Raw genomic sequence first — 144,179 nt, forward strand, 5'->3', positions numbered from 1 at the left:
GATTGAAAAGAACAAATCATTCTGCTAGGTATGTAATGGATTGTTCTCTGTGAAAGAAAATGTGCAGAGAGGTTCCAGCACTGTCAACATAAAAGCAGAGTAGTCGTCAGAGACAGTTTGATACTATTCAATTAAAGGCATAGCTGCCCTTCTTAGAACGCCACCCACTGCTGTATTATATTGTATTGTACTATATTACAGCATTTATATAGCACTTACTTCCCCTATGTGGGGCGCTGAAGCACTTGCCTACATGAGTAGCCCACTGGGTTGTCCAATCTGAGATTTTGTGTTATAATTGTGTTCCTGAGTTGGCTTGGCTAAAGGGAGAGAGAAGTGGAAAGACGTTAGGATGGACCTTTTTAAAAAAATGTTTTTATTAACATAATTGGCAGGGCAAACATTAGATAAACGGTACATACATTGGGTATGGCAGTTCATTATACAAAACAGTGTCATTACATTCTGCAAGATATTAAAATGACTTAAATCTGTCTCTATTGGTACATTTCTAGAGTCCCCTACTCCCTCCCGTCTCTGAAGCTGAGTCACTTTCTCTATCTGGCATTGGTGGATCGCACAGATACCCCCTATATTCATTCCAGGTGCGCCAAATTTTATCCCATTTCCGAGGGCACCCCCGGTGCAGGTACACCACTCTCTCCGCCAACATTGCCGCATCAAGATCTCTGCACCAATCTCTAAGTGTGGGCAACTCCCCGGAACCCCAATATTTGGCAATATTTTGCTTGGCGTACATTACCCCCAACGTCACCCAATCCTGGACTGGGTGGGTAAGATCGTTTGGCTCCCAGATGTTCAGAAGACAGCGCCATGGCTCTGGTACTACAGAGTCCTTCACCACCTGTGACATTGTTCTCATGACCTTAGCCCTATACGCTGCAACCCGGGGGCACTGCCATATGGGGTGGAAGAATGTTCCCTCCTCCCCGCAACCTCCAGGATGGACATTTTTATTATCATCCATTATATGAGTGTCTTTGTGAGATGTTAAGAATTGGTCAAACTGTACAGATATTTGGGACCTGCAGTAAATGGACTATATTAAATTCCTCCAAATTGTGTAGTAATGTGTTAAAGCTCTCTTCAGTTATTCTATGCATGTTAATTTGGTGTTTTTATTTGTCTCCACACTGCTGGCCATGGACAACCCTCATAGCAGATATGTCTATTGTGAATTTAAGAGGTGTAAGTTACAATTTGTTGCTGATCGCGGTGTATTATGATTTTAGAATTATTGTGGGTCATAACTGTTGAATTCGGAAATACATAGCCATATAATGACAAAGCGAACCATAAGTCAGCCCTTTTTTTGCTTAGCTGCAAAATGAAAGCAGGTTGCTGGTTGAGTTGTTTGCAATTTGTTGGCTCTGAGCTGAGGATTATGCTTCAAGGTGCAACTGTTTTCTGGGCTCTGTTATCGGGATGTGGGTGGTGCAGTCATCTAGGAAATAGACTGGTTTTCAACTATTTTTATAAGTATATATGCACCTGGGTGTTTCTAATATCGGCTGGTAGTGAGTTTCAGAGCTTGGGGCCTTGTACTAAGAAAAAAGTGCCTTCTACAGACTTCTTAAGGTAAGGTGGTATGATGATATGAGATGCAAGCTAGGAGTGCAGGGTTCTATTTGGCTCATATTGCTTGATGGTAACTTGAAGATATAGTGGTCCTTTTTCTTGGGAGGCTCTGTGGACAATGCTGAGTGCCTTTAGCACTGCCCTTCTATCTTTAGGCTTCCATTGGAGAGATTGTAGGACTGAACTGAAGGTGGAGAACAAGCCTTGTAGCAGCTTTTTCAATGCTTCGTATTTTTCATAAAATGAATGTGAGTGCACAAGGTATAGGCTATTGGCATAGTCAAATTTGGAGATTATAGGCAAGAGGATCACTTGTAGTTTATGTTGATATGAAAATTATGAGAAGATACGGCATAGTGGTTTCATTGTATAGATTGCACTCTTAGGGACATTGTTAGCATGCAGTTTTAAGGAAAGGTCTAAATTCATGTGTACTCTCGGGTGTCTAACTTCTCTTGGCATTGTCGGGGCTTAAAGTTCCTTAGGTCATATGGTGGTAGAGGGTTGTTGTTAATGTCCCATTTAAGGGATATAAGTCCTACTTAGAAATGTCCCTCTAAACATGACAGCCTTGGAGCGCAGCCAGGTAACTTGATCAACAGTATATAAATCATTAACTCTCTGAAAGAAACCCTAACATTGGTATACAGTAGAAATATTGACGTAAAAATATCGACTAGCAGAAATATCGAGGTAAGAATATCGACTTTGTTAAATATCGACAAAATAAATATCGATGTTGTAAATATCGTTTTATTAGAATAGCAGAAATATCGACATGTAAAAATATTGTTGTATAGAATATAGATGAGAGAAATATCGATGTATATAATATCGATTTAATAATTAGTTGTGTTATATTAATGTGAAAAAATTTATTTATTATGTTATTTTTTAGTAATTTAATGTTTAATGTTATTATTATTAGAAATAAATTAATAAAATGTATACAATTTTAGTAAATTTTTTTAGGAGCGGGTTATTGGTTTTATAGGGGATAAGGGTGGGTAGTAATTTAAAAATGAAGTGTAAAAATTTTTGTTGTATTTTAAAATTGAAAAATAAAATTGAATTTCGAAATTTGAAAATGGAAAGTGAAAAAAATGTAGATATTTAAAAGAATTTTGTTAAATGAAGTATGTTAAAGATTAAGTAGCGAGTTGTTGGTTATATAGGGGATAAGAGTTGGCAGTAATATAAAAATTGTTTTATTATTTATTATTAATTAAAAAAATATATATATATCGAAATTAGAAATTTGAAATTTTAAATTAGAAATTAATATTTTTAAAAATTACATTAAATTAAGTGTGTGATTGTTTATTTAGAGGGTTGTAGGTTAAAAACAAAATCCAAATTTGAAATTTGAAATTAATATTTTTTATAATTTACATTAAATTAAGTGTGTGTTTGTTTTATTACTGGGTTGTAGGTTATATAGATGCTAAGGTTGGGTACTAAATAATAATAATGTGTGTTAATATTTATAAAAAATTTATATTGTAATTAAAACAAAATACAAATTTTAAATGCAAAATTTAAAATCGAAATAAATTCAGAAAAATCATTTTTATTGTAAAATTAAGTGTGTGAATGTTTTATTAGTGGGTAATTTGCATTATGATGGATAAGAGTGGGTAGTAATATAAAAAATGTGTGTTAATGCATCATTAAAACTAAATTTTGGTCACAAAAATAAAAAAAAATCGAAATTTTAAATTATAAAATTTAAAAATGTTATTATTATTTTAAAAATGATATTTAAATAAAAAGATAAAGTTGTAGTAGTTGTTAGTTGAGTGTATAGGCTGAAGGGTGAGTAGGATGTATACATTATTGTACTTTACTGTCCAGCACTTTTTCCTGAGTTATGTTTGATTGGAGTAAGAATAGTAAATTATTATGGTTTACTGTCCAGCACTTTCCCTGAGTTATGTTGGAATTGGAGTAAGAATAGTAAATTATTATGGTTTACTGTCCAGCACTTTCCCTGAGTTATGTTGGATTTTGAGTTAGTATAGTAAATTATTATGGTTTACTGTCCAGCACTTTCCCTGAGTTATGTTGGATTTGGAGTTAGAATAGTAATTTATTATGGTTTACTGTCCAGCACTTTCCCTGAGTTATGTTGGATAGGATTTAGAATAGTAATTTATTATGGTTTACTGTCCAGCACTTTCCCTGACTTATGTTGGATTGGAGTTAGAATAGTAAATTATTATGGTTTACTATCCAGCACTTTCCCTGAGGTATGTTGCATTTGAAGTTAGAATAGTAAATTATTATGGTTTACTGTCCAGCACTTTCCCTGAGTAATGTTGGATTGGAGTTAGAAAAGTAAATTATTATGGTTTACTGTCCAGCACTTTCCCTGAGTTATGTTTTATTTGGAGTTAGAATAGTAAATTATTATGTTTTACTGTCCAGCACTTTCCCTGAGTAATGTTGGGTTGGAGTTAGAATAGTAAATTATTATGGTTTACTGTCCAGCACTTTCCCTGAGTTATGTTGGATTTGGAGTTAGAATAGTAAATTATTATGGTTTACTGTCCAGCACTTTCCCTGACTTATGTTGGATTGGATTTATATTAGTAAATTATTATGGTTTACTGTCCAGCATTTTCCCTGAGTTATGTTGGATTTGGAGTTAGAATAGTAAATTATTATGGTTTACTGTCCAGCACGTTCCCAGAGTTATGTTGGATTTGGAGTTAGAATAGTAATTTATTATGGTTTACTGTCCAGCACTTTCCCTGACTTATGTTTGATTGGAGTTAGAATAGTAAATTATTATGGTTTACTGTCCAGCACTTTCCCTGAGTTATGTTGGAATTGGAGTAAGAATAGTAAATTATTATGGTTTACTGTCCAGCACTTTCTTTGAGTTATGTTGGATTTTGAGTAAGTATAGTAAATTATTATGGTTTACTGTCCAGCACTTTCCCTGAGTTATGTTGGATTTGGAGTTAGAATAGTAATTTATTATGGTTTACTGTCCAGCACTTTCCCTGAGTAATGTTGGATAGGATTTAGAATAGTAATTTATTATGGTTTACTGTCCAGCACTTTCCCTGACTTATGTTGGATTGGAGTGAGAATAGTAAATTATTATGGTTTACTGTCCAGCACTTTCCCTGAGTTATGTTGGATTTGGAGTTAGAATAGTAAATTATTATGGTTTACTGTCCAGCACTTTCCCTGACTTATGTTGGATTGGAGTTAGAATAGTAAATTATTATGGTTTACTGTCCAGCACTTTCCCTGAGGTATGTTGCATTTGGAGTTAGAATAGTAAATTATTATGGTTAACTGTCCAGCACTTTCCCTGAGTAATGTTGGATTCGAGTTAGAAAAGTAAATTATTATGGTTTACTGTCCAGCACTTTCCCTGAGTTATGTTGGATTTGGAGTTAGAATAGTAAATTATTATGGTTTACTGTCCAGCACTTTCCCAGAGTTATGTTGGATTTGGAGTTAGAATAGTAATGTATTATGTTTTACTGTCTAGCACTTTCCCTGACTTATGTTGGATTGGAGTGAGAATAGTAAATTATTATGGTTTACTGTCCAGCACTTTCCCTGAGTTATGTTGGATTTGGAGTTAGAATAGTAAATTATTATGGTTTACTGTCCAGCACTTTCCCTGGCTTATGTTGGATTGGATTTAGATTAGTAAATTATTATGGTTTACTGTCCAGCATTTTCCCTGGCTTATGTTGGATTGGATTTATATTAGTAAATTATTATGGTTTACTGTCCAGCATTTTCCCTGAGTTATGTTGGATTTGGAGTTAGAATAGTAAATTATTATGGTTTACTGTCCAGCACGTTCCCAGAGTTATGTTGGATTTGGAGTTAGAATAGTAATTGATTATGGTTTACTGTCCAGCACTTTCCCTGACTTAGGTTTGATTGGAGTTAGAATAGTAAATTATTATGGTTTACTGTCCAGCACTTTCCCTGAGTTATGTTGGAATTGGAGTAAGAATAGTAAATTATTATGGTTTACTGTCCAGCACTTTCTTTGAGTTATGTTGGATTTTGAGTAAGTATAGTAAATTATTATGGTTTACTGTCCAGCATTTTTTCCTGAGTTATGTTGGATTTGGAGTTAGAATAGTAATTTATTATGGTTTACTGTCCAGCACTTTCCCTGAGTAATGTTGGATAGGATTTAGAATAGTAAATTATTATGGTTTACTGTCCAGCACTTTCCCACAGTTATGTTGGATTTGGACTTAGAATAGTAATTTATTATGGTTTACTGTCCAGCACTTTCCCTGACTTATGTTGGATTGGAGTGAGAATAGTAAATTATTATGGTTTACTGTCCAGCACTTTCCCTGAGTTATGTTGGATTTGGAGTTAGAATAGTAAATTATTATGGTTTACTGTCCAGCACTTTCCCAGAGTTATGTTGGATTTGGCGTTAGAATAGTAATTTATTATGTTTTACTGTCCAGCACTTTCCCTGACTTATGTTGGATTGGAGTGAGAATAGTAAATTATTATGGTTTACTGTCCAGCACTTTCCCTGAGTTTTGTTGGATTTGGAGTTAGAATAGTAAATTATTATGGTTTACTGTCCAGCACTTTCCCTGGCTTATGTTGGATAGGATTTAGATTAGTAAATTATCATGGTTTACTGTCCAGCATTTTCCCTGAGTTATGTTGGATTTGGAGTTAGAATAGTAAATTATTATGGTTTACTGTCCAGCACGTTCCCAGAGTTATGTTGGATTTGGAGTTAGAATAGTAATTTATTATGGTTTACTGTCCAGCACTTTCCCTGACTTATGTTGGATTGGAGTGAGAATAGTAAATTATCATGGTTTACTGTCCAGCACTTTCCCTGAGTTATGTTGGATTTGGAGTTAGAATAGTAAATTATTATGGTTTACTGTCCAGCACTTTCACTGAGTAATGTTGGATTGGAGTTAGAATATTAAATTATTATGGTTTACTGTCAAGCACTTTCCCTGAGTTATGTTGGATTTGGAGTTAGAATAGTAATTTATTATGGTTTACTGTCCAGCACTTTCCCTGACTTATGTTGGATTGGAGTTAGAATAGTACATTGTTATGGTTTACTGTCCAGCACTTTCCCTCAGTTATGTTGGATTTGGAGTTAGAATAGTAAATTATTATGGTTTACTGTCCAGCACTTTCCCTGACTTATGTTGGATTGGAGTTAGAATAGTAAATTATTATGGTTTACTGTCCAGCACTTTCCCTGAGTTAAGTTGGAATTGGAGTTAGAATAGTAAATTATTATGGTTTACTGTCCAGCACTTTCCCTGAGTAATGTTGGATTGGAGTTAGAATAGTAGATTATTATGGTTTACTGTCCAGCACTTTCCCTGAGTTATGTTGGATTTGGAGTTAGAATAGTAAATTATTATGGTTTACTGTCCAGCACTTTCTCTGAGTAATGTTGGATTGGAGTTAGAATAGTAAATTAATATGGTTGACTGTCCAGCACTTTCCCTGAGTTATGTTGGATTTGGAGTTAGAATAGTAATTTATTATGGTTTACTGCCCAGCACTTTCCCTGACTTATGTTGGATTGGAGTTAGAATAGTAAATTATTATGGTTTAATGTCCAGCACTTTCCCTGAGTTATGTTGGATTTAGAGTTAGAATAGTACATTATTATGGTTTACTGTCTAGCACTTTTCATGAGTTATGTCGGATTTGGAGTTAGAATAATAAATTGGTAATGTATTGTTTTTAAAAATAAGAAATAAAAAAATATGTGTTTTAATAATATTTCTTAATTATTATTAGAGATATATATTTAATAACATGTTTATAAACAACAAAATATAGATTTTTCAAACATTTTAACATTTACATCACAAGTTTAAAAATTTATAAAGTACAATAGTAATATAGGCTTGTGAAAAAAACAGTTTTTATTACATTTGTTTGTAGATAGTAACATGTAAACATTTTTATATTTTTTTTATATTTATTCAAATTTAACATTGAGGTATTTGTAACATATACATTGTAATGTTTTATTAATTAGCATATTAAATTTTAAAAATTTAAATTTAAATTTAATATGTTAATTAATTTACATATAATTGGCATTTTCAAAAGTATATATATAAAAATGTTCACATTTTATATAATAATTTTTTTAATTAATAAACATATTTTTAATATACAATAATTTTTTTATATATAATTTTCTAATAAAAAATGTATGTATATTTTACATTATTCATATGTTTATTGTAAACACTTAGAAAATTATAACAATTTTCTGACAAATAATTAGCTATTTTTTTCACATTTATTAATCATTATTATGGGGATTAAGTCCTATTTTTCTTTTTATTATGCTGCCATTTTATTTGGTGTAGTTCACTTTTTAGTCTATCTACATCGTTGTTTGGGTCATTTTAGAAGACGGAACCTCGCGTTGGGAGCTGCTTCGTGTTTGTTAATGTAAGTTTAATTTTCATTACTTTTAAGTCAATTTTAAGAATTTATTGAGCTAGTTTTAGTGTGTAGGTGTTGCTATGTGTTTTATTTTACTGTTTATGTTAAAAGTACGTGTTATTTAACCCCTTCGAGTCACACTGGAGCTGTGCTTATGACGAGCTGAGCTCGTCATGAACAATGGGGAATCTGAAGTAACAGCACAGGAGGGGAATACCTCTAGCAGCCAAGGTGTTAAGGACATTAGTGATAGCGTACTTAGTTTGCTATTTAATATAGATGTAATGTTAATGTATTGTATTAAAGTATTAGTTTATGTATTTTACTGTCTTTTATATGTTATTTCTTGGCTTTGTGTGTTTAGTATTTATAGCGGGTGGGTTTTGTTTGTACTTTATTTACAGGTGTTCGTTTTGGTGACCAGATGGATTTGATCTCGTTTTTTTTTAACATACAGGGAAATGTTTCTATACATTTCCTTATTTTTCGGGATTTTGGAGCATTTTTTATCGTGATTTATTTTCGGGTTTTATATGGTTCCGTTATCCAGAAGATTGCTACGTTGGACTTTTTTTATACAGTTGTATTTTTTTGCATTTTGTGGGAATTTATTTTACGATGTGGATTGCTTTTCGTTGGATTCTTTTGAAACCATCGACTTTGAACACATTCTACAGCTGCAGAGCCGTAAGTTATTATTTATTTATTTTTTGGGGTGGATTATGTTTATTGGTGATTTGGTATTTAAACAATTCCAGGAGCATTTTTAACATACTAAATAGCGTCACTAACCCGGAATGCTCCAAGAACGCTATCGTCCCGTCCCAAGACCTGTGTGATAACCTTGCTGTATTTTTCAAGGATAAAATTGAACTTATCCTTAAGGACTTGGAAATTCCCCGAGATTTCGTCCCTCCCTCCGACTTGAGACTTGGCTCTCCGGTAGACCGGATGGCTGGCCCTGCCATGACTACGAAAGAAATGTTACTCGAGTTCCCACCACTCTCGTACGAGGCCTTCACTAAGTTAGCTAGAGGGATTTCCTCTGGGTCTCCTATGGATCCTGTGCCTCCCAAAATTTGAAAGGAATTTGAGGATGAATTATTCCCCCCACTCCACCTAATTTGTAACCAATCCATAGTGACTGGTACCGTTTCTGCCCAATGGAAACGGGCGTTAGTATCTCCTTTGTTAAAAAAGCCTTCCCTAGATCCAGACTGCTAAAAAAACTACCGGCCCATCTCCCTGCTTCCTTTCCCTGCCAAAATTGTTGAGCGTTTAGTTAGCAACACTCTCTCCAACCATCTGGAATGTCATCATTTACTTGATGGGGACCAATTTGGCTTCCGGCCTGCCCATGGAACCGAAACAGCTCCTATCACCGCTATGGACGAGCTGCAAAGGCGTGCAGACAGAAGACAGGCAGCGTTCCTGATCCTGCTTGATATGTCTGCCGCCTTTGACACAGTGAACCATAAGATACTATTGAGGCGGCTGTTTGAGGCGGGAGTGAGAGGCACAGCGCTGCAATGGTTTCAATTATTTCTGCAGGACAGGCAGCAGGCAGTGTCCATGCCACCTTTTCAGTCAGCCTTTTCCTTGATAACGCATGGGGTTCCTCAGGGCTCAGCAATCAGCCCAATCCTTTTCAATCTATACCTCAGACCTCTGATTTCACTCATCAAAAGCTTTAACATCAGGATTGTCAACTACGCTGACGACACGCAGATGATCCTCTCCTTGGAAGGGGAGGACTCAACATCTGTGGAAGTCCTACATAGCTGTCTGCGTAACACGTCTCGGTGGCTAAAGGACAACTCCCTCCATTTCAATGCAGGGAAGACAGAGGTGCTCTTTAGTGCCGGAACTAGTGTTTCCCGGCCGTTTCCAAACAACTTTTGGCCCCCGGAAACAGGGACCAAAGTACGGCCGGTGGAATAAGTCCGCAATCTAGGGGTCATGCTGGACCATAGGCTTAGTATGGAGACGCATGTTCAAAAGACGTCTGCCTGTTGTTTTGTCATCCTTCGCTCCCTAAGGAAAGTTCTGCCCCTCCTACCAACCCATGCTCGCGCCCAAGTGGTAAGATGTACCATTCTCAACAGGCTGGACTATTGTAACGCCCTCTTGCTTGGGTCCCCTGAGTTTCTGTTGGACAGGCTCCAGAGGGTCCAATCAGCAGCTGCTAAGTTGGCTTTGAGGCTTCCGAGAAGAGCTCACGGACCGTCCGCTCTGGGAAAACTGCACTGGCTGCCGGTAAGACAGAGGATACAATTTAAGGCCCTCTGCATAGTCTTTAGGGCTCTCCACGGAACTGGCCCAGCCCCTTTACAATCGAAATTCGCCTGTTACACTCCAACCAGACAGCTTCGATCCTCTGAGGCCAAGCTGGTAGTTGTACCCAGATTCAGGAAAGTCAGAGCCGGAGGCAGATCCTTTGAGGTGGCAGCTGCCAAACTATGGAATACTCTCCCTGTCGAGATTAGGCACCTCACTGAACTCCTCCCGTTTAGAAAAAGGATTAAAACCTGGTTATTTCCTTGATAACCGCCTGAAAGCTCACACTCCCCGTGTTCACTTCCGTCTCCTCTGATCTTATCAGCGCCAGGATGCCTGCAATGGTGACAGCCGCGCTCTACAAATTCCTAAAATAAATAAAATAAATAAATTAGTTTTATTATGTCTTGTGATAATAATTTACATTTATTTTTACATGACATAATTTAACTAATGAAAAAATAAATGGTCTATGTCATTTATTGTTTGATGGTTTGCTATTTGTATTTTGTTAAAGGATAGATTTTGCAATTAGGTCTAAGTATTCTAGACCTTGGATACTTGGGTACATTGTTGTTTTTTGTTGTAGGTATTCGTACATATTTAATGTTTGTTTACTTAGTTTTGGCCCTATTTTTGATAGAGATTGCTCGAATCTTAGTTCTTGGTAGCTTTGCTCTTTTTTGATGCATTGGATTAGTTTATGAAGTGTTGGTTGTGTTCTTCCTATTGTGGCTTGGAAGGCATTATGCCATCCTTCTACTGCGTTGTTGGTTTTGGCTTTCTGTGTTATAGTACTAGCATACACATTCCACCATGGAATTTGGAACTTAGGTTGTCTGCGGTGACCAGAACAATGTAATCTTCCTACCCAGGTGTCTTCAAAATAGTCTAAGAAGGGAGTTAATTTTTTCTCATTACTGCGGTAGAAAGGGCTGTCAAGTAATAAATTGTAATAATTAGCCACTTCTGTTGTTGGGACATATGCCAGTGCTATTAATTTTTTTATCTGGTAAGCAAAGTTACTGTTTGTAGAATATTCTATGCTTAAAGTAGATTTTTGTAAATGTCTCCATATACTTTGGTTGTAGTGATAATAGCACCCTTGTATTGCAGTGTGTGGATATATTTTAAGTATAGCTTGAATCATAGCTATTTCAAAGTCTATTATGATTCTTTGTGGATAGTAATTATCTGTAAAATCTCTGATAGTTGTTAAGATTTCTATGTAGGTTGCATTTGTTTTATTTGGCAGCAGTGTATAAATTAAGGGGATATTAGTTTCCTGGTATTCACCGTGGATGGTGTAAAGTTGATAGAAAGGTATGGGACACACTTTAAAAGTTCCGTCCATCATCCATGTTTCACACGATTTTAGTTTTTGCAAATTGCTATTTGTTGCAAAAAGTAAAATTCTTTTATCATGACTTTGGTTATCATACATTAAGAATTTATCTTCATTGTGGGTAATAGTATATTCTGGATATATTTTAATCTCTTCAAAAGTTTCAGGTGGCGGTGAAGTTGGATCAGAAGCTCGTTTTGTTTTAGCTATTAATCTTTTCAAGTTGGGGATTGAAGGTAACTGTCCTGTTACGTGTTCTGGGACTTTGGTCAAAACATTTTTCAGAATAGTGTTGCTTGTTTCTGGGGAGCCTGTACTAGCTTCTCTCAGTGTCTCTAATGCTTCTCTTACTTCGACTTTTGTTACATTGGGTGGGTGGTTATGCTCACGTACATTTACAACATTGTTATCGACAGTAGTTGCTCTACCATAGCATGCAGTAGAATAATATTTACTACATTTCCAATGGGTTTTATTCTCTTTGACTTTTTCTTGGGTGTAGGTATAACCCATGTAGCTGAGCATTATTTTTCCCTTTTGAGATGTTATAAAAGTAGCTCCTTCTGCCATTTCTAAGGTAGATCTGTGAAGACATATATATGTGTTTTTAGTAAATGTGTTAAACATTTATTTAATTGTGTAGGATAAAATATGAAATTTAAAAATGTACTTACAATGTTGATTTTCTGCTATTCTGATGTTTTCTGTTCTTATATTCAGAGTTTCACTGTAGAATGTCCTGTAGTTGTGGTAGAGAACAGTAGTAATTAATAATATAGGTTGATACTTGTTTGTTTCTTTTTTCTGATTATTAATTGACACAGTGGGTATACTTACTTAATTTAGTAGAAGCTGTTGTTTGTGTAGATGTAGATTTGGAGACGAAGTTTGTCGAATCTGAAAAAATAAGTGTTACTATTAGTTATTTATTATAATTGGATACATTTATAGCTCATACCATATCAAGTCATTTCTAACTTCTGTTTCCTATATTCTTATTTATTTACAACTTTTCTATGTGGGCATTGATAAGGCTGTTCATATTTTCGTTTATTTATTTATTGTGGCTGTTGTTGATAGGATGTTTTAGTTCTATTTTACACAAAAGAGAGAGCATTTATTTAGTACAGGGAGTCTAGCTACTTTCCATGAGGTCTTTATACTACATAAAATGGGAGTTCACTTACTTGAGTTGTAGTAGACTGTGTTGTAGTAGTTGTTGTAGCTGTGTATTCTCTTCTCTTTAGCAAAGTAACCGTTTCCTTCAAGTTTGGGCCAAAAATGGGAATTTTAGTTAAGTATGTAATTGTTTTTATAGTAGTGAGTTAAGTAACTGTTCATTTTGATTGGTTAAATTACATGTATTTTAAATTGATTGGATTAGAACCTTAGTTTGAATTTGAAAACCGTTATTTTTAAATGAGGCTGTAGTATTAATAATTTCGTTCTAGTATATATTTAAAAATGTTTTGTATGTGTTTCGTTATAATAGTTTATGATGTAAAAATGTTTTAAATATGTGAAGTCTTAATAAAAGTATTTGAAAATGAGTGTATTAGAATTATTAATTACGTTTATATTAATTCGTGTATTTAAAAATATTATATATAAATGTATAAAATATATAGTATATTTATATATGTTTTTAATGCATTATTATCAATTTAATAATTATAAAAAATTTGATTTGTTGAGGTTATTGTGTATTTAAGGTTATAGAGATAAAGTCGATATTTTTAGTATATTTAATTAGGTAGTAAGTTACTCGATATTTATGTTATCGATATTTGTGTAGATGGTATTGTTATTTCAAGGATTGTCGATAATGTAGTAGTTGATATTTATGTACTCGATATAATTGTTAACGATATTAATGTAGTCGATATTAAATTATCGATATTTGTGTAAATCCTTGTTTAAGTATATGTTGACGATATTTTTGTAGACGATGTTTTTGCGACGATATTTGTGTTGGTCGGTGTTTTTGTAATCGATATTTCATCAAGGAACCCTAACATTCTCTATGGGATACAGGTTAAAATATGTCATACTCTAACTCCCAACAAAACAGATCTGATGTAGAATGCAGTTTTAGTTCGGAAGCCACGGCAAACTAAAGAAATGAAGCTGCACTAAAGCGGTGCAGGTGTCTCAATGTTTCCTTAGTTCTGTAATGAACATATAGCACGCATCTCTGGTAGGTCTAAGGCATCAGAGCAGTTACTTCCTCCCAGCTGTCACCATTGTGCTGCAACTTTGCCTGACCTGGCCGTGCCAGGTAAAGTCACAGTTCATTGTTGTGTCTCTCACAAGGACCAAACGGTAAGCCTGGAACACACTCTCTACTCTGCAAGATACATTCACTGTCAAAAAACACCCTATACATCCATGACATATTCAGCAAGGATACAACTGACATATTCTTCGTCACTGAAACATGGATGTCTGAAAGCTAAGTACAGGATGTTGTAATAGCTGTCCATGAGGACTATTCCTTGTTCTATTGTGACAGAATCAGCAAAAAAGGGGGGGCATTGCCATTATTTATAAACATACTCTCATTTGTGTTAGCTTTAACATTAGTGAGCTGCTGGGAGTGAACCCAGGGGGTTTTCCCTCTTCCTGTCCGCAAACACAAATCTGGCAGATATATTAGTTTATTACCCACCTGGCCCCGCTGGCGAGTTCTTGTCCTCCCTAGACCAGGTCCTACTGAAACTTGTTAAATACTCTAACTTTACGATCAATGGCGACCTCATCATACATGTGGACTCTGCTTCCGACCCACATGGTCAACTCCTGTTATTATTATTATTATTATTATTTTGAGTTTTACAGCGCTTTACATGTTATGTGATAACATTTAAAAGAGGTATGTTAAGTAACATGTTCTCATGGGATCTGCAGCAATCTGTTAGTAAGCCCACTCACATTAGCTATCATATTCTAGATGTCATTTTTTCCATTGGTCATGTACTGGTATCCAAGATTATATCACTGGTTTGGTCAGAACATTCTCTCATCTGCTTTAAATGAGAGACGCACTGTGGCTCATGTCGATAGAGGACTGGTGCATGCCTATCCCGCAGAAGCTGGGCCAAAGTTTTTTCCTCAGTGTTTATTCTTTCCTTGAGCAAGCATCTCTCACATATGTGTGACAACATCAGGATAGATGTTGCATCTGTCAAAGCCTTACTTACACAGACGACTGACCCCATTGCTCCCATTAAGTCGCAAGCAACCATCTCTACGGCCAAACGACAATCAACACCATGGTTTAACGTGGAGCACAAAAACTTTCATAAGCAATGTGATTGGAAAGAGGTTGGTGGTGCCAGTACCTTCTGTACAAAAAACGAATTCATAAGAAGGCTTTAAACCATTACCATTATACAATTAGGAAAGTGCAATCACATTTCTTCACAGCGAATTGACTCCTCTAATAATAAGCCAGGCAAATTATTTAAAATTGTAAACATTTAACTCATCCTGATGCTTTACTTCAGCCGCTAATTTCCTCTCTCAATTTATGTACACAATTGTCTAACTTTTTTGATTCAATAATAAAAATAATCATTGACTCCCTATACGCTATGCACCTGGAATGCGGGCCTATCGGGTGTCCCATGGTGCAGCCAGAGGCACTGCCTACATTGAGCCAAGAATCCCTTCAGGAGTTTGTTCCTATCTTCTTAAAGGACTCTGTCTTTGGTCTGAGCACATACTATTCAGGGTCCCAGGATGATCCTTGTCTCCCCATTCTGGTTTCCAGTAGTGCAGCAATTAACCGCCTCTAAACAACTACCAAATCAATCGATTTCAACAGCCATAGTCCCCATCTGTTGGAAACAGGCCAAACTAATTCCCTTGTCAAAAAAAACTTAAACCAACAAAGTACGTTTATCTACATTTTGACCAATCTCGTTCCTGCCTGCATTTGCAAAGATACTAGAGAAATGTATTACCTGGCAACTCTCAGGTTATATAGAACAAAATAAGTTGCTTTACTCATCTCTGTCGGGCTTTCTCCCTGGCTTTAGCACTGAAATTACTCTGCTAGATGTTGCTGAATCAATCAAACTAGCGGTGGATCAGGGGAACCAGGTGGCCCCGGTTCTCCTCAATCTATCCACATGTTTTGACACTGTCTCCCATACTATTCTTCTACAGCGTTTGAGCGACATAGGGGTTTCTGACCCTGCATTAGAAAGCTATTTTCTGACAAGTAGAAAACAATGTGTTTGGATGACTCAATTTTTGTCTGAACAAAAAACCCTGGGCTTTGGGGTGCCCTGGAATCTGCCTTGAGACCCACGCTATTCAATAGTTACGTGACCACACTAACGACCCTTGTAGAATCATTCGGCATACAAATACTTTCTTAAACAAATGACATACAATTACTCCTCTCCTTAGATAAACCAGTTCCCAATGCACTGAGCAATTTCAAAGCTTGCATCTCGGCAGTGTTTGCATGAATTTGTGGCAACAACCTTCAATACAACACCGGGAAAACAGAAATCTAAAGTTTTGTGGTCCCTTCTCCTGATCGGGAAAATTACATCTGGCTGAGCAGGATCCCACCCCCACCGGACCCCACCATTGTGGCATAAAATCTGGGGGTGAAATTCGACAGCGCAGTCACCTTTGCCCCACAGGTGGCCAGTGTGGTGGGCTCTTGATTTGGACTTTTAAAATGCATAAAAAAGTATCTCTACCTCCTTCTTCTCCTACAACAGAAAACAGTAATTCAGGCCCTGATTACTTCTGGTTAGACTATGCTAATTCACTTTATTGGGGCCTGTCAGCGTTTCTTATGAACAGATTGCAGCGGCTTCAACATGCTGCAGCACAACTGCTGCTGCAACTTTCTTGGAGAAGTCATATCCTTCCCTTTCTGAAAAAAACTCATGGTTGCCCATCAAGAAGTGGGTGAAGTTTAAAGGGCTAATCCTCACTCAGAGCATTTTGTCAATCTGGCCCGCAATACCTGTAAAAAAAGAATCACTCAATATCACCTTCCCAGATCTCTCTGTTCCGCAAGTTCTTCTTTGGTGGAGGTCCCCAAGATCAAAAGGAAAAAAATGGGGCGGCAGGTCCTATTCCTACCTTGCAGCTAAGGATTGGAACGCTCTCGCTCAGCAGCTTATGGTCTCTGTGGATATTCAGACTTTCAAGCGCTGTAGGTTTAGTGTAGTTCCTATATTCCCAATAGGCTCTGCGCATTGGAATAATATATCCTTTAGATGTGACGTAGGACTTAGGTCGGCTAGGTCTCTATCGAATATATTAGACTTAATTGTGAGTGCCAGCTAGCTCGGAGGTCACTAGAAACTTTCTTGAATAAACAAGAAGGGATTAGTTTCTGACAACCGCATAAACATGACAACCTTATTTCCCCAAGATAAAACTGATCTTCAGAGTTGTGGAAACAATAGATATATATTTCACTCAGTCAATCGTGCATGCTTCATGTTACCAGAGGTGCAGGGAAATAGAGAGAAGGGCGTTTTCAATAAAAGTATTTATTGAACAATCTTCTTTCTCATACAGAAGAAATTAACTGCTACAATAGTAATACTGGCTGTAAAGTATAATGCGTACAGCAAGAAGAGTATTATAAAATAATACAGTAAAAGCATGGTATGGTTTCTAAACCATAAAATACATACATAAATAACAAAGTCTAAAAGTACTCAACTGGTGCTTCTAAAATACGCCTACCCCGATGTACCTAACCTAAGTCTAGTACGAGGGAAGAAGTAAGTATGTGTTTAGTTTCTTTGCCAAGAATCTATCCAAGATTTCTCTTAGGGTCTAATCAGCTCCGTACCTTGGTTTAGAATGAAGCAGGTCTGGAATCTCTGTCTCCGGACTCGATTTCCCAACACCCGGCAAGGGGAGCTTGGAAAACACTGGAGCTGGATTCTCAGTGAGAGAAAGGCAGCCTCTCTGTCAGTGCGTCAGCTGGAGGGTCAGCTTCCTTCGGCACTTGCTGTAGCGAGATGCGTCGGCAGGGCCGGCTCTAGGCTCATGGTGGCCCTGGGCAGGGAGCGTAGGTAGGGGGCCCGGAAGAGGGTGTCCGGGCTGGGCGGAGCGCGCAGTCCAGTAAAGAGGGGAGGGGGTCAGGGTGTTTAGAAGTGGAACAGAGCCAGAGGCCGCCAAATCCCTGCCAGGGGCCACCACGCAAATATGTATCCATCCTCAGAGGATTAATATATTAAGGATATGTATTGGCGTGGTGGCCCCTGGGGTTTGGTGGCCCTGTGCAGGTGCACAGCTTGCACATGCCTAGAGCCGGCCCTGGCGTCGGGGAAGTAGAAAGTCGAACTGCTCCAAACCACTGTGTCTTTGCTAGGGCAAGTGTGGGCATATTTATACCTTGAAGGTGCTTGGATTGACGTAAGGTTGGACATAATAACGTCACTAAAGAAGGGTATTTCTTTGAAAACGCCATGATTTCTAGGATAAATCAGTATTCAAGAAAGGGGATGTGCCTGACTGCTGAAGCCCAGTTTTCCAAGAAATCGTTGTGGCTTTTTGGAACTAGTGGAAGTAGCAATGCCTGTATTAGGACTGCATGGGCTATGTCTAAATATGGGTATGATTTCTATGCCTAGATAAGGGTAATGTGAATTATACCTATATAAGGGCATGAATCAGGAAAATTACACTAGGGTCCTAAAACGCTATACAACATAGGAAAGTGCCTCTTTTTGCATGGTTATACCCAACTTTTTGCCTGATGCCTGATGTGATGTCAAACTGTAAGTTCACTGGGTCCCTGCTAATGAGGTTCCCAGTGCCAGATCTCTTTCCCTAAAACTGTACCACAATTGGTACACCTTCAGTCACCACTATAACTCCTTAGTAAATGGAACCCCTGGTACCTAAGGCAGTGGTGCTGAAGAGGGTCCACCGGGGCTGCAGCACTGATTGTGCCAACCCGGAACCCCTTCCCCAAGGCTATGCAGTCTGCTGATGAAGGCTGCGTGTCTTGGTGCAGGAAAATCTAAGAGTCAACATGGCACACAGCCCTGTGTGCCCAGCCTTCCATGCACTGCATACATTATTGGTAAGCCATACCTACTGCAGGCTTTCAGCCATAAGGCAGGGGGCACTATATCATATGTGTGGGCCAATCTGCATGAGCAGATAGGCCCCTACAATATCCAGTTTATTCTGTGAGGCTGTAAGTGAACAGGGAAGCCATAAAAAGTACAAGGGCTTGATACTAATCAACACTAGCTTCCTAGCTCTGTGATGTCTTCACTGTTTTCTAAGGAGTTTAGTACCAAATATCTTTTCTTAACACCTTCTGTGCTCCTGATGAGCTCAGCTCGTCATGAGGCATGGTGGCGCTGTGCTCATGACCCGCACGGCACTCACATACTGGGATAATTCCCCTGCTGTGCTGAGCGTTCTACGAGAACGGGTTTGGTCATGACGAGCTCGTCATGCGCACAGTGCCACCGTGAAGGGTGACGAGCCGAGCTCGTCACAAGCACTGTGGCGCTGCGTGCGCCCCCTCCACTCAGTACCGCGGGGGAATTAGCCCCACGGCGAAGGGGTTAGTAAATCCTCACTGCTGCCAGTGATAGAGGTATTAATACATTCACTCAAGAGACCCTTTTAGAGGGTCCCCTGAAAACCTACCATGCTCTGGTGTGGTTCCTGACTGCTTTTTTTCAGTCTGCCACCACCAGATCTGCTTCTGACCTAATGGGGTGAGAGCCCGCAAACTCAAAAGGACAGAGACAAAGCCTGCTCTGGGCGGAAGTGCTGCACACCTTCTCCAGGACAGGATGGCCTTCATGAGCGGGAACCTTCAAAGGCCTTGCCACCTTTGAAATCCAACCTAGGAACCTCCAAATAGTCAAAGAGGCCAAACCCCCCTTTCCTGCTCCACTTTTGGCAGGAGGAAAGGCAGAACAACAAGTGAGACTAAGAAAGTGTGCTGCAGAACCAGTATCTGAGCCCAGATTCAGAAGAAGCCAGCGCCAAACCCTGTCAACTGAAAAGGACTGGCCAACTGTGGTCTGCCATCCCAACCTGAAACCTGTGCAGCCTCAGAGAACTCCAGAGCCCTGCCAGCCTTCGCCAATTGCTTGGGACCTCCGTTTGGATAAGTGGCACTAGTCCATGGCTCGCCGCCGGTAAAAACAGCCACAAGATTAATGTAATTCTCAACTTTGTTGTTTTTCCCGGGACGAGATAGAAACCAGTAGCAAGGTCCCAACTTCCCCTAATTACCAAAGAGGGCCAACAAAGGTCAAAGTCTACAATGGGGCAATGGGGAAGAGGGGAAAACAAGGGAACAAAAGACACACGTCCAATAATATTCACTGCTGAATAGGAATCTTCAGGATCACAGAATTGCCTGTAACAAGACAAGAGGTATGCGTATACGCAGAGAACTAATACATAGCAACAATCCCAGCCGTTACCCAGAAATGCAGTGTTTTCATTATTACGCCACAACTACTTGTGAATTTCCCCACTTAATTTAAAGGTATAATTATCAGAGACTGAGAAGCACTTTTCTTCCAACATAAAAGAATATGCGTAGTAGGTAGTGTCAATATAATAGGAAAATATTTATGAGTAATATTCAATTTATTAACCTTGTAGAGAGATATAAACTCATCTAAATACCCTCAAAATATAATAATCCCACTGAAAAAAACTATATTTCCCAATAGGAGGATATGGACCAACATAATGAAGAAAACAAAGAAAAATGTGCCCAAAAAAATAGACAGGGATGAATAAAACTCAAGAATAACTCTTTAACTTCAGGATGTGCTTTGTAGTAATTATTCTTACTTTCTTATACAGCTTGCAATTGTGCACAATAGGAAAGGAACCTCCAACGCCGTGGAGACACTTCAGATAAGTATAAACTAAGCTAATATTAGCCTCACATGATAACCAGTAGGACTGCTGGTTCCTTAACGGTTGTCTTTCTTGTCTTCTTTAGTTTTGAAGTGTGGTGATAACCAGAGAGGAGTGAGGCCAGTGGCAGCATGGAACCTTCCTTGGAAAAGGCAACTCAACATGGAGCAGCCCGACCGTGAACGCCGACCGACTGCCCATGGGACCATGAAATTACAGTTAGGTTCAAAGGGCAAGGACCGAAGAAATGCATCCATGCACAAGAAAGTTGATCGCTGTTCCATTCTCGCCCGCCCTCTTTATTCCGAACTTGCTCTAACCCGCCCACATATGCAATCAGACATGGAGCAATCCAGACTGTGTTGCTGTGATTCACACCATCAACCAAACATTGCAGCAGCCAAGGCTTGTTGGTCACCAGTCCAGCTACCAACCCCCTTCAACTTATCCACCAGCCAGCGGGATCCTCACAGTACCTGCGACTGATACTAGAAACAGCCCCTCTCCTGTGAACCTGTACCCACATTCTGGTGCCGTTGACTGCATGAAAGCAGCAACTTGGGCATGACTGCCCAACCGCTCCTGTAGCTGAATGCTGCAGTTGAAGATCACATTCTACATCTCAGGACCTCCGTTACCTCTGACCCAGGTAACCCAGAACTGCCTGCTGTGCAGAGCCCTAGGACTTCCAAAACTTTGACTCGCCTGGAGTAGAACTTCCTCTGAACTCTGGGAGACCGCTGTCCCCCAAAACTCAGTGGCGGAGTGTTGATTCCATCAACAGCAACAGTAAATGTGTTGGCAGTACTCGGCTATCTAGCGCTATGGTTTTCTCCACCTTGACTGCGATGGTCTCTGCCTGATGGTATTAACCGCTGTTACCTAAAACCTGTAAGCATTTGTGTCTAGAACTGCATTTGGTTAAAAATCAACATTCAAAGCCTTTATTATTTGTTGAATGAAGTTCTTTGTTTCTAAAAATCTATATAAAGATACAATTTTCTTCTTCCTAATTGGTCTCATATTTATTCCTCAGTGTGTGTCTCATTTATTGCCTTGGTATGTGACAACAACTGTTAGTCACTATCCTCTGATAAGCTGCTCGCCCACACTACCACAAAAAGAGTATTAGAATTATCTTTCTTTACCTTTGCACGCACATTGAAGATGCATTGGACTCTTCACAGTGTACTTCATTTCAGTGCACAATATAAACAGCCAGCCTCCTACAGCGCCGTCTAAAAACCTGGCTCGTTGGATCTTCATTCTGATACCTGACCAGATATGATCCATCCTGCTTAATAGCACTGGGACAATTATTGAGTAGCTGTTGCGCTTTACAGATCCCAGAGAGAGAGAGAGAGAGAGAGAGAGAGAGAGAGAGAGAGAGGAGAGAGAGGGAGGAAGTGATGGATGGATGGATGGATGGATGGATGGATGGATGGATGGATGGATGGATGGATGGATGGATGGCTGGATGGATGGATGGATGGATGGATGGATGGGTGGGTGGGTGGGTGGATGGGTGGGGCAGTAGACAAACAGACAGACAGACAGACAGACAGACAGACAGACAGATAGATAGATAGATAGACAGATAGATAGATAGATAGATAGATAGATAGATAGATAGATAGATAGATAGATAGATAGATAGATAGATAGATAGATAGATAGATAGATAGATAGACAGACAGACAGACAGACAGACAGACAGACAGACAGATAGATAGATAGATAGATAGATAGATAGATAGATAGATAGATAGATAGATAGATAGATAGATAGATAGATAGATAGATAGATAGATATTAGCGTCCTTACCTCCACACATGATTACTGCAATAGTCTCTTCAAAATATAAACTTCACAAGCTTCAGATGGGCTTCCATAGCTCTGGAAACTCCACATTGGCTACCAGTACACACAAAGGATCCTTTTTAAGATCCTCTTACTATGTCCATGTACTGTTTCTTGTAGAGTGCATATATCACCCAGAGGTCTCATAGCGCTTTGGAACAGACAGAAACGATGACTAGCGATAAAAGAGATTTAGAATAGTCCGGTCTTAAGGGACTTACAAAACTTTGAATGCTCGATCTCGGTTTGTAGGTGCATAGGTAGAGAGTTCCAAAGGGTAGGGGCCAATTTCTAAAAATATTTACTGCCATGCTTAACTGTTCAGATCTACGGAACTATTAAGAGGTGTTTATTTGCAGAGCGAAGTGGCCTAGATGGCTGATACTTCTTTAGTTTAGTTGCCAGATACTGAGGTCCTTGACCATTCAGGGTTTTATGAACAAGACAGCAGATTTTAAAGTCTATTCGCTTATTGATAGGCAGCTAATGAAGCGATCTCAAACTAGGAGCAGAGGGAGATCGTGCTGGAAGATTTAAACCAGTCTGGCTGAAGTATTTAGTAGAACCTGGAGTTTATAAAGGAGTTCAGTGTTTATGGAAGCCAACAATGCATTTCCATAATCCAGGTGACTGACGATCAGACCCTGGATCAGTTCCAGACAGGAAGGTAAAGGACCCATTTAAATTTTTTACAAAGCGCATGCATTATCGAGTAGCAGGTACGTATTGTGTGGTTGACATGGTCACGCATAGAGAGTTGGTTGTCAATCATTACGCCAAGGTTACGGGCTGTTTCTTTTGGAATGGTACAAGGACCTAAGGTGGGAGGCCACCAGTCATTTGTCCATAAGGTCTGTGTGTTGCCAAAAAGAACAACTTCTGTTTTATTTGCATTCAGCTGGAGGTTGTTAATTGATATCCAGTTGATTATGTCCAACATGCATTGTCCAAATCTCAGTTTGGTACTTGCCACATCCGAGCAAAGAGTAATTAATAGCTGTGTATGATCGGCATACGACAATGTGTTGTAGCGTTGTTCCTTGATGATTTTAGCCAAGGGAGATACATATAAGTTAAAGAGCGTAGGGCTCATGATAGATCCCTGGGGGGCGCCTTTATTTATGGGTTATGCTCTTTGAGGTGAAAGCGCCTATTTGGCTCGAGGGGTACAGTCACTCAGATAACTCCTGAACCAGGCCAATGCAGGGCCCTCGACACTACCTCTCTCAGGTGATCCAAAAGAATGGTATGGGAAATGGTGTTGAAGGCGGTCGACAGATCTAACAGGACTAAGATGGCTGACCTCCGATTGTCCAAAGAGAATCTGATGTTATCCACCACTTCAAGTAGATCTGTTTCAGTGCATCTGGGAAGTTCAAGACCCTGACTGAGAAGGATCTAGTACTTTATTTTTCTCTAGATGTTTAATTAGTTGACCATTTATCAAGGACTCTTGGATTTACCAAACAGAGGGAGAAGAGATATAGGTTGATAGTTGCTTAGTTGTTCAGGGTCAGATTTCTTTTTTATAGATGGGTCTGACTATGGCCTCCTTCCACCTAGTGGGGACCTGCGAATGTAGTAGTGAGAGGTTGAAGAGCCTCGTTAGGCATGGAATGATAACTGAACTAATTTTTATTAGAACCTGGGAGGATACAATATCAGAGGGGAAGCCTGATTTCACCTTTTTGAGTGCCCAAACAATTTCTTCTGTAGTGAATTCTGAAAACGTATTTAAGGTGGAGGCCACCAAGGAGCCACTGACTTCCGTTCTCTGAGTATGCAGTTGAACAGAGTCGTGGGGAAATTGGCTATATATTCTGTCAATTTTCTCTACAAAAAAAGTGGATAGAGAGACAACCCACTCCTGAGAAGCAACCAATGGAGGCTGCATAACGGCAGGATGTGTAAATTCATTAGGAATCTTGAATAATTCTTTCTGAGAATTATAGGCTTTATTTATTCTTTCCCCTAGATATAGTTTTTTTGCCACTATAACATGGGCTAAATATTGTCTATGAACAAGTTTGTAGTCATTGCGGTCCATAAGGCTTTTTGAATGTCTCCATTTGCGTTCAGCCTTACTGGTCTTCAGAGCATTCAAAGCCACTGGTCCCAAATACTTAATGGCCACATTCTCTCATCACATAACCCTCCGATCCTCGTGCATGGACATTCTTGAGCCCCCTTCATTCAGACTTAAAACCCAAGTTGATAAATCCTTTTCAGTGCTGGGGTCCAAGCCATGGAATCAGCTTCCCTGTCCTCTTCGGTTTATAGAACACAAAGCCCTCTGTAGAAAGCAGTTAAAGACCTGGCTTTTTCTGGCCCCCGATGCACTTTGCCAATCCCTCATCTAGCCAGCTCTTGTAGGTTATCGGGTCGAAGCAAGCAGTGCCAGGATGCTCCCTGTGAGTGGCAGTTGCGTTTTAGAAATGTACAATTCATTTATTCATTCATAACCTGCAAAAAAAAATTTCACATTTGTCATTGGTTTTTCCTTGCGTAGTATCCTATGGTATTCTCCTCATATTGCCTATATACAGGTCAAAGCCAATGTCATTCGTATAGCAGTCAGGAAGGTAAAGACCGTATTGGCAAGTTCATGAGGAGAAGACTGTATTCCTCAGACTTGTAAGGGCACTATTGAAGGGCAGTCTATGTAGGATTCGGGGGCCTAGTGTTTTATGAATAGAAACACAATTTGAGAACCAACCTACTTCTAACAGGTCACGTCACAAAACTCTGAATCATAGTGGGTCGCAATCTGACTTGCCTCATGAGGTAAGTCACAATTTGTAACTCGCTAGGATTGAATGCCATCTCAGGGATGGTGCCCTGCTGAGATCAGCAGATCCCCATGTCTTTAATTACATTTGAATTAAATAAAATACACTTTCTTTTAAATGAAGCCTTGTTTCTTTAAAGGATACAGTGCTGCAGTTAAAAAGAAAAGTTTTTTCTTCATTTGTTTAAGAGTTGGGAGTGGTCCCCTGGAGCATTGCCTATTTCCCCCCAAACATTTTTTGCATTTAGAAATGGAGAAGGAGGTCCAAAGGGGACCAGATGTCTTCTCATTTGTGAATGTGATTTTGCTCATTGCAGGGTGTGCAACCACTAAATGATTAGATATATATCTAGTTCCTGGAAGGGAGACAAAATTCTAAATAAGGGCGTATGCAAAACTTTCCATCACCTTCTGGTAGGTGCCTTAGTGTGATAGGTTGTCCAAGGTAAACAGGCATACCATCTGCCCTGTTTACAGTTCTCAAAGCCCCAGATGGTAAAGCTCTTACACTCACTCCATTTCTTTATATGTGAGTTCCTTCCCTGTTTGAGAGTGATAGACTGTCACAATGGCAAGATGTATCAATGGAAAAGGGGTTGTTGGGATGTATCCAGACTCTAGTATGGACTTAAGTGGAATCGGTTAGCTCCCTACTTAACCAGAATTTTCTGTTTCACCTACTGCAGAGGCCAACCTGGAATGAGCTATCATTTAGAAAGGAGAGACACTTGGATGCTCACAACACTCCTTACCAAAGGCAGTTAGAGATAAGTCGCTCAATTATATCTTATGTCCTTGAAGCCTGAAGAACATGACAGTATGATTTTATCATACCAACTTTTTCTCATAAAATGATACCTGTTCCAGTGTTTTTTGCTTAAATGGGTGCAAGACTGTCAGAGGGGGCTGTTGTAACCGTTAGGTAAGCCCCTTGATTATATTTGAGTTTCTTGAGACCCAAAGGGTGTGGAGATATGATGCAATCATACCAAACGCATCTCCCTTTAAATCTTGCCTGTACAGAAACAGGTGTGTTAAGCATCAGAGAGCCATAGAAAGGGAGGGTCATCAGAATACAATTCCTAGGGTCTTGGGCTATGTTCGTCAGGAGTAAGATGTTGAGACTCCTAAAAGTGATCCCCAAGTAAACTAGAGAAAACTATAACTGAAGTAGTCCTCCTCAGCCTCTGTGTGAAAGAGAGGAGCTATGCAGGACTGCTGACACAAACAAGGTGGAATGAGAATGGGAGATGATACAGCTTCTTGGTTTGAAGGACTGAGCCGATGCAGGTGGGCAATTTCATATCGACACCACAAAACACATAAGAGACTGATTACAGGGGCAACACTGGGAAGAATCTCGAAGACATTGTAAGGAGGGGATGGTCTTAGCTAACTACATCTTTGGAACTGACAGGCGGTCTGGCAGAGGTAAGTGTGCTTTGTATCAGCAGCCACATCAAGTTCTTCAGAAGGGACGTAGGGAGCTGTGCAACTTTACCATGTAACTGTGTGGGCAGGTAACCCATCAGTGTGACCTTCGATTGTGGGTCCAGGGCAAAAAAGGTGATCATTCAGCTGAGAGGCGGGTGCATTGTTTCATTGTCTGTGTCCACTCAGTCAAACTGACTTCAAGCCCAGCGATGTACATATTATTTAATTTAGGACGAACTACAATTTCTAGAAACATAGTAAGGGGGGGCACCCCTGATACCAAATTGTGTTATACTGCTAACCTGTAGTTCAACACAGCACAACACAACAGCATAAGAGCATAAGTTTTACAAGCATAATACAGACCAAAATTTCTCACCACGTGAAACCATGAACTTTGGAATAGTGAATGAAAGCATTTAAATGCAGCTTGATCATAGCATAATTAATTGCAAAGATGCAAAATGGTAGAGATAATAAAATATATATATATATCTATGTGAACAAGGTGGTGTGTCCACCGAGACGCGTTATTCCATCCGATGTCATTGTCTGCCTAAATAAACATTTTTGTTTGGATTTCCTTTTGCCGGTGCCTGCTTTTCGTCAAGGAGTGGCAGGATTTCTCATTATATATAATGACGCGTTTCGGCGGTAGCCTCATCAGATGCCTCCGTTGTTGTACTCCCAAGAATGTCTTCTCTTGTTCCTCTGAAGTAGTGAGGGGCTCACCTGCACCGCATCTCGTACCTGAGCGCTCCTCCCAGTTCATGGTTAAGGACTGCATGCTCCAGCATTCAGTTGGTTCTCAGCATGGAGGAGTGCTCACCACACAGCCAGGGTGTTTTCTATTCTCAATTGAGAGGCTGAGTTGGAGGGCGGTCGGCTTGGGATGGTAAAACTGTGTCGAGTGATTGTTGATTCCTGCCCCTGCGCTTCCAGCCTCGCAGTTCCTCTTTTGGGTCGGCTTGGAGACACCGTTAAAGTAACGTGTTCTCTCCGTGTGTGTCACGGACTGTCAGCTGGCAGCAACGCCTTCGCTTCCGTCGGGTGCGGGGTGGTCTGGGTTACGCCAATGAACCCTAAACTTTACCGGAAGACCACTTAAGGAAGGCTCCCCTCTGCGATTCATTGGTCTCACGCTAATATGTCCAAGGCTTCCTTTCCCAGTAAGAAAAAGATGAGGGACGCGGCAGGGCTTCACAGGATTCTTCTATTGGTGTACGGCATGACGCGTTTCGGGGGTAGCCTCATCAGATGCCTCCGTTGTTGTACTCCCAAGAATGTCTTCTCTTGTTATATTCGTTATGCCCCTCCTCTGAAGTAGTGAGGGGCTCACCTGCACCGCATCTCGTACCGGAGCACTCCTCCCAGTTAATGGTTAAAGACTGCATGCTCCAGCATGCAGTTGGTTCTCAGCATGAAGGAGTGCTCACCACACAGCCGGAGTGTTTTCTATTCTCAATTGAGAGGCTGAGTTGGAGGGCGGTCGGCTTGGAATGGTAAAACTGTGTTGAGTGATTGTTGATTCCAGCCCCTGCGCTTCCAGCCTCGCAGTTCCTCCTTTGGCTCGGCTTGGAGACACCGTTAAAGTAACGTGTTCTCTCCGTGTGTGTCACGGACTGTCAGCTGGCAGTCGGGTGCGGGGTGGTCTGGGTTACGCCAATGAACCCTAAACACTACCGGAAGATCACTTAAGGAAGGCTCCCCTCTGCGTGTCATTGGTCTCACGCTAATATGTCCAAGGCTTCCTTTCCCAGTAAGAAAAAGATGAGGGGACGCGGCAGGGCTTCACAGGATTCTTCTATTGGTGTACGGAATGACGCGTTTCGGCGGTAGCCTCATCAGATGCCTCCGTTGTTGTACTCCCAAGAATGTCTTCTCTTGTTTTATTCATTATGCCCCTCCTCTGAAGTAGTGAGGGGCTCACCTGCACCGCATCTCGTACCTGAGCGCTCCTCCCAGTTCATGGTTAAAGACTGCATGCTCCAGCATGCAGTTGGTTCTCAGCATGGAGGAGTGCTCAACACACAGCCAGATTGTTTTCTATTCTCAATTGAGAGGCTGAGTTGGAGGGCGGTCGGCTTGGGATGGTAAAACTGTGTAGAGTGATTGTTGATTCCTGCCCTTGCGCTTCCAGCCTCGCAGTTCCTCTTTTGGCTCGGCTTGGAGACACCGTTAAAGTAACGTGTTCTCTCCGTGTGTGTCACGGACTGTCAGCTGGAAGCAACGCCTTCGTTTCCGTCGGGTGCGGGGTGGTCTGGGTTATATATATTACCTACTGGCGGTCGCCAGTAGGTAGTTATAGTTAGGATTATTTTCAACAGGAAAATTGCAGCATTCTATTGGGAATTAATTTGGCGCCGGTTGAGGAATCTGCCTGAAAATTTCCTCAAATTTGTCTCGCGGCACTCCGGTCCTTCCCTGAAAGTTTGGGGGGGATTCGTCAAGCGGGGGCCGAGAAAAAAGAGGGGTCCCAAAACGTGTTTTCCCCATGTTAATTTCCATAGAGCGGTCAACCTCACTTTTAGCCCGAACGGCTGAATGGATTTCCACCAAACGTGGCAAAATTGTAGGGACTGGTAGCCCGATGTGCCTTTGCTATGTCTCAAGATATGTGCTCCAGTGGATTTTGAGTAATTTAGGTCCAAAAAATATATATATCTGTAAGCGCGCCCCGGTAGGCGCACCGGGGCACGAACCAGCGCGCTACGCGAGTTCGCGCGCAGAAAGCTGATTGGCTCTCGGGTGTCTGTAAACATTCCAAACAGTCCAGTGCAGCCGCCATCTTTTGTCTCTGTAGGATCGAGACACAAGAGGTGGCAAAAACAAAGAAGGGAAATGACCAAAAGGGGGCAGGGTAGACCCCCCTGACCCCCTAGGTTTGATGTGGGGGCCATAAAAGGGCTCCGCTGGGCAAAAAAAAAAAAAAAATTTGAATTGCTCGGGGGAGCGCGCGGTAAGCACCACAGAGCGTACCGGGGAGCGTACCCTAGAGAAAAAAGAATGACAGAGTTTTTTAAAAATTTAGTTTTTTTTTATAATTGGAGGTAGTTCTAAAAAGAACTGTTTTTTTATTCTTTTTCTTGTTTTATATTCTTTTTATTCTTTTTTTGAACATTTTTTACTTTTTTTGTATTTTTTATGGGGAGAAACAAAAAACAGGAAATTATAAAAGGCTCAACTGGAGCAAAAAAAAACAGGAAAAAAATTAGGGTTTCTTCGGGCACTTGTGGTTATCACCAGCAATGTTGATGAGGGTAATACTCTTCTCACCATAAGTAATGGTTGTGCCACAATATATGCAAACGATTTTGAAACCACCAAACTTAGTTTGTATATTTGGAACCATCTGACCTGCTTCTGGACCCGATGGAGTGGGTTCTTTGGTTGTTGAGGTGCTGGCAGATGATTGTGGAAGGTTTCTGCACAGTTCTCTCACCTCTGCTGCAGAATAGTTATTGGGGTGCAATCATTGCATGTGCCGAATCATTGTATGATTTCCAAATGAATATTTTTTTGCAGGGTTCCCCCTGGATAGTACAGCGCCACAGATAAGACAAGTCACCTTTGCAGCTTTTACCGCACCCCTTGGGATTTAAAAAAACTCCCATATAAAGTGCTCCTTAGGTTTATATGGGGCTTTGTCTTCAGGCAGGAAATGCCTTGTCTGCCTTCTCTCCTCCTCCTCCTCCTCCTCTTCTTCTTGACCACTAATGTGATGTTGTGGTGGTCCTTGTGGTGGTGGTGGTGGTGCAGATGCTCCAGCTGCTGCTGCTACTGTAGCCATTTTAAAGTTCGAAATATTAGTCACAGATCTCCAAACAGGTCTTGCTCAGTCAAAGGACAAAGTCAGAATAAGGAAAAAAGGTGGGGGCTTTCATCATTTGGAAATCAAAAGTGTTCTGAACCAATGAAAAGTGATATTTTCAGGTCACATGACCTGACGCGCTTACGCTACGCGCCCCGGGGTGCGCCCGGGGGAGCGTAGCGTAAGCGCGTAGGCATAAGAGCGTTAGGGCGCGCCCTGGGGCGCTTACGTAGTGCGATCGTATGTGCTCCGGCGCTTCCGGGTGCGCTTACGCTGTGCGCCATAACACGTATCACGCAGCTACGCAATACGTCACAATGATGTTTTCGTTCGCGGCAATAGCGCAAATGGGGCGCTCACCGGTACGCGAACCGGTGCGCGGCAAAACTAAAAAAAATTTTTTTTTAAATTGTAATATATAAATATACAATATGGGATTCATTTTAAAAAATATTACATTTCATATCTATAGAAATTTGCTATTAAAAAACCTTTGAAATTCACTGAAAAAAACCATAGGTTTCCCACCAGTTATAGTTAGGAATTAGCATTTAAAAAACCTATGAAATTCACTGAAAAAACCATAGGTTTCACACCAGATATAGTTAGAAATTAGCATTTAAAAAAACCTATTAAATTCACTGAAAAACCATAGGTTTCACACCAGTTATAGTTAGCTGGACATTTTACTGGCATAAAACCAATTAAATTCCCACGTTATAGTTAGTTGGACTCACTATAACTTGCGCGCCTGCAATGCACTGCTGATGACGTCACATATTACATCACTCATGACATGGTCAGTGACATCACTCATGACATCATTGTATACAAGCTGGCCACGTCGATAGTGATCAACAGGTAGTCATCTTCCCAGGGTGTATCATATATTTTTTTCAGAAAATCCCCAGTGTCTAACAAAAATGAAGGTAATGTTTTTGTCAATGGATTCAGGAAGGAGTCAACAAATTTGGAAGTATTTTCTAGTGCGCTACCTATTGCTGAAATAATAGGGCGTCCGGGGGGGTTAAACAAATCTTTGTGCACCTTTGGGATCAAATAAAATACAGGTGTGGTGGGCATGTCTATTTTCAAGTACATTAACTCATCATGCGTTAATAAAGAAGAGTCGTACCACTGTTTCAGCTCTGTGTTGAACAATGCATGGCTATCTGTCATAGTTTTTTCTTCAACACGTACATAACAGGTTTTGTCATCAAGTTGTTTATAAGCCTCAGTTAAATATTTCTCTCTGTCCCAAAGGACTACATTGCCCCCCTTATCCGCATTGCGCACTATGCAATTATTACACTCCAACAGTTTCCTAATTAAAGCATAATATTCTCTCTGCTGTTCATTGCTTGCTTTGTTTGGATTTATGTTCTTACCCAACTTCTTCAGTTCCTTTAGGACCAGTTCGTTATAAACATCAACTGTATCCCTTGATGTTGAAGGTGTAAAGCGTGATCTCGGTCTGAAGGGAGTTGGGGCATCTTGATATATATTGATGTCTTCTTCCTGGGCAATGTTGTCAGCAAAGTCCTCAGGTTCCAAATCTTGTGCTTCCATATTCGTTGCTCTCAATTCCATCATTAAATCCATGTCCTCCACTCTAAGGTTGTTCCCAATTGCAGTCCCCACCTGGGGAGCCTCAGTAGTCTATATATATATATTACCTACTGGCGGTCGCCAGTAGGTATATATAGTTAGGATTTTTTCTCTATGGAACTTTTGAAAATTCTATGTCTAATAACTTTGGCGTTTGTGGACGGAATCGGCTGAAATTTTCAGGAAAATTGCACATTTTGTTTCTGAGCAGCTCCTGAAAATTTGGGGGGGTTCCGTCAAGGGGGGGCCGAGAAAAAAGGGGGGTCCCAAAACGCGTTTTTCCCATTCATTTTTCTGTAGGGCGTTTGGCCTCACTTTTAGCTCGAACGGCTGAATGGATTTGCACGAAACTTGGCAAAATTGTAGGGACTGTTAGCCCGATGTGCCTTTGCTGGGTCTCAATATATGTGCTCCAGTGGATTTTGAGAAATTAACGTTTAAAAAAACAGATATATCTGTGACAGCGTCCCGGATAGCGAACCGGTTCGCGTACTTTTCGCGTAACGGAGCTTTGCGAAGCGAAGCTGATTGGCTCTCCGGTGTCTGTCAACATTCTAAACAGTCCGGAGCGGCCGCCATCTTGTCTCTCGGTAGGATCGAGAGACAAGAGGAGGCCAAAACGAAGGGGGAAATGAAGGAAAGGGGGCAAGGTAGACCCCTTCTGACCCCCTAGGATTGATGAGGGGGATATTAAAGTGCCCCGCGGGGCCAAAAAAAAAGGAAAAAAAAAAAATTGCGATTTTTTGTCGTCGAGGCGCAAATCGGTACGTGAACCGGGCAGCTAACCGGGCAGCAAACCGGCAGCGTAACGGGAGTCTGAGGAAAAGCTGATTGGCTGTCAACATTGTAAACAGTCCGGAGCGGCCGCCATCTTGTCTCTCGGTAGGATCGAAAGACAAGAGGTGGAGAAAAACGAAGGGGGAAATGAAGGAAAGGGGGCAAGGTAGACCCCTCCTGACCCCCTAGGATTGATGAGGGGGATATTAAAGTGCCCCGCGGGGCAAAAAAAAAAAGTGTGATTTTTTGCCGTAGAGGCGCGTCCCGGTACGCGAACCGGGCAGCTAACTGGGCAGCTAACCGGCAGCGTAACGGGAGTCTGAGGAGAAGCTGATTGGCTGTCAACTTTGTAAACAGTCCGGAGCGGCCGCCATCTTGTCTCTCGGTAGGATCGAGAGACAAGAGGTGGTGAAAAACGAAGGGTGAAATGAAGGAAAGGGGGCAGGGTAGACCCCTCCTGACCCCCTAGGATTGATGAGGGGGATATTAAAGTGCCCCGCAGGGTAAAAGGAAAAAAGAAAAAAAAATTGCGATTTTTCTCGGTAGAGGTGCTTCCCGGTACGCCAACCGGGCAGCTAAACGGTAGCGTACCGGGAGTCCGAAATCTTGTGTTTTTGGAGCGTACCGGGTAGCGTTCCGGTAAGCGTAACAATGGGAAAACCAAGAGAAACAGTAAAATAAAATTTAAAGGAATAGATTTCCACCAAACTTGGCAAAATTGTAGGGACTGTTTGTTTGATGTGCCTTTGCAAGGCCTCAAGATATGTGCACGTGTGGATTTTGTCTAATTAAGGTTAAAAAAAATATATATATATCTGTAAGCGTGCTCTGGCGCGCTTACGTTACGGGTTTTGTTTGCGCTGCAGAGACGATACTTCACGTTTATGTGACGCGTCATGAGGCGTCTCACGTGGCTACGTGATACATCACGTAATAAAGAATATATTTTACAGCTATAGATATTAGCTTTTAAAAAACCAATGAAATTCACTGAAAAAACCATAGGTTATAGACCATATATAGTTAGGAATTTGCATTTACAAAACCTTGAAAATTCACTGAAAAAAACATTGGTTATAGACCATATATAGTTAGGGATTAGCATTTTCAAAACCTTAATTTACTCGCACAAAACCATAGAAATTCGCATATATAGTTAGTTGCAATAACTATATATCGCGCACCCGCAATCCACTGCTGATCATGTCACATATAACATCATTCATGACATTGTCAGTGACATCACTGATGACATCACTGATGACAACATCCGGTGACTGTATGTTTCTGTAAAGTTAAAATATGTCTTACATATTGAAGAATGAGTGGATGTATAAGTGTCTGGATGAAGGATTTAGTAGGTGCATGATTGACTGTATGAGTGAGTGATTAAATGTGTCTCACTGAGTGCATGGGTTAGTGACTAAACTATCTTAATTTGTTCATCATTATGGCTGTTGTTCTGTAAACTGCTGCATGTGTTGATCAGTAGCTATATGAGTAACTATATGGGTTATTGATTGGTTGCCCAAGTATTTGTATGGGAGACTGAGTGTGTGTGTGGGTGGCTGGGAGGTGTATGACTCTGTGCATAGATGTGTGAGCAGTTGATTCACTAGATGTAAGGGTTCAAAAGTGCATGTGGAAACAGCTATATGGGCGCTTGACTGTGTGCATGAGTGTATTGGTGAGTGAATGGATATCTCAGTGCTACATGTCAAAGTAAGTATATATGTAAAACACAGTACATGTGAGAGTTGACATATATAAATAACTGTGGATAAGAGCCAGTGAATGTATGAGTGGCTGTATGGATCATTGTGAGCTTGTATAAGGGATTGTATAAGAGAGTAAATATGTGTTAGTATATGTTTGAATAAGTAAGGTGTGTATAACTGTATAGTTGAGGAAATGGAGGTGTGATTGATTCTTTGCATGACTGACTAGGTGTGTGAGTAACTCCATGGATGAGTGACAGTCTGTGAGTTTCTGCTAACACTGAGTGTATCTAAGGTTATATTAGAGTCTGAAGAGGTTCATTGTATTATCACATGAGTGATGTCATCAGTGATGTGATCAGTGATGTCATTTGAGTTGTCAACAGTGATGTCATCAGTGATGTCATTTGAAATGTCATCAGTGATGTCATCAGTGATGTCACTGACCATGTCATGAATGATGTAATATGTGACATGATCAGCAGTGGATTGCGGGTGCGCGATATATAGTTAGCGCAACTAACTATATATGCGAATTTCAATGGTTTTGTGCGAGTAAAATAAGGTTTTGTAAATGCTAATCCCTAACTAAGTATGGTCTATAACCTATGGTTTTTTCAGTGAATATATATATATATATATACATAACCTACTGGCACTTGCCAGTAGGTGGTTATAGTTAGGACCTAGTTACCATAGGAAAATGGCAACATTCTATTCCCAATAACTTTGGCGCCAGTTGACGAATCTTCGAGAAATGTTCAATACTAATTCTTTCTTGATATCAGCTCTTATATCGAAAGTTTGGGGCTGATTCGTCAAGGGGGGACCGAGAAAAAAAGGGGGTCCAAAAACATGTTTTCTTTATGTTCATTTCCACAGGAAACTTTAGACAAGGCTACAGATCGAACGGGTGAACGGAATTACCCCAAATTTGGCAGGGAGAAGGGTCTTGGTCTAGAAAGCAAGCTTTTGTTTATTTGGTGTAAATTTGTTTAGTAGTTTTTGAGAAATATCGAAATTTAAAGATATCGATATTTGGGAATTCTGCAATCTGATTGGCTGAGGTGTTACGAGCCCGAGCTTGTTGATGATTGGCTGCCAGCGGTGCGAGCGGTTGCAACTAGGAAGTGTTGGCCGACATTTTGTGATTCCGTTGAAGCGAGTAAGTAAGGGGAAAAAAGGGGGAAAAAAGTGGAAAAGAGAAGGGTAGGAGGACTGTAAACTCTGTGGGGTGTTTAGGGTGTGCTATACAGGGGGTGCGACTGGGGCAAAACGTATACTGTGCAACTTATCATATGCTAATTAAGTTCCTTGTATCGTACTTTTACCTCTGACCTAATAAAGAGTCCAGAGGGGTTGTGTTTAGAATAAATACTTATATATTTGATATATACCTTGTATGGTGTGCTTTCATGTGATCATTCAAGAGATTACAACTGGTAAAACAACTTGCTTAACTCGCCTCTAAGTCTTAGCCTGAAGGCTGCTCTCCACAGCTACCACTAGGATAGCTTTCCATAAGATTGACTTTACAACCTACCATCAATAAGGGTCCTTTGGACTGGTGCAAGGTGCCCACTAGAATAGTGGACATTATATACCAGGCCAACTTCTCACACTGGGTACGGAAATTAAGTGAGGTATTGCCTAGAGTATCATGCTGTGAAATTGAGCTGCTGCTGGACTCGGGGATGAAACTGTGAGCCTAAACTGTGTGTGCTATGCTGTGAAGTCATGTGCTCTGGGCGCTGTGTCACACATGTTCAACTTGTATATGGTGCTTAGGTGTTGTTGTATAGGGAGTGCCAAGGTAAATCAATACCGTATTTGTAAAGTGCCAAGTACTCACCCTTATGAGTGAGTGGAGCCGGGGATCAAAGCGAGAGGTCTGTGCTGCAAAGTGAGATAGTCTGGCTGCTGCACCACCGCTGTCTGGAGAATACATTTTGGCGAGGGTCCGGGAGTTGCCGTTATCTGGCCCGAAAATAGCGGGCTTAAGTTGTAAGTTATAGAGTGGCTCTAAAAACAGCCCTTTTGTTCATTAGTCGGAGCGACATATAAATGCGGATGCACAGCTTCAAGTTATTCAGGAAAACTCGATTTCCCTGATCTGTGAAGTGTACTCCATCACTTCTGTATATATCTGCCACATCAAAATGTATGTTGTTGTTGTAGATGGAGCCCATGTTGTGGTCTCTGAGGTATGCAGAGACAGCTTTGTTGACTTTCTTCCAAGATTTTTCAATCTGAGGACAAAAACTGTTTGAACCATATCTAATTCTGTCTTTGGCATATAATGGAATATACAAAGACAGTTTGAGGCAAAAATAACATCAATTGTCCAAAGGTGTCCTTCATAAGCATTTCCAAACCTACCCCAGACAATGTGCCTAGGTCGTTTCCACCCCAGTGCACAATCATGAGGTCAGGGTGTTGGAGATACAAACAGGTATTAACCAAAGGCAACAATTGGTGCCACTTCAATCCTCTCTGTAAAACCATTTAAACCTAGGTCTAAGTCAATACATTTCTGTTCTGCATACCTCTTGCACCAGAAAATATAGCTATGTCCTACGATCACCACTAGCATTTTGAAGATATGGCTGGAAGGTATGGAAAGATGTCTGTAGCTCATGCAGTTCCTTCGTAGAATAAGAGATATGTTTAAAGATGGGGAACTAGTTTATTTTCACATACAAAGCGATACCTGATTGGGAGATGAAAAGCATTGTTTTTTTAAAGTAGGGTGCACATTCGTTTTGTGGAAAAGCATCTTTGTGATTGGTTAAGTAAAAGAAGTTTGAACGTGGACTACATAATATAGGATAAAATTTGCTGAACTCAACCACACCTGCTACTTGCATTTGGAAGGCACTGTTCGAACTTAAAACAATCGTGAACTTTTAACGTGCACATAACATTAAATGTTTGTGAAAATTTAGCTAGAAAATATCGTTACGTTTAAAAAAATTGATGAACTTTTAACCTCCACATGTTGTAGAATGTTTTAGAAAGTTTGTTGATAGACTACGTTGCATTTCTCACTTCTATCTGTACTTAAATATTAATGAAATAGTTTATATGGAAAATTAGAAAGACAGTAAGAGACAGAAGTTTTAAAAGCTAAAAGAATGAAGTAAATATTCTAATTTGTTCTTTATTACCTTCCGGCGGTCACCAGTAGGTAGTTATAGAGTTAAGACCAAGTTTCCATAGGAAGAGCACTTTTTGTTTTGCTTATAACTTTGGCGTCATTGGATGAATCTTCATGACATTTTGAAAACTAATTCTCTCTTCATATCAGCTCCTATGTTGAAAGTTGTGGGGAGATTCATCAAGGGGGGGCCGAGATAAAAGGGGGTACCAAAAAGTGTTTTCTCCATGTTAATTTCCATAGGTAAATTTAGACAAGTATACAGGTCGAATGGGTAAACGGAATTACCCCAAATTTGGCAGGGAGAAGGGTCTTGGTGTCGAAAGCATGCATTTGTTTATTTGGTGTAAATCCGTTCAGTAGTTTTTGAGAAATATCAAAATTTATATATATCAATATTTGGGAATTCTGCCATCTGATTGGCTGAGGCGTTATGAGCAGGAGCTTGCTGCTTATTGGCTGTGATGGTGTTGCAACTAGGAAGTGTTGGCTGCCATTTAGTGATTCCGTTGAAGCGAGTAAGGGGAAAAAAGGGTGAAAAAGTAGGAAAGGAGAGTAGGAGCACTGTAAGCTTTGTGGGAGAGTGCGAAGCGAAGAGGCACTGTTATCGGTCTGAAAGTGCGGTGTGGCTCAGAGGGACATGGTGCTGATATGATATGGTGCTACACTCGGGTATGAAACAAAGAGTCTAAACCGTGAGGTCATTGCTGTAAAGTGATATGGTCTGGTGTTTGTGGCATACGTGTGCAAGTAGTGTTAGTAGGCGTTTATACCATACAGGGAGTGTGAAGCAAACTACTGACCGCTACTGTGTGTTGATAGTATACCGAAATAGGGAAGCCAAGTAGTTACACCTACTGGTGTGAAGACTTGGGGATGAAATTGAGGTGATTGCTGTAAAAGGATGGGCTCTGGGCGCTGTTGTGTACGTGCGCAAGTAGTGTTAGTAGGCGTTTCGTTTATACCATACAGGGAGTGGGAAGCGAACTACTGACCGGTACCATACTTTTATACTATACCGAAAGTGGGAAGCACAGTACTCTCGCCTACTGGTGTGAAAACTCATGGATCAAACCGAGCTGATTGCTGTAAAGTGATGGGCTCTGGGCGCTGAAGGATACTAGCCGCTGTAGTATAAGCGTGTAAGTGGTGTAAGGATGCGTTTATAACATATAGGGAGTGGGAAGCGAACTACTCACCCCTACTGGTGTGAAGACTCGGGGAATAAACAGTGAGCCTAAATTGTGAGCTCATTGCTGTAAAGTGATGTGCTCTGGGCGCTGTAGCATACCTGTGGAAGAAGTGTTAGTTTACGTTTATACAATATAGGAAGTGGGAAGCAAAATACTTACCCCTACCGGTCTCAAGACTCGTGGATGAAACCGTGAGCTCATTGCTGTAAAGTCATGTGCTCTGTATAGTATTCCAATGTAAGTCATAGTAGAATGTTAGTATGTAATTCTACAAGAATCTAAGTATGTAATGTTAGAATGTAGGGCTCTCATGAAGGTAGTTTGTACACGGTGCTGGAGAAGACGGTTGCCTTCCTGTCTGCTCCTGTTGGTGGTTGTTTCAGGTGTCTTGTTTTCTTGTAATAAATCTACTTATTCGATCCACTGCTGTCTGCCTTTTCACTACATAAATTTGGCGATGAGTGGGACAAGGTAAAAAGAAGAGCACCACTCACCAATATTTCAAAATTGGTTGCGTTGTGCTGAAGAAACATTTTCTTTGTGTAGCTGTTTCTACTCATGCCAGGGTCGTCAGCTCATTGAACTGTCATCCAACTTCTGGTAGGATTTATATTTTGTGCTTCCTCTGCTTCTTCACTACATTCTGGTCGCTTTAGTACACATGTGTAAGTAGTGTTAGTATGCATTCATACTAACAAATGGATCATGGTCCTAGGGAGGGCGACATGTCAGGCGCAGGTCATACAATGTCCCAGGGTGTGCATTTGCGGGACATTTGTGTTTGCTATTAGAGGGTTGGTGCATGGCTTCCACCCTGTGATCGCAAATACTTGTTTGACTACTTGAAGCGATAGGAGGAAAAACTCGTATCGCTTTAATACAGGGGCTGCGGATGGTAAAAATGGAGAGAAAAAAATAAACAAAAATAACAAAAAGCAGGGTCTTACCCGTTCTTTTAAATGAGGCCACTGGTGGGTAATGTTCCATGGCCAATCCAATTATTATATTGCAGGGACTCTGTAGGACTGGGGATCTTAATGTCACATGTAAATTAGGCGCGGAAGGGCACTGAGACATTTTGCAGCCTAGGGGACCGCCACCTCCCTGAGTATTGTTTACTAATTGTTTGGGGGGGTTTGAGGCCAACTGAAGTCCGGGGATCGCCACACTTTGGGGTTTTATTTAAATATGCAGGGTGGGCCTCTGCAGTCCCTGAAGCCTCGGTGGACCTAGGCAGTGCCTTATTTGTTCGGTAATCACACGAGCAGTACTTCTGGTGTTATAAAGTGATGCACTCATAGAACTCCTGCAATTGTACAATTACCCAGGCTTCATTTGTCTAATAGTCAGTTAGATTATGTTTGGTAGGTGCACTCTAATATTAGATAACTTTATCCTTAAAATCTCTGATATAAAGATGATTTTCACAATAAATAATAGATAAGTGTTGTCAGAAAAAGAAGACCTATAATAATTATATGTTGTTTTGTTGCTTTTATGATTTTAAATGTAATCGAATAAAGCTTGTTTTGACTTGACTTGAAGAAGACCTATACACCCAGTTATTTATTTGAAAAAAAAGTAACCTTTATTAAAACACAAAAAAATAGAAACATAACTTTAGTAGAACAAACAGTATAATAAAATAAAATGTGCGTTGTACCCCAGTGGAAGCAGCGTAGGAAACCTGCAAGACAAAAATGAAACATAAGTATGTGTGCTATGTGGAAGAGGTAAAGAAAGGAAGTCCGAATGAAAGGACGATAGTGAGAATGGAAGGGAGGGGGAGTGGGTGGAAGGGAGAAGGGGTGGGTGAGTAAAAAGAAGAGAGGCAGGAGGAGACAGAGCATCGGCCTACTGCACCCAGCCCTTAGTGTTTACCCTCTCATCACCCGTTTGCCTAGGACGCTGGAATTGCGAGAAAGAGTGTGGTTCGGCAAGTGCTTAAAATTAAACACAGAAGCCAGAGATTATGGGACATATTATCAAGGAACGGCGATAACATTATCGCCGCCTTAGTGGCAGGAAAATGCCGCTAAAGCTGCGATAAGGGGTTGATAATATGCCCTTGTGAATTCCCATAGATTCCCAGGTTCTGGTGTGAACCTGGGCTTCTATGGAAATGCACAAGGGCATATTATCAAGCCCATTATAGCCGCTTTAGTGGCAGTTTCCTGACGCTAAAGTGGTGATAATGTTATCGCCGTTCTTTGATAATACAGTCCTGCATTATTAGCTATGGGAAAATCGCTTGCATGCACCTGTGCACCCAGGGTGCTGCACCCCAGCTCCTTCCTCCGCACTGGGCTCAATTGTAGGTCTTGCACACTGAGGCTTCACTGCTTACCTGCCACCACAGGTGTGTCCCACACGTGTTGGTGCAAGCTCCGAGTCCGGGGAACATTTGTACGGTAGACCAGGTCTCCGGTCAGGGACGGTGTCTTGATACCACGATGGAAGGTATCAGAATGCCCAGGGCATCATTGCGGGGTCAGCTCCCGCTCCGCCCTTCTTGAGGCAATTAATGGAATGTCTGAAAAGGGAGGAATAATGTAATGGTGGAAACATCTTGAGGTAAATGAAGGTTTATTTCAAGCTTGATAGAAAATAGACATTGAGTGCATCCTTCGTTTTTAAAGTACGATCTACCAACTGTTAGTGGCAATCGTGGTTCAAAGAGGAGATGGAGTGCTCAAGAATTCACAAGGTTAAATAATTATACGGTATACGAAGGTTTATATAGAAAGGAACAGAGCTCATGCTAGAAGTATAATGTGCGTGTGTAATGCATTGGCGGAAGCCTTTGTGTATGCACACTTAGTAACAAGCTCACTACAGTGTCCTAAAATCCAACGCCACGTGTCTATAGGGCAGCGCTGCCCGCTGGCTCAGACCTACAGTACGGTGCAGCAGGTCCTTAAAATGAGAGAGATGTGACTGAATGAGGTCAGATATCACATCATTAAGCACGGCAAAATCACTTTTTCGCACGTGAGCCCTCAGGGTGATGCACCCCACCCCTCCTGCAGCATCGTGCTCAACAGGTGTCTGTAGGGCTGCGCTGCCCGTAGGCTCAGGCCTACAGTATGGTACAGCTGCCTTTGAAATGAGGCAGAGATGTGACTGAGTGAGGTCAGAGATCACTTCATTACACATTGCAACATTGCTTATTTGCACGTGCGCACTCTGGCTGATGCATCCCACTCCTCCCACAGCACAGCGCTCAAGAGGTGTCTGTAGGGCAGCGCTGCCCGCTGGCTCAGGCCTACAGTACAGTCGAGCAGGTCCTTAAAAAGAGATAGAGATGAGACTGAATGAGGTCAGAGATCACATCATTACTCACAGCAACATCATTTGTTCGCACATGCGAAGCCAGGGTGATGCACCGCACCCGTCCCGCCGCGCTCAATTGGAGGCCCTGTGCACCCAGGCCGCTCTGTTTACCTGCTGTCATTGTTGTGTGAGCAAACACTACGGGCAGCAGTGCTCACAATTCAGATGGAGTGTTGATTGCAGGATAGTGTACACCTCATGGATCCTTTCATAGACAACGGGCAGTAGGGCTCACAATTTAGAACCTGTGTTGATTGCCAGGATGGTGTACACCTCATGGATCAATTTCACAATTGCGCATTGTGATATGCGAGGTGGATGCAGCCATATCACCTGAGGCTGTGTGGAAGAACTGGGACATGTGGTGTTGTCGTTATCCTATTTATACGTACACGAAGTGGGCTGGGCTTGCACATGCAAGGCCAGCGTATGGGTGTGAATAATTATTCCGGGGACCTGGGCATTGCTCAGTTCCTGTCTGGCCAGGAAGTGTAGTTATGTGTGTTTCTTTTGTAGTTTTGACCTCGCAGAGTGTGTAATTTAGATTAGTGTAGCATGTGTCGGGAGGGCGGAAACTATCGTTAATGAGATGGTGTTTGAAAAGATTTAATGGTGAACATTACATGTCGTTGTCAAGGTTGTGGATATGCGCAGACTCGCTTGTAAATGGTGTGCGGTATTATTGAAAGTGTTGCTATCGCGAAGCGTACACATGTGAATGTGCTCGGATGAAGGGATGATCAGCAGTGAGGCTACGTCATACACAGTGATAACACTCATTACAGTCAAGCAATGCATGTCAAATGTGAATTTGAAAGTCTCACATATAACACACTACTATATTGGTAAAGCCTGACAACAGAGCGTACAGCAAAATAAATCAACACATTGCTGTTTACTGTTTGTCAGATGTGATCTAGGATGTGCACTCTGCCTGTGGCTCCTGATACTTCTTAGAGCCATGAATACCCAGCCCGAAAGGGAGCACAATAATATGCACATACACACCAGGGGCCTCGTGTGACACATATTTGTTTTTTGATGGAACGTTTGAGATGCATGGCAATCACTAGTGGAAGGTTAATGCACAGAGCATGAATATTGATCAAGATAATCGTTGCATGTTGTGTGCAGTATAAGATATGTGTATATAGGAAAACACTATTCAAAAAAGCTGTCTAAGCAGAAGAGGCGTCTCTCATCAAACGCTGTAGAGAGAATGAGTAAACTGGGTGGGGTCGTCCAACTGTTACAATGGGAAATGTTATGAACCAATCAAATGCTTTTTTTAAGGTCACATGGCAATCACACTCCGAGCGGACAAGGAGACCGCACCCGACGGGATTTTGACAAAATATATTTATCATAATATAAGTTTATTACTGTTAGAAATATATAAATGTTTAAAATATTCTTCTGCTCTCATATACTGTTTAAAGTTATTTAGATATACTTTTGAGACAAAAAAAAGGAAATGGTGTACCCGGCGCGATACTAGACGTCTGTGATGTAACACATGGCCTGGCAGCGTGTATTCGTCGCATATGCCAACGTGAGGGTTGAACCCCATACGTACATGACGTAACGCGTGGCTTGGTACTGCGTACCAGTCGGATACCAAAGTAGCACCTGGGGTGACTTCATGTGTATATGATGTTCCGTGGGACGTGGTGACACGAAGTCGTCGGATACGAAATGTGCATCATTTATGAGTTGAGTAATATGGCGGATAGGATTCATGTGGTGATGGAACTTGGTACGCTAACGGTATGGGAGTGCAGTTTTCTGCCCTCCCAAAAAAAATTATATTTTTTTGGGGAAGATTTAAAACATTACATAATTTTTTAAGTTAAAAAAAAAGTATATTAGAGTTCCAAAATATTTTTTTAAAAATCGAAAAAACATAGGTTTTAGAAACATTAAAATATGAAATTAACATTTAAAACACCTTAGAAATTCACTGAAACAAACATATGTTTTACAGACGTTATAGTTAGGATTTAGCATTTAAAAAACCTTAGAAATTCACTGAAAAAAACATAGGTTTCAGGGACGTTATAGTTAGTTCAGCGTTTGACTCATATAAAACCAGAGAAATTTGCCAGTTATAGTTAGTTGAGCTAACTATAACTCGCACGCCCGCAATGCACTGCTGATGACGTCACATATGACATCACTCATGACATGGTCAATGACATCTCTGATGACATCTCAAATTACATCACTGATGACATCACTGATTATATCATCCACGTGATAATCTGATGCACATACTGATGCTCTAATATAAACTTTGATACACCCACACTAAAATACAGACTACTATTTTTGAAACCATACACACAATAATGCCAGATACTACATACCACCGACTATTTCCTAGGTGTATACACACATCCAGTGACTTTTACATACAGTTACTTATCAATACAGTACTATAATATGTACTCATACACCTATACATACAGCCACTTTCTACTACTCATCCATAGAGTTACTCACACACCTAGTCAGTCATGCAAAGAATGAATTACATACTCATTTACTCACATGTATACAGTTTTACACACCAACTGAGTTATTTATACACACACCACATCACTTATTTATGTAGATACTAACACATACTTACTGTCTTATACAATCACCGATACAGGCAGACACTCATGTATACACCCACACTTCAAATAACTTACTCTCACATATAGTCATTTATATACTCCAACACTCACATTTACTGCCTTAAAAGATATGTTGTTACTCACATATATACCACTCACCAACACATCCATACAAACACTCACACACTCATGCAGCCTTCACAGATGCACTCTTGAACCCATACGTCCATTAAATCACTCACACATCTATGCACAAAGTCACACCCCCCACCCACCCACACACTCAGGCACCCATACAGATACTCAGACAACAAATCAATAACCCATCTAGACACTCATGTAGCTACTCACCAACCCATGCAGCCGCTTACATACCAACTGAGAGACTAATACAGACTTACAAACAGTTTAGTCACTAACCCATGCATTCAGTAAGATACGTTCAATCACTCACTTATACAGTCAGTCAAGCACCAACTTAATAATCCCTTCAGGCACTTGTAAATCCACTCATTCTTCAATAAACCTAGGTATAGATATATATGCAAAATATGTAAACTTTACAGAAATACACATTTACTGGATGATGTCATCAGTGATGTCATTTGAGATGTCATCAGTGATGTCATTTGAGATGTCATCAGTGATGTCACTGACCATGTCATGAGTGATGTAATATGTGACGTCATCAGCAGTGCATTGCGGGCGCGCGAGTTATAGTTAGTTGAGCTTGACTGGTTTAATATGAGTCAAATATCCAACTAACTATAACGTCCCTGAAACCTATGTTTTTTAAGTGAATTTCTAAGGTTTTATAAATGCTAATTCCTAACTATAATGTCTGTAAAACCTATGTTTTTTCAGTGAATATATATATATATATATATTACCACTTTCTACTTCAGGTACAAAAGAGTCCTTGCACTCCAGGGTGGGTTGGCCATTCAAATTTATTTAAAGCTTCCTACGTTTCCCAGAGACGCGTTTCAGCACTTCCTGCCTTTTTCAATCTATATATACATATATGCACAATATTGCAAATTTGTTAAAGGAAAAAGCTTTTAAGCCAACCCAAAATGATAGAAAGTGGAAATTACCTAAAACAATGGAGTCGCCAAAGACCTCATCAACAGTGCCTCAGTGCCATCCAAAGTTCCAGATGTATATTGGATAATAAACTAGATACAGTGGAAATAAAGATTACATTAATTTGCATAGGGTTGTGCAAGGTAGCTGAAAAAACCACCAGAGGGAAGCCATAGCTCAAGACATAGGAGAACTGAGAAACTTAGATTAAGAAATTGAAGTGAACAGCACATAGTGTTGGAAGCTAGGTGAAAGATGCAGAGGGGAAATCCCTGTGTAATAATCAGTGCTTCACTGGGTTTCCTAAGGCAACCAAGGGCTCATAAACTGAACTGTTTCTTGAAATAAAAATGCTAAAAACACTAGAGCCAAGGGGATTATCCTCCTTCTTGTTGCGTAAGGGAGGACATATTGCATTGACTACCAACCAGCTAGGTCCATTAAAGCCAGGCTGATGTCCTTCAGAGATAGGCAGGTGATACTGCAGCAGAGTGGAGAAGATAACATCTGCAGCACAGACAATAGTGATCTTTTGGGACTACACACAACAAGTTTAATCACAAAAAAGACAACTCAAAGACCTTTCAATGTATTTGTTGTTACATGTGAAGTGCTCCATTACCCATGTAGCTAGATCCACCTTACTCAAATGTGTTTGATAAATGGATAAATAAATTATGTTTGTAGGAAAGCTGAAGTGATAAAAGATGGAAAATGAACTTTTTGACACATCCAATAAAAGTCTGGGATTGACATAAGGTCTAGTTGGCGCTCTCATACATCTAAGAAGCTGAAGTGATAAAAGATGGAAAATGTGTTTGATTGATTCAGATGCTCCGTCCATCACCACCCCCTTTTGTACCGCTTTTGGCCGCCATAAGTGTGGCAGGGTATGCTCAGACGTGAGTCCCTTGCTCACTTTGCCACTGGATTCAAGCAAGCTTGGCTGAAGACGGCTGGAATGACAGAAACCGGTCCTCGGAAGCTTGTTTCCGGTCCAGGGAAGACATGGCTTGGCAGTTCGGGCCGGACTGTTCCCATGAGGCACAGGGTCAGACTGATTTGCATATAGCCATGTCTGAACTGGGCTGGCGGAGTGGGCTAAAGAACGGTGATGGATTAAACCCAGATCTTTTGACTGGGTGTGAGTGTTTGATTGATTCAGATGCTCCGTCCATCACCACCCCCTTTTGTACCACGTCTTTCAGAGATAGGCAGGTGATACTGCAGCAGAGTGGAGAAGATAACATCTGCAGCACAGACAATAGTGATCTTTTGGGACCACACACAACAAGTTTAATCACACAAAAAGACAACTCAAAGACCTTTCAATGTATTTGTTGTTACATGTGAAGTGCTCCATTACCCATGTAGCTAGATCCACCTTACTCAAATGTATTTGATAAATGGATAAATAAATTATGTTTGTAGGAAAGCTGAAGTGATAAAAGATGGAAAATGAACTTTTTGACACATCCAATAAAAGTCTGGGATTGACATAAGGTCTGGTTGGCGCTCTCATAATCTAAGAATGGGGAGTATTTACCTCCTATTCTCCTAAACAAAACACACAATACCCAACAATGTATGAAGGATGTAGCTATTCCAATTCAGATTTTTTCATACGGCCTACCTATGCATGTACATAATGCTATTTCTTGTCCATTATTGTATAAAGATTGACAAGTGTCAAGTTAAGTTAATTGAATTTATAAGAGGCACGATTACCCTTGAGTGTCCTGGCGCCTAAATGTTGGTTGAAGAGGTTATTGAGAGAACAACCAGGTCTTCAGACCCCTTCTGAAGGAGAGAAGATTATCAGCATTCCTCGGATGAAACAGCAGTTCGTTCCAAGCCTTGGATGTACAGGTATCAAAACTTTTTCCTCCCCAGCTGGCTTTCTTAAAGGTGGGTATTTGAACATATTTGGCTCCCAGGGATCGCAAGGTTCTGGTAGGAGTGTACCATTTGAACCTTTGCTTCAGATAGTCAGGCCAATACCATTAAGGGCCTTAAAGGCTATACAAAGGGCCTTAAAATGAACTCTTTGTTTCACTGGAAGCCAATGTAGCTTAATGAGTTCTCCTCGGACCGAAGCAAATTTGGGTGTACCAGACAGAAGTCTAGCAGCAGCATTTTGGACTATCTGAAGCCTATTGAGAAGTTGTTTTTGGGCAATCAGGAAAATGCTATTGCAAATAGTCCAGGCGTGACATTACCAGAACTGTGACTACCGTCCTGAAGTTGACGTCCGAGAGATAGGGTTTTAATTTCCTTAAGGTTCGTTCAATCAGGATACAGGACGCTACAACTGAGTTAATGTGCTCACAAAAAGTCAGTTGTCAACTGTTACTCCTAAATTTTTCCCTTTACGGGTGGGAACAGGATGGTTTCCCACATCAGTTGGCCAACAGTCTGGAGTCCAAACATGAGGATTGTTGCCAAAAACAATACCTGAGGTTTGTTGGAATTTTTTTTTTGACAATTTGCCGACATCCAACGTGCAATAGCCCTCATGCAGTCATGAAAACGAGCTCCTGTTTCTTTTACCTGACCGTCTTTGAAGGAAAGCACAATTTGAGTATCGTCTGCATAAGTAGTCAACTGAAAACCAAAGGATCTTATCAAAGCTGCCAGGAATATCACATAGATATTAAAAAGCGTAGGTCTCAGTGACGACCCCTGGCGCACCCCACAAGGCAGGCTGAAAGGCTGGCTGTCCATATGCTTGAATTCGACCGCACATAGCTTGCTGTTGTTCATAATGCCTAAGGGATGAAAAATGAAGCAAACTCATAACACAGGGTGGCTTCTGCCTAAATGGCAGATCACAATTCACTAGCACCAACTGCACAGGCCAGAGTTTGAAAGTTGGCCAAAGAATGTGCAACAACGGGCAATAGCAGATAAGATCCCTAGCATGATTACTAAAGAAATCGACAGTGTCAGAAGATCTGCTCAATTTGAAGGGAAAGCTACTCACTCTTCTTCACACCACAGATATTTTATCACCCTGATGTACAGAACTGTCTACAAATCATGTAGCCCTTGTGCAACTAAGGGATGCTTTGGACTGTTTCACCTTATTAACTACAGAAAGCCTCTTTATGATCAAAAATAGTAGAGAGGTATGGGCTTTGGCTGTCATGGGGTGGCATACAGTGAACAAGTAAACATGTATTCAATTGGTCTTGACATTCTTTATCACGCAATGGTCCTACACATCCAAACAAGGAAATTCATGATTTTGTTTCATATAAAGTGGACAAATGAAGTGTTGTGTTCTAATCTAGGACCCCGATCAATTCTGTGACCTTATGCCCCTATACGGCTATAATCCATTTATACCCCCATAATGGCATAAACGATCAAGAGCGATATTTCAGAAACTCGTCTATGGCCTAACCTGATCAGAGCCACATTTCAGAATCTCTTCCTCTGCAGCTCATTAGAGCAGATGACACAGCAGAAGCCACTATCTAAGATTCCTAGATTACACTCCGAGTTCTTCAACAAGATAAAACTCAGCAACCTGGGAAAGCCCTGCTTACTATGTTTTGATTAGTAATAGAACTCTAATGAGCACTGAGAGATGATCACTTCCTAGTGACATCTTTATTGACGTCTTATGTCCAAAAACTTACGTCAAACAAGGCACCTTTCAGGTATAAATATTACCAACGTTGCCTTAAGCAAACGCTGCCTCAACGACATCGATGATAGCGATGGTGTGGTGAACACAGGAGCAGAACAGCTGTCCCTTACAGAGCCCAGCAGATGCAAGCTCCCCACGGACGCTGCCCCTCCTCCTCCTTGACGCGCTGAGAGAGACGCTGTCTTTTCTCCTGCCGAGATAATCCAGCTCCGGCGTTTCCAGCCTACTCTTGCGAGTGACTGGGATATTGAGTCCTGGAAGGAGATACAAGACCTCCAACATTCTATTTCAGAGGTATGGTGTTGACTAAACCCTTAGAGAGAATTCTTGAAGCAAACCTTGGCCAAACCAACTTAACTAAAACTGCTACTTACTTACTCCCTCCCAAGTATTAGGCTTAGGTCAGGTACACTGGGGTAGGCGTAGTTAGAAGCACCAGTTGAGTACGTTAGCTGAATGTATGTATGAATGTATATATTTTATTCATTTTAACCATTGTATGGCTAAGAAACCATATCAATGCTTTTACAGTATTGTTTCGCAATCTTCATTTTACTGTACGCACTTTTTATAATAACTAGTCTTGCAATTGTGGCAATTCATTTCTCTTGCATGAGAAGAAAGACTGTTCAATAAATAATTCTTTTTATTGAAAACACCCGTCTATCTATTCTCTGCATCTTGGTGAAAGTAATCTGCACAACTGACTGAGTAAAATAACTGTCTATTGTTTCACACGACTCTAGAGATTGACTCTTATTCTAAGGAGCAAAGTTGTCATGTTTATGCGGTTGTTGGAAAACTGAATCCCTTCTTGTCTGTACCATGGAAGCTGATCACTTCCTATTCAGTCAAGAAAGTTTCCAGTGACCTCTGAGCTAGTTGGTAACAAACCCAATTAAGTTTAGCATAGTCAGTGGAGACCTGGAAGACCGCACTTCTACGTCTATACTACTGTTTATGTTATTCCAATGCGCAGGGCCTATAGGGAAAATAGGAACTACACTACATGGCGCCCAACGTTTGGTAAGGCGATAAAACTAACGCAAGACGTTAGAGTAACTCAGTCGTGCATTTTTCACACATACCCTTTCTCCCCTAAATACTCCAATAGACGTCTGGAGTGGGTGAAAGGTTAAAATCCGCCCAAACTTAGTAGGAAGAGATTCCTATGTAAAGCTCTGGTTTATTCAAAGTTGAAGGATACAGTGTTCCAAAATATTGTGCACCTAATCTTTGTCTCCTTGGAGACCTGCTCTGCAAAAACCTTTCTGACAATAAAATGTCAGACTTAGAGAACGGAACCGCTGCAGCCGTAGTAAATGCGACTGAGCAGGGTCCCGACGGTGTTAATGAACCGGGTGCGATAATCATCCCGGTCAGCATAAGAAAATCTATAACGTCAAAACTTATAGAAAATGGACTGACCACACAAGGTGGCACAGTCGTCTTCGTGATAGAGGCACACGAATATCGGCAGACAGAGGTATTCTATTCTTGGATAAAATTTCCAGCGGCAAACACCGCAACACACGAGTTTCACTATTACAAAATAGGGGATCCACCGGAAGAGTACGCTCCTTTCGAGGAGATTGAAATCCCATTAAAATTCCAAGAGCATCTGCTCTGGTTTAAAGGCACCCTAAAACACAATGATCCTATTACCAGGCTCGGTCCACTAGGTAGACCAGGAGCAACGTGGCCGTTTCTAGCCAGCTACACACCACACCCGGACATTGCAAAAATGTCAAAAGAAGAGCTGTTAGTATAGCTAAAAACATTAATTAAAATACATAGACAATTAGTCCAATATGTAATGCGGACTGCAACAGTTCAAACAGCTGATAATGTACCACAGCTGACCCCTCATCAGGGGAACACAAATAAAATTACACCACAGAACATACAATCATGTCTTGGTAAAACACCCATAAAACGGGAACAAATTCCTTTCTGGTTAGCGCAGAAAATTACTCAAATAGAGGCAGTATTTCCGAATACTACCCCTATTGAGAAACACAGAATCCTGACCATCTGCCTTCCAATGGGGGTCGCACCACACGTTGAGGACTGTGACACTTGAGGTACAGTTTTTGCTTCCATTTACACAAAAACACATGGTGTTCCGTCAATGGCGGTAATACCAGAAGTGCTAAAACAGATTCAGAATGAAAACGGTCCAGAACCTGCTTTAACTCTAGGTATGAAATTACTGAAAGACTTCAAGCAGGTCTCGGCCACATTACTAGCCAATATAAAAGGAGAAGCAGCATCTGTGGCGATCCGCCAGAAGTTGAAGGAAACAGATATAACAGATCAACCAATTGAGCTTGCCCGAATTATAGAAAAATGTTATGAAGAACTAGGTAGAGACAGCTTGGGTGGAAAACCAGTAAAACCCCAACTGCTCGAAAATCCTGAAAAATTATTTATTAAAAATAATTCAAACACTCCTAAAAAGAGCTGGGATGGAAATAAACAATCCACTCCCAAGGAAAAAGTTTTCCAGTCCAGACGAAGGTCTCCTCGACGGAGGGAAAGGACTCCGACTCGAGAACACCTGTCTCCCCAGAGGGAGCCCTCTGAGAAAAGATATAATCTTAGAAATAGGGATAATTTGAAGAAGCCTGATAGATATCAAAGTATTGATACACGTCCCTCTCGATCTTTTTCGCAGAAATCGGAAAGAAGAGGACGGTCAGACCCAGGAGAGCACACCAAGTCCAAAGACAAGGAACCTGCTCAAAGTAAAAAATCTCAATTTCCAAGAAAGAAGGTAGCCAGTATTAGAGTAATCGAACATGCCGAGAATACTGAGGACACAGTTGAAAAACGGGGAGTGGGCACAGACAATGCTAGACAGTGCAGCAGAAATCACCATAGCTCGCAAGATCCAGATGAGTCATCTGGAGACAGTGGACACGAATGAATACATTCAAGTAGAAACTGCCGACACCAGAGTTAGCAAGCCCCATAAGATATACAAAATAACACTGCCTATAGAGGGTGATAAGACTAGGAAAATAAGGGGTCTATTTTGGGATAAACTCTCAAAATGCTATGACATTCTGTTAGCTGAAAAAGATTGGCCCCCAGAGTTTGTCAGGGAGTGCCCTCGTGGCGAAGAAATGATTATGCCTGCCTTCTCGAATCACATCCCGATTCACACTAAATATATATATGCGAGGAAATGGGCAGTAGCCCAGGCACCAGCATTATATAAAAATCATGTAGGATGGGATGAGGACTCTCCTCCTCACAAAATCCAGTTAAAAAGTCAACCGACTGCACAAAGGCAGTATCCCATTAAGCAAGAAGCTAAAAAACAAGTCAGGGAGATTTTAGATCAACTTGAATACCAGGGGGTGATTGAAACATGCACCTCTCAAATGAACAATCCTTTGTTTCCTGTCTCCAAACCAGACGATTCATATTGTTTAGTTTTGGATTACAGACACCTTAACGCATGTTGCAAAACATTTGCAGTACAAAATTCGCATAGTGCTGCACTAATGAATAACATAGTTAGGAAAAAATACAAAACAACATTAGACATATCAAATGGTTTCTTTTGTCAAAACATTGCACCAGAAAGCAGATACTTGACCGCTTTCTCAGTAATGGGGTCTCAGAAAAAATTCTGTAGGCTCCCACAGGGATTCAAGAACAGCCCAGGACTATTCTCAGCCAGAGTAACAGAGTTACTACAAATGAATGATGATGAGGCATTATCTTATGTCGATGACATCTAACTAACAGACGACGACTTGGAGACTCACTTGAAAGAGTGAACACCATAATACTTGGGTTCGCAGCAGAGGGTTACAAATTCAACTTTAAAAAGTCTAGAATTGCCCATCTGACAGTATTATTTTTAGGATACGAATTATCAAGTGAAGGAAAAAGCCTAGCGGACAATTTCTTAGAGAATTGCGCTGTGCTCCAAGCACCAAAAACGCTGGAGAACTTACAATCGATTCTAGGTTTTCTGAATTTCGGAAGAACTTACATTCTAAATTATGCGGAGAGGGTTAAACCTCTCTATGAACTAATTAAACCTGATTTTAAACCAATCACTTGGACTCAAAAACACACAGAAATTTTGAGATCACTGCAAACAGACATGTTAGCAAAAACAAAATTAGATACACGTGACAACACACGAAATCTTGTAATCCGAGTCATCCCAGGAAGATGTGGATTCACGTACCTGACATCCAATGAGGGAGAAAAGGTACCAATAGCTTACAAATCACACTTGTACACACAAGCAGAAAAAACATTCAGTCCTACAGAAAATACTGTGAAAGCAGTAGAAACTGCATTAGCGAATGAACGAGAACTAGCACATGGCAAAAGGATCAATGTCCTCACAGCGGAATCCGCCTTCGAGGCACTATTCAGCCCAGTAAACCTGCCTACAGTGTCACTGGATCCGAAATGGATACAGTGTGTAAATTCTCTTGGAGCGGAAGATGTGAAATACTATTTCGCCCCACAATTCGAAAAACTGAATGATTTGACTTATGAAGAAGAATATCCTCTGCCAATCGAACTTCTGCCTCTCCCACAGTACGCCTGTATAATCTATACAGACAGATTCGTACAGCATTTCAACGTAGAGAACAAATCCTACGATGCAGCCTGCGCGATTGTTAAAGGTCGCTGGCTGTGCGGTAAATTCAGACCGAAAATAACAAAAACTGAATCAGTGAGAAACTGTTCGGCTCAGAGAGCTGAAATCAGATCTTTAAAGATGGCGCTTGAAAATGCAGAACGTGAATTCCCGACACTAAACGTGTGCGATTCGCATTTTTGCGTCAACTCTTACAATAATAAGTTGCAGAGCTGGATTCAAAATGATTACAAAGATGACACAGGTGCCACAATAAAGCATAAAATGCTTTGGAAACAGGTAGTTCTTTTACAGAAGGAACTACAAAAGGCTCACGTGATACACACTCTGAGTCATCGACGTGATGGTGTTCACGTTGCAGGGAATTCATTGGCTAATACAGCCACAGCGGAAGCAACTAAACCGGCTTCCGTAGCCACAAAAAAGCGTTCAGAAAAATACATAGACGGGGAAACCATGCTGGCAGTAAAAACGTCCGTAAAAGGCGACTGTGCAGCACTACCCGTGAACTATCCACTCAATTATGCATACGTAATTGATGCAAACTCCGTTCCTTTTGCTCGAATCCCTGGAGTGGGGAATAGAGTAATTCCAAACATGAACCGGAGAAAATTATTAATAGCAGACGCACACATGGGGAAAGGTCCGAGGCACAAAAAGATCAAGGAATCTCTAACTGAATTACAATCAGTATACTGGTGGCCGGGGATGAGTGTGCAACACCAAATATATGTGAAGAACTGTCCCAACTGTGACAGGGATCGCAGTAGTGAACCGGTCCAGTCTGCTGCCCAGCTACCGTTTAGAGACAGGGTAATACTGTCTACATGCCGTCCAGTGTCCTATTAATCATTAAGACTAAAATTCACTTAAAAAATGTGGCCCCAGCGCTCGGCTGACGCCAGAACGGTTATAAAAGATCTGCGAGTCTTTATCGGCACATACGCAATTGCCATGTTCCATTCTGACCAGGGTCCTGCTTTCAGCTCTCGAGCTTATAAGGAGGCCATGGCCAGCATGGGCGTTGGCTTGCGATACTCTTGTCCATCACACCCCGAAGGGAACAGTGTAGTGGAAAGAAAAAACCGGGACATAAAGCAATCTATAACTGCGAAGGTATTAGGTTCGGGTCATGGGTGGGTCAAACATTTAATAAGTGTCCAGCTCAGTGGGGGGGCGGAGCTTGCAGGCATCGATGCCGGACGCGTGAGCGCTGAGCTCCGCGCCATCACCTACAAAATCCGCATAATTATCCTCCATTGACGGGACTTTGCTGTCGCCAGCGAGCGCTGCTATCAGGGAAGACTGTGTGCGACACTCGGCTGCCTTCCCGTGACGGAGTTGCTGCTATCTGCGGTGAGACAGGGTAATAGTAGCCCGGCGGACCTGGGCCCCAAAGCAGCGGTCTTTCCTGGAAGCTTGGCCGGCGTGCGTGCCGCGACGTGCGGCCAGCGGACCTCAGCCCCGGGAGCCGGAATCAGTGTGCTGCCCTGACGGCTTGGCTGCCCGGCACACGTTCACAGAGGCGGTCCCCGACATCGAGCAGAGGGGTGAGAAGAAGGGCCGTGGCTGGTGCGGATCAGCGGGAGCCGGCGGAGATGGCCGACCTAAGACCACGTGGGCAGTGAGCAGGGCCTAGTGCTGCGGTCCGGTGCTGCGACTCTTGTGGGTTCTTCCATCTGGGGGGTTCGTTGGTGTTCCCCCCACCCCCATCGCACAGTGCCACGCGTGGTTGGGTGGCGCAGAGGAGAGGACAACATCGGCTCGACCCTACACCGGGGATCCAGGGGGTGTCGCCGCGGGAGCGTCACGGCGATGGTACAATTACCGTGAGTTTTGGCCAGCGGACTCGGTATCACACCCTGCCCCAGCGGTGACTTAGACCCCCCCCATATCCGCGATCAGCAGAACTTGCGCCCCTTCCAGCCCCCCTTCGCTTTTGGAGGAGACTGCAGAGTGCTGAGCTGTGTTTGGGGTACTGAGCAAACTACCACTGCTACACCCGACGAGAGGAACGCGGCTGAATGGTTGGACGCTTAGCGTCGTGGGTAGGTGCACTTGGACACTGGTGGTGCCCACGAGGGGCCAGCTGTCGTGCAGGTAGCCGGGTGCCCACTGACACGGCAATCGCTAGGGTCTAGTGCGGGAGCTGATTGCGCAGCCGGGTCGGGCTGCCCTCGTGGTTGCTGTAACGTGGGCCCACGCACCTTAGCCTACGGTGCAAAATTCACCGTGAAGACGACGAGGCGAAGCCACAGAGGGGGCTGCGGACAGGATTAAGTGTGCCCGGACAGTGTAGCGCAGTGTACCTGTTGCCTTCTTTCGGCGGCACACATAGGACGAGTACCAGCACCGAGCAGTGCAGCCCCTACCGCCTCGGACGTTCAATCATGGGCAAAAACGACAGAACGCAATCTAAATTGGCCTTTGACCAACGCAAGTCGAAATCACCTGAAGAGCAACAGCCGGACCCCCCGGCAAAGGCTGCGGGCTCTGAAAACATGCTCTATACCGACATCAAGGACATGCTGGTGTCCATGGAACGGGGGCTACAGGAAAGTATGGCGTCCATAGGTACGAAGATAGACGCACTCACCTACCGCATGGACCGCATGGCGGAAAGGGTTGACAAACATGCGGAAAGACTCGACATGTCGGAAAGGCGCATCACAGAGGTGGAGGAGGCACAAACTGAATGGGACAAGGTTCGTAAGCAATTCTCCAGGCTCTTACAAGTTATCCAGGAGAAGTCGGAGGATTTGGAGGCGCGCTCGAGACGCTCCAATATCCGCATCACAGGAATTTCGGAGACGACGAACACCGGAAGGATGGAACTGTTTGTGGAGAAATTGCTAGTTACTTTGCTTGGAGATGATGTCTTCTCCCCGATGTTCGTAGTGGAGAGGGCACACCGGACATTGGTTTGCGACCACCCACGGGGGCTGCCCCCAGGCCGATCATAGCAAAACTGCTGAACTATAGAGACCGGGACGTCGCACTGAGGGTAGCCAGAGAGAAAGGGAAGCTGCAGTACGAAGGCATGGATTTTTCCTTGTACCCGGACTTCACTGCGAAAGTCCAAGAAGAAAGGAGGTGCTTTGCTCCCTACAAAAGACAATTACAAGAACTGGGACTCGATTATGAAATGATGTACCCTGCAAAACTGCGAATCAACAGGAGAGGGCACTTTTTTCACCGATCCAAAGGCACTCCAGACATCGCTTAAGGAATGGACCAAGGAACAGAGGGCCAGTCCTAACAGAGAATCTGACGACCTTGCGGACAGTAGCAGGCTGGATGAACAGGAATGACGCCCCAGCTGGCTATTTAGAGGTGTACTTTGGTAACTACTGGCAGCTGCGCGGTGCAGCGGCGCTGAGGCGCTGCGCGGCCGAGACTCCATGCGGTTTGAACTCTGAGGCCCGCAGAAGCAGAAGCATGCATGGCATTCCAGAAGCCAGACAGTTGGGTGAGATCACTCTTATTTCTTTGTAGTTAATTTCTTCCCTTCCCTTTTTCCTGAATTTTAAGCGCAAGGCTGCGACACAAGACTAAGTTGGGACATTCCTGAAGGCAGCACGATGTGTCTTCCAGTTTTGTTCTACTCTCTCCTCCCGTAGATGGAAATTTCATAGGGTGGTGGCGCCTGGGGCAGCGACAGGTTGTTCCATAAATGTGGTCCTCTTGTGATTTTCCTCTAGCGACCTCTGCCCCAGTGCGCATAGCTCAAGCTGACCCCAGATGGACTATAACTGGGGAACTTCAGTATGGTTCTATGTTTCTGTATTTTGAGGGTGGGATAGGACCCTGTCAGGCCAGGTTGGGGGAGGTCTGCAGTGGGTGGGGGGTGGCTCAGGTTTCGGGGGGTAATGGTTTCAATTGGGAAGTTCTAGGGGATCCGCCATGCAGGCTACTCACTGACTGCTTTTTTATAGGAACTGTTGCTCTTCTAATATGTATATGGACAATATCTAATTGCAAAAGGGAAATGCTGTTGGCTGCCATACTGCTCTCTCACCGACAATGGCTGATGTAGGTAGAAGAACAACTGTGAGTGGGCCTGATTCATTGAATGCATTAACATGGAATGTAAGGGGTCTGAATGATCACCGCAAGCTTAGAAAAGTGTTAAACTACCTACACAGACACCATGTTTATCTTGCACTCATACAGGAGACGCACCTCCCTCCCAAGAGCAAGATCCTTGATACTTCAGGTATCAGGGGTAGCTGTCTCGCAGCGGGATTCACCACACACTCGAGGATGTACTCATATGGGCCAATCCTCGCTCGCAGCTGCGGCTGTCCTTAATTGAGGCGGACCCTGAGGGGCGCTTCCTGATTGCGCGATGCTTAGGCAAAGGTTTGGACCTTGTGGTGCTTAATGTTTATGGGCCCAACTAAGACCACCCCGAGTTTTACGCGGGGTTAGCAACACGTTGTCGGCCCTATGAGGCTTCCAGGATGTTATGGGGGGACTTTAACTTTGTCTATGACCCTGATAAAGACAGATCCAGGGGGGTCAACGCGCCGCCCGGCGGCCGCGGCCCTCCTCATGCAGGCGGAAATGTTGAAGCTAGACATGGTGGATGTCTGGCACACTAGGCACCCTACACGGGGAGGATTCACGCACTATTCTGCCTACCATGACATACATACACGCATTGATCACTTCCTTGCCTCACAACCGTTAATTGCGGGTGTCCGCAGTTGCGAGGTGCTGCCCCGTACGCTCTCGGATCATTCCCCCTTGCTGCTGCGGCTGGGGGTCCTGACGAAAAGAATTCCCCCTTTCACTTGGAGGTTCCCTCCCTACGCGCTCCTAGATGAGGGGTTCAGGGGTGACCTTGCTGAAGACATTGACTCTTTCTTCGACACAAACCTAGGCTCTGTGGATAGCTTCCTAACACTGTGGGACGCATTTAAGGCTTACATTAGAGGGATGGCCATGGACAAACATTCCAGTACACTCAGGGCCTTCAGGCAGCGGTTGCGGACTCTCGAATCCCAACTGAGAGAGTTGGAGGAGGGACAAAGCGCCGGCCCCGCCTCGGACTCCGCGGAACGTCTAAAATCACTGCTGGCTGAATTCCGTGAGGAGGCTGATCGGGAAGTTCAGCACATGGGCAAGTACGCCATGGCTAGGGTATATGGGGAGGGGGATAGGCCCAGCTCAGTTCTAGCCCGCATCATGAGGCAGGAACGGAAACCTTTGGTAATAGATGAATTAACTTCACCAACAGGGCGTTCCCTTACGGACGAAACAGAGATTATGGCATCCCTTAAAAATTATTACTCTGATCTTTATCAGTCCAAATCCTATCACATGGAAGAGGAGATAGAGGACTACCTTAGCTACATTAGGATGCCCTTCCTGCCGGACTCAATGAGGGAGTTCCTGGCGGCGCCGGTGCAGGAGGATGAGATACGGGAAGCGCTGGGAGGGATGAGAGCGGGTAGTGCCCCCGGTGCCGACGGTCTTACTGTAGGATTCTACAAGGCATTTCTGGACAAACTTATGCCCCACCTAATTACTCTCTTTGATGAGATCTGTGCAGATGGGTCGATGTCCCCCACTATGAGTGAAGCCCTGCTGATAACGATATTGAAGCCAGGTAAGCCACCGGAGCTTTGCGGCTCATAACAGCCGCTGTCACTTTTGAATGTTGATACCAAACTGTATGCCAAAGTACTGGCTACTCGTCTGGCGCTCCTGGTCCCTGATCTCGTGGCGCCGGAACAGGCTGGGTTTGTCCCGGAACGGAATCTGACATATAACATCAGGACGGTGTTAGGCACAATGCAGCATGTTCGGCAAGAAAATAAGGCCCTAGCTATATTTCTTGATATGGAAAAAGCCTTTGATTCAGTCGAATGGCCCTTCAGTGCTGCGAAAGCTCGGACTGGGGGAACCCTTCCTGCAAATGCTGGGGGCACTGTATTATAAACCCACTGCCAGATTGCGAATAGGGAACACTGTCACTGATCCCTTCGAAATCAGTAGAGGAACAAGACAGGAGTGCCCTCTCTCTCCCTTACTATATGCTCTAGTGGCGGAACCCCTGGCCTGCGCGATTAGGGAATACCATGCTGCAGAGGGCGTCAATTTCCCGACGTATAAGATTGGCATATCCACATACGCAGACGACACTCTGCTATACGTCCGCGATCCGGAGAAGAATCTCCAATCAGTGCTCAGAGAGGTGGTGCGGTTTGGGGCGCTATCGGGTCTCAAAGTCAACTGGAACAAATCTGTGGCGTTCCCGTTGACCCCAGTCACCACACCTTTTGAGATGGAATTCCCCCTCCAATGGTCCTCGGACCCGTTCAGGTACTTGGGGATTAGGTTGCATGTGGACCCTGATAAATTGATCCGGGAGAACTACGGAACCGCATTCTCCAGGCTTGTGGATGACATAGAGAAATGGTGAAAACTCCCCCTGTCCCTAATGGGTAGAATCTCTATTATGAAAATGGTGGTGCTGCCTAGATTTCTGTTCTTATTCACAAACATCCCAGTCGTCCTCTCCAAGGCTTTATTCAAACAAATGACACAGGCACTCACTCGGCTAGCGTGGGGGGGGGGGGGAAACACCCCAGGGTACAATGGCAGACTCTGACGTTACCTTATGAGATGGGAGGCCTGGGCGCCCCTGACATGGAGAGGTATTACAGGGTGGCGCAGGCTGCGCACCTTCATTCCTGGATTCACGGATCCCCGATGATCCTGCATGTCATCCTCGAACGCCTATTTGCGGAACCGCTGCCGCTACCTGCCACAGTATGCCTGCCAGTAGACAGGAGCATAGGTAGGTTGGACTCCATAAAAGCCACGAATCACGCATGGCACGAGTTGGCACGAGCTCAGAGCAGCGAACTCCTGTATTCCCCGCTCATGAGAATTGAATGGGCGGTTTGGCTCCCTTTGCTCAGGGAAAAGGGAGTCACGAGAACATTGCAGAAGCTGGGAGTGACCAAACTTGAGGATCTGTTCGCGGATGTAGTGGTGAAGACGTGGGACCAATTGTCCCCCCCGCAGGTGGACGTCTCGCTTCTGTCCCGCTTTCAATTCCACAGGGTCCGGGGGGACACTGAGGGAGCTCCTGGGTCCGGATCTGCAGGAGCCAACAGAGGTGCCGGAACTCACCTATGTGATCAAAACGGTATCTGCCCGTAAGATGGTGACTAACCTAAACAAATTGGGACCCCGTCACTGGCAGCCCCAGCCCTCCAAAGCTAGAACAGAGTGGCAGCGCAATCTTCAGGTACAGATAGAGGATGACATGTGGAGATACTGTTGCCTCAGTACGAAGAGGCTGTCTTTGAACGGGAGGCATAGATTGGTCCATTTCAAATTTCTCCAGCGCGTATATTACACCCCGGAGAGGCTGCATAGATACGGTTTGCGGCAATCCCCGGAGTGTGAACGTTGCCATGAGCTGTCCGCTGATTTCTTCCACATGGCTTGGGTCTGCCCGGGAGTCAGTAAATTCTGGGGGGAAGTGTTTGCGGAGCTGAGCTTGATTCTAGAGGTGGAGATCGAAGCTGATCCAGCGCTGGCATTGCTGGGATATTCGAAGCCCTTGCCCTTAGCCTTGAGACGGTTGGCGGATATGGCCTTGTTGATAGCTAGAAGGGTAGTAGCTGCTTGCTGGATGAGAGGACCATTGCCAACAAAGAAAAGGTGGGCAAAGGACATGTTGTACTGCTGTACACAGTCTGAGGAATATAGTGAATTGCTCCCTCCCATGAGTAGACCCAAGAACTTCTGGACGTTGTACCGGTCATATATTAGCGGTGCTGGGGAGGAGGAGGAACCAGAGCAGGGTGGGGAAGCTGATGAACTGATCACACCTGAGGTACCAGAGTAGGGGCCTTTGTAGGGGAATTAGGTTAGCATGTGGCTGGGGCCCCCAGGAGAATGCGGTAGGGTTATGACGGGTGGTGGGGCACAGGGGTGCGGGCTGCTCAGGCCGTTAGGCGGCACACAAATCTTTCCCTTTTTTAGTTGAGTAGCGCTATGTTTCTCCAAGTAATAGCTAGGTTGTACGTAGGTCAAGAGCACTGATGGCGGTGTGTGGGTGGGGGGGTAGTTGGGGTAGGAGTTAGTTTGCTTTTCTCTTCTTTTTTTCTTCCTTAATGATACGGGGTTGAGTCATGCCTACTTCTCCTTTGGTTGGTACTGTTACCCACTTATATACGCTCAGTGATGTGCGGACGCAAGCTCTGAAAAGAATGTATGATGACGATTTATAGGATTTCTCTAAATTTGCATTACATTGTGCTTACATTACACGCCGCCGAGCCTCCGGGATGTCGGCACTCAGGCTTTGTCAGATATTTGCTGTCCACTTGAGCTGTTTTTCTGTATACGAATGTTGCCCTATGAGGCTGCAGGCGACTCGCCCTGTTGTAAGAACCTTTTGACTTTGAATAAAGGTAGAACATTTTTAAAAAAAATAAAAAAAGTGTCCAGCTCAGTCTTAACAATTTGCCAGGAAATTCTCTAAAAGGTTTCAGCCCATATGAACTATTGTTCGGAACTAGAATGTACATTCAGGACTTAGATAGTCAGGTATCAGTGGTAAGAGATAAGAATAAAGACTTTGACATCAAAGACCGTTTGGCTGTTTTACAGGACTTGAATGAAACAAGAAAATCCTTAAGCAACATAAAGATAAAGCAACAGCCAGCTACCACTGACGAGGCACCACCAGCCCCAGCAAGGCCTGTCTGGATTCCAAAGATTGGGGATCTAGTCAGAGAAAAAATAGCGGTGAAGAAGGAATTTCGGCCTTCTTACAGAAAAGCAGTACCTGTCTTAGCAATCAACGGAACAAGATCAGTAGTACTACCGCCCCTTGCTGGTAAAAAGGAGAACAGAGTTGTATCAATCGACCTGGTAAAACCACAAGCATGTGGCCTATAATAAACAGTAGGCCAAGTGGACTCCCAAGAAATAACAGAATACCCAAACTTGCAACAATTCAAGAGGTTCAAACTGAAAGACTAATCACATTTGATAAACCTGCAGTGCACAGAGAGGGACTACGCAATAATGCCACGGAACTCGTGCCTCTTGAAACACAGATTGAAACAGTTCGTCATGAAACACCAGTCTACAATGACGTGGCATCAGAATGTGCTACCGAAAGACAAATTGAAAGAACAATCCCAACAATTGACAGAACTGCCTCTGGCTACTTCATCAATTTTGATACCTTTTCTGAAGATCAAAACGACACCGAAGTGATGCCAGAAACAAAAACTTTTAAAGAAAAAGCAACAGAACTCTTTCATCAACTCAAGGAAATTTACCTTATCTCTCCATGGTTAGAGTTCTGGTTTGTCTAGGTGTATTTTTCCTCCTGCTTTGGCTCATCATGGTACTTTGTTTGGGAAAATTCATTGAGGGAAAATACAGTTCAATGGACACAGCAAGTCAGAACATCAACTTAGTCCTCAAACCACACAGATCATCCCACGTGAAGAAAAGAGAACTGTCAACAGTAAATGTCACAGCAATTCCAATGCCCGGCGGGGTAGTATGGGACAAAACTGACTATGAAATATAGCAATGTCTAACTTGCTATATGCAGATGACGTGGTGTTGCTGAGCCACACAAAAGTGGGACTGCAAAGACTGATCGATCGTACACTTAAATATGCAAAGGATAACCAAATGACAATAAATGAGACAAAAACAAAAATAATGGTTGTGACAGGAAGAAAAAGACAAAAGATGAAATGGTTGCTGGGACAAACACAACTAGAGCAAGTGGGGAGTTATCGATATCTCGGTGTCCTTTTCAATGAGACCGAAAGTTTTGTACCACAAAGGGAAGATATTGTAAGGAAGGCGAATAGCTTGATTGCGGCATTTAGAACCCTACAAAAGAATCTATCTGCACTGTCATACGGGCCACTGTTAAAAATCATAGCTGCCAAACTATTACCATCCTTAACATACGGTGCTGAAGTGCTAAACGGGAAGGATGCTGTGCTTATCAACAATGCTGTGGCAAAAACCTATAAAATATTATTCACCCTACCATGTAATGCCTCACAAGCGCAAATAAGGATGAAATTCAGTATGAACAATCAGCTATATGCCCGGCAAGGTCAAATATTAAAAGTTTGGAATAGAGTAAAAAATGATCAGGACAATCAATTGTCTATAGCTTTGTGGAGAGAGGTTAAAGATAACCAGAAACTGCAAGTGTGGAAATATCTAAACAACGCAAAAGAAGAATTTGGAATATCAACAATCTGGAAAAACACAATAACGCAGGAAAGCTTTAAAAAAACAATCAATAAGCTGGTTACTCACCTATCGCTGCTAAAAGACAAAGCTCTATTAGTAAAACGTAAGCACTCATGGCCAATCATAAACGGCTACAAAAAAAAACAAGTCCAAGCTTACCTTCATACTGCATGGTCAGTTCAAAGTAAGCGAACATTTATAGGAGCACGCTTTGGTCTATGGCCAGCTTTGTGTCATCTTCCACCCTGGAAGTCAAAGGAGGGCCATACGTTATGTAGACTTTGCAAGGGGGGAAAAGAAGACATTGTGCACTTGGTATGTCTGTGCCCTGCCATAGACTCAGAAAGGAGACTAATCCTCAGGAGGTTGTTTAATGCACGAGATATAAGAACCTGTAGACAAGCAATAATGGCGTGCTTAAGCCCGAATGACCTACCAATGAATGTTGCTTTTGTAAAAATTTTAAATGTGATTGCCAAAGGTCTTAAGGAAAATTTTACCTAGTTTTCTTTTTTTTCTTTTAATGACATTTACTATTTGCACGATGTTTTAAATGTGTATTGATGCTGATATTTTCTCTAAGGTCACATTTTTGTAAGATTTTAATTAATCAAACAAATAAACTTAAACTTGAAACTTGACTATGAAATATATGGTCCGGTCGAAATCCTGAAATATCCTCACCAGTTCAAGGTTTCCCTAAGTGACTTTGTAAAACCAAGTACATTTTCTGATGATTGGGATTTTGAAAGTATTAATAATATGATGTCTGATTTAGTGTTGTCAGCAAGATTTACAGAACATGATTATTTACAAGGTTTGTCTAATTATGAACAGATGTACTGCTTCTCACGTTACGGTGACCATTACTTGCATAAATCTGCACAACCTAGAAATGTTTTTAAATATAACCAATGGGAGCATTGTGCTACTCCACTTTAAAAGCAGTTCTAGAACATTCTATGAGAAATTTCAGTACTTCTCAGGGTTTAACACCAGTGATGTAGAAACGTTTTATTATAAGCTGTTAGATAAAACAGGGTTGAAAACAATGCTGACAAATACTAAATTGATATATTCAGAAGCATTTTATGAAAAAATGATGAAATTTGGTTTTGATTATTGGAGAAATAACATTGAAACAAAAACAATCTAGGGTACAAAAGATTGGCAGGTACAAGGCATAGAAGCATTATTTCGAGCCTGCATGATCCCAGAGCAAATAATGTTTTTAAATGACACAATTCACCAAACAACCTGTCTTGGCCTAGCTAAGATTAAAGACCTTAACAAACCGTCTATTCCAAAGCCAATACCTGATAATGCAACAACAGATATTGAAATAGACGTATCTAAAATTTTACATCTAAACAGAAAACATCCTGATGGGAAAAAGTGGTTAATATGGCCTACTGACACAAACAACTGTCAAGATAGATTCCTGAATAAAACACAGGGGTTAACAATGACCAGACCAGACCCTAGATACTCCCAGAGACAACATCCAGGGATAGTAACAACATACAGTGTAGGGAAGCTGTGCCTTGAATGGCTAGAATCATCCACACTGGCAGAAATTAAGCAACACTTATCTTTACTTAAAGATGGTGCTGATGTGCGCAATTTCATTCTGGGACCTCGCAAGCAGCGTCAAAAACGTTTCATAGCGACCAGTATATATGCAGATTACAACGAGGCTTGGAAAGTCACACAAATTGAAACAGCTGAAAAAATACGAGAAATTGATCGTATTAATTTGGAAAAATCACTTTCTGTTGTGGACAATGGGTTAATGACTCTGTCCTCCAGAATATATTCACTGGACAGTATTGTATCATCTGCCATAGATATATTAGACAAAGACTTGCTAATGTTACAGCATGGCCAGTCGCAATTGCGTTCTATCGTACAGTTAGGCTGGACGCTGCAAAATCTTCATCAGGCTATGTGCCATGGCGTTTAATCAACACAACGTCATTGTTTTCCATCTTTAACCTTACTGATAAACAAATCATCTTGGTACAGAAAGGAGCAGACTATACAATCCTGAGCATCGAAAAACTTGAGAGATTACCTTTGACAATGTCAGAAAGTCCTGTCATTGAATGGATAATACACGGGATTATCACAATTCCGATAACAACTTTCCGATTTAAAAATTGCCTTGAATACATACCGACTGGCCAGTATGAACGTTTGGGTAAAGGGTACATTAAGTCAACATGGAAATTACCATACACACACACATGCTATAGTGACAGCAACAAAAATTTATTTCTTAGTGGTGAAAACTGCAAACATTCACTAAGCGGTATACTTTTGTTCCAGGGTATTAATTTACACGGGGCCTGTGAAGGAAATTCAAACAACCTTTCATGCCACCAACATGTCACACCTGCAACACAGATAGAGCCTTTCTTTAAGCAGCTCTCGAACGGGAGTTACATTCTAATAACGGATCACAGCTGTTGTGGCCTTTTGCCAAGGAAAGCATATCTCGTAAGCGTAACTTCCATGGTCAAATGCTGTATGCAAGCATTGTTTCCAAACGGCCCTGGAGACTCCGAGACTCCCATTTGGCCTTGTTTGAATGTCTCTTCTAATCGACAGACAGACAACAGTGCCCATCACGTCATCAAAAAAGACGTATGATCTCCAAGTTGCAAGGACAACATCAGAGATTTATGACCTTTTATCAACAAATTGCCCCGTGCATTTCACAGAAATGCTTAGCCAAATTCTTAACATGTCGAGTGCTTCTAGCTGACACAGTAAGCTGCATGCGAGATACGAGTGGTCCCTGACTTGAAAGCGGCCATTCATGCTATTTTAACTTGTAGTTATGTACTCGTGATATTTTTATTTCTATTTGGTATTATCTTTTGTTTTTAAAAATCTTGCCCCTTATTTGCACTATAACTTTGGAGAAACTCACCGCTGTTGGGCGGCCCCTCTTCCCGATCAGGATCGTTTTTGTGGCGGCCATATTGGGCGTAGTTCTGCACGCCTGCCGGCGCCATTCACTAGGTTGGACGCTCTAGTCGTCATAAGGACGCTAGACGCCTTGAAAAGGAGGAAAAATCAGGCGCTCACTCCTTCTAGCTGACACAGTAAGCTGCATGCGAGATACGAGTGGTCCCTGACTTGAAAGCGGCCATTCATGCTATTTTAACTTGTAGTTATGTACTCGTGATATTTTTATTTCTATTTGTTATTATCTTTTGTTTTTAAAAATCTTGCCCCTTATTTGCACTGTAACTTTGGCGAAACTCACCGCTGTTGGGCGGCCCCTCTTCCCGATCAGGATCGTTTTCGTGGCGGCCATATTGGGCGTAGTTCTGCACGCCTGCCGGCGCCATTCTCTAGGTTGGACGCTCTAGTCGTCATAAGGACGCTAGACGCCTTGAAAAGGACGGTCATGCTGACGCGCAGCGGGGATGCCGGACTTCCGCCGGAGTTACGCCAGAGTTCAGCCCGTCTGCGCCCGTCGGCGCAGAGGACGGGCTGGACGCTGGACTCCCGTGTCTTACTGAGCAGGTATTTTGCAGGTATACTCCTTTGGAGTTATTGGCCCATAGACCTTTATCTCTGCCTTGTCATCATAGATTCTCTCCAGAGGGAATCTTACATTCTACAATTTGTCACACCTGCAAACTGACTCTTCTGCTTCTAGCTGTTAGTGAGAGTAGCTCTCAGAATCTATTAACTCCTGCTACGCCCTTTCCTTCTAGGAAGGGTTTTTTGATAAATGCCAGGTCAATTGTTAAAAACAACATTGCTATTCATGAGTTTGTGGCAAATAGACAACCCGATTGGGTGTTTGTCACGGAAACATGGGCCACCGAGCCGTCAGGTCATGATCTGCTTCTTGCTATCCCTGAGGGTTATAATTTGTTGAGGCAGGATAGACCTAAACGCAGAGGGGGTGGGTTAGCTCTCCTATGTAAAACTTTGATGCCCTGTACTATTACAGCCCTCTCGGTTCTCTCAGACCCTTTCGAGGCTTTGTACTTCTCTATTCTATGTGCGCCCTCGGACTCTTTCTCGGGTATCCTCATTATCGGCCTCCTGGCCCTAGGGCCAATTTTAGTAGTGGCCTGTTGAGGATTCTTGAACCCTACTTTGGGAAATCCCATATTACCATATTGGGGGACATGAATTTTCACTTGGATAATTTGGGGGACCCTGATACTGTCATGCTTACTGATGTACTTGGAGCGTGTGGTTGTATACAACTGGTCCATAGCCCCACACATCGAGCAGGCCACATCTTAAATGGGGTGTTTTCTAATGATCCCAGACTATCCGCGGGCCCTGCGGTGCCCTTAGTTTGGTCTGATCATCTGGCTGTACCCCTCGAGCTAGCAGCTGGTGCTATTGAGCTGCAAGATCGGAGAGTTCATACTGGAGGCCCCAAAAGGTGCTTCAAAAACATCACTAATGAAGCCCTTGCCCCGTATCTAAAAGCCTTTGATTACTCTTCTGTGAGTGAAGCTAATGATGCCGCCCAAAATCTTGCTCACACCATTGCTAAGGCAGTTGATGAACTCGCTCCTTTATCATTCAGGTACTCAGAAAGACGTAAACCCTCTGCCCCCTGGTTCTCAGAGCCGTTGAGACTCTTAAGACAGTGCAGAAGACAGGAGAGGAGATGGAGGAAGACATGGGACCCCTTAGAAAGAGATATGCATAAGCATTTGCTGAAAGAATATAAGTCTAGGGTAATTAAAGAAAAACAGGAGTTCTTTGCGAATCTCACCACCTCTCTATCCTCGGCTAGAGAACTCTTTAAAATCGTTGATTCTCTTTGCTCTCTGCAAATGCCTGATCCGGTTGTGACTTCGCAAGAGCTGTGCAACAATATATCCGACTTCTTCCACAAAAAGATTGAGGCCATCTATGTTACCCTGGAGATACAGAGGAATACTTTGGGGTACGCTTCGGCCCAAACCCTAGCTAATCTAGAAGCCTGTTCCAGTGATCCTGCACGGATCTTCTCTCAGTTTCCCCCTCTCTCTCTTGAGGGGTTAGATCTCCTGTTGGAGCGGACAAAATCTGCCTCGCCCTTGGATCCCTGTCCCCTGAAGACTCTGAAAGCCTGTAGGCATACGTTTTTGCCGCCTCAAGTGTAAGTGATGAATGGGGCCATGACCTAAGGCATTTTTCCCTCGGTGTGGAAAAAGGCTATAGTGAAGCCCCTCCTGAAGAAACCCACCCTGGACCCAGAACAGCTTAAGAACTTCAGGCCTATATCCCTGTTGCCAGCTCCTGCAAAAATGCTCGAGTCTCACCTGAATGCACATTTATCTGCCTTTATTGATTCCTCTGGTTTCTTAGATAGTTCCCAGCATGGATTCAGAAAGGCCCATAGCACGGAATCTGCCCTGACTATGGTTGTGAATAATATCAGGATGAAGGTGGACTCGGGCCAAACCACTGTGTTGGTATTGCTTGACCTCACAGCAGCGTTTGATACCCTGTCTCCCTCTACGTTAACATCTCGCTTAAGGGAGGCGGGGATTACAGGGGCGGCCCTGAGCCTTCTGCACTCTTTTCTTCATCTGAGAGAGCAGAGGGTCATGCTTGGAGAGTTCCTCTCCCCTGCTAAATCCTTGCAGTATGGGGTGCCACAGGGGTCGGCTCTGAGCCCAAACCTATTTAACATTTATGTGGCCCCCCTGGCCAGGTTAGTAAAATCGCATGGGATGGAGGTCATCTCATACGCCGATGACACGCAAATCATGGTGTCTCTGGCCCACTCGGTCACCACTTCCGCCGTCAACTTTAGGACCTGCATGCAGATGGTCTCGGAGTGGATGATTCAGAACTCCTCAAGGTTAAACGGCGATAAAACCGAGATCCTGGTCTTTGGCAAGGACCAGGATATTTGGTCGAGTGAGTGGTGGCCTCCATCTTTGGGAACGTGTCCATCTCCCTCCCAATCTGCCAAAAATCTCGGCGTTCTGTTTGATACCTCCTTGTCCATGACCTTACAGGTTAATCGAACAGTGGCCACGTGCTGGGGAGTAATTAGGATCCTGAAAAAAATTGTGCACTATCTTTCCCCTCAAGCACGCAACCAGATAGTGGTCGCGTTAGTGGGTTCCAGGTTGGATTACTGCAATGCTCTTTATGCAGGTGTCAACAAGGGACTCACGCAGCGCCTTCAGGTTGTCCAGAACGCTGCTGCGCGCTTTGTCATAGCTCTATCCAATGTATCTTCTGCCACGACAGCCAGAAAAAGCCACCACTGGCTTCCGATACAACAAAGGATCTCTTTTAAGATCCTATGCTTGACTTTCAGAGCTCTCTCGGATGATTCTTCAAGCCCTTTGGGATCTTTGCTAACACGTCATATACCTTGCAGGACTCTTAGATCATCTGAACTTGATTTGCTGGTGGTCCCCAGAATTATGAAAGTTTGCTGGGGCAGTAGAGCTTTCTCTAATGTGGCTCCGAGACTATGGAATTCCCTCCCTCTAGATATTAAAGCTCAACCATCTTGTTGCTTTTTAAAAAGGCGCTCAAAACTTGGTTGTTCATCAAGGCCTACTTGTAATTATCGCATTCTACTCCTGATAGATTTTTGGTTAGGCGCCTTGATGCCCCTGGGGCTTAGTAGCGCGATACAAATTTATATAATAATAATAATAATAATAATAATAATAATAATAATAATAGGCATCCCAGGCGTATTTAAGACAATTTTTACAGGACTGTTAACACCATTCAAAGCAATTCTGGGAATCATTCCTAATTTTGTCCATTCAGTCTTTGGCGGCATACCCCTGAATTTTGGGACTGGTAGCAGGCATTTTATTTTTGACCCTCCTGCTCCGATATGGCAAGCCAAAACTCAGACATGACTCCGACAAGGATGGAAGAAACGATCCTAGCAATACGCTACCGGGACCGAATAACTAGAGTCCTTGGATTGGCCAGGCTGAGAGATCTGAACATGACCTGGTTTCTTTCATTCAGACCTATATGGCAGACCTGCATCTTACCTGTGCTTCCATGTATGCTATGCGGAGATGAGTGCGTGTTGGACATCTGTCTTGCACTTTCATCAGCAGTACCAATGGATATCGATACTTTGCTAAGTCCTATAACGGCTCACGCATTGTGTTGTCCCCAGCGGCTACCAATCCTGATGACGGCATTCGTTGAGACTCCTGTGCTACGACTAGGTGGTGACAGTGGAGCAAGAAATAAAAGCAACATCACCCAGGTACGACCTTCTGTGAGCATTGCTGATCCTGACTTTAATGAAAGCAATCATTCTCACACCTGCCAAGTTACAGCACTATCGAACTTGGTCGAACTGTCACCTGATTTTGTAGACCAATTCTTTGAGAGCCTGTCTGATATGATGTTCTCCCCTGAACAGAAACAATAATTTTGAAAAACATTCCGACACACAGCGTTCCCATGAACTCTGAATTCGGCCTTCAGTTTTGATCAACAAAAACTACTGAAAAGCGTTGGAACTCTATTCCCCAGTTCATCAAGAATTTTTTTTTTTAATTGAACATTTTTTAAAATATTTACCTTTTTCTGGCACAAAAATTCTTTGCTTAAAGTAGACCTATTCATAAAGAACAGAAATTCTATTTTTAGGTAGATCTCGAGACATAATAACTTTACATCAGCCTCTAGCACATGTTACAGCAATTGCATTTCTATGTGATGAAATTATCTCGCCCTTCTTTTCTGTATAGAGATATTTCATGTGTAATTTTTTCGCAAAATCGTTCACTGATTACATATGCTATAATTTTGTATGATTTCTATGCTTAAAGACGTACAGTACCAATATTTCCATGTATTTCAAATACGCCATTTCAAATGCAGATATGTATTTTGGGGTGGGTAATGTTACACATGAATCTTATTGCAATAGTTTTTAGTAATTTGATGGACATAAATTCGTGGAGTGGGTGTCGTGTTCTAATCTAGGACCCCGATCAATACTGTGACCTTATGCCCCTATATGGCTATAATCCATTTTAATACCCTATAATGGCATAAATGATCAAGAGCGATATTTCAGAAACTCGTCTCTGGCCTAACCCGATCAGAGCCACATTTCAGAATCTCTTCCTCTGCAGCTCATTAGAGCAGATGACACAGCAGAAGCCACTATCTAAGATTCCTAGATTACACTCTGAGTTCTTCAACAAGATAAAACTCAGCAACCTGGGAAAGCCCCGCTTGCTATGTTTTGATTAGTAATAGAACTCTAATGAGCACTGAGAGACGATCACTTCCTAGTGACATCTTTATTGACGTCTTATGTCCAAAAACTTACGTCAAACAAGGCACCTTTCAGGTATAAATATTACCAACGTTGCCTTAAGCAAACGCTGCCTCAACGACATTGATGATAGCGATGGTGTGGTGAACACAGGAGCAGAACAGCTGTCCCTTACAGAGCCCAGCAGATGCAAGCTGCCCACGGACGCTGCCCCTCCTCCTCCTTGACGCGCTGAGAGAGACGCTGTCTTTTCCCCTACCGAGAAAATCTAGCTCCGGCGTTTCCAGCCTACTCTTGCGAGTGACTGGGATATCAAGTCCTGGAAGGAGATACAAGACCTCCAACATTCTATTTCAGAGGTATGGTGTTGACTAAACCCTTAGAGAGAATTCTTGAAGCAAACCTTGGCCAAACCAACTTAACTAAAACTGCTACTTACTTACTCCCTCCCAAGTATTAGGCTTAGGTCAGGTACACTGGGGTAGGCGTAGATAGAAGCACCAGTTGAGTATGTTAGCTGAATGTATATATGAAAGTATATATTTTATTCATTTTAACCATTGTATGGCTAAGAAACCATATCAATGTTTTTACAGTATTATTTCGCAATCCTCATTTTACTGTACGCACTTTTTATAATAACTAGTCTTGCAATTGTGGCAATTAATTTCTCTTGCATGAGAAGAAAGACTGTTCAATAAAAAATACTTTTTTATTGAAAACGCCCGTCTCTCTATTCTCTGCATCTTGGTGAAAGTAATCTGCACAACTGACTGAGTAAAATAACTGTCTATTGTTTCACACGACTCTAGAGATTGACTCTTATTCTAAGGAGCAAAGTTGTCATGTTTATGCGGTTGTTGGAAAACTGAATCCCTTCTTGTCTGTACCATGGAAGCTGATCACTTCCTATTCAGTCAAGAAAGTTTCCAGTGACCTCTGAGCTAGTTGGTAACAAACCCAATTAAGTTTAGCATAGTCAGTGGAGACCTGGAAGACCGCACTTCTACGTCTATACTACTGTTTATGTTATTTCAATGCGTAGGGCCTATAGGGAAAATAGGAACTACACTACAGAAGAAGGGGTTTACCCATATCACCCCACATAACCTGGGCTTCAACAAATGGCTACTGAAACATTGGTATATCATTGGGATCAATTGCATCCACACTATTCATCACTATTCATCACAATGAGACACTTACTTCTCATTGGCAACCTGATTTTATCAAGCACATCGTTGAAATCAATGAAAAATATTCCATCACGCATTACATCTAGATGTTGTGCCTAGAAGTGTGCCTACAGGACACTAAAAGGCATGATCAGCATCTGTTCTACGCTTTGGATGTGTTTGTCATTTGATGAAAAATTGGGGACCATTAATTTGAAGAGTATGAAAGGACTTGGAAGGGGGGTGTCTTAGGCTGGTGGCCAGGCTGCCTGTTTGTTCTACTCGGAGCACAATTTAACCTACAGCCAGCTCTGAAGAGAAGAGGAAGGACATTTATACTATTCTAGTCTCACACCTTCCCCGCTCACTGCACAATGTTCTTCACACTTCGATCACCGGGAAACACAAGCGCTTCATGTTGTGAAGTGTTGTGGGCGCGAATACCCTTTACAGCCTAGCAGAAGACCGGTTAAGTAAAATTTCAAAAGAAAAATATGAAGGCTCCGTTCAAAAAAGGGGAGATAGGACCGCTCTCCTCTTAAAGGAAGTACTGGGGTAACGAAGATTACAGATGAGAAATCCAGTCTCTGGCAGGTATATTTTTTAAATAAAAAACATCTAAAAGTCTTACAGTTTGAAAAAGACAAGTTGGCACCTTCTTTCACTACAGCACATTTTAGTATAAAAAAGAATAACGTTTTGGGAGGACAACAAGGGGTGGTGATGGACAGAGTTTCTGAATTAAGCAGAATACTCTCACCCAGTCAAGAGATCAGGGCTAGATCCAACACCGTTTTTTAGCTCACTGCACCATCCCAGTTCAGAACCTGGCTATATGCAAATTAGTCTGTTCCTGTCCCAGTGCATGATGGGAACAGGGCAAACCAAACTACCAAGCCAATTCTTACACTGGGAAGGAAACAAGCTTCTGGGGACCGGTTTCTGGCATTTCAGCCGTCGTCGGCCCGGCTTGCTTGAATCCTGATGGTGCAATGAGCAAGGGACTCACATCTGAGTATACCCTTCCACGCTTAGGGTGGACAAAATATTTAACAACAAGGGGTGGTGATGGACAGAGTTTCTGAATTAAGCAGAATACTCTCACCCAGTCAAGAGATCAGGGCTAGATCCAACACCGTTTTTTAGCTCACTGCACCATCCCAGTTCAGAACCTGGCTATATGCAAATTAGTCTGTTCCTGTCCTAGTGCATGATGGAAACAGGGCAAACCAAACTACCAAGCCAATTCTTACACTGGGAAGGAAACAAGCTTCCGGGGACCGGTTTCTGGCATTTCAGCCGTCGTCGGCCCGGCTTGCTTGAATCCTGATGGTGCAATGAGCAAGGGACTCACATCTGAGTATACCCTTCCACGCTTAGGGTGGACAAAATATTTAACAACAAGGGGTGGTGATGGACAGAGTTTCTGAATTAAGCAGAATATTCTCACCCAGTCAAGAGATCAGGGCTAGATCCAACACCGTTTTTTAGCTCACTGCACCATCCCAGTTCAGAACCTGGCTATATGCAAATTAGTCTGTTCCTGTCCCAGTGCATGATGGGAACAGGGCAAACCAAACTACCAAGCCAATTCTTACACTGGGAAGGAAACAAGCTTCCGGGGACCGGTTTCTGGCATTTCAGCCGTCGTCGGCCCGGCTTGCTTGAATCCTGATGGTGCAATGAGCAAGGGACACCACCCCCTTTTCTGAATCGTTTTGGGAGGACGGCCACACTCAAAAACACTAATGAGAATAATTTCTTACTAACTGTGAAATGTTGGCTGATATAGGCAAACGCACGCACTTACACACTCTCCTATACTTAGAAACAAAGCAGACACAAGGATTGGCTTTACCTGGAATTCATTTTTACAAGTCGGGGCTGAAAACAAATTCAGTCATGCAAAGGAAAGTGCTGACAAGTGAAAAAGAAAATGATATTTGATAACAATGGTTTCCCAGTCGCTGGGGTTTAAGAGCACAAATTATGGTGGCCTACATTTGATCTCCGGGAACATGCTATGGTGACTTGAAAGAAAATCAGCAACAGTGCAGAAAAAAGGGTGTTTATGAAATACAATGTTGCTGGTCTGGTTTTCGCTTTCTTCGAGGGCTTGGCCTGGAGGCAATGGTCCATAAATGACAAATGTATTTCATGCAGCCGCCATGATTTGACTTAAAGCAGAACACTTGGAGGTCTTCCAATATGCTGTTTGGATGGGAGGCAGGAGCAGAATACACGTTTGAGAATAGTTGATGTTGTTCTGTGGTTTTAGCCGACCTCGTTTGGTCTTCCTAAACAAGAAGCGGTTTTATTGCAGTGAAATAAATACCCCAAAAAATATGGTATCTTTTCCACAGGTGAAAGAGTCAGGTAAAAGTTTGGCTACTGTGAATGATAGGAACTCATCAGGATAAACATTTCTTCACTGTGTACAATGTTACACACTGAACAATGGGATATTGCGTTCCTAGAGTTATTGTTTGAGAAAACCTGTTCAGCTGCCTTCCACAGTACAAAACATGGCACCTCAGAGGTCGCTCTAGGAAACAAAGCTGCCATAGGAAAATATGACTGAGGAAACCACACTGCTAAACCTTGACAACCTGTCTGGATTTCTTCAGAACACCGAAAGCTCCTGGTAGCTGAGGCATGGTATCCAATAACATCGAGAGGGTTGTGTGTTTAGTTCCCACTATGAAGTGAATTGCTTTCCGGCATGGCAGAGGCTCTCCGCACAAGGTGTGGGGCCAGGTATGGGCTGTGATTGAGACACAGCTATGAACGTCATTATATGGAAGAAATAGTCAACGGGTTTTCGTGGGAAATCTCTGGGCAGTTGTGCGTGTTTCATTAGCAATTTCCACCCGTTTTTAGCACCAGGAACTGTCAGGCCTTAATATCTTAACCATACCCCACTACTATATTATCTTCAGATAGGTTGTCATCACCCCAGGCCCCCCAAATGACTGCATGCCACAGTCCTAGATACACTCCTGCTTCACCTGTTGTCGTGCAAGTTCACCTGCTGTCCTGCTACGCCCTATCTACTCTCCAGCTGCAGATGCCACGGGGAATGCAATCGAAGGAGGGGGCATCAGCAGACCTGTAGGAAATATCATCCAGTTACTGAATCCCACAATGAATGGGCAGGAGAGTGGTGGGCGTCTTTCTCTCTCCTGGGCATGTCAGCTGCTAAACTGAAGAGAAACATTGACACTAAGCCTCTCAGTACAAGCAGAAATAAATAAGAACACTTGTGCAACATCACTATGACTGTAAAAGCTTGCTTCAGTTCAATGCTTGTTGCTTCACCCCTGTTACCATCAGTATGAAGCTATTTTCTGTGTGCATGTGTTACTTATTTTATCAAACATTGGAATTCTTCTGCATTCTGCTACCCAGTTTTTAGGTCGGGCCTAGGTAATGTGCATACGCTGTCTGGAAGACCTGCTGTAATCACTGTTCGGAGTGTACTCACACCTGATGCTTGGCATTGGTTCACTCCTGTGTTGTTCTTCTGTCTTGGCTCCTTTTTAGTTGGTGCTCCCATAAATCATTTCTGTGTTATGCCTGGGGAGCACCGACCAACTACAATATAGTTACGCTTTCATTCTTTATCTTTTGTGTGGAGAACTCTTTTATTGGTTTCCTGCCTCGGCTCCTGTTGTGATGGAGTGTTTCTGCCCCTGTCCACTTTACTTCCTGTTGCATTCACCCAACAGGAGTTGCTTTGCAGGCATTCTGCATTTCTCATACCATTAAAAAATGGCAGGGTTTGGGCGATTCAAATTTTTGGGAGGGAGTTCAAGTTGTCTATATAATTTTTGTGCTCTGTCATGAAGTGTCTACTTACACCTCCATCCGGCCACACTCTGGAAGACACGGCTGGAGGCGATAGCCGCGGCCCCGCCAGAAACAATGACTGTTGCCCAACATTACCATTTCTTTTTGGATTTTGGTGAGCGAGAGAAGAAAGCTTTAGTGTCCTGCATAAAAAAGTACATATCTCCCCCATAACGTTTCCTAAGCTTTTCTTGCAGCTGGAAATAAAACGTCCGCTCCTTTATAGAGTTTCACTTTCTTTCGCCTGTCCTTCATAAATTAGAAATACTTTTTATTCCATAATATTCAGGTGCTCCGGGCCACTCGCCAGGGAATACGCGCATTCCAGACATCTTTGGGATGCGCGCCCACTTTCAGGTATATAGCGTTAGCATCGCATTTATTACAAGCTGCAATCTGTCACCCCTCATTCAGGCCTATTCTTTCTCCCTCCGTGCCACCAGCAACCCGCCATACTGCCCCCTCCTTGGAGGATAAGGATGTGGGAGCTGGTATGGAGGGGACAGCAGAGATAAATTGCCTTACTTAATCTCTCCATTTTAAAGTGGTGTGCTTTTTTGGTATGCACTCTTCACCCCCCACACCTCTATTCTCCGCTATTGATTCTCCGTATGTGCCCTTAGCAACCCTCCATTCTGCCCCCAGCCTGGGGGATAAGGACGTGGCAGCTGGTCTGGAGCAGCCAGCAGAGGTAAGTTGCTTTGGTTAATCCCTCCGCTTTTGAAACTGTGCGCTTCTTGGTGCAGCAAGCCTCCCAATTAATATACCCAACTTCTCTTTAAAGACCACCAATCACTAGCCCCATTGTGCTACCTGCTCTACCCCTCCATTTGTGTTACGCATTTCAAAGCCCTTTGAATGTGCTTCCAAAAGCACCCAAAAATGCAAAAACAAATTACAAAACGCAACAGTTTGGCCAGCTAGTTGGGTTACCCGGAGCTCAGCAGCACTGTCGCGAGCTCACAGGCATGTTTGAAAACAAACGCACCTAGCGCGGTTGCGTTGTACATGAGCTCATTTTACAGGCAGTGGTTTGTGGCTGCCCTTTGATGTTACGTGTAAAACTTTTAAAAGTTATCACTCAGTAAACAAAAAGACAACCTGGTACTGCGAGTTTATAACAAAAAAACTGCACCTATAGCTAAAATTTTGCAAAACACAATTGTAAATTCAGCACTCTTCCAAGAGTGCGTATGTGTTTTACAACGTTCATTGTGTGTTCTTTATAGCTTCTGTGAAACCTCCACCCCCTCCACCTGTACATCCTCTCCCCCATACTGCTTTTGAGCATCCTTGGTCTTGGTGTCCTGCATATTGCGCTCTCACACGTGTGCAGTCTTCCCTTCTATTATCTTGTTCCCTTCATGCTTGTCTTGCTGATCCAATATCTTTCACTCCTGAATTAAAATGTACTACTTATGGTTATAGTAAATGTACATTGCCCCTTTGATTTTTGTATTATGGAATACATAAGTAAAGCACACTAACTTTTTTCAAAGCTGAGTAACGCTATGTGTGAAACTTTAAATAAGGAATAACTTTTTTTACAGATGCTATAAAATGTTTCAAAGGAAAAAAAACACAGCCCAATTTCAGCACCTGGGGTCAATCCCCATCTTTATATTCTCGCTAATAATACTAACATCTACATATATCTCTGCAACACACTCAATAACTTTCTAGGCCACACAATGTGACCACTCCACAGCACAGAATGTCATGCCGTCCTGCTCCACTACAGTCCACCCCACCCCTCTGCACTCCTCACCACATACAACAACTCAAAACCAAAACACATAGGTAAAAAAACATTGTCATTTACAACACTAGTAGCTCTAACTCTAGCCAATGGGAGACCTATTACATTGCAAATGCTTGTTTCCTTTCTTCTTGCTTCCACCTTTTATTGCACCATGGCTTTTCTAAAAGTATTTGTCTGTTCATATCTTGCCCTGTGTTTCTCCTGGGTCGTGCATATTGCTAGCACTCCACTCTATGACCAGTAGTCCCTCCTACTATCTGCACTTCAGCACTCCAGCCTGTTGACATTGCCAGACCCCCTACTGTTCCTGCAGGTTACTGCTGGGCACTATTGGATTGAACTTCCATCACACTCCACAGTCCTGTTTATCACTCTCCACATCAACTGCAAGATTCAAGCTGTTGTGGCCTTGATTCCTAACATACTACTGAGTCTAATATCCATAAAGACCTAGGGATAGGGCAACATAACCACTATACCGTTTCACGGCTGTCAGCCTCAAAAGGAATACCACATCATTATCTGAGAAAATGACATGCAGTGTGCACCAGGACCCCAGCATAGTCCAACTCTGTTCAATTTGCATGAGTACAATGATGGTGGAGACAGGATGACACTCAAATGTAAATTTAAATGCCATCCTTTAAGTATATCTTCATCCTTTTTCTTTCCTAGACACTACAATTATGTATGTGAAACAACTTTCTAATGCTCTTACTGCAGTGATCATCAGCCCTTGTCAATGCACATTGCTGTCACTAAACGCTGCTGTTCAGAATATTTGACCAAATCACATAAACTTCAAACGCAAACTAGGCCGACTCACTTCACACTGCATATGCTCCCTACTCATCTAAAGTCCTGGCCATCTTTGGAAGCTCAAGAGATCTCAGGAGCAGGGGAGCTTTACATCTGGAAACATCAAAGTTTGAAATGACTCAGGCCTAACTATATTTTCACCAGTGCTGCAAAAGTACGTGTACCTCTTTATTTGAGGAATTACAAATGGAGTCATCCCTAATGTCTTTCTTTATAATGAAAGAAAGCGAGATCATAACTGCTACTTTTTGTATTGTTCTTATTAACGCTACTATCCTAAAGATTGTGAATGCAATTCTACCCCAACTCACGCTTATTCTCTAATTTACCTTCACCATTCTTTCATACCAAAGATGTTGATTGTAATGTGCTGTTCATAAACAAAATTCTCTGAAATACCTTATAAAACATTGTAATATCTCCCAGACCGGGTCAAAGCTCCACAAATAGACTAGTAAAAAATGAAGAAAAAAAACATTGATTCAATTGCTTATCTTTGCACCCTCACAAAGTGCTCAAACTTCAATAGATATTTGCAAAGCTTTGAATGTCTTTAATGTAGCCATCTACCTACCACCTTTGTTTAATGGTGTAAGCATGTGCAGATAATAAATCTATAAAAATGTGGAAATGTCTGGCTACCATTAATACTAAGAGGATGATCCTTTTGAATCAGTCCAATATTTCTCACCCCAATGTGGCCTCGCAAATTCTGCTGTGGATTTGTTCTCGGATTAAATACACTCCAAATTTGAATATCTTCCATGAGAAAGTATTTATTAGAAATTAAAGGGGAACAGCCGGAACAACATGGGCAGAGCCACGCGTGCCGGAACAACTCATGCGCAACCACTCTTGCTGAACAACGCATCTGTCTTAACCACACATTTGCGTGGTAAAGGCAGCTAGAGGTGTAGTATTCAGGATTGGCTGGGGGAAGAACAGGAAGCATCAGAACAGGAAGCTTCGGATGCAGACAGGTAAGTGGGGCTGGGGCCGGGTTTGTGGGGGTAGTTTCTAGGGGTGGGGTTTGCATTTAGGGCTCAGGGCAGGGGGGTCGGTGTACATTTGAAAATGGGGCAGGTTTTTAGGGCTCAGAGAGCGGAGGGAGGAGGGGTATTTTTAAGGGCTGGGGATGGATTTGGGGGGAGCTGTTAGGAGTGGGGGCGGTTTTAGGGCTTGGGAGCTTATTGCGGTTGTTTTTTAATTGGAGGCAGGGTTTTAGGCCTCAGAGCAGTGGAATGGGTTGAGTTAGTTTTATGAACAGCACAGGGGCTCAGGGTGGTGTAGTTCATGGTAGGGGGCATGGTTTTAAGCTTCAGTGCAGGGGGAGGGGAAGGGGTCGTTTTAAGGGCAGGACTGGGTTTAGGTCTAAGGATGGGGGGGTGAGGTAGGGGGTTCGAATTGTAGGGCTAAGGCCGGGGGGCGGGTAGTGGTGATCTTAACCACGCATACCCCCTCACCATTCATGCCTTTACAATGAAATTGCATAGTAAAGGTACGCGTGGTTAAGACGCATTCGTGGTTCGGGCTGCGTGGTAGAGGCATGCATGCTTTAGCCATGCCTGCCTCTGTCATACCACCTAAATTAAATCTTGTTTGGATAAATGTATATATATATATGACAGAACTTAACAAAGCATGAAAATATCTAGAAAGCAACAAAACGCAGTTCATAGGTGATGGGTCGGAAATGATTTGTGGCCCCCACCAGGTGATAGGAGGAGCATGGGCATTGCTATGGGCTTAACTCTTTTACAGGGAGGTGGGAGGAGTTTCAATGTTCGTATCATGGTGTGAGTTATTTACAACTGAACAGTGAATCACATCCCTCCAGGCTCGCTCCACTGCAGCTTGCGCATGGGACAGTTATCCTGAGAGTGCTCATACAGGGTGTGTAAGAGATTTCGGGCTTTGCAGGTCATAAAGCTGGCGCAAAGCTTGCGCCTCTGCCATGACATTACTCTCTGGCCAGGAGCAAAAGGCATCCAAAACGCTAGATGGAACCTTAGTCAGTTTATAAACTCTGGCACTTGTGAAAACAGGACCTACTAATTTGTTATAATTTAAACCGCGAACCAGTTTTTAGTATACATTACCTCACAGGGCTCAATATTTGCAGGTGTTGCGAGCCATTATTCCAAAAAGACGCTGCTTTACATCTCGCAGTTCTAAACTAAACTTTAAACGGCCCTTTCGTCATAAATTTAGCTTCAACTGTATTTCTATTGTTGAGGCAGCAATTATGTGTTTGGAAAGAGTGTGGTTTCAGTATTTATTGCTAGTTTGAGAAAGAAGATTAAATATTCCAAGTCGAATTATTTTGCTTTGGAAATATTCCCATTTTTTCAAGTTTGAAACTAATTTTCTTTTGTTCGTATTTGCTGTTGCTGTTCCAGTTTCATTGCTGTAAGTTGCTGAACCTGATCTGGTTTCTTGCCACGGTGAAAAAGTTGGCGACTCCAGCCAAAGCTGAACAGGTGAAAGAAGCACTGGGCGAGCCCTGTTGTCATGAACAACGATCACATTGTGGAAGCTGTGGTTAACATTACGCAAAAATTTGTTTTAGTGCCAATGGAAACTCAAAAGATTCAAAACCATAAGCAGGAGCTTCGCTGTGTATGGGGGAGCGTCTTTCTACTAAAACGTGTGTTGTGCACACATTTGAAGCACTATATCCCTTTTTTCAGAGTTAATCCGGCAAAAATTGAGGGGCATATTATCAAGACTGGGCGATAAAATTATCGCCGATTGATCTGCAGGAAACTGCCGCTAAAGTGGCGATAATGGGCTTGATAATATGCCCTAGAGAATTCCCATAGAGGCCCAGTTTAGATGTCTAACCTGGGTTTCTATGGGAATTCACAAGGGCATATTATCAAGCCAATTATCGCCACTTTAGCGGCAGTTTCCTGCAGATAAAGCAGCGATAATTTTATCGCCCAGTCTTGATAATATGGTCCTGAATTTTTCGCAGGTGATAATACAGAAACAAGTTTTATGGATTTTTTTGAATAGACACAGAGGAAAATTATACTTGTGCTCATGAATATATATATCTATCTATTTATATGTGTGTGTGTGTGTGTGTGTGTGTGTGTGTGCGTGTGTGTGTAATTTTTATATATATATATAAAATGTTGCCTGCTTGTGTCCCTTTATTGCATAACATGCAGTAGTATAACATTCAGATTTCACACTGAACCTTGAAATATGGGAAACTTTTTGTTCTCTGTGAAATATGGGTTTCATCATCGTAATGACAGTCTCCAAACGATTCTGCAGAGTTCTGGTACTGTTTGGGCTATGTTAGGCTGCAAGGAGGACCAAAATACGCAGAAAGGTTTTCTTAATTATGCCTCAAAAATGCTAATTGATCAGCACTTTCTCTGGCAGCATAATTTTCATGTTAGCTAAAAAAAAATATTTTTTGTAAAATCTGTAAATTTTGCAAATTATGCAGAAAATTAGATGGCAAATTAAGTGAATCCACAATTATGTGTTAAATGCTGCAGCTACAGAATTGCATAGATCGTCTGGCCTTCAACATTGTCCACTGTTGTATCAAAAATGTATTCATGAAAGGTAAACCAAAACATTCTAACTGTAATGAGTGGCAAGTTTTGCTGCTATTTAAAGAAAACTGCTTTTTCAAGCTAACTACCCATAACACATAACAACTCCATAATGGATAACATGTAATATGGTCCTTTATGCCCTTGCCAAGTTCCTTTATGCATAAAAATGGCATCCGTGTGTCATCAACTGCACAGAAAATTATAGGATAATATAAAGTTGTAATTCTCTAAATATTACTCAAAATGATCATTTTAATGTTAATACATATGCCAATAAAATACCATATTTGTAGTAATTTTTATAAAGTTTTTATTTTTAAACCAATTATTTCAAACAAAGATTGTTTATAAACAGGCACTGACAAACTGATCTAATGAGTTCACACTTCTATGACATTACCCAACTTGTCGGTTCACATTGAGAAGAACACCAGCTGTAGTAAAACATACCCTCACAATTTCTTTATGGGCATTCCATATCGCATTACCCTGATTTAAATAAGTCAATCAATTTGTCTCCTAGCTCCTTCTCAATATTATATGGTCGAAGTTTCAGGACTTTAAAGTTATTGTAAATCGCCTTTATTAGGATGGATACTTCGGAAGTCGTGTGTATTCGATATATGTGCCTCTAGTAAAATCTATAAGTACATTTTAATACATACAATCACAAAAATATGCAAGCCAAATAAACAGCTTACATCAATACTACTTAATATATAAACCAACATTCAAGAGCTGGTCGGGTAGATAATGTATTATTATGGAATTGATTAGAAAATCAAAAAGAAAATACATTATTCCAATGAAACAGATAAATAATGTAAATATTTTACTCGATTCCAAATGCTTACTATATCCCAATTATTCTGTTATTGCTTTTGACATTTGATATGGAAAGGCATATGATCTATTGCCTAACTGTAATTTTTCTTAAGCCTATTAATGATCTTTAAAGCACAGTCACTATCTTTTTATAGAGGGCAAAAGTCTATTCTTGTGACACAGTAAAAAACTATATGCAAATCAGTTACATTTTACACCGGAATCAATTAAGATTCAAAGACTTTCACTCACTTATTTTGAATTGTAATAAAATCCTAGAGAATTAATTTGTATCATAAAACGATATTACTGAATTGTTGGCAATGATCACAGAAATATTCTACATACTCACTACCTTACTTTTTAGAAGTTAATTATGGCGGCATGAAATATCAAATAATTCAAGGCGTGGATCTATTCAATTTTGCTCACAGCACCATTACCTTGTGTAGCTACTAAGTGTAGATTAATTGTTAAATTAATGATATTCACTCAGTTAGAACTGCTGTTCTGCTGTTAAATTAAAAAGGGGATCCAACTATTTCTAATAATAGCAAGCCATACCAAGCATTTCCGTTATTTAAATAATATTGGCTTTCAGTAGTGTTTGTTAAGGAAATGTGATGGATACTTCACCATTTTTGCACAGCCCCGCACATACAAACATCTAATTCGGGTTGCCTGGGCAGACGTCAGGTATGAAACTGACCCTACATGTTAACAAGTAAAATAGTATTAAAAACAAAATCTTATCCTTCTGCAAAAATCTTGTACTTAATTAAAAAAAAAATACTCACCACACTCCACCATTTTAAATACATTTTTGGTCCACCGTTGACACACAATTGCGTGCTATCAACTTTAGCCATACCACTTCCACATGGTAATCTGTTCTTCTATTTTATAGTCCCAAAAATGAGAAACATCTCTGTTCAATTGACCAACAAATTATTGCACTGCATGACTGAAACTTTAGGTCTAGCTCAGCTACAACAAGCTCGAGAGCACATACAGTACAAGTTAATACATCCCTCTTAGTTTTGAGGGGAGTCCTTTAAAGAGGACGGAATCCCATCACCCAGCGAATTGGCATCCTTCATCATCTGGGATCTCTTCTTGGTTGCAAAAGCTAGTGCAACCAAGGGCTACAACCCCCTCCCTAAGAGCTATGGGCCATGATTAGAGGCATGTGTATAAAAACCACATTTGATGTAAAATTAACAGGGATATTAAGGCAACGGAACACAAAATTCAAAGGTAAGAGCTTACAGTCATAAGTGGTCAACAATATACACAAAATCTATAGGAAGGCTGGAAACAATATAACACTTCGACCAACTGACTAAATGTTGTTAATTATATAGAATACATTGCACTGCAGCATAGTGAAAGATGCAAAGCAGGACAGCTGTTAGCTTGGCTGCTTAAGGTAGAAACTACCAGAAAACCCATTTGTTTAATCACTTATGAAATGGGTGAGATACTGAAATCACTGATTGAAATAAATAAAACCATCACCAATTGTTACACTACCTTATGTTCTTTTTATGGGTGCAAACAAGGCTGTGACCCGCAGACTGCAGCTGGTGCAGAACGCTGCAGCAAGACTTCTATGCAGAGTTCCCAGAATTACACCCATCTCCAGCTATCTCCGTGACTTACATTGGCTAAGGGTGGAAAATCGCATACAATTCAAAGCCCTGAGCTAAATGTTTAAGATCAAATGGGGCTCAGCACCACAATACCTGCATTCTCTTGCTTGCCCATATGTCCCTAGCCTCCGTCTCCGTTTCGCTTCTCTTGGAAAATTCATGGTGCCCAGATTTAAACTTGCTAGGATGGGTGGTCGATCCTTTTCTTATCTTGGTCCAATCCTTTGGAATGATCTCCCTTTCGCCATCCACAAAAAAACCAGTTATCCCTGTTTTCGCAGATATTTGAAGACCTGGTTATTTAATCAGTGACTCCTTCTTATTTTCTATCTTCTGCTTCCAGTTCCGTCCAGGCGCAGGGAAACCCTTTTGGGTAGCTGTTGCGCCCTATAAATTCATTAAATAAATAAATACCTTGTACAAACCATCCAAAACAGTGTCAAAGGCACAAGTAATAGAATATTTAAAAGCTATCCCAATTCCATGAACATCCACAAACAAATTGAAGATTTGGATTTACCACTAATGCTGAATGAAAGTAACAATACTATAGATCACCTAGTGACAGACCAAAGACCAGGCAATGATGGGTTACCACATGAGTTCTACAGCAATTATAAAACTAAATTGGCCCCAAAAGCATAAACCTGTATATGAAGGAAAATATGCAGCACTCCAAATGAAAACAAACAGGGAGATAATAATATTGATGCTCTAAAGCAAGGTAGGGGGCTCATCAATGTGAAGTTGTATAGGCTGCTATCCCTGCTTGTTAGACCTGGCATCATTGGCGTGAGTCTCCATTCCATTTTGACGGATTGCCTCCTCTGTTTTTATATGTTTTTGCTGGTTTTATGCTTTGGGCACTGTGCCACTGCTATTCAGTGCCACAGTGCAAGTGCTCCCTATGTTAAATTAATGTACTAATTGGTGATTTAATGATTGGGTTATTTGATTTACCTGTCAGCCCCTGGTACAGTGCACCATGTGTGCTCAGGGCTTGTAAATCAAATGCTGGTGGTGGGCTTGCAGCACTGGTTGTGCCACCCACAGAAGGAGCTTGTAAAGTAGGTCTCAGGTCTGCCATTGCAAGGCCTGTCTGCAGTCTAGCACTGCCATGTCGACTTGCCAAGTGTACCCACTTGCCAGTCCCCAAACCTTCCCTTTGCTTCATATTAGACACCCCTATGGTAGGACCAAGGGCAGGGTACATTGTAAGTATAAGGTGGGACATGCTCTGATGTGTGTAGCATGTCCTAATAGTGAATTACAGACATTTTTGTTTTTCACTATTGAAGGCTACCTGTTCTCTATAGGCTAGAATGGACAGTTAGATTATTACATTCTTATAATCCTAACTGACTCAGGGAACATGGTAGAAATTCGAATTTAGTATGCCTGAACTCAGAATAATAAAATGCATATTTTAGTAAAGTTGGTTTTAATATTCTGTGTTTGAAAATACCACTTTTAGAATGTAGGTATTTTCTTGCCTAACTGTCCAGGCCTCTCTCTGCTAGGTTGTGTATTCCTTGTCTGGGTTTGTGAGTGACAGGGCTGGTGGATTCCATGAGACAGGCTGGAGCAGCCCAGTGGTGAATAGAGAGATCTGCATCTAGATGGGAGGGAGGAGTTGCACCTTGGATCTGAATAAGGCTAGGCCTTCCCTCTACAATGCTGCCTCCACCTCCTGTTGTTGTAAATGAATCTAGGACCTTAGTGTAAATTTTCCCGATTCATGCCCTTATATAGGTATACATTATCCAATCCTTATGTAGGCATAGAAATCATTACCATATTTAGACTGAGCCTATGCAGCCGAAATACGGCATGGCTACTTCCACTAAGTTCCAAGAATCAACAACGATTTCTTAGAAAAACCCACCTTCAGCAGCTAGGGACTTTCCCTTTCCTGAATACTAATTTATCTAGAAAATCATGGAGTTTACAAAGAACTGAGTCTTTGTTGATGTTATTAAGTCCAACCACACATCAAACTTGGCACCTTCAAAGTATAAATATGCCTAGGTTTGCCCAGACAAACACACAGTGGTTTGGAGCAGATCGACTAACTACTTGCCCGACGCCCTGCAGCAGCTAGAGCCGAAGGAAGCCAACCCTCCAGCTGACGCACTGAGAGACGCTGTCTTTTCTCTTGCCAAAAATTCAAGCTCCAGTGTTTCCAGGTTACCCTTGTGGGTTTCTGGGAAATCGAGTCCTGAGAGAGAGAGATACAAGACCTTCTTCATTCTAAACCAAGGTAAGGAGCTGATTAGACCCTTAGAGAATTCTTGATTAGATTCTTGGCAAGAAATACTAAACCTAAACTACTCCTCACTTACTTCTTCCCTTGTGCTAGGCTTAGGTCAGGTACACTGGGGTAGGCGTATTTTAGAAGCACCAGTTGAGTACCTTTAGCCATCATTTTAACTCTGTATGTATTTTATCCGTTTTAAGGCAATTTATGGCTTAGAAACCATATCATGCTTTTACAGTACTACTTCATAATACTGTTCATATTATATACTCAGTACTTTATTACCGGTATTACGATAGTAGCAGTACATTTCTTATGCTTGAGAAAGAAGACTGTTCAATAAATTACTTTTATTGAAAACGCCTGTCTCTCTATTTTTCTCAAACACCTCTGGTGAAACAAACCATGCACGATTGACTGAGTAAAATAGCTTTCTATTGTTTCCGCGACTCTAGAGATTGATTTCTTATTTTTGGGAAACAAAGTTGTCATGTTTATGCGGTTGTCAGAAATTAATCCCTTCTTGTTTATTAGAGAAAGTTTCTAGTGACCTCTGAGCTAGCTGGCACTCACTATTAAGTCTAATATATACAATAGAGACCTAGTCGACCTCAGTCCTATGTCTAAACTATAGTATATGTTATTCCAATGCGCAGAGCCCATTGGGAATATAGGAACTACACTACATGGCACCCAAAGTTTGGTAAGGCGATAATTTAACGCTAGATACTAGAGTAACTCAGTCGTGCTTTTCACGCAGACCCCTTTCTCCCGTAAAAACTCCAATAGACGTCTGGAGTGGGTGAAAGGTAAATATCCGCCAAAACTGAGTAGGACGAAAAATCCTATGTATTAGTTTTTGGTTTGTTCAACGTTGAAGGAAACAGTGTTCCAAAATATTGTGCACCTATCTTTTGTTTCCTTGAATCTATTCTGCAAAAACTTCAGTCAGTTAAATAATGCTTTCTGGCGAAGAATTTACTGCAGCTGCAGAGCAAGCAGATTTAGATGGCAGAAATAGGCTACAGAATGACCCGGATGTCATAATCATCCCGGAAAACATAAGAAAAACTAGAACTTTCAAACTCATAAATAATGGGGTATCATCTAGAGGTGGTAAAGTCATCTTTGTTATAGAGGCACATGAATATCGGCAAACAGAGGTATTCTATTCATGGATTCACTTTCCTCCAGCAGATGGAGGAACACACGAGTTCCACTACTACAAAGTAGAGGAACCTCTGGAGGAATATGTTCCTTACGAGGACATTGAAATTCCATTAACTTACCAAGAGCATCAGCTCTGGTTTAAAGGCGCCCTAAAACATGAAAATCACATTACCAGGCTCGGTCCACTAGGTAGACCAGGAGCTAAATGGCCGGTACTAGCCAGCTATACGCCACATCCTGACATAGAAAAAATGACAGGTCGAGAACTGTTAGCTCAGCTGAAAGAGTTAATCAAAATACATAGACAATTGGTCCAATATGTCATGCGAACCTTAACAGTACAACCTACTGTAAGGATTCCACAGCACACCCCTCACCAGGGGAACACAAACAAAATTACACCACAGACTATACAATCAGTCATTGGAAAATTGCCTGCCAAAAGGGAACAAAGTCTGTTTTGGTTAGCACAAACAATTACTCAAATTGAGGCAGTATTTCCTGATAGTACACCTCCTGAGAAACACAGAATTCTGACAATCTGTTTACCAATGGGGATAGCACCACATGTGGAGGACTGTGACACTTGGGGTACAGTTTTTGCTTCAATCTACACAAAACACATGGTGTACCATCCATGGCGGTGATACCAGACGTTCTGAGACAGATTCAAAATGAGTACGGTCCAGAACGGGCTTTCAACCTAGGTATGAAATTACTGAAAGATTTCAAACAGGTCTCTGCTATACTATTAGCCAACATTAAAAGTCAAGCAGCATCCGTGGCAATCCGCCAAAAGTTAAAAGAAACAGATATAACAGAAAAACCATATGACCTTGAAAGAATTATTGAAAAATCATATGAAGAACTAGGTAGAGATAGTTTGGGTGGGAAACCGTTAAAAACCCCAACTAACTGAAAATCCCGAAAAAGTTTTTTAAAAAAAATAATCTCACTACTCCTAAGAAGAAGTGGGAAAATAATAAACAGACACTTCCTAAAGAGAAACGTTCTCAGTCCAGAGTAAGATCTCCCCAACGAGGAGGTAGGTCTCCAAAACGGGAGCCTTCTGAAAAAAGGCATAACCCTAGAAATAGGGATACTTTAAGAAAACCTGATAGATATCAAGATACTGATACACGTTCCTCTCGTACCTTTCAGACTTCAACACAGAAATCCGAGAGTAGAGGACGATCAGAACAGAAAGAGGAACGCGTGAAGTCCAAAGAAGGGCAGCACGTTCCAAAAAATAAGAAAACTCAATTCACCAAAAAGAAGGTAGCAAGCGTAAAAATCAGACATGCCGAGGATCTTGAGGACACAACTCAAGAATGGGGAGTGGGCCCAAACAATGCAAGACAGCGCAGCAGAAGTCACCATAGTTCGCAGGATCCTGATGGATCATCTGGAGACAATGGACTTGAATGAATGCATTCAGGTTGAAACTGCCGACACCAGGGTTAGTGTACCCCACAAGTTATATGAAGTAACACTCCGGATGGAGGGGGACATAACTAGAAAAATAAGACCACTCTTTTGGGAGAAGCTCTCTAAAGGCTATGACATTATTCTAGCTGAGAAAAGTGTATTCTTATCTGCGCACTCCCTTCGTTAAATCCTAATGTACAAAACTAATTTTTTATCAATGTTAACACAACGTTAGTGTGCTGCTTGGTTGAAAGGCAGCCAGCCCATAAGTAACAAAAGAACCTCTGGTGGAAAACTCCACTAGTTTACCAAGCGCACTCCAAAATTTTAAAGTATATCAATCGAAGACAATTAATTTCTTGGTATTCCAATTAATTACACAGAAAGAAAGAAAGATTTCTTTGAAAACGTTATATTTTTGTAATCATTCACATATGTATCACATTAGTTACAATAAATCAATCATGGATTCAATTAATGCAAAACCTTTTTTGAAAAAACGAATTGATAGCTCCAAAAATGAATTGTTACAATGAATATTCTGCAGAGAAATACTCTGATACAATAGAAATCATAGTTGAGAAGTAGGCCCAATGCATTTCGGGGGGATTCCCTTCTTCAGGGGCACTGCGAAAATAAAACAATGTATCAGTGATTCACGGTTGCAATCCTTTTGTTTAAGCTTAAAAAACATTTAGCAACTGATTAGATGCGAGGGCAGTTCATAAAGATCAACTGAAAACACATTTATAAATCAAGCTATACAAGATACATATAATTTATAATGTAACAGGTGCTCTATGGACATCTTAACCAGGTCACCTAACTGGGGCGTCAAAAACTGGTGATTAAGGTAAAGGACTCTTTTACCAGTGGTGAATGTTGTTAAATAGAAAAATTACATGTGGGAAACACAGGTCAATGTCAGCGTCATATTCAGTGACTGATTAAACGTGTTATAGAAGATTGTGTACTCACATCTCAACTAGTCAAAGTCACATTGTAGTGGAAAAATACTTCAATCGCGTGACAACCTCTGTTACAATTCTTTGAGCTGAGGGTGCAAACAATGAAATTGTATATGTATCACCACTTGTTGTAAATTTGTTGAATGAAACAAACAGCCATTCTCCTCCAATGAACCACAACTTACTTAAATGTATTGGGAACTCTGGCTGGTACGTCACTGAGCTCTACTCAGATAGTAAACGCAGAAACTGATCAGGCATCTACAAGCGTTAAGTCCATCTTTGCACAAACGGAGTATCACTGCTGCGACATGAATCTCAGTACTATTTTATCTGTGGTGAAATGAAAAGGATTTCAGATGAGTAAACCCTGCCCAATCGGTTTTGTTCTGCAAAAACTACTAGATGAATAAGAACTTAGTAGTCCTTACTGGTCGACAAGACTGTTCTAAACACCTACTGAGCCAAGTCACACTATCTATTGTCACCCACAAACGATTGCCAGTTGTTCTAAAGAGCCTAATAACAGCGTTTCTACTTCACATCACACGATTCACTTTCTTTATCAAACTGGAAGTACTAAATATGAAAATGAAAAAATATATAGCGCTTGGTCAAGTGCATCCAACTGTGCGTTTAAACACTCCGTGTGTGTGCTAGCTACAATCTAAAACGTGGTACCTGGCATATTAACACTCACCTAACGGGTTAAATTGCTCTCCCGAGTGACACAACGCTTCTCTCTTTAAATCTGCAAAAAACACACATGTCCCTTTTAAGCATACTGCACTTCAAAGAAACATACTGCACTTCAAGGAAACGACTCTAGTGCTACCACAGCTAACCGCGACTCACCTTTCACCACAGGAGTCCGACCGTTCGGTTTACTCGCTCCAACACGGAAAAAATGTTAGTGTCGAGCGTTGCTTATTTGTACCCGTAATGATTAAACATTGAAACAAGACTACGCTGTATCGTAAACTACTCAGCGCCCACGTGACCACTGTTGACAGAGTGATAGGACAATAGCGCGAGCGTCCATCTTAGAGTGGTGAATTTCTAAATGTCCTGCACTGTTGCTTCCATTATTTCGGCCGCTACCCAACGCCCGCGTGACCACTGTAAACAGAGTAATGGGACGAAAAAGTAAGCGTCCATCTTAGAGTGGTGAATTTCGAAACGTCCTGACCTTTTGCTTCGTTATTTATATGAATTACTGCTTTGCACCTCCGTGAGTACTGTTAACAGAGTTTTGAAAAGTAAGCACTAATCTCAAAATAAAACATTCATTTTGAGATGAACAATTATCAAGTATCCTGCGTTATACCGTTCACATTTATTCAATCACGATCTCTCTTGTGTACCCGCGTTTCCTCTATTAGTTGGAATGATGACTCTGATCGTCACCATCCATGTTGAATGAATCAAAAGAACCTGGGTGATCGGGCACTGTCCTCGATAAAATGAACGCGGATGGTGATAAAGACTGTGTTTACACCTGAATGTTCGTGTATGGATGGTGGAAACACGCATCTGATTAGACCTGGTTAAGAGTCCAACATTTAGATAGAAACTCAACAACATATGAATTATTGTTGTACTAAATCCAAAACACTGTATTGGTGACATTAACATGAATGTACATTGTTCAACTATAATATATATGACAAACATTGTGTTGTTATTCTGTCATGAATAAGATCAGATCTAAACCATTTGTGATTATCATTCACTTCAATAAATAAATTGTTGTTATGTCAGATCACAAGAGCACGTGGTTAGTACAAAAAAGATCATTAAACATTATTTCACAGTAATGTGATTGTGTGAAACCTTGTGTTGCTATTCTACCACAAGAGAGATCAGATCTCAACCATTTGTCAAATAAACATTCCCTGGGAATAAATAGCATGACAGGTAACTGTATTTAAAGTCAACACTTCTATAGGAACATTGTGACTCTATCCTATCCATGAGTCCTCCCGTAACCCTAGTATGTAGAGATTTTGTCTATCAAGACTAGTAGTGCATAACATCACAGATAACTGTGTTAAGAGACTCATATCTATAGAAAGCACTGTAACTCAATCCTGTCGTTAAGCCCACTTGGAGCCATAGTCTGTAGAAATTTTGTCCACCAGACCTCTCTCTGTGCTAGGTGTATTGGATGATTGTGATCTTGTTTTGTTGAGATAATTTCAAGAATGGTAAACCTTAGCTGTGCATTGGTGTGTTGGTGTTCTAACCAATGAGTTGCAAAGAAGGACTTGGTAGATTTTGTTCTGAATGTGCTTTTGTGTTCTGAAATGCGTATTTAAATTTTTCTTGAAGTTTTGCCTACATAAAGCAGTCCACATGGGCATCTGATGGTATAGATTACGTTTGAACTGTTGCAGTCTCCGTTATGTTTTAATGAAATACTTTTCCCCGATTGCGGGTGGTTGATGGTATTCCCTGTTATTACATTGTTACAATGTACACAATTGTAACATTTCCGCATTCCATTGAACTGGGGTTGGCTTTCAGAAACTGTGGTTTTCAAAATTTCTTTGAGGTTCTTACTTCTTGTGTATGCGAATAAAGGCTCTTCATCAAATAGTCCCTTGAAATCCGGCTCTTGTCTTAGCAATTCCCATCTAGATTTTATGATCTGCTTAATTGCTTGAGATCTCGATGAGTATTTAGACACAAACACGTGTCTGTTTGTCTTCTCTTTTGGTTTACTTGTGAGCAACTCATCACGAGGTTTAGTTTCAGTTTTACTTAAGGCTGTTTCCAAAACTTTTTCAGGATAGCCTCTTTGTCTGAATCTCTCTAATTGCTGTTTTAAGGCTCCTTGCACATGCACCGGATTGGAAGTTATCCGTTTAACTCTGAGCAATTGTGAATACGGAAGGTTGTTCTTCAATGATGGAGGGTGAAAACTTGAATACAGCAATAAATTGTTCCTGTCAGTAGGTTTTGTGTACACTGCTGTTTCCAATCTGTCTTCTCTCTGGGTTATCAAAACATCCAAGTAGTGAATTTGTTGTGGGCTAATCTCATGGGTGAATTTAATTCTTTCATGCTTGTTGTTAAGTTCACCTATAAGCTGTTCTAATAGATCTTGTGAACTTTTCCAAACCAGGAATATATCATCTATAAATCTGATATAGAAAGCTAAATTCGTTGCCCAGATCTCCTGTTTGAAAATGTGTGTGTCCTCAAATTGTGCCATGAAGGTGTTGGCGTACGCTGGCGCGCCAGAAAAACCCATTGAGGTTCCGCTTACTTGGAGATAAAATCTATCTTGCCAGGACAGGTAACTGTGTTGGAGACAAAATATCAGTAGTTCCAAGATTAAAATTTTGTTGACTTCCTGATCAGGCAATTGTAGCAATGCCCACTCGCTGGCTTCTACACCATCTTTGAGAGGGATAGATGTGTATAATGATGTTACATCAATAGTGCACATCAGCCAGTCCGAATTGTAATTCCTCTGTACTTCTTGAAACAAGTTCAGGAAATGGGTAGTGTCCTTTACATAACTGCGCCAAGTCTGGACACATTTTTGCAGGAAGTGGTCAATAAGCTGTCCCAATGGTGTGAAGATGGAATCGCAACCTGAAACAATTGGTCGAAATGGTGGATTATTAAGACTCTTGTGCACTTTCGGAAGCATGTATAGTTTTGGTCTTCTCGGGTATTGGACTGTCAGGAACTTGCGCAATGGTGGTGTTATCCATCCTAATTCTTCTGCTTTATCTAAGATTGAGCAGAGTGACGACATGAATGAATTGGTTGGGTTGTTTTCCAATAATAAGTAGGTCGTTGGATCTTCAAGGTGTTCATTAACCTTCTGCACATAGAAACTCATGTCCATTACGACGAGAGCGCCACCCTTGTCTGCCATTTGGAGCATAATTTGATCATCTGCACTTAATCTTCGCAGAATATCCAGCTCATCTTTTCTTAGATTTCCTCGCATTTTAGGGTGTAAGTTAAGCTTGTTAAGGTCATGGCTAATCAAAGATTCAAAAGTGTCCAGAAGTTTATGTGTCACCGGGGACATGAACGTACTTTTGGGTCTAAACTGCCTCATTTCTGTATCTTCATCTTCTTGTTCCAAAAGTGGTGTATCTGTTGTCGGCACTACATTGGTGAAGAAATGTTTCAATCTCAGGTTGCGAAGAAACCGAAAAACTGATACTTCAAGTTCTAGTTTGTTTGTATTGTAGATGGGTATGAAGGATGTCCCTTTATTGAGTACCATTTCTTGAGCTCTGGACAATTGTCTGGAGGAGATATTAATCACGAGGGTTTCCCCTTGCTTCTCAAGTTCCGAGCTTCCGCTTCGCGATCCTTGGCTTCTTTCTCCTTCTTCTTTGTCTCCTTTTCCTTGTCTTTGGCTCCTCCTTGTTTTTTTTGGAGGTCTGGAGGTCTCCCTCCTCCCTGAACCTTGTCTAAAAAAGGAGTAGTTGTTATTGCTGCACTCGCTCCTTCACCTGTCCCTGATGTTGTTGGTTCTTGCCTCAATGCCAATGGCTGTCTTGCTGGATCCATGTCATTTTCCGAAACTATAGATTCTTGTGAGGATGAAGCAGGCTTTTGAAAAGGACGCCTTTTGGCGTACACCTCTGCCCAGGTGTAAACCTCATTTAATTTATAATCTATAGTATCTCTCCTGAATTTACGCAATTTTCTTTCTTGGATTTCTTTGCCATAAGTGTCAAGTTTAGAGTTCAAGTCCTCCAGTGTAAGTCTCCAAAAATCTGCCTCACAACGGGTTGACATGTCTGATTTGATAATGTTGATCTCTTCTTCTAGCTCCCTGATGGTTTTGGAGAGTTCTTCAATTAATAACAGGATTAAATCCAATGAGCACTTATTTAGCACAGCCTGCCACTTTTCCATGAATCTTTTGTTATATTGGAATTTATATAACAATGGTTTAATAGGTAATCGTAAACCTCGTGGTATTCTTTGTACCTTATGATACTGTATAAGTGTCGAAGCGTGCAATCGTTGACTCAGTGCTCTTTTAGCTATGAATTCCAGTTGCTTTAGTTGTTGGGGTATGGAACTGCCTTGCGCATCAAATGAAGGTGTCTCTTCAATGAGTGAATAAATGCTCTGGAATTGAGTATCTGTGTAGGTTCTTGTATCTGCTCTGTTCTCAGTTAGGTTAGATATACTGTCGAAAGACATTTTCAAAAGAGTATGTCGGGGTGCTGCGGGTAAGTGTGTGTGGCAACAAAGTTAAGAAAAGTGTATTCTTATCTGCGCACTCCCTTCGTTAAATCCTAATGTACAAAACTAATTTTTTATCAATGTTAACACAACGTTAGTGTGCTGCTTGGTTGAAAGGCAGCCAGCCCATAAGTAACAAAAGAACCTCTGGTGGAAAACTCCACTAGTTTACCAAGCGCACTCCAAAATTTTAAAGTATATCAATCGAAGACAATTAATTTCTTGGTATTCCAATTAATTACACAGAAAGAAAGAAAGATTTCTTTGAAAACGTTATATTTTTGTAATCATTCACATATGTATCACATTAGTTACAATAAATCAATCATGGATTCAATTAATGCAAAACCTTTTTTGAAAAAACGAATTGATAGCTCCAAAAATGAATTGTTACAATGAATATTCTGATACAATAGAAATCATAGTTGAGAAGTAGGCCCAATGCATTTCGGGGGGATTCCCTTCTTCAGGGGCACTGCGAAAATAAAACAATGTATCAGTGATTCACAGTTGCAATCCTTTTGTTTAAGCTTAAAAAACATTTAGCAACTGATTAGATGCGAGGGCAGTTCATAAAGATCAACTGAAAACACATTTATAAATCAAGCTATACAAGATACATATCATTTATAATGTAACAGGTGCTCTATGGACATCTTAACCAGGTCACCTAACTGGGGCGTCAAAAACTGGTGATTAAGGTAAAGGACTCTTTTACCAGTGGTGAATGTTGTTAAATAGAAAAATTACATGTGGGAAACACAGGTCAATGTCAGCGTCATATTCAGTGACTGATTAAACGTGTTATAGAAGATTGTGTACTCACATCTCAACTAGTCAAAGTCACATTGTAGTGGAAAAATACTTCAATCGCGTGACAACCTCTGTTACAATTCTTTGAGCTGAGGGTGCAAACAATGAAATTGTATATGTATCACCACTTGTTGTAAATTTGTTGAATGAAACAAACAGCCATTCTCCTCCAATGAACCACAACTTACTTAAATGTATTGGGAACTCTGGCTGGTACGTCACTGAGCTCTACTCAGATAGTAAACGCAGAAACTGATCAGGCATCTACAAGCGTTAAGTCCATCTTTGCACAAACGGAGTATCACTGCTGCGACATGAATCTCAGTACTATTTTATCTGTGGTGAAATGAAAAGGATTTCAGATGAGTAAACCCTGCCCAATCGGTTTTGTTCTGCAAAAACTACTAGATGAATAAGAACTTAGTAGTCCTTACTGGTCGACAAGACTGTTCTAAACACCTACTGAGCCAAGTCACACTATCTATTGTCACCCACAAACGATTGCCAGTTGTTCTAAAGAGCCTAATAACCGCGTTTCTACTTCACATCACACGATTCACTTTCTTTATCAAACTGGAAGTACTAAATATGAAAATGAAAAAATATATAGCGCTTGGTCAAGTGCATCCAACCGTGCGTTTAAACACTCCGTGTGTGTGCTAGCTACAATCTAAAACGTGGTACCTGGCATATTAACACTCACCTAACGGGTTAAATTGGTCACACGGGCGTTGGGTAGCGGCCGAAATAATGGAAGCAACAGTGCAGGACATTTAGAAATTCACCACTCTAAGATGGACGCTCGCGCTATTGTCCTATCACTCTGTCAACAGTGGTCACGTGGGCGCTGAGTAGTTTACGATACAGCGTAGTCTTGTTTCAATGTTTAATCATTACGGGTACAAATAAGCAACGCTCGACACTAACATTTTTTCCGTGTTGGAGCGAGTAAACCGAACGGTCGGACTCCTGTGGTGAAAGGTGAGTCGCGGTTAGCTGTGGTAGCACTAGAGTCGTTTCCTTGAAGTGCAGTATGTTTCTTTGAAGTGCAGTATGCTTAAAAGGGACATGTGTGTTTTTTGCAGATTTAAAGAGAGAAGCGTTGTGTCACTCGGGAGAGCAATTTAACCCGTTAGGTGAGTGTTAATATGCCAGGTACCACGTTTTAGATTGTAGCTAGCACACACACGGAGTGTTTAAACGCACGGTTGGATGCACTTGACCAAGCGCTATATATTTTTTCATTTTCATATTTAGTACTTCCAGTTTGATAAAGAAAGTGAATCGTGTGATGTGAAGTAGAAACGCGGTTATTAGGCTCTTTAGAACAACTGGCAATCGTTTGTGGGTGACAATAGATAGTGTGACTTGGCTCAGTAGGTGTTTAGAACAGTCTTGTCGACCAGTAAGGACTACTAAGTTCTTATTTATCTAGTAGTTTTTGCAGAACAAAACCGATTGGGCAGGGTTTACTCATCTGAAATCCTTTTCATTTCACCACAGATAAAATAGTACTGAGATTCATGTCGCAGCAGTGATACTCCGTTTGTGCAAAGATGGACTTAACGCTTGTAGATGCCTGATCAGTTTCTGCGTTTACTATCTGAGTAGAGCTCAGTGACGTACCAGCCAGAGTTCCCAATACATTTAAGTAAGTTGTGGTTCATTGGAGGAGAATGGCTGTTTGTTTCATTCAACAAATTTGCAACAAGTGGTGATACATATACAATTTCATTGTTTGCACCCTCAGCTCAAAGAATTGTAACAGAGGTTGTCACGCGATTGAAGTATTTTTCCACTACAATGTGACTTTGACTAGTTGAGATGTGAGTACACAATCTTCTATAACACGTTTAATCAGTCACTGAATATGACGCTGACATTGACCTGTGTTTCCCACATGTAATTTTTCTATTTAACAACATTCACCACTGGTAAAAGAGTCCTTTACCTTAATCACCAGTTTTTGACGCCCCAGTTAGGTGACCTGGTTAAGATGTCCATAGAGCACCTGTTACATTATAAATGATATGTATCTTGTATAGCTTGATTTATAAATGTGTTTTCAGTTGATCTTTATGAACTGCCCTCGCATCTAATCAGTTGCTAAATGTTTTTTAAGCTTAAACAAAAGGATTGCAACCGTGAATCACTGATACATTGTTTTATTTTCGCAGTGCCCCTGAAGAAGGGAATCCCCCCGAAATGCATTGGGCCTACTTCTCAACTATGATTTCTATTGTATCAGAGTATTTCTCTGCAGAATATTCATTGTAACAATTCATTTTTGGAGCTATCAATTCGTTTTTTCAAAAAAGGTTTTGCATTAATTGAATCCATGATTGATTTATTGTAACTAATGTGATACATATGTGAATGATTACAAAAATATAACGTTTTCAAAGAAATCTTTCTTTCTTTCTGTGTAATTAATTGGAATACCAAGAAATTAATAGTCTTCGATTGATATACTTTAAAATTTTGGAGTGCGCTTGGTAAACTAGTGGAATTATTCTAGCTGAACAAGACTGGCCACCTGAATTTGTTAGGGAGTGCCCACATGGCGAAGAGATAATTATGCCAGCCTTCTCAAATCATATTCCAATTCATAAAAAATACATATATGCTAGGAAATGGGCAGTAGCTCAAGCTCCAGCATTATATAAAAATCATGCAGGATGGGATGAGGACTCTCATCACCATAAAATCCAGTTAAAAAATCAACCTACTGCACAGAGGCAGTATCCAGTTAAGTAAGAAGCTAAAAAACAAGTCAGGGAGATTTTAAATCAACTTGAATACCAAGGGGTGACTGAAACATGCACCTCGTCAAGGAACAATCCTTTGTTTCCTGTCTCCAAACCAGACAATTCATATAGTCTAGTATCGGATTACAGACACTTAAACTCCTGTTGCAAAACATTTGCAGTACAAAATGCACATAGTGCAGCACTGATGAATAACATTGTGTGGAAAAGAATATATAAAACGACATTAGATATTTCAAATGGGTTTTTCTGTCAAAACATTGCACCTGAAAGCAGGCATTTGACCGCTTTCTCAATTATGGGGACACAGCGACAATTTTGCCGTCTCCCCCAAGGATTCAAGAATAATCCAGGGTTATTTTCAGCCAGGGTAACAGAGTTACTACAAACGTACGATGATGAGGCATTATCATATGTCGATGACATCTATCTTACAGATGACGACTTGGATAGGCACTTGAAAAGAGTGAACACCATAATACTTGGGTTCGCATCTGAAGGGTGCAAATTAAATTTTAAGAAATCACGAATTGCCCACCTCAACGTCCAATTCTTAGGATACGAGTTATCAAGTGAAGGCATAAGCCTAGCAGCAAATTTCCTAGAGAAATGTGCGCTGCTCCAACCTTAAAAAACGCTGAAAAACTTACAGTCAATTCTAGGTTTCCTGAATTTTGGAAGAACGTATGTTCTGAATTACGCAGAAAGGGTTAAAACCGCTCTACGAACTAATCAAACCTGATTTCAAACCAACAAATTGGACTCAAACACACGAAGAAATTTAGCATTCAGTGCAAACAGACATGTTAGCAAAAACATAGTTAGAGACACGCGACAATGTGCGCAACCTTGTGATCCGAATCCTCCCAGGGAGATGCGGATTCATATACCTGACCTTTAATGAAGGTGAAAAGGTACCAATAGCATATAAATCACACTTGTACACACAAGCAGAAGTAAAATTCACTTCTACAGAGACAATTCTGACAGCGGTTTAGCAAAGGAGAGAGCCCTAGCACAGAGTAAACGCATAATGATCGTTACACCTGTACCTGCCTTAGAGGCAGTGACAAAAGCAAGCATTCCAAATGCAAAAGCTTTACATCCGAGATGGTTACAAAGGGTTAATTCTCTTGCTGCAACAGACGTTGAATACGTGTTTGACCCCTACTTAAAAACACAAGAATTCTTACAATACGAGTACGAATGTCCCCTGCCGACCGAAATTATGCCTCTAGAACATCACGGCTGTATAATATATACAGACGGATCAACACAGCCCGCAATCGGGGGTAAACAAGCTTATAGTGCTGCATGTGCGATTGTTGAAGGTCGCTGGCGCGAAGGTAAATTCAGACCTATGGTCACTAAAACTCAATCACTTGGAGACTGTACAGCTCAGCAAGCAGAACTACAGGCTTTTAAGATGGCGCTTGAAAATACCGATCGCGAATTTCCCACACTAATAGTGTGCGATTCATATTACTGCGTACAATCTTACAATGAGTATCTGCAGAACTGGGTTCAAAACGGTTTCAAAGACGCAAAAGGTAGCACAATCAAGCATAAAATGCTTTGGGAACAAGTAGTTTTTTTGCAGAAAGAGCTACAAAAGACTCACGTGATTCATTCACTGTGGAGAAGTGTGGCTCAGTGGTTAGAGGCGCCAGACCCGGAAGCTGAGATCGGCCGTGGACCAGGGTTTGATTCCCCGCCTCGGCGGGTCTCGGGCTCAAAAATTCCACGGAGTCGACAATTCTCGCTCTGGTGCCTACTCGACTCACGGGATCACACTCTGCGACTCTGGGCAATAGCTTGCTTAATCTCCACTACGGCCCCTCGCGGCGGGATGCCTGGCTTTCACCTTGTGGATACCCGGCCGGGGTATCTCACAGGGGAATACCAGGACGGGTTCCCTAAGCAAGTGCCTAGAGACCCCTGGGTTATAGCGCGCTATATAAATCGAAACACATTTACATTTACATACACTGAGTCATCAGCGTGATGGCGTTCAAGTTGCAGGGAATTCATTGGCAGATGAAGCCGCGAATGCAGCTGTGCAAACGGCTTCCGTAGCAGCAATCACTCAGTCAAAAACAAAAATAGACAGCAAAATAATGCAAGCTGTCACTGCTTCAGTCAAAGACAGTGGTAAAACACTCCCGAAAGGCTTTCCAGTGAAGTACTCATATATAACTGATGTGAATAATGTTCCTTTTGCTCAAATCCCTGGATTGGGGGAAAGGGCAATTCCAAACATGGAACATAGGTTAGGACTAATCTTAGCAGCACATGAAGGACTCGCCTCTGCACACAGTATCATTATTAAAACAGAGATATTGGTGGCCCCGCATGAGGAAATAAACTAGAAACTATGTTCTAGAATGTGAAATCTGCCAAAGAATAAAAGTTTCAACAGTGAAACGACCTCCACAGACGTCCCTTCTGATTTCAGATAAACCACTAGCGTGTGTTTACCTGACCACTGTGGTCCCTTAACACGGAGCGGCAACTATAAATATATCATGGTCGCAGTGATTCATGCACAAGATTTATTTGGATGTGGCCCCAGTGCTCGGCTGACGCCAGAACTGTTATAAAGCATTTGCGAGTCTTTAGCGGCACATACGCAATCAGCACTCTACATTCTGACCAGGGTCCTGCGTTTAGCTCTGGAGCTTACAAGAAGGCCATGGCTAGTTTGGGTGTTGCATTGCTATATTCTAGTCCCTTTCATCCTGAGGGTAATGCGGTAGTGGAAAGAAAAAAATGTGACATAAAGCAATCCATAACAGCTAAGGTATTAGGTTTGGGTGATGGGTGGGTCAAACATCTAATAAGTGTCCAACGAAGTCTTAACCATCTGCCAAGACATTCTCTGGGTGGAATCACTCATATGAATTACTGTTTGGTACTAGAATGTTAATCAAAGACCTCGATTGTCAAACTTCAGTGGTGGAACAAAAACCCTTTGATGTCAAAGATCTTTTGGCTGTCTTACAGGACTTAAACGAAACAAGAAGAAGTCTAAGTAACACAAAACAAAAGCCAGCAGCCACTGAAGAAAAACCACCTCTCCCAGCAAGACCTGTCTGGATTCCAAAGATTGGGGATCTAGTCAGAGATAAGATCGCGGTAAAGAAGGAATTTGGGCCTTCTTTAAGAATAGCAGTACCTGTCTTGGCAATCCAAGAACAAGATCAGTAGTACTACCGCCCCTTGCTGGTAAAAGGGAGAATAGAGTTGTGTCCATCGACCTGGTCAAACCACAATCATGTGGCCAATAATAAGTAGTAGGCCCAGTGGACACCCAAGATGTAGCAGAAGACCAAATCTCGCTACTATCCAAGAGGTTCAAACTGAAAGACTTATCACCTTTGATAAACCTGCAGTATGAAAAGAAGGACTATGTAACAAAGCCATTGAACTTGTGCTTCTTGAGACCCAAATAGCAGTTCCACAAAACAAGACAAAACAGTAGTGGAGGCATAGACAGTCGCACTACCAATTCATTGTTTGGGATTGTAATTTCCCAAGTGAGTCAATTCTGCTCTTTATTTATAGTCTCTATTTCAAATTGAGTGGTGCCAATGGAGGTAATAATTACATCCCATTACCACAGATGTCAAAAAGTGTCAAAAACCCCATAGGGATTAAGACATCAAAGTTAATTACACATGATAATACCTCAGCACTCGAAACCTGTGTCAATCATGGGGGCAAGTTCTACCATGAAACTAGTTATCTATAACATGACCTTTGTTATGGAATTATGCATTAGTGACAATTGCAATACAATATTTTGGAAAAAGGGATTGCCAAGAGAACATCCAAAACAACTGAGTAATTAGTGCGATTTATTGTTGAAAAAAGAATTTTCTTGATCTTTAGATTTTTTCTTTTCCTTCTTATTCAATCAAACATAGTCCATTCCATAAGATTTATATGATACAGTCTGCACAGTTTTTTACAATGCTGTTCTTCCATACATGTATCCAAATTGAAAATGCAATGGCTGCCCATTGCATTTTCAAGTTGGATACATGTATGGAAGAACAGCATTGTAAAAAACTGTGCAGACTGTATCATATAAATCTTATCAAATAGCAGTTCATCAAGAAACACCTGTCTACAATGATGTATCCTCTGACTATAACAATATGACAAAGGAAAAAGCAACTCCAAACATTTATAACAATCATGATGCAATTCCAGCAATTGACAGAACTGCCTCTGGCTATTTCATCAACGTTGATACATTTTCTGAGGATCCCAGCGAACCCGAAGAAACGCCAGCAAATAAAACTCTCAAAGACAAAACATCAGAACTCTTTCATCAACTTGAGAAAATATATCTGGTTTCACCATGGATTGAATTATGGATTGTGTTAGGTGTGCGTTTCCTCCTGCTCTGGCTCATTTTGGTTTTAAGCTTGAGAAAAATGATAGATGGAAAATATAGTACAATGGACACAGCAAGTCAGAAAATCAACTTGGTTCTGAACCCTCACAAATCATCCCATCGTGAAAGAAGAGATCTGTCATCAGTGAACATCACAGCCGTTCCTATACCTGGTGGTATAGCATGGGACAGAACTTATTATGACATCTATGGCCCGGTGGAGCTGCTGAAGATTCCACACCTGTTCAAGATTTCTTTAAGTGACTTTGTATCACCCAGCACTTTTTCTGATGATTGGGACTTTGAGACTATTAATAATATGATGTCAGATTTAGAAATGTCAGCTGAATTTACAGAACATGAATACTTACAAGGTTCATCAGATTATGAACAAATGTATGGTTTTAATCATTATGGTCACCATTATTTGCATAAATCTGCAAGCCCTAGGATTTTTTTTTACATATAATCAATGGGAACATTGTCCAACGCCACCAAAGGGTAGCTCAAAACTATTTCTAGAAAAATGTCAGTACTTCTCAGGGTTTAATGTTACAAATCCAGAAACGTTTTATTTCAAAAATGTAAATAAGACAGGAATGAAAACAATGTTGACCAATACTAAACAAATTTATTCTGCAAACTTTTATGCTCAGCTGTCTACATTAGGTTTCGACTTTTGGAAAGACAACATTGAGACAAAAACTGTCTGGGGCAAGAAAGACCTGCAGGTACAAGGTTTAGAAGCCTTGTTTAGAGCCTGCATTATACCAGAACAAATAATATTTTTAAATTACACTGTTCAACAAACTTCTTGTCTTGGCATAGCTAAGATAAAAGATTTACATAAACCGTCTATACCTAAACCCACATCTGACAGTGATAATACTACAGGTAGGTAGACATAACCTATATTTTAAAACAGAACAGAACTAATCCTGATTGGAAAAAATGGTTAATCTGGCCAACAGACACTAATAACTGTCATGATAGATTCCTGAAAAAAACACAGGGGTTGACAATAAATAGGCCAGATCCAAGATACTCCCAGCAACAACATCCAGGGATAGTAACTACTTATAGTGTAGGAAAGCTATGTCTTGAGTGGCTACAGAAATCTACAATTTCGGAAATCAAACAGCACTTATCTTTACTTAAAGAAGGCAATGATTTGCGAGATTTCTTAATTGGGCATTGCAAACCACGTCAAAAACGTTTCATATACGCCTGTATATACGCTGCATACAACGAAGCTTGGAAAATAATGCAAATGGAAACTGCAGAAAGAATACGAGAAATTGATAACATTAATTTGGAGAAAGCACTCTCTGTAGTGGACATTGGGTTATTGACTCTGTCCTCCAGAATATATTCTTTGGACAGCATTGTATCCTCTCCAATTGACATAATAGAGCAGGACTTGCTAATGTTGCAACATGGTCAGTCTTGATTACGTTCTATAATGCAGCTAGGCTGGACGTTACAAAATCTCCGTTCAGGCTACGTGCCATGGCGTCTAATCAACACAACGTCATTGTTTTCTGTATTTAACCTTACAGATAAACAAATCTCTTTGGCACAAAAAGGAGCAGACTATACGGTGCTGAGCATTGCAAAACTGGAAAGATTACCATTAACAGTTTCTGAGAAGCCTGTCATTGAATGGATAATACATGGCACCATCATGATACCAGTGATGATTTTCCAATTTCAGTATTGTCTACAGCATATACATTAAGTCGACCTGGACTTTACGTTACACACACAAATGTTGGAATTAGGGGAAAGAGGTATTCCTTAGTGGTAAAAATTGTAAGAACTCACTAAGTTGTACACTTTTGTGCCAAGGTATTAATTTACACGGAGCCTGCGACGGTTCTGCAAATAACCTCTCTTGCCACCTGCACGGTACACCCTCCACAGTGATAGAACCAATTTTCAGGCAACTATCCAATGGCAGTTACGTTATGCTGAATGATCACAGCTGTTGTGGCATGCTGCCAGGAAAAGCTTATCTAGTTAGTGTGACGTCCATGGTCACTTGTTGTATGCAAGTATTGTATCCAACGCACAAGGCAGACAGAGGGACGGACTTATGGCCTTCACTGAATATCTCTTCTATACAAATTGATACTTTAAGCAGAATGAAAGTCATTCTTTTACAAAAAAATGTGCCACTGACCTGGTCTAGTGAAAGGTATGATCTGTAAGTTGCAAGCTCTTCTGCAGAGATACATGCGTTATTATCAACAAACTGCCCAGTACATTTCGCAGAAATGTTAAGTCAAATCTTAAACATGTCTGATACCAGTGGCGGATTGGTGTCAGTACAACGCGATGTATTACAACGCGTTCCGTTACAACGCGATTTTTACATCGCAAATACCATTACAATGCATGCCATTACAATGCATGGCATTACATAGCAGATACTTTTACAACGCATGGCATTACATCGTAAGTATAGGTAAGTATATCTTTTTAAAAAAAATGTAATAAAGTTAATTAAATTAATTTAAAATAATAAAAATAATATAACATTTTTAAAACAGTAATTAATTTAATTATAGTAATTTAATTGATATTAAAATTGATATTAATTTAATATATTTAAAATAATATAATTAATGATATATAAAAAATTTATAAATAGAAAATAATATAATGTAATTAATAACAATAAATATAATTATAATTTAATTAAGTTATAAATAAAACATAATATAATTATATTTAATAAAATTAAAAGAATTTAATTAATTAAACATTTTTAAATAATATAATTTAATTATAATCGTTTATTAATACAATTAAATTAATAATTGTAAATATAGTTATTATTTTAATTAAATTAAATAAAATTAATTTAATTAATTTAATTTATATAAAGTCGTAATACCCCTGTACCCCAAAAAACAAACCCAGCCCTAAAACCTAAAAACACCCCTGTACCCCAAAACCCAAACCCTGCCCTAAAACCTAAAAACACCCCTGTACCCCAAAACCCAAACCCTGCCCTAAAACCTAAAAACACCCCTGTACCCCAAAACCCAAACCCTGCCCTAAAACCTAAAAACACCCCTGTACCCCAAAACCCAAACCCTGCCCTAAAACCTAAAAACACCCCTGTACCCCAAAACCCAAACCCTGCCCTAAAACCTAAAAACACCCCTGTACCCCAAAACCCAAACCCTGCCCTAAAACCTAAAAACACCCCTGTACCCCAAAACCCAAACCCTGCCCTAAAACCTAAAAACACCCCTGTACCCCAAAACCCAAACCCAGCCCTAAAACCTAAAAACACCCCTGTACCCCAAAACCCAAACCCTGCCCTAAAACCTAAAAACACCCCTGTACCCCAAAACCCAAACCCTGCCCTAAAACCTAAAAACACCCCTGTACCCCAAAACCCAAACACTGCCCTAAAACCTAAAAACACCCCTGTACCCCAAAACCCAAACACTGCCCTAAAACCTAAAAACACCCCTGTACCCCAAAACCCAAACACTGCCCTAAAACCTAAAAACACCCCTGTACCCCAAAACCCAAACACTGCCCTAAAACCTAAAAATACCCAAACACCCCAAAACATATACATCAGTACCCCAAAACATATACTCCTATACTCATACTTATTTTAAAAAATACTTAAATTAATATATTTAATTTATAATATTTAAAAACGAAATAAATATTTTTAAATAATTAATAATAATTAAATCAATTATAAAATATTAAATAAAATAATAAAAAAAAATTAAATACTTACCAATACTTACGATGTAATGCCATGCGTTGTAATAGCATCTGCTATGTAATGCCATGCGTTGTAATGGCATGCATTGTAATGGTATTTGCGATGTAAAAATCGCGTTGTAACGGAACGCGTTGTAAAAGATGCGTTGTAGCGGTAACACACCACCAGTGGCATCGCACATGTATTTAAGATGATTTTTTCCGGACTGTTAAAACCATTTGAAGCAGTCCTTGGAATTTTTCCAAATTTTGTGCACTCTGTGTTCGCCGGACTACCTCTTATCTTGGGACTCAAACCAGGAATTCTATTTTTATTTCTTCGACTCCGATATGGCAAGTCCGGTAACCGACAATACCCATATTACCATGGAAGGGACCCTCCTTGCCATGAGGTATCGTGAGAGAATTACACAGATTCTTGGCTATGCTCATTTAAGAGATCTGAACACAACCTGGTTTCTTTCAGACCAATCTGGCAAGATTGCATCTTACTTGTTCTACGATGCCTGCTTTGCGGAGAGGAATGCGTGTTGGACTTCTGTCTTACACTTCCATCAGTCCTGCCATCGGATATCGATGCCTTGGTAGGTCCGGTAACGACTCATGCATCATGGTGTCCCCAAAACCTACCAATCCTGATGACGGCATTCATTGAGGTCTCACCAGTAAGTCTAACTGAGGGTGAGATACGAGGAACAACAGGCACACAGGTAACATCTGATATGAACACTGCTAATGCGGCACCTGGCGCTGACGGCAATGCTTCTCATCTGTGCACATTTGATCTGCTTGATCAAATAGTTCCACTTTCATCTACTATGGTAGACGATTCCTTTGCCAGCCTAGACGATCTGATGTTTTCTCCTGACACCGAGAATAACTTTTGATTCATGCACACAGCGTTCCCTAAACTCTGAAATTCGGCCTTCACTTTTTCAAAACAAAGACTTCGAACTTTGGAAATCTATTTTTTCATAACGAATTGAAATTTTCTCTCCAAAACATTGAACTTTTGGCACAGACTAATCTGCTTAAAATAGAACTATTCTTAGAGAACAAGAAATTCCTTTTGAAACACTTCCTATAGAAAATATTTTGCCTTGCCCCCATACTACAAACAATTTTTTCCGTATTTAAGAGCCATTTTTATAAATGTAATTATATGATTCATTCAGTTTGCATTTTTTGTACAATACCTTTTGCTTAGACTGACATCACTTCCTTAAATACGTACTGTAGAAATGCTCATTCTCTCGTGTACAACCAGTTCAAGTGCATTTTCATGTATTTTGGGGAGGGATTGTAAACATTAGCTTTAGATATGTTCAGTGCTTATACGTTTACTTACAATCGTGGAGTGGGTGTTGTAAATGAATCTAGGACCCTAGTGTAAATTTTCCCGATTCATGCCCTTATATAGGTATACATTATCTAATCCTTATATGGGCATAGAAATCATTACCATATTTAGACTGAGCCTATGCAGCAGAAATACGGCATGGCTACTTCCACTAAATTCCAAGAATCAACAACGATTTCTTAGAAAAACCCGCCTTCAACAGCAAGGGGCTTCCCCTTGCCTGAATACTAATTTATCTAGGAAATCATAGAGTTTTCTAAGAACTGAGTCTTTGATGACGTTATTAAGTTATTAAGTTCAATCACACATCAAACTCGGCACCTTCAAAGTATAAATATGCTTAGGTTTGCCCAGACAAACACACGGTGGTTTGGAGCAGATCGACTAACTATTTGCCCGACGACCTGCAGCAGCAAGAGCCGAAGGAAGCCGACCCTCCAGCTGACGCACTGAGAGACGCTGTCTTTTCTCTTGCCGAGAAATCCAGCTCCGGTGTTTCCAGGCTACCCTTGTGGGTTGGGGTTGCTGGGAAATCGAGTCCTGAGAGAGAGAGATACAAGACCTCCTTCATTCTAAACCAAGGTACAGAGCTGATTAGACCCTTAGAGAATTCTTGATTAGATTCTTGGCAAGAAATACTAAACCTAAACTACTCCTCACTTACTTCTTCCCTTGTGCTAGACTAAGGTCAGGCACACTGGAGTAGGCGTATTTTAGAAGTACCAGTTGAGTACTTTTAGCCATCATTTTAACTCTGTATGTATTTTATCTGTTTTAAGGCAATTTATGGCTCAGAAACCATATCATGCTTTTACAGTACTACTTCATAATACTGTTCATATTATATACTCTGTACTTTATTACTGGTATTACTTTTATTGAAAACGCCCGTCTCTCTATTTTTCTCAAGCACTTCTGGTGAAACGAAGCATGCACGATTGACTGAGTAAAATAGCTATCTATTGTTTCCGCGAATCTAAAGATTGATTTCTTATTCTTGGGAAACAAAGTTGTCATGTTTATGTGGTTGTCAGAAACGAATCCCTTCTTGTTTATTCGAGAAAGTTTCTAGTGACCTCTGAACTTGCTGGCACTCACTATTAAGTCTAATATATACGATAGAGACCTAGTCGACCTCAGTCCTACGTCTAAACTATAGTATAGGTTATTCCAATGTGCAGAGCCTATCGGGAATATAGGAACTACACTACACTGTGTCTTGTCTGATGTCTCTGCCCTGCACTGTGAAAGGAAAGAAGGAATTGTGTCAACAAAGTGCTCCAGGGCTGTATCTTCCCTCCCCTGTGCTGGCTCCACCTCCTGTGGGGCGGCTGATGTCTCTGCCCTGCACAGTGAAAGGAAGAAAAGAGTCATGTAAGCAAAGTGCTCAGGAACTGGTTTGGACAAGGCAGAGGCCTCTCTGCCTTTAGAAAACAAAGGATTTTTGGGTATGAATATTGGGACCCAGTCCCAAGAACGTTAGATCACTTCTGGAACAAGAAACCTTTTGCCAAGGAGAAGAACCAAGGAATCTGCAGGAGTTGTACTGCCCCTCTGCAGTGTGCTGTTTGTTGGGTTGGCCTGCAGTGGTTGCTTCATTGCCAAGGAGAGGAGAAGGAACTTTTTAAGGGCTTTCATTATTTACAGAATATTCTCCAAGGGCTTGAACTGTGCTTGCCTCCTACTGAAGTCTCAGAGACAAAAGACTTCATCTCCAGCTCCCCTCTGAATTTCCTTGCTGGGAATTCTCAACTCCAGACATTTGCATGTCGCTGGGAGCTGGAAGCGCGCGGCATCGAGAGGAAGCGTGTCGCCGCTGCAGCTGAAATCATCACATAGCCGGAGAAGTGAGCCTTCACCGTATCTCCCTGGAAGTGTGTGTTCATCGAAGCTGCCTGCTGTCACATCACCAGAGAAGCATGACGCCATCAAGAGAGTCACCGTCACATCACCGGCGTAACGTGTCGCATGGCCTGTCGTGGCTCCAAAGTACAGAGTTGTTGCAAGGCTGCCAGGGCGTGTACGCATCCTCCTCACATCGCCGCATCAAGGGTGCCAACTTCTCGCATTGCAACCGGATCATCGCATCGCACCAAGGCGCCATCTGGTGCGCAACAGGCCCGCTGGCCAAGAATCTACACTTCACCTCCGCACCGGTAAGGATAATGATGCATCCCCTACTCTGTGCAAGCAATGAGGCACGACGCATCATCTCCCCCAGATCACGGAACTGACGCATCTCCCCTTTTGCTAGACTTTTGTTTATTTTGCGTTACGCATCCAGGTACTTTGTTGAGAACTTTGTCGCATCTACCATCAACTTGAACTAGTAACTTTGATCATCTTTAAAGCAATCTTAAGTGTAGTATTGTGGATTTGTTGTTGTTTGTTGTCTTGTGTTAAGTCTATATAAAGAATACTTATTTTTATAAAACCTGTGTTGTGTCCATCTGTAGTGTTTCCACTGTATTACTGTGCATATTCACAAATGCTTAACACACTGCTTCTGAGATAAGCCTGTCTGCTCGTGCAAAGCTACAAAGGGGGTGAGCAGGGGTTATTAAGGAGTGTAATCCCTTATCCTGACTTAGAAGTAAGGGTCCCTATTTGGACAAAAGTGGATACCATTGCCAAATAGAGACCCCCAGATCTAACACTGCTTAATACTGAATATAACATATTTGAGCAAATAATAGAGAGTGCAGATTGATGCCACAAATAAAATAGCTTATGCTTTATGATCAGAGCTGGTTTATATCGCCTATAGTACAAACATTGGTTTACGAATAATACTCTGCAAATGGACTACTCTCCCTCTGTTGCCTCTTTAGACAAAGAGAAGGTATTTTATATGCTCCTGTAGCCAAATCTCTTAAAGGTGTGGAGAAGAGCAAGCTGTGGGGAAAGGTTAATGAGATGGATAAGGCTGTACTATACCCAACAACTAGCAAGAGACCACACAGGTAAGGTGATCTCAGACCAATGGTCGATAAAAAGAGGGACGCAGGAAGAGTGTCTGGTGTCCCGTTACTGTTTTCTATAGTGATAGAGTTAGTAGTGTGCAGGATGTAATTTAGAGGCAGAGAAGCTGGGAATGCGGCATATAGCTCCCACATAGGCCCAGCCATATGCAAATCAGTCTTGACCATCTTCCTCATGGAAACAGTCTAGCCCGAACTGCCAGGCCAGGTCCTCCCTGGACCGGAAACATGCATCCTGGGACCGGTTTTGGGGTAACTCCCAACATCTGCCAAGCTAGCTTGAATCCAGTGGCAAAATGAGCAAGAGTCCCATGTCTCGGCATACCCTCTCAATTTAGGGCGAACAAAGCAAACACTATAAGATGGACGGAGCACTGAAACTTTTCAGACACTCACCCTCAGTCCCTATTAGATCTGGGTTAAAATCCATGATAATTCTTCTGTTCACTTCGCCACCCCAGTTCAGACCAAGCACTATGCAAATCAGTCATTAAAAATTGTTAGTCTTCATATGGGACAAAACGGTAGGAGCCATAATCTAGGGATTATCTGGGAGGAATGAACGGACACAACCTCCTAGTTATGGACTCTTTTAGTCAACCTTCTTTAAACCAGCATTTGGAGAGTGCTAGTTGGCAAAGTCAGAGGGCCACCTCAACAAGCATCCTGGGACTGGTTTTGGGGTAACACCCCTCATCAGCCAGGACAGCTTGAATCCAGTGGCAGCGTGAGCAGAGGACCCATGCCTGGGCATATCCAGCCAATTTAGGACAAAAAAAGCAAACACAATAAGATGATGGACGGAGCACCGAAACTTTTCAGACACTCAACCCCAGTCACTATTAGATCTAGGTTGAATTCATCATCATTCTTCTGCTCACTTGGCCAACCCCGTTCATACCCAGCCTTATGCAAATCAGTCTTGCCCCTGTTCTTCATGGGAAAAGTCCAGCCGAACTGCCAGCTCTGGTCCTCCCTGGACTGGAAACAAGCATCCTGGGACCGGTTTTGGGGTAACAGAAGAAAGAAAACAGCAAACCAAAGGCAGAAACATTGTCTATACTATTAAAATGTGGTGCCTTTAGGCACACCACGCCTGATTTAGAATTTAACTGATGACTAGTGTCAGTCGGGATGTCAGATAGCATTACCGCTGGCATCCCAAAGGTATTGCGTCTGTCAAATTTAGAGATGACTGCTGACCCAGCAGTCACATATTAACCTTGAAAGGAACTGCTGTCACAATGGTTCCCTTCAAGGTACAAAGACATTTTAAGGATAGCTGTCAAGACTAACTTTTGTTTTGTTATACAGAAAAAAGCTTCCAACGCAGGAGTTTGTTTCTGAAAAACAAAACTGATGACCCCCACACTGTGAAAGTTAGAGATGGGAGACAGAACAAAAGGACATTAAACCATCCACCATAAAAAGCACAGGCAGTGTAAGGACCTTCCCTCGATGCCCTCTATTCATTGGGCCAGCTACAGAAATCTTAGAGCCTTCCATACTGCAAAATGCTGTAGACCCAGTATTTTAATGGAATATTGCTACGTTAAAAGAAAATTGGGTCAGGAAACGTGTGAGCCGCAGTCTGGAATAAACCAAGGAAGTGACAAAGAACCCATGCTTTAGGTTTACCCAGTTTAAAAGTGAAAAAATGTATCCCGGTACCTCAAATCAATGCCATAGATTTCAACAAGGAGAAGCAGACCGCATGGTATTGGAATGCTCACTGATTAAACAAACTGGGGGGGAAATAACAAGAATAATCTCAGCGGTGACGGAAAAATGGTCACAAATGACTCATATGTCATGCTTATTAAGGCAAAAACATAGACCACAGAAAGCAAAACAAACCTGCAAATTTGTAGATTTGGCATTAGTTACTGCCAAAAGGAATCCGGCAATAAACTGGAAGGCAAGTAGATCCTGAAACACTGCAACATGACATCAGGAAATGAACCACAGCCAAGGTGTCAGCCTTTAAAAGACAAGAACTAACTGGCAAGGCCACGGCACACAAGGAATTCATGTGGAAATCAAGCAAATACCAAAGGAAGTGGCAAAACCTAGTTTATTTGATTAAAGTGGGACCCCACGTCTTGTCCTGTCACACCAATAAAGCTCGGCCCAACTGACTCCAGCACAGAACTTCTCTGAAGAACTGGCAGGACATGTCCAGGTAAGTTTTAACAAGACAGGGGGCGCTGGAGGGCGCACAAGCAAGATGGCTGCACTTGCGTTAGGCTCTTGCCACCCAGGAGCAACATACATAAACATTTTATCCCTAATCAATCAATCAAAGCATTTATAGAGCACACTACTCACCTGTGAGGGTCTCTAGGCACTAGGGGGGCGGGGGGTGCTGCTACTGCTCGAAGAGCCAGGTCTTGAGGTGTTTCCTGAAGCTGAGATGATCCTAGGTCAGTCATAGGTGAGTGGGGAGGGAGTGCCAGGTCTTTGCTGCCAGGTAGAATGATCTTCCTCCGGAGGTGGTTCTGCGAATTCGTGGGACGATGCGAGGGCGAGGCTGGTGGAGCGAAGCTGGTGGGTGGGGGTGTAGAACGAGAGTCGGCTGTTGAGGTAGTCGGGCCCATGTTGTGGAGCGCTTTGTGTGCGTGGGTGAGCAGTCTGAACGTGATCCTTTTGTTGACGGGGAGCCAGTAGAGGTTTCTCAGGTGGGTGGTTATGTGGCTGTGGTGAGGGATGTCGAGGATGAGTCGTGCGGCAGTGTTTTGTATGCGCTGGAGCCTAGTCTGGAGTTTGGCGGTGGTTCCTGCGAAGAGGGCGTTTCCGTAGACCAGTTGGCTGATGACGAGGTCCTGGGTGACTGGTCTTCTAGTTTCTGTGGGGATCCACCGGAAGATCTTTCAAAGCATTCTCAGGGTGTTGAAGCATGAGGATGAGACGTGTTGACTTGCTTGGTCATCGTGAGGGAGGAGTCCAGGATAAAACCCAGGTTGCGTGCGTGGTCCGTGGGTGTCGGTGCGGTTCCCAGCGCCGAGGGCCACCAAGAGTTATCCCAAGCAGGTGGGGATTATCCGAGGATGAGGACTTCCGTCTTGTCTGAGTTAAGCTTGAGATGGCTGTGCTTCATCCAGTCTGCTACTTCTTTCATCCCTTCCTGGAAGTTGGTTTTGGCGGTGGCTGGGTCCTTGGTGAGGGATATTATCAGCTGGGTGTCGTCGGACTAGGAGATGATGTTCATGTTGTGTTTTCGTGCGATGGGGGCGGGGGGGCTCATGTAGATATTGAAGAGTGTCGGGCTGAGTGAAGATCCTTGAGGAACGCCGCAGATGATCTCGGTGGCCACGGATCGGAAGGGGGGCAGGCGGACTCTCTGGGTTCTTCCGGAGAGGAACGAGATGTTCCATTCCAGGGCCTTTCCTTGGTTCCCAGTGTTGCTGAGGCGCTGTATTAGTGTGCGGTGGCATATGGTGTCGAAGGCTGCTGAGATGTCCAGGAGGATGAGGGCAGCTGTTTCCTCGATGTCTATCAGGGTTCTGATGTCGTCTGTGGCTGCGATGAGGGCGGTCTCGGTGCTGTGGTTGGCTAGGAATCCGGACTGGGAAGGGTTGAGCGAGTTGTTGTCCTCGAGGAAAGCATTCAGCTGTTTGTTGACGGTCTTCTCGATTACTTTAGCCGGGAAGGGGAGAAAAGAGATGGGATGGAAGTTCTTGAGGTCCTTGGGGTCTGCTGTGGGTTTCTTCAGGAGGGTGTTTATCTCTGCGTGTTTCCAGCTTTCAGGGAAGGTCGCTGACGTGAAGGAGTTGTTTATGACGTTCCGCAGGTGGGTTGCAATGGTGGTGCTGGCTTTGTTGAAGATTTGGTGGGGTCATGGGTCGGAGGGGGAGTCGTAGTGGATGGTGCTCATGACATGGGTGGTGTCATCATTGCTGATGGGAGTCCAGGAGTTGATGGTGTTGCTGGGGGTTGTTGGTTTGGTGTCCTGAGGTGGAGTTTGGGGTCCGAAGCTGTTGTGCATGTCTGCAATTTTGCGGTGAAAGAAAGTGGCGAGGGAGTTGCAGAGGTCTTGCGAAGGGGTGATGTTGTTGTTGCTGGCGTTGGGGTTGGAGAGCTCTTTGACGGTGCTGAAGAGTTCCTTGCTGTTATGGGTGTTGTTGTCCAGTTGCTCTTTGAACAATGTTCTCTTGGTGGTCCGGATCTGCTGGTGGTATTCGCGGGTGGCGGCTTTGAGGGCTGGCATGTTTTCTGTTGTTCGTTCTTGGCGCCAGGTCTTTTTTAATGTTCGGCAGGTTCTCTTTTTGGTTTTGAGGGCGTCTGTGAACCATGAGGGTTTTGTGGTGGTGGTCTTGCTGTGGGGGTTTTTCAATGGAGCGAGGTCGTTGGTGCAGTGGTGATCCACTGTGCGATGTTGCGGGCTGCATCGTTGGTGTCGGGTATGTTGGTGTCGGCAAGTGGATTCTGGCTCAGTGACATGGTAAGCTGGTCAGTGGTGACTTTGCTCAAGTATCTGCGGGGGAGCCGATGCGTGTGGTGGTGAGATGTAGTCTTCTTGAATGTGAAATGTAAGCAGCTATGGTCGGTCCAGTGTAGTCCTGTGGAGTGGTTGAAGGCAACGTGGTTACTGGCGGAGAAGATGGTGTTGAGGGTGTGGCCAGCGAGGTGGGTGGGGGTGTCCACCAGTTGCTTGAGTCCGAGGTTGGCGAGATTGTCGAGCAGGGTGGTGGTGGTGTTGTAGTCGTTGTTGTTCTCCAGGTGAAAGTTCAGGTCTCCTAGGAAGATGTACTCTGGTGAGGCTAGGGTGTGCGGGCTGATGGCGTCGGCGATGGTTTCGCTGAATTGTGTGCGTGGGTCCGGGGGTCTATAGATGAGTGTTCCTCTGAGGGTGGTCTGGGGGTCGGTGTGGATCTGGAAATGTAGGTGTTCGGCATATGAGATAGTGTCTTCTGCGTTGGTCGTGATGCTGATGGTGTTCCTTTAGATGATGGCAACCCCTCCTCCTGTTTTGTTGGCGCGGTCCTACCGGGTGATTTTGTAGCCGTCCGGGATGGCTATGGCGATGTCGGGGGCTGAGGAGGCATTCATCCAGGTTTCCGTGAGGAAGGAGACGTCTGGTGTTGTGAACAGGCGGTCCCAGAGTTCGATGGCGTGCTTGTGAACGGAGCGGGTGTTGAGGAGAATGCACTTGAGGTGGTTGTTGTTGCTGTTTGCTTTGGCAGGCGGGGGACGGGGTTTGAGGCATGTGAATTTGCAGGCTTGACAGGTGAAGGGTCTGTGTGTGCGTCTGGGGGTGGCTTGATAGCAGGCGGGTGCTCGTCCGTTGTTGAGTGCGTTGAGGGTGGCGGTGTTGTATGTCAGTCGATTGGTCTGGGTCCGACGAGGTTAAGGGGTCCTGGCGCTGGGTGCGGTCCAGGCGCGGACGTGCGTAGACGGGCTTGCCTTTGGCGTGCCTTCGGCGCGCAATCAGCGCGCCCACTGCACGGGATCGCTGCACGTTCGCGTGGTCTCCGCCATAAATGGAGAAGTGGGAGGGAGGAGCAGCTGGGAGGCGGGAGCGGGGCGGCAAATGGGGAGCTCGATCGGGTACAGAAGAGGAAAGGGGGTGGGCCCGCAGGGGAGCAGGGAGCAGGGGGGACACAGAGCGGGAAAACAATCACGGGGAGAGCGGCGAGGGGGCAAGCCTCGAAATAAGCAGTGGCACAGGCACAAAGACAGTATTTAAAACAGTGGCACAAGCAGAATGCACAAAATACTCAGGGCAGCAGGAGCAGCGGCGAACTTGCGGCAGCAGTGGTGAAGACCAGGACACACACGGGGGCCGTGCGGTGAGTGGTGCGACCGGCCCTGCGAACAGACCCGAATCAGAGGGGGAAAGATACAGTGCGAGCGCGGACACTCTGCTGCGCACCCAACAAGTGAAATTTGCCCTAAAGAAGTGCTGGAAAAAGGTGAAACACAATTCCAGGCCGGACAGCGGACACAACGCGATTAAGATGGCAGCTGCTGGGAGCTAGAATGGACGCTGAGCGGAGCGCGCCAGGTGAAGAAGGGCGAGCCTACGAGACACGAGGATCGGCAGCCGCATTAAAGCAGGCAATTGCGACCAGTTTGCATTAACAGGAAGGGGAGGAGGTACCCAGCCATCAACGACTACACCCACAGTGAGCAGTGGCTCAGCGCCAGATTTCTGCGTGCAGCCTTGGTGCTGGTGCCTGGGGCCCGGAGGTCGGGAGAAAGCTGCGAGCTCTGTAAGTACCACTGATACCCCAGCAGAGGGCCCAAGAAATACTCAGAGAAGGCCACTGGAATCCCCCCATACCCCCATACCCCACTTTTTGGACACAGAGCGGAGGCTGGGGGCAACAACGCGAGACACGAACACAGGGCACGGAAGGCCTTGCTCACCCTGGCTGGTGCAGCGCAGGCTGGGGAAGGGGATTAACAGTCCTTTCCCCCTTATAGGGGAAAGGGAAACACCTCTGATGGCCAAATAGACTGAGACAGGAGAGTGAGAGGGCCATTTACTGGCAAGGAACCCCTGGCCACAAAGGGGGAAACGAAGAGACTGGGCCACTTGATACCCAGCTGCGGGACAGAAATGTGATATTACTCACTGCCGCACCCAGCAGAATCCAGGCCTAAGAGAAGGCCTATTCCCATTTTCTGCCCACGCTCTGGTCAGCAACAGGCAGCCGGGACCAGTGAGAAAAGAGACCATAAAAGGCACACAAAGACGGGTCAGAACTGAGACCAATCTGAAACATGGGAAAACTCGATGGCAAGCAGACTAAATAGTATTTTGAGGCCCACAAACCCACCGCGTGCAAAACAATGAGCTAGAGGACAATATGGCAGAAAACCCCCATGCGGCTGGCCAAATGTCCGTGAATGACCTAAAAGAACTGCTCCTTACAATGAAAAATAGCCTTACAGCTATAGAAACCAAAATGGATGGCATGAACGCTAGGATGGACACAATCACTCATAAACTAGAGCAGCATGACGAGCGAATCAAAGAAACCAAACACTGAATCTTGGTACTGGAAGATATGGCTTCCAGAACGAAGGAGCAACTAGTAAACATGGATAGGCTGCTGAAAGTGATATCGTCCAGAAATTAAGATTTTGAATCAAGATCGCGCTGCAGCAATATAAGAATCACAGGAGTAGCAGAATCCACGAAAATTGGGAAGTGGAGGACTACGCAGAGCGCCTCCTCACAACCGTGTTTGGAAATGATGCCTTCTCAATGATGCTAATAGTGGAAAGAGCGCCCTGATCGTTGGCTGGGTGGCCCCAGCCTGGAGCTCCCCCGAGGCCCATCATTGTCAGGTTGCTGAATTACCACGACCGGACACGGTCCCCTGACTAGCAAGAGAACAAGGACAAATATCCTTTGAGGGTTCACCGATCCCTATATATCCAGATTATACCATGGCGGTCCAAGAGGCCCAATGAAAATTCCTGCAGATCAAAAAGAAGCTCCAACAGGCGAACATTACATATACCATGCTCTTTCCGGCGCCACTCCGAATAACGCGTCAGGGGAAGCAACACTTCTTCAGAAACCCCCAACAGGTCGCAGACTTCCTGAAAAGCAGCAGCAGAGAATCTCCCCTGGCGGAGATAACTCTGGGCTGGTCCCGCTCACCCTTGTCAATGTCGGATCTGGAATAATTGCGACTAGGGACACTGGCGCTGCAATGCACGATTGGAAAAACCGAAATGGCACCTGAATATGACACTTTGGACTGAACCAGGACGTAACCTGTAATTAAGAGCGCATAGAATCCTGGGCTCTTGATGCATTTGCAGCACCGGAGCACACAAAGGAAAAAAAGCATTGGACAACAGAACAAGTTCCAGGCACTCTCGAATACATCAGGTGGACGACACCCCAGAAGGGCATCCCTAACCTGGGATTATCTTGCGAGCGTGCTCCGCCGAATGGGCTTCCCACCCCCGTTTTTATCATGGGCCCAGTTGCTTTATAATCAGCTGCAGGCCAAGATACTGATTAACGGAATGTGCTCCTTCACCTTTCATATCACGAGGGGAGCAAGGCAAGGATGCCCACGGTCCCCCTTGTTTTTTGAGCTGGCCATAGAGCAGCTAGTAGCCAAACTCCGGCAGCACCATAGGGAGTACGCACTGCCATACCCCACGAGACACATTTTACTGTCTCTTTATGCTGATGAAATCACGCTATACTTACGAAACCCTGAAGTCAGTCTTAACCCAATACTCAGAGAATTTATACATTTCGGAATGCTCTCGGAAATAAACATTAACTGGGAAAAATCCCAAATATTTCCCCTCACCCAGTCAGTTCAACGATATACCCAGGATTATCCTCTGACTTGGGGAGAGATCGATGTAAAATACTTGGGGATTACAATAAGAAGAGACAGGGCAGAGTTAATGCAACATAATTATGGACGAGTGCTGGAGACTCTGACAGAGTCCATCACGAGGTGAATTTCTATACCCATCTCATTAGCGGGACAAATCTTCATGATAAAAATAATAATACTTCCGAAACTCTTCTATCTCTTCACCAATATTGCCTATGCACCCAGCACACATTACTTTAAAGATTCCAGAACTCAGCTGAGCTGATTGACATGGGGAGGGAAACACCCCAGACTGAAGTGGGAGGTCATTACTTAACCTTATAAGAGGGGAGGGTTTGAGGCACCCAATATGGAACTCTACTTCCTGTGTGCCCAAGCACACTTTGCTGCATACTGGGTGCGACTGCCACCATATTTGCCACACTTAGCTGTGGAGCGGGGATACATGTCTCCCGCTCCTACCACAGCATTTCTGGGCTCCTCCACAAAACCCAGAACCAAAGACCGAATGGCAGTTGACTGTACAAACATAGCCTGGCAGAACATTGCCAAACGAACAGAGGTGCCCATGCTATACTCCTCAATGCTGGAAACACAGCATCACGTAGGTCTCCCAGTCACAAATGAAGTGAGTTGCTGACAAATGCTCTGGAAAATCGGGGCACTGACCTGGGGGGATCTCTATGAGGATGGAACCTTCCGCACCCATGAGGCATTCTTCCGAGATCACCAGCCAACCCCAATGGAAGTATACTTGTATGTCAGACTACATCAGGATGTCAAAGCCACTACCCATGACTTCCCCGCTGAGCTGACGATCCTAGCACCCTTGCACGCTATGCTACAACGATCTGCACCCATACACGTAGTGTCCATGCTCTACCGAGCTACTAAAGCAGCAAGCCCAGAAGGGAGACAGAACTCAGGAGCTCATTGGAATGAGGAATTGGGGACCCTCCTTAGTGATGAACAATGTCAATATTGCTGTCAACCAACTGTGAAGATAACAGCCAGAAGTAGACTGCGCATCATTCATTTCAAATATTTGCACCGCTTACACTATACCCCTGCTCAGCTTCATCGATTCCAGCTTAGAGATGACAATTGTTATGATAGATGCGGCAGAGCAGGAGTTGGCTTCTTATACTTGGCATGGGAATGCAAGCCCATTTGGGGATACTGGCAAGAAGGTCTGAAAGCCTTAGGACAGATGATCTGCCCCCCAATCCTGAACACTTCACTAATGACGCTGCTAGGGTACACTGAAAAGATAGAATCCTCTGTCAGAAAATTTGCTTCGATGTGACTATTATTAGCTAAGCGCAGAGTGGCCTGCAGATGGGGAATGAGAAGAGCTCCTAAGTTTAAGGCCTGGATGTGCGACCTAATATTCTTCCAAGAGCAACTACTTGCATATGCGGAGTTAATGCCAGTTACCACCTGACCACATGATATATGGGACCCATTGCGGATGTATTTGATAGAGCACCCAACTGAACCAGAGATCACGAGACAAGACACATGAGGAAACCTGAACACAGTAGGGCGGCGGAGGGGAGGAGGGCGAGGGGATCGCAGTACATTGAGGAAGTGAACACCCAGACCCCCCAAATTGTACAAGGTAACACAGAAGAGAATACTGAGCAGATTGAGGAAAAGACAATGTTGGAGGTAGAACTATCTATGGTAATAGTGTGGATACATATTTTATTGCTGAGCTATAAGGACAACCAGCCTGAGACATTGCCTACTGTATGAGATCTTAAAGATATACATGACTGTACCATACACCAGAAAAGTATTGAGATATGTTAATCTGTTTTTTGATTACTATGCTGAATTGCAAACTTAAAAGAAAAGGAGAAATAATATATTTTTTTTTAACAAGACCACATCAGCACGACACAAATAAGAACAGGTAAGTGGTAGGTAAGTGTTCATAATACAATTCTTTATTCTTAAATCACCTTCCCCTTATAAAATAAAAAACCAAGATAAATGCATATATAAATCCTTAAATTTCACAGGTAAGTTAACCTTGTGAACAGGCCTAGAAACAACAGATTTAGATTTGGTAACATTAGTATTATCATTCTGAGACACATCGCCAGTGTCAAAATTCCTCCGTACAAAGATAACATAAAAACGTTGACTGACATCCGTTGAAGAATCTGAACGTAACACAGAAGAAGATCCCAGATAAGGAATCTCATGATTGCAGTTAACTGGTTGACTTCTGAATTAAGCAAAATGTTAGCCTGCTCCCAAGTCAATCTCACTAAACGATTCCTGCCCCACCACCCTTTGCTGTCATTCAAAACTAGTCCTTTAGAAACCTTAACTCCCCTCAATGAAGGCATAAACTGAGATACCACTTTTCGAACTTTATAAGGTTTCCTGATATTAACCCAATCCTGTACATTGAGTACCATTTCTTTGATATTACGGTTTTTGCCAAAATGCTTTTCAGAGTATTCTTGCTGAGACACAATTGTGCTAGCTATTTTGTTACACATCTCAACCTCATCCTTACTAGTAAAGGAACTAGACTTCAACCAATCTGGGCACAAATGAAAGCTAGGGATATGTTTCTTCAACAATTTATTAGTTGAAAACCCAATGGTACTATGCGGAGTAACAGAATACGCACACACCTTTTGACTCAGAAAATACTCGACATCTGAACCAGAGCCAAGCAGATAAAATTCCCTCCTTCATAAATCTATTAATTCATTCCACCAAACCATTTGAAGTAGGAGCATTTAAAGCTACCCGCAGATGACAGATGTGGTTTGAATCTATAAACTGCTTCATAGATTCCAAGGTAAGGTGTGTCCCATTAGCTGTGACCAAACTGAAGGTGCCCCTTCCATCTAGAAAATGTTTTAAAAAATGTATTCACAGAATCAGTATTGGGGCCTGGTGCAAACTCGAAGTAAACCCACTTGGAATAGTAATCAACAGGTACAACAAATATCTATTTTCGGATGGCAACATATCAAAAGATACTGCAAAATCAAGGGCAACCTTAGACCAATAATTTTCAGGTAATGGAAAAAACATACAATGGTAATTCAAAAGTCTACCCGAAGCTTATCAGAACGATGACAAATGCCACAAGAATTCACCAATTTGGCCACCTGGGCATCCGTCGAAGGTCACCAGTAGTACTGTTTTAGATTCTTACATGTAGCACTGATGCCGCAATGCCCTTCATGAGCTAAACTAATCAGCCCTGCATGAATAGCAGCCGAGGAAAAGCACAAATCCTGATGCATCAGGAAGCCATTAACAATTGACAATTCTTTAGAAACTTTGGCAAACTGTTTAACTCCTGGATCCACATTTCTCTCCTTAGGCCAACTATTCTTCATAGACCCTAGTACTTCCTTAAATCATCATTTGATTCTAAGGCTTTCAACCATTCAGTTTTAGACATTCCTCCCTTGCCATCCACCATATCACAACAAAAGCCAGTAAGCCACCACATACTTGACATCTTTCTGTTCATCAGTATCAAGTCCAAAGGCATCCTAGACACGCAGTCCGTCCTACCGTCCTTACTACCGGAACATACTAAAAGGTAAATGAAAACTTCTAATGATGTTCTAACAACCTGATTAGCCTTGAAGAAGCCTTACCAGTGCCAGTGCCATTCAGCATGTAAATCAAAGGTTTGAAGTCAGTGAAGATCTCAAATTCAGTGCCCCACAAACACGTTCATAATTTCTCAACAGCACACTGGGGTCTTGCATTTTATTGTACTGCAGTTAGCTGCAGGCGGTGTCAAATAACAAGAAGCGAATGCCACAGTCTGATCCCCACCATTTAACCACGGGAAAAGGACAGCAAAGAAGCCTACTTAACACGCATTCACCATGAGAAAATAATTTGTTCTCTGAATTAAATGAAGCATTGGCGGGAGCAGAAGTGATCAGCTCCTTAACTTTTAAAAAGGCTTCATCAGCAGAAACATTCCAGACAAATGTCTCACCTTTCTTTAGCAGCATATGTATTGGTTGAACAATTAAAGCATACCCCTTAATAAGTCTAGGGTAGTAATCAGTGAGCCCTTATAAAGATCAAAGAGCATCTTTATCCTTGGGTGGAGCAGCATCCTGAATAGCTCACACAAGGGAACATTTTGGTTTGACCCCTTTATCAGTGATATGATGACTTAGATTATCAAGTTCCTGTACTAAAAACTTTAATTTATCTCTTCTTAGAGTGATCCCCTCATATTTTAAAATCCGCAACACCCTCTCTAAAACCACATTGTGTTTGTGAACATCATCACCAAAAATGAAAATATCATCCTGGAAAACCTGCACCTCTTACACACCTTCAAGGATAATGTCCATAAATCTCAGAAACACGCTGGCAGAAGATACTATCCAAATAGGTAAATGTAGGAATATAAATCCAAAAGGTATAACAACGGTATTCAAATCTTGGAAGTCTTATGCTAGTGGAGTTTGATGATAAGCCAATCTTAAATCAATTAGCGCAAAGAATCTGGCTTGTCCCAAGTTCACGCATTTTGGGCAGAAGATGACAATCAATGACAATCTTTTAACACCTTCCATGCTATGGCTTTTCCCGTCCTGTGCTGGAAAAGCTTGAAAGGCATTATTTCATGACGAGCTCACCTTGTGATAAGCACAGCTCCAGTGTGCCTTATGACGAGCTGAGCTCATCATGAGCATGGAAGGGGTTATTTACAGGTGAGAAGATCCGCATATAAACTAAACTCCCCAGATTTCTTTTGCACAATGATACTGGGACTCACCCACTCTGCTGATTCAGTTGCCCGAGTAACAACCTCAGAGGTCAATTTCTGTAGTAACTTCATAAGAATATTCCCTAACCCTTAACGGGACAGGTTTGACCCTATGAACCAGTGGCACAGCTTTGGCTTTGAGCTTAATTTTAAGTTAAAAATTGTTGATGGAACCAACAGTGCTACTAAAAACCCCAGGGAACATCAGAATTTCCACAGTGGGATGAAGGCCATTGCCACCTGGACGAAAGATAGCTGTCTCAAGCTCAACTTTGACAAAACCGATGTACTCATCCTGGAACCACAACCCCTCAGCCTGGGACGACTCCTGTTTGCCCGCCAATCTGGTAACCCCCCCATATCCATGGACCATGCACGTAACCTCAGCATCATACTGGACTCCTCGCTCACAATGAACCGCCAGTTCAACGCTGTATACTCATCTTGCTTCCTCACTCTGCCTGCTTCGAAAGTCATTCAGATGGATCACTACAGTATCCAGAAAGACAGTCACCCATGCACTCATCACCAGCAGACTCCACTATGGCAATGCACTCTATGCCAGCGTCACCCAGAAGCTCCTCAGTAAACTACAAAACGTTCAAAACGCTGCAGTCAGACTGGTCCTCAACATCTCTCTGCTGCAGCCACACACCAAACACCGTCAAAAACGCCACTGGCTCTCAGACAACAAAAGAATTACCTTCAAGCTCCTCACACATGCCTAAAAAAATCTCCACAGCGCAGGACCAGCAAATCTGGACCATTTCCTCTCATTCCTCGTACCCACCAGACACCTTCGCTTCGCCCAACTGGCCCTGGCCACCGTCCCATGGATACACAAAGACCAAAACCGGAGGAAAATCCTTCTCCCCCTCATTACCAAGACCAGGAACTGACCCAATTCTGGAAGGATCTCAAGACCTGGCTCTCCGACTGAACCCTTGCGCCCAAACGGATCAGCAGCTCCCCCCTCAGCACCTTGAGACCTCTACGGGTGAGTAGACGGGCTTTATACACTTGTGATTGATTGACTGATTGATTGATTGATTGATTGATTGTTTGATTGATTAAGAAATGCAGGACTGGTTTTAACCAAATTAGTTTCAACTAGTGATATAAATGCATTAGCTGACACAGCAGGTATTTCAGCCTAAAGAATGAGCATTTAAACCAACTTGGCCAAATCTTGTTAACCAATCAAATTTATATCCTTTAAGGCAGCATACACTTTACTAAACATTGGTCTCCCTAAACATATTACAAACTCAAGAAATACCCTAACAAATCGATATCTTGCTCCTCAAAAACCTTGGTATGCATATCAGATTTTTGAAGTGAAAAATCCTTTCCCCAATGTTGATAAAAGCACAATCAGATAGTATGGGAATAGGCGCCTCTGAGTCTGCCTTCAAGTTTAGTTAAATCTTTCTAATATTTACCTCATACCAAGGTCCTTTGACTTTACCAGTTACAGCAATACTGTTATGATAATCACCTGAAGGTGAATTGGTATTTATTGCAAGATGTACCCTTCATAAATCACCAGTACACTCATCTACTTCAACATCCACACTGTTCAATTTAATCAGAGGTTTATCTCCTCAACAAACACTCTGAAAGTGGCCAACTTTCCAGAACTTACAGCAACACTTGCTCATAGCAGGACAATTTAAGTTATTATTACCCAAGTAGGACCTCGATCCGCGCCTAAAGCACACATGTTGACTTTTCTAGAAGCATTTTTAGCAAACTTGTCTTTCAGTGAAATTGAATTAACAGAGTGCTCCTCAGAACACAACAAAGATTCTAAAGCCATGGGTTTGCTGCAAACAATAAGGCTCAACAACCGCTGTTGTATTTTATTAGAGAAGGAAGCAAAAACAGCTGATTCCTTATGTAAGTTTCAAGTGAATCCACAAAGTGGCAAGTTGAAGCCAAAATTCTTAAAGCAGAAACACATCCCTCAACATGTTCTTCCACAGATTGCTTCTTTTTAAAGAAATTGAATCAGCAAAAACTGCTTTTATAAAGTCATTCCGACTAACTAACAGAGAAGATACAGCGTGGGGTTGGACAAGGGAGCGTTTTATCCCCCACGCTCTTTTCCCTGTTCATCAATGATGTGGTGAGTTGCTTAATGGTTGGCGAAAAGGATGCACCCTGCCTGAACGGGGAAAAAGTCCCTATCCTGCTCTTTGCAGACGACTCCTTATTAATATCTAAGACTCCAATGGGTTTGCAAATATTATTGCATAGATTTTTAGAATTTTGTAGAGATCGGAGATTGGAACTCAACACCTCCAAGACGAAATATATGGTGTTTGGGAAAGTTTGGGTGGCCTTCTGGAAATCAAATTACACACGAGCCACTTGAGCGGGTAAAATATTTTGATTACCTAGGCATAGGTTTGAGTGAGTCACTCAATTGGGATTACCAGCTAAATAATAGTTACCTAATCTTATGCCAAAAGTCCAAATCTATATTAAGATTTAATAAACAATCTTACACTGAACCCCTATCCCCAGCACTGGAAATCTATTGTGTAAAAGCCCAAAGCGGAGCCCTGTAAGGAGCCGAGATCTGGGGCTATACCAATGCCAAAAAGCTGACGACATGTGAAAACATCTTTGTTAGATCCCTCATCCCGTTACCGATTATTACTCCTCTCATTCCCCTCTTCTGTGATCTTGGGCTAAAGAGAATTGGGGATCTGGCTGCTCTAAAGTCATTAATCTACTGGCTGCGCCTATGGATAACCCCCCAACTTATCGATTATCAAAATTCTCTTCAGGAGGTTATGATGATCAATGGTGCAAAAAGTGTACCATGGTTTAAACACATTGCAGACTAGTGCAAGTTATTGAGTATGAAGGACCTGTGGGAACATCCGGCTAGGGCTACAAGAGATAATTTATTGAGATTAAAAGCCAGATATTGGGAGGTGGTGGCCGTCAACAATGTTAATAATTTGGTCAGTTAACATCTACATTTCTAGCTGTAAAGTCACGCCCACAATTTGAACCCTTTCTGGATCGAATCTCTCCGAATATGACATGTTATTTCGCATGCCATTTCTTTGCATGTCGTTACTATGCGGTTATTACTTAGCAATAACCGTTGCTGCACAAGGTTGTACTTCGCATACCATTACTTTGAAAGTGTTAATGTATGCTAAGTAAAAACTTGCCTATTAATAAAAATAGTATGCGAAATAACATGTCATAGAAAATACACTACCCTACACATCTAAAACACTACACTACCCTACAGTACACTACCAAACACCACTACACTACCCTAAACCCTAAATCACTACCCCCTAAGCTAACATACACATTCCCCTACTCCGCTCCCTACACTCATTCACTACCCATCACAACCCCTGACACTATACTAAACACTAAAACAGTAAACTACACTACACAACCACTACAACACTACCCTAAACCCTAAAACACTACCCTCAGCCCCACCCTGCCCCTACCCCCAGTCCTGTCCCTAACCCCAAACACTACCCTGCACAAACACCGACACTACCCTAAACCATACCCTACACTAACCCCACAACACTACCCTAAACCATAAAACCCTACACTACTCTAACCCAACAACACTACCCTAAACCCTAAAACCCTACACTACACTAACCCCACAACACTACCCTAAACCCTAAAACCCTACACTACACTAACCCCACAACACTACCCTAAACCCTAAAACACTACCCCAGCACAACCCTGCCTCTAGCCCCAGTCCTGTCCCTACTCCCAAACACTACCCTACACAACCCCCAACACTACCCTAAACCCTAAAAGACTACTCTACACTAGCCCCACAACACTACCCTAAACCCTAAAACACTACCCCATCACGACCCTGCCCCTAGCCCCAGTCCTGTCCCTACTCCCAAACACTACCCTGCACAACCCCCGACACTACTCTACACTACACTAATACAAGTACACAACCCACAACTTAACACTACACTAACACAATACACAACCATGCACGACCCTACACAGCCCCTGCTCGACCCTACACAGCCCCTACACAGCCCCACTTACTTCTTACCACGCGTTGTTCAAATCTTCTCCCCCTTCTGGCTTCTTTCTTTGTGGGCAGGCAGGAGGGCAGGCGCAGAGAGTGGCAACCGGAAAAGCAGCAGCAGACCCCTCACAGGAGCAAATGGCCGCCGTGACGAGCTCCAAGTGTAGCGCCCGCCCCCTACGCGTGCGGCGTTACTGCGCATGCGATGTAACAGCAACGTACTAAAAGCAATGCGTTGTTACATCGCATGATTAGAAACACTTGCGAAGTAACAGCATGCGTAGAAACAGCCGTGCACTAATAGCTGTTCACCAATGTTTCCCCCTCTTGCAAGAAGTCTATGGGCCACATGCATCATTATAAGGTTTTGCGATTCCTTATTTGCGATTTTTAGGGAATCGCAAATAAGGAATCGCAAAATGGGATGCATGATTGTATTCGCATAATATTTGCGATTCGGTAAAAATCACAATTTTTACCGAATCGCAAATATTATGCGAATTCCTAATTGCGATTTTGCAAATCCCATTGATTCCTATGGGCCAAAAGGCCCATAGGAGTCAATGGGAAGGCATTTACAAATTGCGAATTTGAAAATGCGATTCGCAATTTGTTAATGCATTTAAAGGGTGCAGAAGGCAGGAAAAGGCTCGATGGCAGAATTCAGGGCCTACTTCGCCAGAGCTGAAAAGCATGTAAAGTACACCACATAAAGACGTTGGCAAGGCATACTTAGAAACGGAATATTCAACCCGTTCAGGGTGGATCTGAAAGAGGACATGTTAACGTTGGACGCAAATGTATTTGCGTCTTCATAGCTGGCACAGAAGGGAAGTTACATGCACTTTAAGCTTGTACATGGAGACGGTGGGGTACACGTTAGGGAACATTTCTTGACCATAAAATTTATATTTCCTCAGGGGGGTCCACCCCCCCTGCACCCCTGAAATGTATTTTAAAGTTCATGTTTCACACACACATGTCTTAAGGACATGTGTGTTTGTAACATGAAAGTTTAAAAAATGAATTTTTGAGCATTTTCATAACTTTTCGCAAATTACCACGAGGTTCAACCTCGTGGTAATTTGCACCCCCTAATTGCTAATTCGCAATTTGAAAAACAATCATGCATTGCTTTTAAGGAATCGCAAATTTGCGATTCCTTAAAAGCAATCGCATTTTTGGAAATCACAAAAAATAGCGATTTTCACAAAAATGTATGATGCATCCCAAAAACGTATTTAGGAATCGCAAACGGCCGAAATTACCAATTCGCACCGTTTGCACTTCCTAAATAGGTTGATGCATGTGGCCCTATATGTGAGATTCGGATACGGCAATCTTCTCCTTAAATTTCCTAGTAAGGAGGCGTCTGGCCTAGTATTGGATTGATGTCCTTCCTGCACTACTGTCAGAGAAAATGAAGAACATATCTTGTTTTTCTGCCCTAGATACCGGCAGATACGCAGGAGGTGGGTAAAACCAATCTACCTTAATCTAGGAGCTAGGCAGTATCCGATTTCGTACAGAATTTTAAAATCAGACGTATCTGAACTGATAGTTTTTTCTGTCAGTCGCTTTTTATTTGCCTTCTGGAAAATCCACCAGAAATCATTATTATAGACTGCACCGTATTATTAATTGTTCTGCAAAATATGTACCTATGCATTGTGCCTTTTAGGAATGTTCCCCTCATTTCTTCAGGAAGCATGCCCCTTAGCTGTTTCTTAATGTATTCTGATGTATGTTCGGCTTGCCATCTTTTCAGTGTTCTTTTTAATAAGCTACTTGATAATGTATCAGTTTTTATATTTTTAAACTGTAATTTGACAATGTTTTATCCTTTGTGTACTTTGATGGTTTTGTACAAACAAACTGAATAAAGTTTGATGATGATGATGATGAAACACAACAAAGATTCTAAAGCCATGAGTTTGCTGCAAACAATAAGGCCTTAACAACATCAGCAAGAGTGTGATCTCTGCAGCTCAAGAACCACTCTTGTATTTTCTTAGAGAAGAAAGCAAAAACAGCTGATTCCTTATGTAAGTTTCAAGTGAATCCACAAAGTGGCAAGTTGAAGGCAAAAATCTTAAAGCAGAAACAAATCCTTCAACACTTTCTTCCACAGATTGGTTCTTTTTAAAGAAATGTAATCTTTCAAGAAGCACGCTAGTTGTTTTGAAAATGCATTTTATCGGCAAAAACTGTTTTTATATAGTCATTCCGAATATCACCTTCACCTCCAAGGGCCTCCAGTACAAGTAGGTTATAAATAACTTCTGCCTGTCTTGACCAAAGTGACTAAATAACGAGGCTACTTTTCTCGCAAGTTCAACTTTAGTGGTATCAATGGCCACTAAGTAATTTTAGAAAATGCAAATCCACTGTTTCCATGGTACTGGAGGCTTACCTGGATTTTGTAAAAATTGTGAAATTTTTACAGAATACTGAGCATTTGCCATGATGATATAAAAAATAATTAGCAGCAGATATGTTACTGTCAAGACTCCACTCACCTGAAGTACGGGAGCTGCAGGAGCGAAGATAGACTGTCCAGTACCCCTTAGAAACAACAGCCATGACTCAAGATTCGCTGGTGTCGATGTTTCATTCCCAAGGGAAAAAGGGAGTGTGGAATGGGAAGGAGGGAAGGAGAAGAAGGCAATTTCTTCAGACCCAACACCACAACAGGTATACACCTCACCCTGGCTTCCTACTAACCCAGTGACACGGCGGCTCCACAGCGATACAGAGACACAATTAGGATTGAAAACTATAAAACCACATTGAGATCATGGATGGAAACACTACCCTCTGTGGTAATCACTAACCCAATTGAATACGGTCAGTAACAACAAGCCTTCCAATGTCAATGTGCCACCTCTTGGTTATTGCAATGCTGTATCACTCATAGCAGGATGTAATAACAGAGAACTCAAGGCATAATCATCCAAAACTTATTGTTCTGGGATTGGCACTAACACAGGTGATTTATCAGATACTTTGGAGTATTAGCCATAGATTGTCATTTTTTGTGTCATTAATATCTTTTTTTGGAGCCGCAGGATCAGTGCACTGATATTTGTTTCCTACTAGGTCCGAGTTGTTGCCCGAGAAAAGAAGGAAGGGGCAAAGGATGACCTGCACCTGCGTGGAGGGAGAATCACACAGTTGAGGCAAGGAGGAGGAAAGTACTCTCTGTAGAGGGGGATACCAGCCTGCTCATGCAGGATGAGGGAGGGACAGACTACCAACAAGAAGCGCCAGGAGTTCAAATCGGAAGGGGAGCAGACTGCCAACAAGGAGTGCCAGGAATCCAATGTTGGAGGGGAATAGACTGCCAACAAGGAGTGCCAGAAATCCAATGCAGGAGGGGAGCAGACTGTCAGAGTACCTGTAGTTTGGGCAAAATATGCGGCAAAAAGCCGAATGCGTGTTGAAAATACCCATACACCATGTGGACTTGAAACCAAGCGCATTTGTCACCCAGGACGCTGCTCCTAATCAAGAGAGTTAATAGTGGGCAACCCAGTATACCCTTGAGGGTTTGGGCAAAAAGTATGATAGGGAGAAGATACCTTCAAGGGATTTTAGTAAAACAAGAATTTTGCCAGATGCAAGTGATGAAGGATGCTGAGGATGCTTAAAGGATGCTGATGCGTTTGACAGAGGCCTTGCTGCAACTACTCGTCAGTCCATGCAGGGGATGAGGTGCTCCTTGTCACAGGGTCAATGTTCCATGCAGTCCTCTTGTGCTGGCAGAAACTCCAGTCACTACTTGACCACCAGTCACCCAGTATCGTGGTCACAAGCCATTCCTTCCTCGGTCAATAACTGGGTGTCGGGGATGCCCTATTTCGGCTCAGAAAATGCCTAAGGGCAGGATGTGGTTGGTAGCCAATAGGCTACCAGGTTCCCTCCCACCTGTTGACCACTTCCTGTACAGTTTGAAATCTGGCCATATCAGGATGCACCATTCTATTGACTTCCAATATGGCAGGGCACCTCTCTTAGCATGTTGAGCTCCCTAGCCCAACCCAGAGGTGTGGCTACAATGGGGCTGCATGCCCCTGGAAAAAACAATTTGACAACTAGCTTTCGCTTCCCTATCTCTACTTCCAGTCTGCCAGCCTTAACAATAGAACAACCCCACCACCAGGTGTTCTCCATTTGCCCTTCAAAGGTGGATACCCGTGTGGTTTGCTACCTGGGAATGGTAACACCTCCTCCAATAACAGGCCTCTATTGTTATCTTTCCTGGGAGTCATTAGCATGTCTCCTTAGGAGGGCATAAAGTTGTCTGTAGTATAGACCCACAGCAAACGGGCAGTGGACTCCTTGGGCCACTGAAGTGGCAACTTCTAAAGTTGCACTTGGCCCACCAATGACATTAAATTCAATTTAACCATTGATTATTTGGATACCTTACCATACCAACTTTGGTAATCCCAATTCAGAAGTTAACAAGGCTAAAAATTCAGTCTGTAATGCTGTACTTGCCAATGGGGCTACTAGTCTTTCCACATTAAAAACAACAATTTAGGGGTTTACAGCTGAAACATGTAAAAGTACATGTTCCACTTTTTAACACACAGCTAGGCCTACCTTAGTGTTGGCTAGGCCTACCTTAGGGATGACTATATTAAAATGGAGTTTTGGCTTTGCCATTACCTTAAATGACAAAGTCTAGTTAGCAGTTTAAATGTGCAATTCAAGTCTGTAGTGGCAGACTGGGACTCTTGTTTTACCGTGTCCCTCTCAGGGTGGCACAAGTGCTGCAGTCCTTGGGGGATGCTTTAACTTACAGGCCCTGGATACCCCTGGAGCCATATACTAAGGACCTCACTAAATTAGGCAATGCCAACTGGGGACAAGCCAATTCACCATGCACAATTTTGAGGGTCAGATCGCATGTTCTGAGTCCTGTTTAGCAGGGCACATGGTATTTCAGAGCCATTACACCAGTACCTAGCGTAAAAATGTGGGTAAAATTGTGGGGTAAACCTGCAAAAAGCATGTTTCCTTACAGTAAGTATTAATAATACAATTCTCTGTTGGTACAATGTTATGCTGCACTAGCACCCAAATCAGACGAAAGGCTGCCATAAGGATGAGTTTAGTAGCTCCCTAGACACATAATTGTACACTATAACTTGTCTCTGAGACTGCATATACCAATCCCAGGGAAAATTAATAGAAGTTGACCATGATCAAGAAGGTGGGAGTTATATAAAGGCTTTCGCACCTGACTTAGGCTCATAACAAGAGTAAGCCACATCAAGACAAACGTGTGACTCTGAACTAACCCGTTCCCAAGGAAACGAAGCAGAAATGAATGGTCTGATGGGGAAATATGACGATTGTTATTGTTGCAAGATAATGCTGTATTCACTTCCCGATTGTAATCACCATGGGGTAAGACATGTTAGGACAGTGATAAACGCTCGATCTTTAACCAATATCAATTAAAAAAAACGTAATTAATATTTAAATATACTGAATGTGTAGCTTATATTAAAGCCTGCGAAAAAGATGTTGGTACTTCTTGCGGCAAAAGACTCACCTTCACTCACGCGGCCCCTAAAGCCATGGCTCTTTAATGACAAAATAAATTAAACAGGAGTTCGGTAAAACGAATCTGTAATTGTCAATTAAACCCGGCAAGGATATAGAGAGTATTAATTTAATCTACAAGCAGACAGAAACAAGTAAAAACAAAATTCCTTACCTGAACTGAAATATGGTGGTATACTGGTGAGTATGAGATGGCACAAATTGTAAAATAGATGACAGCTACCAGGGGGGTAGTCCAAAATCCATGTTTCGCATTTAGCAAGCTAAATGTGCAAGGCTTAAAGGTTAAAACCAAGAGCAAGGAGTGGATTATGCCAAGCACCACAAAGTCCAAAGTCCAGATGTAGTAAACATACTAACGCATGCTTAACACAACCTTACGCAAAATGGAACTTCACTTTACTGAGTAAAAAAAGAGCTGCATTTATTAATGTTTACGTTACTTTCTTAGGGATGAAACAATTCGTAGCAGAGTTGACAATATATTAGAAATGTTTATGTTCATGTAATGGCCGCAGTTTAGTTCTCACATGCCAGGATTGTTGACATTTCAGGTAAGGGCATATTGTCTCTGCCTACCTAAAATGAAATCTGTGCACACCATTAAAGCACCCCATATGGAGATGCACTGCTGCTGGTAGTGCTGCTATATTACATTTGCCTAAATGTACTTTCATGGATACCAAGAGATAATGGTGTCTCCACGATATGGTTGAGCAGAACCAGAGAGCACTAAAAACGTATGCAGAGTGGTGCTGCATGAGGAGCAGTAGTTCCAGTGTCTATCACACATATGTTGCAAAACATTGTTGGATCCTATGAATGTACGCAGTATTTCAGAATTTTTAAGCATGACTTAAATCATTGACTGTGTAAGTGCATTTCTACCTAAACGCAAAATAATATAGTTTATAATAGAGTGAAAAATTAACGTGCAAGCTGTAATAAAAATAAAATTCATTACAAATTCGATAATTTTTAGTATGCAGTCACATTTACACATACTATGCATCAAATGGCTGATATGCCTAGAATGCTTAAACACAAATAAAAACATTTTATTTATATATTCCAATTGACTCCTTTCTCCCATATTCTAAGAATATGCATTCTTTCCTTTATAGAACACGCTTATTGCATATTATTGAAATGTTGCTTATTTGATTGCCTATTGATTTCTAACATGTCTTTAATTAATAAAATTGATGAATTTAACTTGTGCCCTAATAAAGATTTTTTTTTTTAAAAGGTTGATTAATAAAACCCTTTAGCTCATACCAACTTGTCGTTATTGGCTGGAATTAGACAAATGATTGTGATTATAATCTGTGTGATGATTCAGCTCTCCTCTTTTCTAAAGCAATGGCAAAGATCTATTGCCCATGCTATCCAGAGTGGGAAATAGCCCATGAGGTAGTAAACCGAGGTACATTATAATTTGTGAACTGATTCCTGCTCCAGCAAACTTGTAGCAGGAGGACGGATTACGTTCTGACAAGAGGAGCTATAAGTAATTATCCCGAGCTCCAGTAATGCCTTAGTCCCATAGCCCAAAGCCCAGAATTTTAAGACTGACAAGGTGCGGTTTTAAAGCCAGTTGCTGTATTGGAGGTCTGTGTATTAATAGGGTTATGCTTTGTGATCTGTGAGTATTGTGTTTTATTTGCGAGGTATTGGCGAATATGTTCCAACTGAATTGTTGATGTTTATGTGCTTATTGTGAAGAAGTTGAAGAAGTTATACAGCTCAACATGGCCTAAGATCCTGGGATATTTAGATAAGTGTGGAATAGATTTTGTGATTTTTCTTGTTTGCTAGAGATTTGTGGTGTAGGTCGTGAGGTACCATCGACCACAGAATTGAGATAGAGACTGTAATGAACTGTTGTGAAAGTACTAATAATGATTGATGTTGGTAGACCCTAATTGCGCAAAAGGTGAGCTACATTGATTAAAGTGACTTACTGTTTGTCAAGATTTAATTCGCTTGTGTGAAAATTGTTTTGTGTGAAAACGTCAGAAGGCTAAAGAGTCTTCTTATTGTTAGATTGATTTTATTTTCTGTAGAGGAGCAAGCAAAGATTTGTTATGTATGTTTGCTTAAAGTTGTAGAATTGTATGTACAAGACAAAAGTTGTAAAGGGGGATGAGTTTGTACTTCACAGTGTTACGTGCTGTGATTGGTTAGTTGATGTGCTGTTGCACTCCTATTGGTTGATGACGACACAGAGTGCCACACTGTTTTAGGTCAATTGCTGTGTAAGTGCTGCACTGAGATTGGTTAACGAGTCTTTCAAGTATTAAAGCTTTAACAGCATTGGAGAAAATAAATCTGACATTTAAGGAATTGAATCAATTTGAGCATCTAACTTATGTTGTTTGCGATTTGTTGAATAGTTTGAAATCATGAAATGTTTTAAAGGATTTAAGAGTTTTGTGAGAGGTGATGTGACCATTCCAGTATAGAAAGGTGAAGAGGTGCCTCCCAAGAGTACACCTGCAGATTATATAACAAACATATGGGTTGCATACATGCTTGTGGCTTCGTCAATGGTGCAAGATCACTGAGAACGAGGGTCCATTGACTTTTCCAAAAATATGATACATGGGGAGTGGCCAAGATGGCGTCTTGGTAAGGGCCAATTCCTCTGCTCTCCTCTCCCGCCTGGCCTGTTACCGCATTTCCAGCAGTGGAAGGGGCACCAGAGTCTGCTAGGGTGGTCAAACAGGGACAGCGCCACGTTCTGGGTGATGGTGGAGGGCCGGGTCACGGCAAGAGAGGCTTATGTAGGGCCTCAGCGGTGTGGTCCGAGATGCGCTGGAATCCAAGCGAGGCCGCGGACCTCAAGAAGAAGGCATGCTGGCAAGCTTCCTGGCGGTCCCTCGAGATGAGCAAAGGGACTGCCACTAGTCTATAGCATTTCCTCGCAGTGACACCGGCAACGGGAGAAGTAACAGCACACCAGCGGCCACAGAAGTGAGTTGGGGCTGCATGACTACGTGAGGCCAAGGCTCGGTAGTCCCCGTTGAACCTTCCCCCCAGCAGCTATTGACCATCGCAGCAGCTACCCGCGCCGGTATCATTGAGAACTTGCACGGCCGCCCAGCAAGGCAGGACCTTCCTCCTACACAGCTACAGGGATAAAGGACCCCCTGGGAGGACAGTAAATAGCTTTGTGAGGCCTCCGGGACACATTTGCAACATCTATAGGCCCTGCCCAAAGAGAGGCCTGCAGGGAGATTTCGGCTTCATAGGCCCCGGTGGGCTTGCAGGTCAGCACTTACCAGGACACTTGGGCTGTCACTTTCACTGGCCGCATATAACGCTTACACAGGCCCCCCACCTATAAAGACCCCCTCCCCCCAGCGGTTGCCAGGAGAAAGCAGGCCTCTCCTGACGGATTACGAGCAGCTCATTGAGGCCTTCGAGAAGCGCACACACCACTCTCAGGCCTTACTGGAGTAGAGGCACGCAAGGGGGCCCCACTGACTCTGACCATACCGGGGTCATCTGCAGGCATCAACAAACCATGGGGCACGAAAGTTTCAATCAAGGGGAGGCTACAGGAGCATTCTGGCCCACCAGAATGCCCACCAGGAGCATCTGGCTACACAGGTCCGCCGGCGACCGGATCAGGGCCTCAATGTGAGGTGAGAGCAGAGGAGGGGCAGGAGCGGGACACCAGTGGGACAGACAGGCCCCCGATTCAGAGTGCCGGTGGAATATCGAGCACCCCCCCCCCACTGGAGACTAAAGAGAGGCGTGTAGGGAGAGCTCATTGCAATAACGGCAGTCCCACAGCCCCGCACATCTACTGTCACCTCATTGTGCCAGCTTGCCCTCCGGGCCTTCTGCCTTGGACTTGTATCCACACAGAGAGGCATCCTAGGAGCAGGGCAAAGGTGGCATCGATGGGCAAGAAAGACAGGTTGGTGACAACTGAAGAACCACACGCTTAGCCATTGCAGTGATCATGGATGGACCAGTATCAAGCCTCCTAGCCCGTCAACACGCCCAACCCGGGTACTATGGCAAGAGAAAGTCAGGCTATACTGGCATCTCTCAAAAGAACGTCGTCCGAGTAAAGGGATCTGCTCAGGCTGAACTTTGTTGATTGATGTTGTCACTCCGTCCTACCACTGTAAACACCTTAGCCATTTGTATTGGTTTGCCAGGGGGAGCGGGGAGCCGCAGGCAACAGGTACCCTTTCTAACTCTTCCAGGGAGCAGTATGCTCCGGACATTAACTGTTCGCTATTTCTCATTATTAATGTCTTTGTTAAGTTGGGGTGTTTCTTCTTTACTTAATGGTCCCCCCTCCCAGCATGCCCCTTGGCCTCTCTACATGATTGCAAATCTTGGTTACCCTGGTGCCCAATTTTGCGATCCCATATGGTCCCACACTGGGAATGCACGGCTTGTTCCATCGCACCTACACTGCAGTCTGCTTTCATCATCCTCCCGAATGAAGATTAAAATTTTGACCCTTAATGCGAAGGGGTTTAGTAACCCTATTAAACGCAGAGCTATCCTGTCTTACCTGGAGAATTCTAAAGCTCATATCTGCCTATTACAAGAGACTCATCTATTGCTCGGTAACACACAAAGATTACGTTCCAAGGCCTTCCCACAGCAATACTTTTCCTCACTCACCACTAAGAGAGCAGGAGTCGCTGTACTTACATCCCATACTTTTCCGGGGTGGTGGGGCCAAAAGTAGCAAAGATTAGAGGGAGGTTCCTGGCTCTTTCCCTGACCATAGGGCCGCACACGCTTACGTTAGCCACTATTTATGTCCCTAATGAGGGCCATGAGGCGTTCTGTCAGGACTCACAGGAGGTTTCCTCCTTTTAACGCAACACTGGCTACCATCTCCTCTCTACAAAATTATCAAAGGTCAGTTATTCCCTTAAGCTGGGGTGCATGTTGGCATCGTTGGAATTCCAAGATGGCTGCCAACATGCACCTACTGCTACAGCACTCTGCTGTCAGCAGTCTAGTCTGTTAGGATTCAGGACACCTGGTGCAGTGTGCTTCAACATTCTACTGCACACTTCACTGAAGAAACTAGGAGAAGAGCATCTGTTTTCCCTGCGACGAGTTAGTCAGCCAGGGTAGCTTGCGGAAACCTTGGGGTTAGCTTCGCCGGTACCTAATATCCCCTTCAAATTCAGGTTAGCGTAATTGAGGACATTTATAGCATAATTCTGAGAGAAAATTTAAAAAACTAGGTTGTTAATGTTTCCTGAACAACAGTCCTCAGCTAAGTAATTTAAGAGCAGCAGAAAATAATTGTTGGTAAAATAACCTTAGCTAATAAGGAACTGAAATGTGGAGTTAAATATTTCAGCTTTCTCTGTGTTCCCTTTTCTTTCTAGACAGACTCGGGCGCATTAACTCAAGCGCCGTGTCTGTTCGAAATAAGTAAATACTAAACCAAGTATTTCAAGGGCAAAGGTACTGAGAGAAGCGTAGGCATATTCCTACATTACCTTGCACTTTAGATTGTAATATTTTGTGTTAAAGGCGCCGACGAGATGAGGTTGTGACCTTTTTCTCACATTGCATGTAAGAGGAAGCTTTCAGTTTGATTTATTTCTATTGGGTTTAGAGGTGAGCAAGGTTTTCTACACTCCTCGCATCTAAACAGAGTGGATAAAGACTCAAAGCCACAAGTTTAATTAGGCACAACAAGTCCTTTGAGCAGCTCGTTTAACAGGCATTCAATGTTACTAAAGAAGATTATTTCACAACTGAGAGTAAGGGAAGGCAGACACACCAATAAAAGAATAAAGACAAGCATACTCTGCTGATAAATATGAGAAGTAAGAAGAGAAGCAAGCATCCAAAGACATTCTGGTAAGATAGGAAATCTATATTGTAAAAAAAAAAGAAGAAAGAACATGAAGTTATAAGTTACAGTAAGTTATAATTATAATGTAACTGTTGGCAGACCTGTACGAAGAAGCAGAAATTAACGAAGCAGAACAGGCAGATTTTGGAGCAGTCTCTTCTCTGTCCCATCCCTTTTCCCTTTCTGAGAACTTACCTCTGATGGAACATTGAGACCTAACAGGAAGTGTTCTGAGAGGGGCGTTGTGATATAGCATCATTCTGCTCCTGTGCAGGGTAAGAAGTTACAAGTTATTATCCTGACAGAGTGAAGTGCCCACCTTGGTACAAGAACCCGAGCAGAATGGCTGAAGAACTTGATTTAAAAAATCGAGGCGAGATTTTGAGTAAAATACAAAGAGAATTGGAGGCAGTCACAGAGGAAAATTAAATTTGGAGGCAAGAGATAATTACCTTTAAAACTGGAACATCTAATTTGGGACCCAGTCAACGAACTGTGTATCTTCGACACCCAGAGCCAAAACCCCAGTTCCTCATCTTATGCCCCAAAACAAGTAATCCATTCATTATCCCCAGTACTACCCTTAGCCCCTCCTGAACGATTCATTGGTGACCTGCAGAAAGCACACATTTTTTTAACACAATGCTCTCTGCAATTCATGTGCCGCCCAACGATCTTCCCCGATGGGCAATCTCGGGTGGCATTCATCTTGTCATACCTTAGTGGCGACGCCGCCTCTTGGTCAATGCCGTTGGTAACCAAGGATGGCCCAATCTTATACAGTCTAGATGACTTCAAGAAGGAATTCCTCCAAATTTTTGACAGGAGAACAGCATCTCAAGCCTCGGACAACAAATTGTTGAAATTAAAACAAGGAAACAGAGAACTCGTGGCTTATCTAGCCCAATTTAACAAGCTGGTGGTCAAGACCAACTGGCCCGAAGACAAAAGGGCAGTAGTATTTTACAGAGGATTACGAGAGGAACTAAAGGACGCACTCTCTCAGATCCCTAATTGCCTCACCGACATCTCTGCCTTAGTGGATTTAACCTTAGAGATAGATTATCGACAAAGTGAGCGAAAAGGAGAACGGAGGAAGGAGTTTAGGCCAAGTGTTCCTCGTTTCGACCATGTCAGGACAGAATCCACAAGATAAGTTGAGCATTCCTCGGGAACTGAACCAATGCAAATTGGGGTGGTTAGAGGTCCACTTTTTAAAGAAGAAAAAGAGAAGAGAAGGCTGAATAAACTGTGCCTATACTGTGGAGGAAGTGGACACTTTGTCAAGAACTGCTTAAAGAGAACAAAGTTACCTGCTAAAGAAAAGGAAAACTAGAGGCAGCACAGGTTAGTGGAGTTGGACCTGTGGATGTGAATGGAAAAATTACTCCAGCAAATCATCATTTGGCAAACACGCTACAAGTCTCCTCTCCTCATTTGGTTATGACAGTGACCTTAAGGTTTAGAGGCATAATTTTGACAGGAATAACCGTTATGGTGGATTCTGGGGCAACCGGTAATTTCTGTGACTACAAATTCGCTAACCTGATCGGTCTACAAGCCATCAAGAAGGAGAAAAGTGAGCAGGTCAGAGCAGTGGATGGTACAGATTTAACGTCAGGACCAATAACCAGTCATACAGAATTGGTACACATGACCACGGTCGATGGACACCAAGAAACCTTGCAATTTAATTTAATAGACGCTCCTCAATTCCAACTGACTCTAGGTTTACCATGGCTCACGGAACACAATCCTTTAATTGATTGGGAAGCTCAAACTATTCAATTGAATTCAGAGTATTGCACACAACATTGCTTTGATGGTTCCACACATTCATCAATAACCTGTGCAGTCACCCAGTTGTGTGATAGTGGAATGTCGGTTTGTGTGATTCAAACTACCACGATACCAGAAGAATACCTTGACTTTGCAGATGTCTTTGATGAAATTAAGGCAGAGACTTTACCCCCTCACAGGTCCTATGATTGCAAAATTGATTTAGAATCAGGGGCTAATTTACCTTGCAGCAGAGTTTGCACC

Source organism: Lissotriton vulgaris, chromosome 3_1 (genome assembly GCF_964263255.1).
Source record: "Lissotriton vulgaris chromosome 3_1, aLisVul1.2, whole genome shotgun sequence".
Taxonomy (NCBI): domain Eukaryota; kingdom Metazoa; phylum Chordata; class Amphibia; order Caudata; family Salamandridae; genus Lissotriton; species Lissotriton vulgaris.